This window comes from Dreissena polymorpha, chromosome 2 (genome assembly GCF_020536995.1).
Source record: "Dreissena polymorpha isolate Duluth1 chromosome 2, UMN_Dpol_1.0, whole genome shotgun sequence".
NCBI lineage: Eukaryota > Metazoa > Mollusca > Bivalvia > Myida > Dreissenidae > Dreissena > Dreissena polymorpha.
Window position 1 is genome coordinate 150226220 of NC_068356.1, and position 144179 is coordinate 150370398.

At 35.7% G+C, this 144179-nt stretch overlaps 2 protein-coding genes and 3 long non-coding RNA genes across 7 annotated transcripts; 2 read left to right on the top strand and 3 right to left on the bottom strand.

Annotated features, from left to right (window-relative positions):
• Positions 1–46776: 46776 nt before the first annotated feature.
• On the bottom strand, positions 46777–57677 carry LOC127869424 (protein rtoA-like). Of its 2 annotated transcripts, none has more exons than XM_052412002.1 (5): positions 57596–57677; positions 50901–50979; positions 50543–50655; positions 50059–50202; positions 46777–47713 (listed from the first exon to the last, which is right to left on the bottom strand). In XM_052412002.1, exons 2-5 carry the CDS (start codon positions 50963–50965, stop codon positions 47124–47126), a joined length of 912 nt encoding a protein of 303 aa, XP_052267962.1. In that variant the 5' UTR covers positions 50966–50979; positions 57596–57677; the 3' UTR covers positions 46777–47123. The 2 variants fall into 2 exon arrangements, with proteins under 2 accessions (XP_052267962.1, XP_052267961.1); XM_052412001.1 differs by lacking the exon at positions 57596–57677 and adding an exon at positions 52940–53023.
• A 1509-nt stretch (positions 57678–59186) lies between these two features.
• Positions 59187–70177, top strand: LOC127869425 (uncharacterized). 2 transcript variants are annotated; one of them, XR_008044559.1, is made up of 4 exons: positions 59187–59539; positions 62891–63416; positions 66294–66371; positions 67421–70177. It is a non-coding gene; the product is annotated as an uncharacterized LOC127869425 (long non-coding RNA). The 2 variants fall into 2 exon arrangements; XR_008044558.1 differs by having other exon boundaries at positions 59187–63416.
• Positions 70178–78347: 8170 nt separating this feature from the next.
• Positions 78348–82652, bottom strand: LOC127865486 (uncharacterized). The gene is made up of 3 exons (XR_008042638.1): positions 82582–82652; positions 80597–80621; positions 78348–79462 (listed from the first exon to the last, which is right to left on the bottom strand). It is a non-coding gene; the product is annotated as an uncharacterized LOC127865486 (long non-coding RNA).
• Positions 82653–82714: 62 nt separating this feature from the next.
• LOC127869430 (coadhesin-like) lies at positions 82715–113378 on the top strand. The gene is made up of 10 exons (XM_052412008.1): positions 82715–82849; positions 86802–86908; positions 88350–88418; positions 96562–96703; positions 104442–104576; positions 106097–106267; positions 107976–108146; positions 110442–110609; positions 111204–111436; positions 112937–113378. Exons 1-10 carry the CDS (start codon positions 82813–82815, stop codon positions 113102–113104), a joined length of 1401 nt encoding a protein of 466 aa, XP_052267968.1. The 5' UTR covers positions 82715–82812; the 3' UTR covers positions 113105–113378.
• Positions 105486–111735, bottom strand: LOC127869432 (uncharacterized). The gene is made up of 3 exons (XR_008044560.1): positions 111604–111735; positions 106083–106299; positions 105486–105608 (listed from the first exon to the last, which is right to left on the bottom strand). It is a non-coding gene; the product is annotated as an uncharacterized LOC127869432 (long non-coding RNA).
• Positions 113379–144179: the final 30801 nt, after the last annotated feature.

Here is a 144179-nt window from a genome sequence, read left to right on the forward strand (position 1 = left end):
ATTTAACTGACCGAAACCATTTTTGAACTCAACTCTCATATCAAGGAAACAAATGTTCTGACCAAATTTCATGAAAATTGGGTCAAAAATGTGACTTCTAGAGTGTTCACATGTTTTCACTTAGTCTGTCAACAGACTGATATTTTTTTCTAATTTCACAATTACTTATTGAGATGTATTGCAATACAATATCAAAGCTCCGTTTCTCTTCTGGCCGAATTATCAGCATTTTAAGCAGATAAGAAAACGTAACTCTGTATAGTATAAATACAGTACAAGAAGTAGGAGAGAGTTATCTCTATGAAATGATAATGCAGGGCTGTTAACAGTCTAGTTTTCACTATATACATATAGAGAAAAAAGCCCTGCCCAATGGCGGCCATGTTTATTCACCGATCTGGACCATTGTCAAACTCGTCCGAGAAATCAATAAAACCAATGTTTTGACAAACTTTCATGATGATTGGGCAAAAATTGTGACTTCTATAGTGTAAAAAAGGTTTCTCTATAGCCAAATAAGGAAAACTGCCCTCCCGGCAGCCATGTTATTCAACTGACCGGAACAATTTTCAAACTCAACTCTCATTTCAAGGAAACAAATGTTCTGACCAATTTTCATGAAAATTTGGCCAAAAATGTGACTTCTAGAGTGTTCACATGTTTTCACTCAATACATATAGAGAAAAATGCCCCGCCCACTGCCGGCCATGTTTTTTTTACTGATTTGGACTATTTTCAAACTCGTCCGAGATATTAATAAAACCAATGTTTTGACCAACTTTCATGATGATTGGGCAAAAATTGTGACTTCTTGAGTGTTTACAAGGTTTCTCTATAGCCAAATAAGGAAAACTGCCCCCCCCGGCAGCCATGTTATTCAACTGACCGGAACCATTTTCAAACTCAACTCTCATATCAAGGAAACAAATGTTCTGACCAAATTTCATGAACATTGGTTCAAAAATGTGACTTCTAGAGTGTTCACATGTTTTAACTATATACATATAGAGAAAAATGCACCGCCCACTGGCGGCCATGTTTTTTCACCGATCTGGACCATTAGCGAACTCGTCCGAGAAATCAATAAAACCAATGTTTTGACCAACTTTCATGATGATTGGGCAAAAATTGTAACTTCTATAGTGTGTACAAGGTTTCTCTATAGCCAAATAAGGAAAACTGCCCCGCCCACTGGCGGGTTTTTTTTCAACGAACCGGAACCACTTTTGAACTCAACCAACATAGCATTAAGACAAACATTTTGACAAAGTTACATGAAGATTGGGCATTACATGTGACTTCTACAGTGTTTACAGGTTTTTTCTTTTTTTGACCTAGTGACCTAGTTTTTGACCCGGCACGACCCAGTTTCGAACTTGACCGAGATTTCATTGGTACGAAGCTTCTGACCAAATTTCATGAAGATCGGACAATAAATGTGGCCTCTAGAGTGTTTACGAACACATGTGGACGGACGGACGACGGACAGACGACGGACAAAGACCGGTAACAAAAGCTCACCTGAGCAATCAGGTGAGCTTAAAAGTATATATTTTTCCTAAATGGGAGCTAAAAAATTCCCAATGGAAGGTTTCAATTTTTTTTAGATCTCAATATTTTGTTCATCTCACATCCATATAAGTTCCGCCTTAGTAAATATAATACAGGACACACTTGTATCCTCGTTTTTTGAAGCATTTTTTTAGCAAAACAACAACAACACTAATTTCCCAATTTTAGTCAAAACGCTGCAAATTTTCCCAATCCAAAGGGAACCGGCCCCATTCCCAAAACGGTGAAAAAAAAACACTGGACCACTTTTAGAGATAATGTTTTAGTTGCTAACACCAGCACTGAGCCAGTGGAACCAGATATCAGCAATATACAGCCTTGCAACTATGAGGAAGCTGATTCTCGTATGATTTTGCATGCTGTGGATGCGTATAAACAATGCTACAAGCGAGTAATGCTTCATGCAACTGACACAGATGTCTTAGTGCTAACGATTTACACCATCAGTCAGTTTGAAAATTGTGAACTGTGGCTAGCATTTGGACACGCCAAACATTTCAGGTACATACCAGCTCATTTGATAGCCAGTCGTCTTGGCAAAGATGTTTCGTTTGGCCTTTTATTTCTTCATGCATTGTCAGGATGCGATAGCGTCTCTGCATTTGCAGGCATTGGCAAAACGACAGCATTCACGCTATTCATTACGCTCCCTCATCTTTTTTTCCAGTATTTAAACGGTTGTCAAGTCCATTACTTTCAGTGACAGATGATGATTTCAAAGTTGTGGAACGATACATTATCTTATTGTACAGCAAAACCTCATCCCATGCATCTGTAAATGAAGCTAGGCAACATCTCTTTTCTCGAGGAAATAGACAGATTGAAAACATTCCTCCTACCAGGTGCGCACTTGTCCAGCATGTTAATAGGGCTGTGTATCAAGCAGGTCACGTTTGGGGTCAAGCCATGATTGCGAATCCTGAGTTGCCTAATCCTAGTGACTGGGGATGGATCAAGAACAATGACACTTGGGTCCCATTTTGGAGTTCTCTTCCGGAAGCTGATAAGAGTTGTAGAGAGCTTATCAAATGCAACTGTAACAGAAATATCTTTAAAAAAGATATACGGCGTTGATAGTTCAACGAATGAGATCAAGGATAGCGAATGTCTTTTTCTGTGCAGCTCCTAGCTGCATCACACGCAGTACTGGATGTTACGCGGAGTTTTCGCGGCTTATTTTACATTATTTCATATTGCTGGTCATAAACCTATAGATACAAAACAGAAAACCAAAAGAAGAATGGAAGTGAAATTAAAACATAGGAGTCAACCCGCCACACCCGAAGTATCCATATTTATAGGCGCGTTGTTCGAACAAACCTGTTTTAGTGGTTTGTCGGGCATTGCTATTTGATTTGATTATTAACAGTATCGAGAATAATCGCGCTCATGCTTAATACATAAGTCAATATGGTGGAATAATTATTGTTTAATTAATCAAAAAAAGTATTTATCATTGTATTGTTGAAAACACATTTAGAATCTATTATTGACATACCATAATTATATTGCTGAATATCTTCATTTAACATATTTCTGGTCTTAAGAACATTCCAGGTCACCTAGTTCATGGATAGCGTCTTTATTATATAACGATTATTTTACTGGCCGTGAACTCCGGTGATGACCTGTATATAAACTCTGACATTCACACACTAACCGCGAATCGACCCGATACCTCGCGGGTTGAAATGCAATGCATTAAAGTGGGGCCTCGCTTCCACTGCTCTTTATACTTTTACATGTTAACATGTTGACAGGAATATGGAAGTAAGTACTAAATATGAGAATATAGCCTTTAAGTATAAACGTTTTTGCGCTGGTAATTCTCTGAAAATAAAAGGTGCACGCACAAACTGTATTGATGTTGAGAATTGAGTGTAAAACAGTTCTATCTATTAAGCCTTTTCATTAGAGATAAAATTGTTTCCTGCAGTAAAACAGTGTTACAAAGACACGGATATGTTTCCAATGTTCTGGTGGTATACTCAAATCAGCCAATGGAATAAATCAAGTGTATTCATTCGTACCTAGCCGCGGGAAATTTTATTTGAATTTTATTGGACACTTACAAAGGTCAGGTAAGGTGAAAAGCTGGCTTAATACAGCTTCCGTCGAAAAACACCTGCTCTGGTAGATGTAAATGCATCAAGGCAAATTTACTCTGTACACAGTTGTGCCATTGTGAAGGCCTTTGTGTAAGAGAATAAAAAACTTGCATAATACGAGAATATACCAAAGTACTACATTTAAAAATACACTCTATTATAAATATGTTTATATGATATGAATACATGACAACAGTACGAATTACTGCTGTATAGAACTAATTGAATTATCTACAATACTTTTCATGATATGTTTAGATAATACCGGTATACATGAAAAACCAAGAATAGGGCCTCATTTCGAGTTTTAATCTTCTGTTCATTTTAGTTGTGTATAATTATGCATTAACCATACATGAACAGACTATTGAATCATCATTGTTTAGGAGACAATTACTTCTATCAAATATTACAAGAACCTAACCAAATAACATATTCAACACTGAAGTTGTTTAGACTTGATCAAGTTCATTTGCTAGTTAGTTTGCTTGTAATTGAAACATAATTATTATATTTTATATCATGCATTTGATATGAACTGAAGTTTATGAATAGTTATTATTGTTTGGCTTAATCATGTTTTCATATTACTCATACTCAGTATTGAAGCTGATATACACTAAACAATTATTAGTATATTCCCATGAAGGGCCTCATATATGGCTTTAGCCTTGATAATTAAATATGTAATACTTGTTATAAGACATTAATAATGCAAAAATGAGAAATTATTTTAAGATTTTTTATTGGTCCAGTGATTCAACATTATTTGTATTATTTGCATTATCAGAGAGGTATTACTTAAGTGTTCCCCATTAGGGCCTCATTAATTTTGGGGCAGGAATTTGGATTTAAAAAGTTGTAGAACATTTATTTAAAGATTACTTTATTTAAATATTATATGTAAGCTCAATACGTGAACATTTTTAAGCATTAAATATATATGTAAACCATTATTTTAGATTTTTCCCATTTTGGGGCCTCATTTTTGTAATTTTACTGTGTTCTTAGTATAAAAATGTTTGATATATTAAATATTGATACATTTTTAGATAAAGAAACAATAGTAAGTGAAAAAAATAAAGAATGAAAGATCGGACCCCTTTTGGAGCCTCATTTTAGGGCATATAGAGTTATTCAATCACGTGTCCTCTTATTGAATTCAGCATACTTTAAAATGGTTATATACAAAGTTTCATGCTTTCTTCACAAAGTTGAACATCTTTTTTCTAATACCTATAGACTAGTACAACCTGAAAATCAAATGTTCATTATCCCTTACCTTCATAGTATCGGCCCTCCGTATCGTATCGTCCCTTTTACGAAAAACCGTCAAGACGTACTGGAAAATAAATGTTTTTTCAAATATTAGAAGTTGTTATTTATTTGATGGTTATCCTTGACTATTACGACTATCATTCTAATGATTTCCGGTGTTCATTGGAAAGTAGGTCATGTTTATCCCAGGGTGATGCTACGATTTAAAAAAATAACATAACACACACGTAAGTACTTTGTTAAAGGGATCTTTTCACGCTTTGGTAAATTGACAAAATTGAAAAAAGTTGTTTCAGATTCGTAAGTTTTCGTTTTAGTTATGATATTTGTGAGGAAACAGTAATACTGAACATTAACCATGCTCTAATATAGCCATTTTATGCATCTTTTGACGATTTTAAAACCTAAAAATTATAAAGCGTTGCAATGCGAAACGATTGAATAATTTGGAGAGTTCAGTTTTTGTCGTTAAATTTTGTGAAACTACGAAGATTGCTTATATAATGTATAAAATACGTCACGAGTGTGTACTCGGCGGAATAGCTCAGTTAGCTAAAGCATTTTTACTTCAAGACTCTGGCAGGACTCCAGGGGTCACTGGTTCGAAACCTGCTCCGGTCAATGTTCTTTTCCTTTTTTAATTTTTTTTATTGATTTTTTACTGGAGCTTTTATGATCCAATGTTTACATTTATCAATATAAAGCATTTAATGAATAAGTTAAAAAAATGCCAAAATCTGTGAAAAGGCCCCTTTAATAGATAAGTAGTAGCCTTATTAAATGTGTTATATGCCGCTTAATTTTCAATAAAATGTAAAAATATTTTAAAAACAAAATGAGCGAGAGTTTCGTTTTTCCATTAAGTTACTATTTTTAGAACAAGCACGTATGCATAGTAACAAATCTTAACAACCAATCAGAAAGGCCGATACTATGAGAGGGTCGGTACAGGAAACAGATTACTTAAGGGAGCTTAGTCTAGCAAGTATTTTATCAAAATATTACCGATTTAAGTGCAGTTTTCGTTGTTATGTCCTAGAATACACATTTAACTATATATTGACATATAACACATGCGTGTTTTTGTATTCGTTCACTTCCAACAAGAAATATCTTTTAAAAAGATATACGGCGTTGATTGTGGTTGCAGTTAATGAAAGGTAAAGGCTTCAATGAATGAGATCAAAGATAGCGAATGTCTTTTTCTGTGCAGTTCTTAGCTGCAGCAAACGCAGTACGGGATGATACGCGGAGTTTTCGCGGCTTATTTTACATTATTACATATTGCTGGTCATTAACGTATAGATACAAAACAGAAAACCAAAAGAAAAATGGAAGTGAAATTAAAACATATGAGTCAACCGGCCACACGCGAAGTATCCGTATATATTTTAAATATTTATACGCGCGTTCTTCGAACAAACCTGTTTTAGTGGTTTGTCTGGCGTTGCTATTTGATTCGATTATTAACAGTATCGAGAATCATTGCGCTCATGCTTAATTCTTTAGTCAATATGATGGCATAATTCTTGTAAAATTAATTAAAAATAATATTTATTATGGTATTGTTGTAAAACACATTAAGAATGTATTATTGACATACCGTATGATATCGCTGGGTATCTTCATTTAACATCTGTCTGGTCTAAAGAAAATTCCAGTTCACCTAGTTCACGCTATAGCGTCTTTATTATGTAACGATTATTTTTCTGGCCGCGAACTCCGATCAGCACATAGGGTAGAGACGCAGCGATGACCTGTATGTAAACTCTGACATTCACACACAGTGGCCGCAAATTGACCCGATATACCTCGCGAGTTGAACTGCAATGCATTAAAGTGAGTCTTCGCTTCCACTGCTCTTTCTACTTTAACATGTTAACATGTTGACAGGAATATGGAAGTTAGTACTAAATATGAGAAAATAGCCTTTAAGTGCAAACGTTCTCGCGCTGAAAATCTTCTGAAAATAAAAGGTGGACGCACAAACTGTATTGATGTCGAGATTGAGTGTAAAACTGTTCTATCTATTAAGCCTTTTCATTAGATATAAAATTATTTCATGCTGAACACGCAGTAAAACAGTGTTACAAAGACGCGGACATGTTTCCAATGTTCTGGTCGTATTCTCAAATCAGCCAATGCAGTCAATGAAGTGTATTCATCTGTACTTGGCCGCGGGAAGTTTTATTTGAATTCTATTGGACGCTAACAAAGGTCAGGCTAAGGTGAAAAGCTGGCGTATACAGCTAACGCCGAAAAATCCAATGTTTTCATTAAGAGGGCCGATACAATGGATAGACATAGTAATTAGTAGCGCTAATAGTATCTACAGATGTTATATATTGCTGGTACTATTTTAAATACGAAGAAACAGGGCCGTCCAAATGAAATTTAGACTTGGGGGCCCAAACGGGGGAGGTGCGGAATTGATTTTTTTTATTAGGAACTGTTCAAGGTGAATTTAAATGCGTATAAAAACCTTATTTTGTGCTATAAATTTATGGTATATAACAAGTAAATCAGAAGAAATTCACACACATTTTTAAAGCTTTAGATTTCAGAAATATATGATCTTTCATGAAGAAGGAAAAGTATCATAAAGTATGACTCTAGAGGAGGTTTGAATTAAAAGAGAAAACACTATTAAGGTTATATGTCAGTCACTGACATATAACCTAATATTATTTTCTCTCCTTGAAATCAAACCTCCTCTGAAGTTTCAAATTAAATTCATAATTAAATGTTTATCATCTACAACACATTTTTCAAAGACATGTATCATAAAGTATAACACTAGAGGGTGAATGAATTCAAAGTGAAAATACTATTATGGTTACCGGTATATGACCTTCGAACCTCTGTATCAGTTCCATCCATTCGCTGTTTTTCTTTCCTTGGCCAATCAAAAGACGTGTTACATCAACCATCAATAGATGAAGCATTGAGCACAACGGGTAATTGAAAGATCGGGGATGTGTGTAGAAGGTAATAAGAAAGCATAGCCTAGGGGCTTATCTTCACTGGCGAGTAAATTAGCGCTAACCCCCTTGTGTAGCAGGGGCAATAAAACACATCTGCGCATTTGTATTGCGGGAAGTGCACTGTGGGCCCTTTCATGTGAGAACAATATGTAACAGTAGGCCCATTATTAAAAAAAATCATAACTCGACAGCAAAATTGGGGTCGAGGCGGGCCCATGGGCTCAGTGCCTGGTACGGGCCAGAGAAAGTAATTATACTTTGATTTGCAATTATCTCGGTAGCCATTCAACTGTGAAGGACTGCACAGGCTAATCTGGGATGACACTTTACGCACATGCATTAAGCCCAGTTTTCTCAGAACAAGGCTCAATAAGTATTGGATCTAATCTTACTCACATCTTTTAAGTAAACCGTTTTTAACAATAGATTGATGTGCAACAAAAATTATCGTAAGAGGCAATCAACTGTCTTGTAGCAACAAGTTAATTCTTTAATCTTATTTCCACAAAAATGTTTATTTAAATTGTCTTGCAAAAGTGGGACACTTATTAATGACTTGTTTTTTAGCTAATAAATTATGTTTTATATTTACATTTTATTATTATTTGTTCAAAACTGGAAACTTAAACAGTGTAACATATTAACAGGTTGGAATGGGGTTGTGTTTTATTCCTCAAGTTTTTAGCAACAGGGGCAGTAGAAGTCAATCCCATTCTCAGTACTTTAACTGGTGTGCAGTTACCTAGGCGTATAAACTGCAAAGATGGAATGCCATTACGAATTCCATCACACATTGTCCACTTTACAAAGATTAGTGATACATATGCTGTCTGCTCTTTGGTTTGAAAACGATCTCAGCAAGTTTCGTCATCAGAGGCAAATTCGCCACTGCCTTATGTGTCTGGGATGAATTTTATGTGTGATAGACAAAGGTTATGTGGCCTTTCTCGTGACACATGACTTTTTTATTGACCTGGCTGGGATTGATTTTGATGTTGATTTAATTGTCATTTTTGGTCTTGTCATGACTTGTTTATGTTGTTGAACGGTATATGACTGTCACTGGTCAGTTCTTTACCAGACACACGCTATTGAGTGTTCTATAAGGTTTCAAAACTAATACAATTTTCCTGTTCTCTAGCTGCTGTTTCTTTTCTGTAAATACCCCTAATGGAATTCTTTTTTTTTACAGTAACGTACGTACTTTATACTGACTGTAATACCTGTCATAAAATACCTTAACTGTAACGATGGCGTCTTTGGTATAACAATATATTCCAATGGGTAATTTGTTTTTGAAAAAAAGAGACTGTAAAGTATCCTCACGTATGGTCCTGCTGTACACCTTACACAACGTTTCACTAAGTTGTACTTGGTGATGGCGCCATGTGTTTGGAGTATGGGTTTGATTTGACATGGTGCATTCTATGAAAGGGTTAATAACGTCCAACAACAATAGATTGTAGAATGTGACTTGTATTGTATTTTTCCATTCGGCCAGTGTTAAGGCAACATCTGACCTATGCTCATCTAGAAACAAATTAACATTGTGATCACTCCTTCCATGTACAAAGTGTATGAAGTGTCCTGTTAACGAAAAACACCCATATAAGTGATGCATCTCGGTAATATCATTTAAAAGTTCCCACTTCGCCACGGCGACATATTTATTAAATTGTTCATTGTTTGAATCAGAGTTGGGTTATATGGAGTCGGATTTTATTCAAAGTGTTAACACTTTTCATTTGGTGTGGTATGAATACATTATACTACTAACGTATGCAAAAAAGGGATTCAGTAAATATTACATTATATGTTACGAACTTCTTTGATTGATAATTATTTACCGACCGTAGTCAGCTTCAAAATAACATTACCGAGATACATCTCAGGTGAGCGTACTTGGTATTTGTGATCGCCTTTTGTCCGTACCTCATATCTGTCGAAGGACTGTATATATACATATTAATATATGTGTAACAGTATGCTGTATAAAGTACCAATAATTGTCAATTATTATATTAAGTTAAAATTATTATTTAAACCTGTCTAAACATATTATAATAAATTAAACAAATAACTACATTTGTTTTAGTATTACTTCCCTTTATGTAAGGGGATGTAACAATGCCGATTGCTTTCACTCTAGATTACAACGGCCACTTCCATACAGACTGTCCTAGATTGACGAATTAGTGTTATTGATGTCCAATAGCAGTGGCGTAGCCAGAGACAGTTTTAAGCCGACACAGTCTAGGGGATGGGTTCCACGTACGCATACAGAAGAACAATGTAAGTTACTGACGAAATGAGTTGATAATGTAAAATGTTACTTAATTGTTTTTTGTGAGGACAAGTAAGGTTTGAGGGGCTGTTATTTCATTATCAGTAGTAAATGACTGGCGAATGCTGCTAAATGAGAACCTGATACGTTCACTCGGGATATAGTGAATGTCTCCGGTTCAATACTTTTACTCTGGTTTGTTTTTAGGGACTATTTCTTAACGATTCTTTTCACAATATTTTAATATTTTTTAAAATGGGTTTAATACTGTCACTCTAGCTTGGTTTCGGGGGACTATTTCTTCACTATTATTGTAAGCACATACGACGTTCTTTATTGTACGTGTAACAATCAACCTATTTAAGAAAGAGAAAACAATCAATAACATTTTATCAAAAATATATATTTAAGCAACAACGATATAAAGAGATAGGTACTAACTAACAAATCAAATAATATCCCAATAGTAAAATATGTTATTTTAATTCTACGTGTGTGTTTAATTGATCTCGTACACACGCAGTGTATCCCGTCCTCTTTCAAATTGATTGAGAGGTTCAGGACTAGACACCTAAATTTTTGTTCGAACCCCAAATTTTACGTTCCCAATTTTTTCGTACCCAATATTTTTTATCTCTTACAATGTATGTACCAGTACTTAGGCTGAATGGGTCAAGTTTGCCACGGTTACTACTTCCCCGTACCCCGGGTACCGTACCCCTATTTTCAAATGATACTTTTGGGTACCCCGGTATACTAACAGGTACCCCATCTTTCTTTTACAAAAACTCGTACCCAAATTTTTTTCGCATCCAAATATTTTTTGTACCCAATTTTTTTTCGTACGCAATTTTTTTTTCGTACCGAATTTTTTTTTTTTACCCAAATTTATGTTCGTACCCAAATTTTTGTTTGTTCCCAAATATCTTTTGTTTTTTTCGTACCCAAATTTTAGTTCGTACTCAAATTTTTGTTCGTACCCAATTTTGTTCGTACCCAAATATTTTTCGTTTCTTTTTCGTACCCAAATTTTTGTTTGTACTGAAATTTTTGTTCGTACCCAATTTTTTCTGTGCATATTTTTTTCGTACCCAAAATTTTCCTACCGACATTTTTTTTTGTACACAAAAATTTCGTACCCACATTTTTTTCGTACCCAAAAATTTCGTACCCACATTTGTTCGTACCCATATGTGAACAATATGGCTAAAAAAATATTTGGGTACGAGAAATATTTGGGTAAGAAAATTTTGGGTACGAAAATATTACGCCAAAAAAGCCTCTTGTTCTTAATAAAGTTTTACAAAGAACTGTTGATTGTATAAAAGTTTATGGATGTACACTGCAGCTATGCCAAATCTTAAATTAACGATGCGGATAAATGACAAGCAATAAAAAATACACAATTGTGGTGATGTAGATAAACTTAATTTGATACTTTTATATCCATCCTATTCAAAAGCATTGTAACACCAGTACTGTCATCTGGTACTTTGGTTATTTACAATTTTCCACCCTTTAAAAGCATCTGTAATGCTTAGAAAACGTGAGCTAGACCGATGTGTACACAATTGCTTACGACCCGCACTCTACATCTATTTTTAGATTTATAAAAAATAGACTTAGACCCATGAAAATAAATCTCGCTTTTGTGAACATAACAGTTTTGTAGATTAAAAAAATCAAGAAATGGCTTATGCTTAAGAAGAGATAGTTTGAGTGTTCGTATATACAGTTTTCGTAATGACGTCACCATCTTTGTATAGAATTTTATAAGCTCGATTGTGTTACAACTTACACCCAAATGACGCCAAAACTATCTATTAAATTTGTTTCGACGTAGATGTGTTGAAACTGAAACACTTAAGTCAATGTAAAATATAACCCATAACTATCTTCGAACAGTTACTAGTCTGTCACGTTTCCATGTGCCTTTTTGTGTATTAGATATTGAAACACGTGAATTGTTGTATACTGAGTATTGAAGAGTTGCGATATTTAAACACGTGGATTGTTGTATATTGTAGAGTTGCTTCCCTTCAATCACAGGGGCGTAATAACCATCGGAAATAATTGAATAATTGTTAGCCACGTTAATATGTAATGTATCTGTATCAAAATAAGTCAATACAACACACATCTTTGTCCAAAAGCCTAAGATTTAAACTTACAATTTGAATATATGAATGTTGTATATAGATTCATTCGGTGCGAATAACAGTGACGATCTGGCTATGACAATTAGCGTTTAACGCTCGGCTGAGATTAGCTCAGTCTAAAAATTTGTGGAACCGACTTCTGTCGGTGAACTAAAACGGCATCACAAAAATATGGTTTGATTACCATGCGAAAAGGTAAATTGTACAACGTGAAAATCAAAAGTTCATTAAATACTAATAATAATTATAAGCTCGATTGGTCTTTGTCGGCTCGGGTACTACTTACATGTACCCCGGGTTCTCTTAAGTATACTTACATGAATTTTAACGCTAAGTCGGTCGTTTTCGGCTATTATTTAAAAATTAATTATGTTCACATTTACGTAAATTTTCGGTTAAAAGGCCTCTATATCATCGAAACTCATACTCAAAAAGCATGTCGATGCAGTTGTTGTTTAAAGATAAATTTGTTTAAGATAAAAAATATCGTTTTACGGTAATCGGTAGCGCGTTTTACGACATCGGATTTTGGGTGGGAATACAACTCGGGTACAGTCTAATATCGACCGGGTACGTTTAAGTATATATACCGTTTCCGGGGTACATGTAAGTATACTTAAGAGTACCCGGGGTACATGTAGGTAGTACCCGAGCCGACATTTCCAACCGAGCGTAATTATACTTTGATATGCAATTATCTCGGTAGACATTCAACTGTGTGGAACCACATCGACCAGGAGACAGGAGGCAGCGAATTAGTAGACGGTCACATAAGTCGTCGTAAAATCATGAAAGATGGTCACGTGGCGGCGAATCTCTGCGTCTGTGTGAGTGGTCGGTTTTTTTCAAACCAAAATAATTGTTCAAGTAAATAAAAAAAGTGTGTAAATACTTTTTTTGTTTGAAGCAAATACCAATAACCAAATAATGTTGGTAATGTAAAGAATGCATATACACACGAGTTCAAAATATAAATATACAAATGTATCTTACTTTGCTTTGACCTTTAAGTATGATACAAGAGCCTCTTCGGTCGGCCGTAAAACGAGGAAAGCTGGCTTGGTTTGGGCACGTTATGAGGCACGACTCTCTGTGCCAGACTGTTTTCCGGGCACTTTAGAGGACGGTAGACCTCGAGACCGTCAGAAGAAAAGCGGGACAATGTAAAAGAGTGAGTATCCCTTCCCATGGATGAATTACTCTCAGCAGCACAAAACAGAACCGACTGGAGGATGATTTCTGTAACGTCGTCTCTCATTCACCCGAAACGGCCAAACCGGTCAAGGAAATAATGATGAGCCTTCAGGGTAGTATGCCGTACAAGAATACCATGGGCTAACCAGAGTAATGGTTACTCACTTCAGTAGACACCAGTTCATAAACGCAGTCATGTGTCACCAGTTGTTTATAAAATGTTTCATTCCCAATTGTGAGAAACAACGGCCGGTCCTTCTTCGTGATGGGCAATCACGATACCCAATAATGCAACACAATCAAGGCCGCAATCCATACTGATGTGAACCAGTCATACTGACATTAGTTTAGGATCTGATCTTACTCACATCCTTTAAGTAAACCGCTTACAACTATAGACAGATGTGCGACGTAAATTACTGCTGTCGTCAAACACTGAATTAAAGAGCTTTAAAACACTCGATCTGTATGTACAATCGAAAAACGGATAAATGTAATTATTTAATTAAGGACGACCAATTTAAGATGCTATTTGTTTAGTATCGTGTAAAGAATAAACATATTTTATTTGTTTAAAGCTCATATTTTGAGCTCGACAATGTGTGTATTTCGAAGCTTCTGATGTTCTTTCACACACGACGCTGCATTTTGTGTGGAACCTGGAGTGTGTTCCAACCCCATAATTAGCTTACTAGAATCACGAAAGATGGGAATAATTTTGAATTATAGTTAAAATTTGCAGCTATTCACCGGAAGAATTTCAATTGTGGTCTTGTGTTGTGGGGTTAAGCATTTAACCTTTAACTGAAAAAATGTTAAACAAAAATCGTGGGCTTACTAAATATATCCACACAAGACTCCACACTAACCAATCATTTGTTGACTTGAAATACATATGTTTGTTATAATTGTAATGTTTTAAAAGTGTTTTTGACAATGCTGCTTCAGCGAAGAAGCTCGTCTAAGTTATCATACCGTGAAAAAAATCTTCACAATGGCGACCTATGTAAAATACCGAGCCAGTCCGATTGAGTTAGCTATATTGTATCAATCGGCATACCTCGCTGATTATCATTGATAAAGTAAAGGCAGATTGGTTCCCGTCCTCTTTCAAATTTATCGAGAGGTTCAGGACAGGAACCTCACACCTAATTTTTTTTCGTACCCCAAATTTTACGTTCCCAATTTTTTTTCGTACGAATTATTTTTCGTACCCAAATATCTTTTCGTAGCCATTTTTATTCGTACCCGATTTTTGTTTCGTACCCATTTGTTATTTCTCTTACAATCTATGTAACGGTATCAGGCTGAATTGGTCAAGTTCTCCACGGATACTACTTCCCCGTACCCCCGGTACCGTATACCGATTTTCAAATAATACTTTTGGGTACCCCGGTATACCAACAGGTACCCCATCTTTCCTATTAAAAAAAATTCGTTTCCAATTTGTTTTCGTACCCAAATTTTTTCGTACCTAATTTTTTTCGTACCCAAATTCTTGTTTGTACCTAAACTATTTTTCGTACCCAAATATTTTTCGTTTTTTCGTACACAAATTTTTGTTTGTACTCAAAATTTTGTTCGTACCCTTTTTTTGTGCATAATTTTTTCGTACCCAAAAGTTTCGTATCCAATTTTTGTTCTACCCAAAATTTTCGTACCCACATTTTTTTCGTACCCATATGTGAAAAATGTGGTTACAAAAATTTAGGGTACGAAAAAAATTTGGGTAAGAAAATATTGGGTACGAATAAATTATGCCAAAAAAGCCTCTTGTTTGTAATAAAGTTTTACAAAGAACCGTGGATTGTATAAAAGTCCATGTACACTGCAGCTATGCCAAATCTTAAATTAATGATGCGGATAAATGACAAGCAATAAAAATTACACACTTGTGGTGATGTAGATAAACTTATATTGATGCTTTTATATCCATCCTGTTCAAAAGCATTGTAACACCAGTACTGTCATCTGGTACTTTGATTATTTACAATTTTCCAAGCACCTGTAATTCTTAGAAAACGTGTTTGATAATATATGCATCAAATAAGTATATACGGACACTCAAACTATCTTTTCTTGAGCATAAGCCATAAAAGCGAGATTTATTTTCTTGCGTCAAGTCGATTTGTGGATTTACAATACCAGTAATTTCGTATTTTATGATGATATTGATAATAGTTTATTAAATACCATATTTATATCGAGTTGTGTATGTTGCTGGCTTCATCTTTTCTAGTTGCGTTCATGTAACAGTATGTATTGGTCGGGACAGGCTATAAATAACTTTCTAAAATTTACTCACGATTAATGACGCCCACCTTTGTTACAGGAGATGATGTTAAGATCAGACGGAGATCACACAGAGACATGTATGTCAAACAACGGAAAGACAAACCGAAGTCAGGAAGCGCTGCACAAAAAGGGAAACGTTGGGTCTTCCTAGATATTTTGAGTTTTCTCGAACAATACCTACAGGAAGATGGTTATCAAATATCGTGTAACATTTTAAAACATAAATGAAATAAAGATTATCTATAATTTTGTAATCTTACAAGCATAATTATTGTAAGAGAACAACACACTTTATTCAACTTAATCGGAGTTTCAAATGCCGTTTTAAATGAAGACAGACCATCAAGAAACATAAAATAGATTTTCTACTTCGCTAGACAATTTGATATTGAAATACAAGTTAAATGTAATGATCTGAACTGTTTATTTCAGAACCGACAGTAACATGCCCCATGTAGACAAAACAATGGACAATGAGGATTCCGTGTATGATACACAATCAATGGCTGATTCACATGTCGACATTCAAGGGTAATGAGAATAGTTTTCTGTTCTACGAATCACCAAAGTAGCCTCTTCGGACCCTACTTTCTTGCCATGGTAAACATTTGTGTGGACAACGTATTCCTTTAATTTGTATCGTACGTTTGCAGCTTTATCTGATCCGCGCAAACCCACCCTTGGCAATGGTTTGATACCCTAAACTCTCTGTGCATTAAACTCTTGTAGGAAAGAGGTTGTCTGTGTAGCTGTAGTCTCTCTGTAGGAGGCTATGTAGGACAACGGTTGCCTTAACAATGGCCTTTATTGTATGAAGGGTAACACCAATCTTTGTGTGAAAAATACTCTCCACCTCGCTGCCAAAAACTCCGAACGCGTTTTATCACAGCGTCTGGCACGAGACAATCTGTAGGTGAAGATTCGTTGATCTTCTGTGCATCCGCGGCCTGCATATGGACGCATCATGTGTTCTTGTAACGTATATGCCTCATCCCCTATAAGAACGTAAGGCATTGGTCCGAGATTCTCTGCACCAAATAAAATTGAAGCGGGTGGAAGGGGAAGATTGTCGGCTAACAGTGCCTTGCCTAAATTTGAAAGGGAAATTATTCCCCCATCACTGTTTTTCCCATAGGAACCAATGTCAATCATCACGAATTGTAAATGTGCATCAACGAACGCAAGTAAAACAATAGAAAACGTGCCCTTATAGTTGAAATGCTGAACCACGAATTGAATGGCGACCTGATCACGATATGTTTTCCGTCAATGACCCCTTAGCAATGAGGAAATTGCCACTTGGCCTGGTAATCCTCGGCTATGACTAACCAATCTTCTGCGCATGACGGCATTTTAATGTACGTCGGTAAAAGCGTTTCCCATAATACTTTGCATACTTCAGGAGCAATGTTTGAAATCGTAGATTTACCTGCGCGATATGAGTATCCCAATGATGGGTATGTGTCGCCGGTTGTCAAGAATCTGAGCACAAATAAAACGTTTTAATTAGTCATGATCCGCACAGTATTAATTGAATAGAATATATCTCGTTTTTCACGTATTTCAGAGATCAGAGGTCGTCAGTGGAATCAACAGGGAAGCCCAGTACGAATAGACAAACAAGCCCAGAATTAATCCCTACTAGGCAGACTCAAAGATCTATTGTCACAACCGCTTGTCAACCTCCAAAAACCAAGCGAAGACGGGTCGATAAAATGTCAGCATTTGAAACCTCATTTCTGGAAATGGCCAAAGCACAGGTGTCGAGACTGGAAAAGCAAGGCAAGAAGGAGGATGAAAGACACCCCATGGGTGCGTTCTTCGAGAGTTGTGCTTTAAGAGCAAAGAAATTACCACAGGCTACACAAGGTTGGTTACATATGCAGTGTTCGACGTTGATGTATAGTGCTGAATCAAATGAAGCTGTACCCCAATATGCACCAGTGGGCCAGATACCATATGCTGCACCCAAAGTACCAAACTCGCATTTTCTAACACCCTCTTCGTCAGCAATCGAAGGGTACGTGAACGTACCAACTTACAGTTGGTGACACATCTAGAAACCAACTGCAGACCGGAATCGACATTATCAGTGAAGCCTTGGCTACACTAAATTGACACTTATCGTTATTTGGTCAACGAGCGTATAGTACGACTAAATGAAATATTTCATCAACAAAAATATAATACCGCTTTAAATATAGTTCCAGTTTATAACACTCTGTATGTATATTAAACGTCTTCACATTCGATAAAACCAGAATTATTCTATATTACTAGTGTGGCTGATTTCTGCCAAGAACGTTTAGACGTGACGGTTTGCCTTAACTTCATTACGTTTGTGTCATCATGTGACTACATAAAATTATGTCATTTACCATAATTATCTGAACCTCTTTGTTTTGTTTTTGTTTTTCAAATAAATGCAAACACATTAAAGTATATTTTAAAACATATCTTGTTTTGTTTTCATTACCTTAAGCAAATGGCGAGTCGTTCCTTTGCACTTATAGACTGACGTGACGTACTCCGTCTATTCAGCTGTTCTTCTACAACCGACAGCACATCGCCGAACTGACGTCTTTTAAGACGGAAGTAGGTCCGGAACTCTTAATCGGTTCAGCTTTAATTCTCTAACAAGATGGTAGTATGTGCCGTAAGTTTGACGGTTTCTTATGATGACGCGTGTCCAGTATCTATGTCTGCGTTTCCGTCTACTAACATGCAGCACTACCGCAGCAGTCATCATACAAAAAATGTGTGCTCTTCTAATAACGGCATCCTAATCCAAGTGCCACCACGTTTGGAATTAGTTTTTTTACACGGAAAGACTAAAATAATAAGCGGTGCGCGGACACGGATGCATGGAAACCCGACCTAAGGCCGGTATTCCATGCATCCGTGTCCGCGCTACTCGTCCGCTTTCCGTGTCCGCGTTCCGTATACGGACACGGAGTATCTACTAGTATTCCATGCATCCGCTTATTATTTTAGCATTGTAGAATTGTTGTATATTGTAGAGTTGCTTCCCTTCAATAACCATCGGAAATAATTGAATGATTGTAAGCCACGTTAATATGTAATTTTATATGTATTAAAAAAAAACACAAATCCTTGTTCAAACGCCTTACTTTTAAACAAGTGAGTAGGTTTTGGCACATAAAATACCAAAGATGTTCAACTTTCTGAAGAAAGCACCAAAATTGGTATGAAGCTTATTTAAAATACCCTTAATAAATTAAGACGTGAGGACACGCTCTATCTGTCCGGGAACCTACTTTTAAACCAATTTCAAAAAGGGAGGTAAAAACGGCTTGTCTGAGATAGAGGTTTTCCTTAAATTGCTATATGTAACAATTATTGTGTTAAGATGATTTAAATGTTTAAATAATGCAATATTATAAATTAGAGGTGCGTGAACTGTTGAAATTGTATGGGTATTCATTAATGCATTTCATGATAATCCTCCAAATTCGTACTTGAAAGGGGAGATTATAAGTACATTACTCTTAGTACATATACACACTTGTATAACATTAGAAGTAAATATATTTAGTACCCGTATCATATAGTATTTACCTTCATTTCAAATCTATAGGTAAATCATTATACTAAACCTGATCTTGTCGGGCTAATAAGTATCAAAGAGATAATATTAATTAACTAAAGCACATTTTAACAAGGCAGGCAAATGCTGTAACAAAAAGAACATGCATAAACGGTAGTTGTTTCCCTTGTTTGAACAACTAAATCCTTAAAATGCCTATTTCCAGTAACTGTGACCTTCACCTGTGTCCTTGACCTTTGACCGAGTGACCTCAAAATCAATAGGGGTCATCTGCGAGTCATGATCAATATACCTATGAAGTTTCATGATCCTAGGCCCAAGCGTTCTTGAATTATCATCTGACAACCATCTGGTGGACGGACCGACAGACAGACCGACAGACCGACAGACAGACCGACCGACAGACCGACATGAGCAAAGCAATATACCCCCTCTTCTTCGAAGGGGGGCATAATAAAGAGCATCGTGCTTGTATTTGAATGATGGATTAAAATATAAAGAACAGAACAGAACATGTATATAGTTTATTATTGAATTAAACAACATATTAATTAATCTTAATTAAACTATGTAGTGGAAAGTATATATATATATATATATATATATATATATATATATATATATATATATATATATATATATATATATATATATATATATATATGCGAACAGTATGTAATGATCTCAGAGCATAATTATAATTATGATATATACAATTATAATAAAGATATCAAATTATTCAGAAGTAAACAATTGAATATTCCTTACTTTTTCAATGTACATCTATTAATGTTCATATAAACAAGTTGAGATCGCATAAATAGTATGCCACATAAACTTTATAGAATTCTTGTCAATTTATAATAATAGAATGATAAGCTGCTACATGTATATAAATGTATATTTAGTATTGTCATGATTGTAACCCAAACTTTTCTAGCAAGGAAATTTCATGGTCATTTGCTATTATTAAGCATGGCATGGATGTTACAAAACAGGCGATGTAGTACAAGAATCCACTTCAGACCCCTGTCTTAACTGTAGATCAGCCACTGTATGCTATTGCAAAAATCCAGTGTTTATGGCCTGAGGAATACGGTGAGAGAAAGTATTTTATAATGATGGGTGGACTTCACATCGAGATGGCATTTTTGAAAGTCATTGGTGAATGGTTATATGATAGTGGTTGGATTGCAGCAATAACCACAGCTGGAGTAGCCACGGCTGGTAGAGCTGGCAGCATACAGAAAGGTGCTAGTACTTCACGTGGTCAGTGGGCCCACCAAGTGATGGTAGCTGCTCTTTATATATTGAAGTGTAAAGCTTTTAAAGAGTATACCGAAAGAGTCACAGATAGTGCTGAAAAGTTAGATTATCAGCAGTGGTTAGATATGATGGATAATATCCATCCTCAATTTGCGTACTGGAATAAAACAATGCAGCTTGAAATACTGTTTTTTACAGTTTATGAAATCTCAAAGGGAGGCTAATTACAAGATGTATGTAGAATGCCTGGGTAAGATGGTGCCATGGATGTTTGCACTGGACCATGTTCATTATGCTTGTTGGCTGACTGTCCATTCACAATATTTAATTTTACTTAAAGAAAGAAGTATCGATGTCCATGAAGAGTTCACATGAGGACACTTTGTAACAAATAAAACTAAACACAGATTTTCAGCACTTGCTCACGACCAAATTCATGAGCGACAGAATGCTATAGTAAAGGGTGACGGTGGATTCGTTGGTCTAACCGAAAATCCAGATGCACTTCGAAGATGGATGGTGTCTGCACCAGAAACATCACGCATTCTTATGGAAACGAGTGATAATACAGACAATTCAGATGATACGAACCACCATGAGGAGAAGCAAACTAAACAAAAAAAGTTTCAGACTCAGGTACGCCAGCTAGTCGAAACGATAGATGATATGGGAAATCCCTTTAAAGAAGACACATAAGACCTTTATACACTTGACACAAAAGTTGTTATGTCTCCTGAGGTAATCATGTCAGTCAAGACAGCAGAATCAATTGGAAATGCTCAGTACGAATCTATGATTGTTGAACGTCTAAGCAACAATATGAAAGGTTTTTACGAACAGCAAAGAAAAATTTGCTTCCCCTTTTTCGAACTGGGTCCAGATAGAAAGAGGCAGAGGTATCAAAAGTTAAGAGTATGAAAAGTGACATTCAATTATTTTCTAGAATGTTTATTTCATGTCATGTGGGAGACGGTGATTTAGGCACCTTTTTTGAACACGAAAACCATGCATGGCCCCTATCTATAGAAGAAAATAACAAGATGAGACTAGGTAGTAAAGCAGACCTACTGAAGTGTCTAGAAAGAGAAGATGAATCGCCAGAGATGAGTCCTCCTGTAGAGGTTAGCATAATAGATGGTGCTGCCATTGTTCAGTCCCTGGATCCCAACAGGTCAGACAAGAGAGTTCTAACGTTCAGTGATTATGCATTGAAGCTTGTATTACCTTATATATCTAAGCAGCTAATGTCAGTCGACAGGATCGATGTAGTATGGGATACATACAGACCCGACAGCCTCAAAGTACATACTAGACACAGTCGAGGGACAGGCGATAAAATCAGAGTAAACGGATCGACTCGAATTCCTGCTAACTGGAAATCATTCTTAAGGGTTGATGAAAACAAAACAATACTTTACGAGTTTTTGGCAACACAAATTAGTCTTTTGAAAACACCACCAGGGATAGTGGTTCTGACCATAGTGTTTTTTCAAAATTCAAAATCCGATAACCGGACCCATTCCTAATGAAAACAAGAGGGCCAAGATGGCCCTAGTTCGCTCACCTGAGAGCAGTCGGTTTATTCAATCTTTACCAAACGTCAAACTTGACCTATATATTGTCCAGACAAACATCCTGGTCAAGTTTCATCATTATTGAACCAAAACTCTGGCATATGGAGTGTTTGTGATTTTGTAAGATTTGACCTGGTGACCTATATTTTTAGTTGACCCCCCTTACCAAACATCAAACTTTGCTTACAAAAATAAATATTATGACCAAGATTCATAAAATCTGAAACAAAATTGTGACCTCTAGAGTGTTTACAAGGATTTTGTGAAATATAATGAAAATTTGGACAATCTAAGGGCAATAATTATGGCATTTATTATGTGATATATATAAAACCAATCTTTTCATCAAGTTTCATGATGATTGGGCAAAAAATGTGCCTTCTAGAGTGTTAAGAGCTTTTTTTACTATGCATAAATATAACAAAACTGCCCCCCCCCCACGGCTGCCATGTTATTTAACTGACCGGAACCATTTTTGAACTCAACTCTCATATCAAGGAAACAAATGTTCTGACCAAATTTCATGAAAATTGGGCCAAAAGTGTGACTTCTAGAGTGTTCACATGTTTTCACTTAGTCTGTCAACAGACTGATATATTTTTGTTATAATTTCACAATTACTTATTGAGATGTATTGCAATACAATATCAAAGCTCCTTTTCTCTTCTGGCTGAATTATCAGCATTTTAAGCAGATAAGAAAACGTAACTCTGTATAGTATAAATACAGTACAAGAAGTAGGAGAGAGTTATCTCTATAAAATGATAATGCAGGGCTGTTAACAGTAGAGTTTTCACTATATACATATAGAGAAAAATGCCCTGCCCAATGGCGGCCATGTTTTTTCACCGATCTGGCCCATTTTCAAACTCGTCCGAGAAATCAATATAACCAATGTTTTGACAAACTTTCATGATGATTGGGCAAAAATTGTGACTTCTAGAGTGTTTACAAGGTTTCTCTATAGCCAAATAAGGAAAACTGCCCCCCCTCCCCCGGCAGCCATGTTATTCAACTGACCGGAACCATTTTCAAACTCAACTCTCATATCAAGGAAACAAATGTTCTGACCAAATTTCATGAAAATTGGGTAAAAAATGTGACTTCTAGAGTGTTCACATGTTTTCACTATATACATATAGAGAAAAATGCCCCGCCCACTGGCGGCCATGTTTTTTTACCGTTCTGGACCATTTTCGAACTCGTCCGAGAAATCAATAAAACCAATTCTTTGACCAACTTTCATGATGATTGGGCAAAAAGGTATTTATTTTTCCTAAATGGGAGCCAAAAAATTCCCAATGGAAGGTTTCAAAAAAAATTATTTTTTAGATCTCAATATTTTGTTCATCTCCCATCCATATAAGTTCCACCTTAGTAAATATAATACAGGACACACTTGTATCCTCGTTGTTTGAAGCATTCTTTAGCAAAACAACAACAACACTAATTTCCCAATTTTAGTCAAAACGCCGCAAATTTTTCCAATCCAAAGGGAACCGGCCCCATTCCCAAAACGGTGAAAAAAAACACTGGACCACTTTTAGAGAGAATGTTTTAGTTGCTAACACCAGCACTGAGCCAGTGGAACCAGATATCAGCAATATACAGCCTTGCAACAATGAGGAAGCTGATTCTCGTATGATTTTGCATGCTGCAGATGCGTATTAACAATGCTACAAGCGAGTAATGCTTCATGCAACTGACACGGATGTCTTAGTGCTAACGATTTACACCATCAGTCAGTTTGAAAATTGTGAACTGTGGCTAGCATTTGGACACGCCAAACATTTCAGGTACATACCAGCTCATTTGATAGCCACTCGTCTTGGCAAAGATGTTTCGTTTGGCCTTTTATTTCTTCATGCATTGTCAGGATGCGATACCGTCTCTGCATTTGCAGGCATTGGCAAAACGACAGCATTCACGCTATTCATTACACTCCCTCATCTTTTTTTCCAGTATTTAAACGGTTGTCAAGTCCATTACTTTCAGTGACAGATGATGATTTCAAAGTTGTGGAACGATGCATTATCTTATTGTACAGCAAAACTTCATCCCATGCATCTGTAAATGAAGCTAGGAAACATCTCTTTTCTCGAGGAAATAGACAGATTGAAAACATTCCACCTACCAGGTGCGCACTTGTCCAGCATGTTAATAGGGCTGTGCATCAAGCAGGTCACGTTTGGGTCAAGCCATGATTGCGAATCCTGAGTTGCCTAATCCTAGTGACTGGGGATGGATCAAGAACAATGACACTTGGGTCCCATTTTGGAGTTCTCTTCCGGAAGCTGCCAAGTGTTGTAGAGAGCTTATCAAATGCAACTGTAAAAACACCTGCTCTGGTAGATGTAAATGCATCAAGGCAAATTTTCTCTGTACACCGTTGTGCCATTGTGAAGGCCTTTGTATAAGAGAATAAGAAACTTGCATAATACGAAAATCTACCAAAAGTATTAGATACATTTAAAAATACACTCTATTATAAATAGGTTAATATGATATGAATACATGACAACAGTACGAATTACTGCTGTATAGAACTAATGGAATTATCTATAATACATTTCATGATATGTTTAGATAATACCGGTATACATGAAAAACCAAGAATAGGGCCTCATTCCGAGTTTTAATCTACTGATCATTTTAGTTGTGTATAATTATGCATTAACCATACATGAACAGACTATTGAATCATCATTGTTTAGGAGACAATTACTTCTATCAAATATTACAAGAACCTAACCGAATTAAGATAACATATTCAACACTGAAGTTGTTTAGACTTGATCAAGTTCATTTGCTAGTTAGTTTGCTTGTAATTGAAACATAATTATTATATTTTATATCATGCATTTGATATGAACTGAAGTTTATGAATAGTTATTATTGTTTGGCTTAATCATGTTTTCATTTTACTCATACTCCGTATTGAAGCTGATATACACTAAACAATTATTAGTATATTCCCATGAAGGGCCTCATATATGGCTTTAGCCTTAATAATTAAATATGTAATACTTGTTATAAGATATTAATAATGCAAAAATGATAAATTATTTTAAGATTTTTTATTGGTCCAGTGATTCAACACTATTTGTATTATTTGCATTACCAGATAGGTATAACTTAAGAGTTCCCCATTAGGGCTTCATTAATTTTGGGGCAGGAATTTGGATTTAAAAAGTTGTGGGACATTTATTTAAAGATCAATTTAGTTAAATATTATATGTAAGCTCAATACGTGGACATTTTTAAGCATTAAATATATATGTAAACCATTATTTTAGATTTATCCCATTTTGGGGCCTCATTTTTGTAATTTTACTGTGTTCTTAGTATAAAAATGTTTGATATATTCAATATTGATACATTTTTAGATAAAGAAACAATAGTAAATGAAAAAAAGTATTGTTTTTGTTTTCTATCCCGTTGCTCAAAAATAAAAAAAGGCCCCTTTTGGAGCCTCATTTTAGGGCATATAGAGTTATCCAATCACGTGTCCTCTTATTGAATTCAGCATACTTTAAAATGGTTATATACAAAGTTACATGCTTTCTTCACAAAGTTGAACATCTTTTTCCTATAACCTATAGACTAGTACAACCTGAAAATCAAATGTTCATTATCCCTTACCTTCATAGTATCGACCCTCCGCATCGTATCGGCTCTTTTACGAAAAACCGTCAAGACGTACTGGAAAATAAATGTTTTCTTCAAATTTTAGAAGTTGTTATTTATTTGATGGTTATCCTTGACTATTACGACTATCATTCTCATGATTTCCGGTGTTCGTTGGAAAGTAGGTCATTTTTATCCCAGGGTGATGCTACGATTAAAAAAAATAACATAACACACACGTAAGTACTTTGTTAATGGATAAGTAGTAGCTTTATTAAATGTGTTATATGCCGCTTAATTTTCAATAAAATGTAAAAATATAAAAAAAAAACAAAATGAGCAAGAGTTTCGTTTTTCCATTAAGTTACTATTTTAGAACAAGCACGTGCGCATAGTAACAAATCTTAACAACCAATCAGAAAGGCCGATACTATGAGAGGGTCAGTACAGGAAACAGATTACTAAAGAGAGCTTAGTCTTGCAAGTATTTTATCAAAAAATTACGGTACCGATTTAAGTGCAGTTTTCGTTGTTATGTCCTAGAATACACATTTAACTATATATTGACATATAACACATGCGTGTTTTTGTATTCGTTCACTTCCAAAAATCCAATGTTTTCATTAAGAGGGCCGATACAATGGATAGACTTAGTAATTAGTAGCTCTAATAGTATGATATTATATATTGCTGGTACTATTTTAAATACGAAGAAACAGGGCCGTACAAATGAAATTTAGAATGGGGGGCCCAAACGGGGGAGGTGCGGAATAGATTTTTTTATTAGGAACTGTTCAAGGTGAATTTAAATGCATATAAAAACCTTATTTTGTGCTATAAATTTATGGTATATAACAAGTAAAACAGAAGAAATTCACACACATGTTTAAAGCTTTAGATTTCAGAAATGTATGATCTTTCATGAAGAAGGAAAAGTATCATAAAGTATGACTCTAGAGGAGGTTTGAATTAAAAGAGAAAACACAATTAAGGTTATATGTCAGTCACTGACATATAACCTAATAGTATTTTTCTCTCCTTGAAATCAGACCTCCTCTAAAGTTTCAAATTAAATTCATAATAAAATGTTTATCATCTACAACACATTTTTCAAAGACATGTATCATAAAGTATAACTCTAGAGGGTGTTTGAATTCAAAGAGAAAATACTATTATGGTTACCGGTATATGACAGTCGAACCTCTGTTTTAGTTCCATCCATTCGCTGTTTCTCTTTCCTTTGCCAATCAAAAGACGTGTTACATTAACCATCAATAGATGAAGCATTGAGCACAACGGGTAATTGAAAGATCGGGGATGTGTGTAGAAGGTAATAAGAAAGCATAGCCTAGGGGCTTATCTTCACTGGCGAGTAAATTACAGCTAACCCCCTTGTGTAGCAGGGGCAATAAAACACATCTGCGCATTTGTATTGCGGGGACGTGTACTGTGGGCCCTTTCATGTGAGAACAATTTGAAGTAGGCCCATTATTAAAAAAATCATAACTCGACAGCCAAATTGGGGTCGAGGCGGGCCCATGGGCTCAGTGCCTGGTACGGGCCAGAGAAAGTAATTATACTTTGATTTGCAATTATCTCGGTAGCCATTCAACTGTGAAGGACTGCACAGGCTAATCTGGGATGACACTTTACGCACATGCATTAAGCCCAGTTTTCTCAGAACAAGGCTCAATAAGTATTGGATCTGATCTTGCTCACATCTTTTAAGAAAACCGTTTTCAACAATAGATTGATGTGCAACAAAAATTATCGTAAGAGGCAATCAACTGTCTTGTAGCAACAAGTTAATTCTTTAATCTTATTTCCTACATGGCATGAATTTCAAAGTATGATTTATCATTATTTATCATTGAAATAAACAAACACATGCTATCAGCGTCTTTCTTTTTTAATGTCACCGGAAGTGATGTCATTTTTATCTTTGGGTTTTATTAAGAAGCTACTGAAATACCACCCATGATCTTACTCACATCTTTTAAGTAAACCGTTTTCAACAATAGATTGATGTGCAACAAAAATTAAAAAAATATCGTAAAGGCAATCAACTGTCTTGTAGCAACAAGTTTATTCTTTAACCTTATTTCCACCATATTGTTCATTTAAATGGTCTTGCAAAAGTGTGACACTTGTTAATGACTTGTTTTTTGGGTAATAAACTATGTTTTATTATTACATTTTATTATTATTTGTTCAAAACTGGAAACTTAAACAGTGTAACAGGTTGGAATGGGGTTGTGTTTTATTCCTCAAGTTTTTAGCAACAGGGGCAGTAGAAGTCAACCCCATTCTCAGTACTTTAACTGGTGTGCAGTTACCTAGGCGTATAAACTGCAAAGATGGAATGCCATTACGAATTCCATCACACATTGTCCACTTTACAAAGGTTAGTGATACATATGCTGTCTGCTCTTTGGTTTGAATCGATCGCAGCAAGTTTCGTCATCAGAGGCAAATTCGCCACTGCCTGATGTGTCTGGGATGAATTTTATGCGTGATAGACAAGCTTCTGTGGCCTTTCTCATGACACATGACTTTTGTATTGACCTGGCTGGGATTGATTTTAATGTTGATTTAACTGTCATTTTTGTGTCATGACTTGTTTATGTTGTTCAACGGTATATGACTGTCACTGGTCAGTTCTTTACCAGACACACGCTATTGAGTGTTCTATAAGGTTTCATAACTAATACAATTTTCCTGTTCACTAGCTGCTGTTTCTTTTCTGTAAAAACCCCTAATGGAATTATTTTTTTACAGTAACGTACGTACTTTACTAACTGTAATACCTGTCATAAAATACCTTAACTGTAACGATGGCGTCTTTGGTATAACAATATATTCCAATGGGTAATTTATTTTTGAAAAAAAAGAGACTGTAAAGTATCCTTACGTATGGTCCTGTTGTACACCTTACACAACGTTTCACTAAGTTGTACTTGGTGATGGCGCCATGTGTTTGGAGTATGGGTTTGATTTGACATGGTGCATTCTATGAAAAGGTTAATAACGTCCAACAACAAGAGATTTTAGAATGTGGCTTGTATTGTCTTTTTCCATTCGGCCAGTGTTAAGGCAACATCTGACCTATGCTCATCTAGAAACAAATTAACATTGTGATCACTCCTTCCATGTACAAACTGTATGAAGTGTCCTGTTAACGAAAAACACCCATATAAGAGATGCATCTCGGTAATATCATTTAAATGTTCCCACTTTGCCACGGCGACCTATTAATTGTTCATTGTTTGAATCAGAGTTGGGTTATATATAGTTGGATTTCATTCAATGTGTTTACACTTTTCATTTGGTGTGGTATGAATACATTATACTACTAACGTATACAAAAGAGGGATTCAGTAAATAGTAAATGTAACGAACTTCTTCGATTGATATTAAATTACCGACCGTAGTCAGCTTCAAAATAACATTACCGAGATACATCTCAGGTGAGCGTACTTGGTATTTGTGATCGCCTTTTGTCCGTACCTTATATCTGTCGAAGGACTGTATATATACATATTAATATATGTGTAACAGTATGCTGTATAAAGTACCAATAATTGTCAATTATTATATTAAGTTTAAATTATTATTTAAACATGTGTAAATACATTATAACAAATTAAAGAAATAACTACATTTGTTTTAGAATTACTTCCCTTTATGTAAGGGAATGTAACAATGCCGATTGCTTTCACTCTAGATTACAACGGCCACTTCCTTACAGACTGTCCTAGATTGACGAATTAGTTTTATTGATGTCCAATAGCAGTGGCGTAGCCAGAGACAGTTTTAAGCGACACAGTCTAGGGGATGGGTTCCACGTACGCATACAGAAGAACAATGTAAGTAACTGACGAAGTAAGTTGATAATGTAAAATGTTACTTAATTGTTTTTTTGTGAGGACAAGTAGGGTTTGAGGGGCTGTTATTTCATTATCAGTAGTAAATGACTGGCGAATGCTGCTAAATGAGAACCTGATACGTTCACTCGGGATATAGTGAATGTCTCCGGTTCAATACTTTTACTCTTGTTTTTTAGGGGCTATTTCTTAACGATTCTTTTCACAATATTTTAATATTTTAAAATGGGTTTAATACTGTCACTCTAGCTTGGTTTTTGGGGACTATTTCTTCACTATTATTGTAAGCACATACGACGTTCTTTATTGTACGGGTAACAATCAACCTATTTAAGAAAGAGAAAACAATCAATAACATTTTATAAAAAAAAATATATTTAAGCAACAACGATATAAAGAGAAAGGTACTAACTAACAAATCAAATAATATCCAAATAGTAAAATATGTTGTTTTAATTCTACGTGTGTGTTTAATTGATCTCGTACACACGCAGTGTATCCCGTCCTCTTTCAAATTGATTGAGAGGTTCAGGACAGGAACTAGACACCTAAATTTTTGTTCGTACCCCAAATTTTACGTTCCCAATTTTTTGTACCATTTTTTTCGTACCCAAATTTGTTTTCGTACCCACATTTTTTTTCGTTCCCTATTTTTTTTTATCTCTTACAATGTATGTACCAGTACTTAGGCTGAATGGGTCAAGTTTCCCACGGGTATTACTTCCCCGTACCCCAGGTACCGTACCCCTATTTTCAAATGATACTTTTCGGTACCCCGGTATACTTACAGGTACCCCATCTTTCCTAATATAAAAATTCGTACCCAATTTTTTTCGTATCCAAATATTTTTCGTACCCATTTTTTTGGTACACATTTTTTTTTCGTACCGAATTTTTTTGTGTACCCAAATTTGTGTTCGTACCCAAATTTTTGTTTGTTCCCAAATATCTTTTGTTTTTTTTTCGTACCCAAATTTTAGTTCGTACTCAAATTTTTGTTCGTACCCAATTTTGTTTGTACCCAAATATTTTTCATTTTTTCGTACCCAAATTTTTGTTTGTACTGAAATTTTTGTTCGTACCCAATTTTTTGTGTGCATATTTTTTTCGTACCAAAAATTTTCCTACCGACATTTTTTTTCGTACACACAAATTTTATCCACATTTTTTTGTACCCAAAAATGTCGTACCCACATTTGTTCGTACCCATATGTGAACAATGTGGCTAAAAAAATTTTGGGTACGAGACAAATTTGGGTAAGAAAATTTTGGGTACGAAAAAGTTTAACAAAGAACTGTGGATTGTCTAAAAGTCCATGGATGTACACTGCAGCTATGCCAAATCTTAAATTAAGGATGCGGATAAATGACAAGCAATAAAAAATACACAATTGTGGTGATGTAGATAAACTTAATTTGATACTTTTATATCCATCCTATTCAAAAGCATTGTAACACCAGTACTGTCATCGGGTACTTTGATTATTTACAATTTTCCACCCTTTAAAAGCATCTGTAATGCTTAGAAAACGTGAGTAAGACCGATGTGTACCAATTGCTTACGACCCGCACTCTACATCTATTTTTAGATGACTTAGACCCATACATAACAGTTTTTGTAGATTAAACAAGAAATATCTTTAAAAAAGATATACGGCGTAAATAGTTTAATGAATGAGATCAAGTATAGCGAATGTCTTTTTCTGTGCAGTTCTTAGCTGCATCACACGCAGTACGGGATGTTACGGGGAGTTTTCGCGGCTTATTTTACATTATAACAAATTACTGGTCATAAACCTATAGATACAAAACAGAAAACCAAAAGAAGAATGGAAGTGAAATTTAAACATATGAGTCAACCGGCCACACGAGAAGTATCCGTATTTATAGGCGCGTTCTTCGAACAAACCTGTTTTAGTGGTTTGTCGGGCATTGCTATTTGATTTGATTATTAACAGTATCAATTATCATCGTGCTAATGCTTAAAGTGATATTATGGGCATTTTGCACTGTTGAATTGAGCTGAAAAGAATTAACAGGTCAAAATAGTTAGTTAAAATGTGGTTACTGATTAATTATCTGCAACTCACCTTGCTACCAGTTGTTTATAAAAAATATATTTTATATTCGATATTCTTACGTGACCCACCCAGTCCTGTAAGCTGAAATGATCCGTAAAACAATTTCGTGTCTTTGTGTCGTATGAACAAATCTGCACTAAAACTAAATTTAGGTTCAACTCGTAAACGCATGATCAGTTGTCAAACGAAAGTACGGTTGATATTCAAATGCATTATTTTTCTCTTTCTGGTATATTGTTTTAGTATGATGATGCTGCATTAATTAATATAAGTGTATATGAAGTAGAAACATCAAAAATAATCAACGGTTGCGATAGACACCTATAAACTGTTACATGCTCATAATATCACTTTAGTACATTAGGCAATATGGACGAATAATTATTGTTAAATTTATCAACAATAATATTTATCATTGTATTGTTGAAAACACATTAAGAATCTATTATTTACATACCATAATTATATTGCTGAATATCTTCATTTAACATATTTCTGGTCTAAAGAAAATTCCAGGTCACCTAGTTCACGGATAGCGTCTTTATTATATAACGATTATTTTACTGGCCGCCAACTCCGGTGATGACCTGTATATAAACTCTGAATGTCCGCGAATTGACCCGATATACCTCGCGGGTTGAAATGCAATGCTTTAAGGTGAGGCCTCGCTTCCATTGCTCTTTATACTTTTACATGTTAACATGTTGACAGGAATAAGGAAGTAAGTACTAAATATGAGAACATAGCCTTTTAAGTATAAACGCTCTTGCGCTGGTAATACTCTGAAAATAAAAGGTGTACGCACAAACTGTATTGATGTCGAGAATTGAGTGTAAAACTGTTCTATCTATTAAGCCTTTTCATTCGAGATAAAATTGTTTCATACAGTAAAACAGTGTTACAAAGACGCGGATATGTTTCCAATGTTCTGGTGGTATACTCAAATCAGCCAATGGAATAAATGAAGTGTATGCATTCGTACCTAGCCGCGGGAAATTTTATTGGAATTTTATTGGACACTTACAAAGGTCAGGCTAAGGTGAAAAGCTGGCTTAATACAGCTTACGCCGAAAAAAATCAAGAAATTGCATATCGAGATAGTTTGAGTGTTCGTATATATAGTTTTCGTAATGACGTCACCATCTATGTATAGAATGGGTCATAAGCTCGATTGTGTTACAACTTACACCTAACAAATGACGCTTAAACTATCTATAAAATTTGTTTCGACGTAGATGTGTTGAAACTGAAACACTTAAGTCAATGTAAAATATAACCCATAACTATATTCCAACAGTTACTAGTCTGTCACGTTTCCATGTGCCTTTTTGTGTATTAGATATTTAAACACGTGAATTGTAGTATACTAGAGTTGCGATATTTAAACACGTGGATTTACATTGTAGAGTTGCTTCCCTTCAATTACAGGGGCGTAATAACCATCGGATATAATTGAATAATTGTTAGCCACGTTAATATGTAATGTATCTGTATCAAAATAAGTCAATACAACACACATCCTTGTCCAAAAGCCTAAGATTTAAACTTACAATTTGAATATATGAATGTTGTATATGAATTCATTCGGTGTAAGCATCAGTGACGATCTGGCTATGACAATTAGAGCTTACGCTCGGCTGAGTTTACCTCAGTGTAAAGAATTCTGAAACCGACTTCTGTCGGTAAAATTGTACGGCAACACGAAAATTATGGCTAAGTTACCCGAGTAAAGGCAAATTGTACAACATGAAAGTCAAATGTTCATTTATTGAGTCTTGTCCTTAGAAAACTGGGCATAATGCCTATGCGTAAAGTGTCGTCTCAGATTATCATGTGCAGACTTCATTTAAACGAAAAAAAGTCATTAAAGCGGAAAGTGTCGTCCCTGATAAAGCCAGTGCGGACTGCACAGGCTAATCTTGGACGACACTTTACGCACATGCATTATGCCCAGTTTTCTCAGAACGCGACTCAAATGTTCATTAAGAAGTTATGTTATCTACAAATGTTTTACGTTGCTGGTACTATTTTAAATACGAAGAAAGTAATTATACTTTGATTTGCAATTATCTCGGTAGCCATTCAACTGTGAAGAACCAGTATCGACCAGGAGACAGGAGGCTGCGAATGAGTAGACGGTCACATATTTCGTCATAAAATCATGACAGATGGTCACGTAACGGCGAATCTCTGCGTCGGTGTGAGTGGTCGGTGGGTGTTTGCAAGCCCAAATAATTGTTCAAGAAAATCAAACAAAAAATGTGTGCATATATTTTTTGTTTGAAGCAGATAACAATAACAAAATAATGTTGGTAATGTAAAGAATGCTTATATGCACGACGTCAAAATATAAATAAACATGTATCTTACCTTTAAGTGTGATGCAAGAGCCTCTTCGGTCGACCGTAAAACGAGGAAAGCTGGCTTGGTTTTGGCACGTTATGAGGCACGACTCTCAGCGCAAGACTGTTTTCCGGGCACATTAGAGGACGGTTGACATCGAGACCGTCAGAAGAAAAGCTGGATGAACAATGTAAAAGAGTGGGTATTCCTTCCCATGGATGAATTACTCTCAGCAGCACAAAACAGAACTGAGATTAGTATTGGATCTGATCTTACTCATATCTTTTAAGTAAACCGTTTACAACTATAGATAGATGTGCGACGTAAATTACTGCTGTCTTCAAACACTGAATGAAAGGAAATTTAAAACACTCGATATGTATGTACAATAAAATAAACGGATGACGTAAATGTAATAATTTAATTAAGGACGACCAATGTATGATGCTATTTTACTAGTATATCGTGAAAAAACAAAAACAAGTTTTAATTTGTTTAAAGCTCATATTTTGAGCTCGACAATGTGTGTATTTCGAAGCTTATGATGTATTTCCACACAAGACGCTGCATTTTGTGTGGAATCCGGATTGTGTTACAACACTCATAATTAGCTTACTAGAATCACGCAAGTTGGGGCTAATTTTGAATTATAGTTGAAATTTGCAGCTATTCACCGGACAATTTTCTTGTGTTGTGTGGTCAAGCATATAACCTAATTTATCCCATTTTTTTACCGACATTGACGGTCTAACACCTCATGGAATAAACTAGTCTGTATCCCACCGTGTTGAATATTCCTGTCCCGTGCACGGACTACTTTTTATTCTACCCTTGAATGATTTTATAACAAATCTCTAGACTCGAGAAAACCTAAGTTTATAAATTATACGACATTCAATCTTTATATCTAGTCAAGGGAAATAACTTTTCACCATCCGTATAATGACTCAGCTGATTGATGGCGTCATAAAATGACATACTTATTTCGTTATTTTCCAAAAATATGTGATGCCATCTTTTGGTGTAAACGAAACTAGTATGCGATGTCTGGGAATAAATCATTGAAGACGCGCATTTTTTTTTTTTTCGTTTTCGTGTTTAGTGTGGCCGCTACGGCATGTAAACAATAGATTCTTTTAATTGTACAGACATGTGATTAATGCTATACTGCTTCGTAAACTAAGGAGAAACGTTTCGATGTAATGTTTAGGGGATGTTTTGTATCATGACAGTTTTTAATTTTTTGTAATTTACATGTAATTTACAATATATTCATATTTCATTTCAGTTCAAATGATATACATCCAATGTTTTAGTCTGGGAACCAGACTACCAATGTTTACGGTGATTTTTGCATTATTAGCCAATGAACAATTCGGGTTTATTCATTTCGGATCTATCATGAATGAAGGTCATCTAAGGTCAAAAGTGACGTTAAACAGCTACGCCGAAAAATAGATGTAGAGTGGCGGGTTCTAAGCCATTGTGTACACATCGGTCTTACTGTGATAATCATGATAACGTAGTGACGTCACCATCTATGTATAGAATGGGTCCTAAGCTCGATTGTGTTACACATCACAAGTGACGTTAAAAACTATCTATGAAATTTGTTTCGACGTAGATGTGTTAAAACTGAAACACTTCAGTCAATGTAAAATATAACCCATAACTATATTCAAACAGTTCCTAGCCTGTCACGTTTCCACATGTGCATTTGTGTGTATTAGATATTTAAACACGTGGATTGTTGTATACTGAGTACTGTAGAGTTGCTTTTAACTTAACATTTGATATATGAATGTTGTATATGAATTCATTCGGTGTAAATTTCAGTGACGATCTGGCTATGACAATTAGAGCTAACGCTCGGCTGAGTTTAGCTCAGCATAAAAATTTATAAAACCGACTTCTGTCGGTCGGTGAACTTAAACGGCAACACAAAAATATGGTTTGGTTACCTGAGTAAAGGCAAATTGTACAACCTGAAAATCAAATATGTATTAATTAGTAATAGTATTTACAGATGTTATACATTTCTGGTACTATTTTAAATGCGAAGAAAGTAAGTATACTTTGATTTGCAATTATCTCAACTGTGAAGACCCAGTGTCGACCAGGAGATAGGAGGCTGCGAATAAGTAGACTGTCACATATTTCGTCGTAAAATCATAACAGATGGTAACGTAACGGCGAATCTCTGCGTCTGTGTGAGTAGCCGGGTTTTGCAAATCCAAATAATTGTTCAGGTAAATTTAATAAAACAATGTGTAAATACAGTTTTTGTTTGAAGCAGATAACAATAACCAACTAATGTTGGTAATTTTAAGAATGCTTATACGCACGAAATCAAAATATAAATATATCTTACTTTGCTTTGACCTTTTAGTATGATGCAAGAGTCTCTTCTGTCTACCGTAAAACGAGAGCTGGCTTGGTTTGGGCACGTTATGAGGCACAACTCTCTGTGCAAGACTGTTTTCTGGGCACGTTAGAGGACGGTCGACCTGTAGCGTAATTGAGTGTTAATGTATTTGATGTAACTTGTGGAAAATAAAACAAGTCTCTGACTGCTTTAAACTATTTCTTTTAATTTTCTATCAATATCTTTCTAACACCGAAATTGTAATTATAAGTTACAGAGTTCATTTCAGATCTACCCGCAGACTGCCACTAGTAACTAAAAACTGCATTTTATCCCCAGGTTAATTTACATAAAATCTACTTGTAATTCCCATTGGTCACCAAGGTCCGGGCTTATTACGAGTTGGTTACATTGCACCTTGGGAATAGACCGCCCGAACTGTTCGAGTTCTTACATGCTCATAGAATATTCTAAAACCTCATTACTCGGTGTGAAATAAAACTTTATGTTGTGTTTGCCCGTGAATACCTGTGAGTTAACTTATATGGCCTGTACAAATAAGACTTTCTGTTGACTCCTTTCATGTGTACCGTTACAATGATAATATGAGGTACTAACAATCCTATATGTCAATAGGTTGACCTGTTCCGTTAATCAAATGTCTGTCAGTTATATAATCCCTCAATTTCCTAATCTTAACATATGGTATTAAACTTTTCAATTTATTTACCCCACACTATATCATGTTTACTGGCTTATTGAAAAACCTTCCAGTATTTTAACTAGTCTTTACATGCACGAGATGAACTCTCAAATAGTTTGACCACTTTAAACTTTTAACTTCTGCTTAATTATAAGATATAAATTTTGATGTAAATAACCTTTAACATTTTCTTACATATTAGAAATTATAACAGTTACTAATCAATTACTCAAACGTATTATTAAAATATTTCCCTATTATTAAATCTATCTGTACTTAAATTTCTATCATAAGATATTTATCTGTACTTAGGTTTCTATCATAAGAAAAATGTAAATGACAAATATCTCACAAAAACTTATTATTAAATTTTCAACCTTCATCCTAACATTTCATATACATATTATTAAAATATCTCCTTATTAATTTCTATCATAAGAATTAACAATATGGCTATAGGAGTAAATGATATGCATATGGTATTACATTACAGACCTCGAGACCGTCAGAAGAAAAGCTTGATGGATAATGTAAAAGAGTGGGTATTCTTTCCAATGGATAAATTACTCTCAGCAGCACAAAACAGAACTGACTGGAGGAGGATTTCTGTATCGTCGTCCCTCATTCACCCCGAACGGCCTAACCGGTCAAGGGAATGATGATGACCCTTCAGGGTAGTATGCCATACAAGAATAACACGGGCAAATCAGAGTTATGGTTACTCACATCAACAGACACCAGTTCATAAACGTAGTCATGTGTCACCAGTTGTTTATTAAATGTTTCATTCCCAATTGTGAAAAACAACGGCCGGTCCTTCATAGTGATCGGCAATCACGATACCCAATAATGCAACACAATCAAGGCCGCAATCCACCTTTTAAGTAAACAGTTTTCAACTATAGATAGATGTGCGACGAAAATTACTGCTGTCGACAAACACTGAATTAAAGGAGATGACAAGTTACACTGACTTTCTGTTTAGTTTAACCATATGTACAACGAAATGATGATTGTAATTTATTTACCGACCGTAGCACTGGGGGCTGACGAGGTCAAAGCGTAGTCCGTTTCGCTACGACGTCGGGTATATGTTTTACTACGAAAACATGGTGTAAATACACTACTTTCATAGGCGAGTTTCATATTTTCTGGTGTTTATTGATTAGAGAACGGAACATCCAGTAATGGTAGGTACTTATTTTCAATAACAAACTAATAACAAATGCGCGTAGTTGCAACCTTTAAGTTTATTTTGAGCTAAAATCGAATTATTTTGATTTGAAGCAATGCATAAGATGGTTATTCTGTTAAAATAGCCAATTACGGTAACTTAAATTAAATAAAACTACATTTTACTTTGATTCAGTGTACATTACACATTTTAAAATACAAAACAGGTTACGAACATATATTTTAATTATTCAAATGCTTTGTTTCGAAGGAAATTACAAGTCGCTTTATGTAAAGGTTTCGCACAGAGTATGTATTGGTTGCGCAACGAAGTACAAATATAATGCATAGGTTGCTCAACGAAGTTTCTGTATCCATTTCAGGACATATAACATGCAGTTTGCAGTTACTGCAGACTGCCATTTCCCAGTGCAAAAGATGCCGTGCTTCACTGTGCGCATGAACATCCAAACGAAAAGGTTGAACCCGGTGAAAGCCTGTAGAGTCCCGGCAGAGCCCCGGTAAACCGTCACTACGCCGGCACTCACCGGGGTTATACCGGCATCAGACCCCGGCAGAGCTGCGGCAACGCCCCGGTTTAACCGGGGACAACCGGTTCATCCCGGAGGTATTAAACATTTTAATACTTTCCCGGTGGAGCCCCGGTCGTCCACGGTTCATCCCGGTGGAGCACCGGTTCATCCCGGTAGGGCCCCGGCTCATCCCGGTAGATGCCTGATCACGCACTGGGGCTCCGCCGGCATCATAGTGAGACTGGGCCTTAACCGCATTGTAACACGAGGTAAATTTACCGGCCGTCTCATGTACGCAGTTAACAATAACCTGTGACAGAAACCCACTGCCACACCTTTACAACAATATATTGATTATGCAATTGCGGATTTGTGCCATTGGGGTCCTACTTTCCACACCTTACGGCTGTTACAGGTGTGGATTTTACAGGTACAATCATGTATACAAACATGAAATTCACCTCAAAATTAGTTGACGATAACCGATTTTCAAGAAAATCGCTTTGATATATACAATGTAAAAATCAAAATCCGTATGAGATAAATAATGATCGAAGTTGGGACATGGGATTTACTTTGACATAAGCAGAGTTTCGAGATAAGCGAGTTGGGGATAACGAGAATCGAATGTTTTTTGAGAAAGAGTACCGTATGCTGAAAACCTATTGTCGGTCTCTATCAAAATAAACGTATAAGGGATTGTCACGAGGAGAAGATGAGTCATTTTTATTGAGACCGACGACATTAGGTACTCGACTCTCAACTGTCATCTTATATATGGATTTTCGATTTTAATCGTTTCCTTTGGCCTTGACTTGAATGTAATTATATCATAATAATGTGCATTACCATGTCGACTGTGCGCTTCGGATCATGTTGTGCCGTTGTTACTACCTCTGTCTCAAAGGAAATATCCAGCCACTCCATGACTCTATTAAAAATTTTTTTTTCTTTATTTTGCCTTTGAGAGATAACCAATACGTCTTCTGTGAGAAACGCATGCACGCTAAAGCGTTGTCGTAGCGAGGCATATACGTATACTGTCAGAGACATGATCATGCCTTATAATAATATTTAGCCTTTATTAATGATAACTGGGTCACCCTACACATTTCTAAACACACCAGTGGCTTAACAATACATAGATCAATATGGAAATTGTAAAATTGTGTCAATTATACACAGTTGTAAACCTTAATTGCATTTTTTAAAGTGAAACTTGACTTCGGTTTGATAAATCAGCGGTATATTTCATGTTTAACCGCATAAACCAGACACATCTTGGATTATAATTTGATGTAACAGACCTATGAAATGACATTGTGCTTAAATTCAGAGTTTTGTTATTACAAAATCATAATCTTACATGTTTTAAACACAATGTTCGACTAATCCGTTCTCGATGTCATGTGTATTTAAACAATGTTTTCGTAGCGAAACGGACTACGCTTTGACCTTGTCAGCCCCCAGTGCGTAGTCGGCTTCAAAATAACTTTACCGAGATACATCTCAGGTGAGCGTACTTGGTATTTGTGATCACCTTTTGTCCGTACCTAAGTTTTGTCCAATGACTGTATATATACATATTAGTATATGTGGGACAGCATGCTGTATAGAGTACCAATAATTGTCAATTATTATATTAAATTAAAATAATTATTTAATGATGTGTAAACGTATTATAATGAATTTAAAAAAATGACTTTATTTGTTTTGGAATTACTTCCCCTTATATAAGGGGATGTTACTATGCCAATTGCTTTCGCTCTAGATAAAAACAGCCACTACACTACACTACTACACTTCCATACAGACTGTCCTAGATTGACGAATTAGTGTTATTGATGTCAAATAGCAGTGGCGTAGCCAGAGTCAGTTTTAAGCCGACACAGTCTATGTGATGGGTTCCACGTTAGCATACAGAAGAACACTGTAAGTAACTGACGAAGTTGATAATGTAAAATGTTATTTAATTGGTTTTTTGCGAGGACATAAGTCACGTTTGACGGGATGTTATTTCATTATCAGTAGTAAATGACTAGCGAATGCTGCTAAATGATAACCTGATACGTTCACTCGGACTATAGTGAAAGTCTCCGGTTCAATCCTTTTATTCTGGTTTGATTTTTAGGGACTATTTCTCAATCAGATTTCACGCAAAAAGAAAAGTTCTAAAATACCGTATTTTTTTTTTTACAATTATTAGTTTATATTGATTAAAATATCACGACTGGTATATTAGATCTACATGTATAAGCATCCTTTACATTTAAATTATTCTTTACATTACCAACATGTTTTGGTTATGGTTATCAGCTTCAAACAAAGAATGTATTTACGCATTTTTTATTTGATTTACTTGAACAGTTTATTTGGGCTTGCAAAAACCGACCACTCACACCGACGCAGAGATTCGCCGCCACGTGACCATCTGTCATGATTTTACGACGAAATATGTGACCGTCTACTCATTCGCAGCCTCCTGTCTCCTGGTCGATACTGGTTCTTCACAGTTGAAAGGCTACCGAGATAATTGCGAATCAAGTATATAGAGGATAGTTGTTGGATCCGGGGGATTATCGATTTTAATTCACGAGTGATCATAGAAAATAGTATTTTCGCCACGAGTGAAAAAATATATTTTCTATGATCACGAGTGAAATAAAATCGATAATCCACCGAATCCAACAAATTTTCTTTTTATTTAATGCATTTTTCACAGTTAATATACATTGTTCAAGAGTTTAACTAACGAATTTTGCTGGGATAATGACGTCATTTCGTCAAAAAAATAACGTCATTTCACAGTAAACAATATACACTTATTTCATGGATGCGCGGTGAACAGTCAAAACTGTTTCCCAAGGTATAAGGGATGACTTTGGTATTGTTGCCCGAGGCCGATAGGCCGCGGGCAACAGTTCCAAATGTCAGCCCTGATACCGAGGGACAACAGTTTTGACTGTTAACCAAGCATCCATGAAACAAGTGTTTTATTACCTGATCAAATTTCCAACATAGAAATAACAGCAAACTAAATGTTTATTTACACACAACAGTAATCGATAAATTAAATATATTTGACTGTTTAACTTTAAAAGACGTCATTTTTTCGACGAAATGACGTCATTATTCCAGCGGACAACAGTTCAAACTGTTGACCGGTCAACAGTTCGATATTCACCGGTAACAGTTTAAAACATTGCAAATTTCTTTTTCTACGAGGAAATAGCCAAAAATAATTAATTATCATTTATATAAGACATCAGGTAATAATTAAAATTATCGATAATTCTCACTGATAATTTTCACTGTTTGAAACAGTGAAATTATCAGTTTTAATTCACTGATATTTCTCTATAAAACCACCGGAAAGCATTAAATAAAATTACATTCTTTGTATTTAAAATAGTACCAGCAACGGAAAACATCTGTTGATATCAGATAACAGTAATTAATTAACTTTTAAGTTGTACGAATTTTTTTACTATCTCAGGTATCCAAGGCATAATTTTTGGGTTGCTGTTTAAGTTCGCCGACAGATGTCGGTTTCAGAATTCTTTACACTGAGATAAACTCAGCCGAGCGTTAGCTCTAATTGTCATAGCCAGATCGTCAGTGATATTTACACCGAATTAATTCATATATAACATTCATATATCAAATAGTAAATATAAATCTTAGGCTTTTGGACAAGGATGTGTGTTGTATTGACGTATTTTGAATACAGATACATTACATATTAACGTGGCTAACAATTATTCAATTATTTCCGATGGTTATTACGCCCCTGTGATTGAAGGGAAGCAACTCTACAATATACAACAATCCACGTGTTTAAATATCTAATACACAAAAATGCACATGGAAACGTGACAGACTAGGAACTGTTTGAATATAGTTATGGGTTATATTTTACACGGACTGAAGTGTTTCAGTTTAAACACATCTACGTCGAAATTTCAAATTTAATAGTTTTAGCGTCATTTGTTAGTGTAACACAATCGAGCTTATGACCCATTCTATACATAGATGGTGACGTCACTACGTTATCGCAGTAAGACCGGTGTTACACAATGGCTTAGGACCCGTACTCTGCATCTATTTTTTAGATTTTGAAACAAGAAATATATTTTTAAAAGATATACGGCGTTGATGTTGTAATGTTTGCGACCAGTGAATGGAGACGAAATAAAGCGACCATGTATTTTAATGAAGGTAGTGAGTGATAATAAGATAATATATTTTACTTAGTATTGTAATGACTAGGTTTTCATAATTGAACGGGCGGAGGGCGGACGCGGCGTATCCCCCCCCCCTAAAATCGCCAAAGTAAAGTCAATTCATTTGATGTTTCACACTTAACTAGATCTAAATCACCTACTTGAACTTGTCAAAGCCTTCAATATCACTAATATCACTTTTTGGCATAATAAGAAGGTAATTTGAAAGTATATAAGGCGTGACATGCTCGAGAAGTAGTTGTCAAAGCCGTCAAAATTACTAAAATCGTGGAGCTTACAGGGGTCTTCGCCACACTGGACCCCCTAGCAGGGCTTTTCCCTGCACCCACCCGAGGCCCTAGCGCCCCCTGGACTCCCAGCAAATCTTTTAATATCCCGCCATCCCCCCCCCCCCCCCCCCCCCGAACCAGAAATCCTGGTTGTTATATGAATATTTTTGCAGAATTTACAGAACTTTATATAAAAAATGAACAAAACAACGTACAAAGAATAATATTTACACTAATGAACGCAAATATGGATTAGAATAAATCAAAGACAGATATATTCCCAACACCTGTATAGTTCCTTAGTATCGGGGGCTACCGCCCCCAAACCCCCGCTTTGTCGATAGTGGTAAACAACTGCGTACCGGTAAAGTGCAATCTAGACTGCAATGTAGCCTGTTTTGTAGTGTTTAGTGTGACCGCTACGGCATGTAAACAATAGCTTCTTGTAATTGTAGAGACATGCGATTAATGCTTAACTGCTTCATAAACAAAGGAAACGTTTCGATGTAATATTTAGAGGATGGTTTGTAACATGACAGTTTTTAATTTATTGTAATTTACATCTAATTTACAATATATTCATATTTCAGTTCAAATTATATGCATCCAATGTTACGGTGATTTTTGTATTATTAGCCAATGCACAATTCGGATTTATTCATTTGGGTCCTATCATGAATCAGGTATGTATCTAATACATATACCTGCATGAATGATGGTCATCTAAGGTCAAAAGTGACGTTTAACAGCTACTCCGAAAAAAGACTAAGACCCAAGAAAATAAAATAAAAGTATTTTAGAACTTTTCTTTTTTCGTAAATCTGTTTAACGATTCTTTTAACAATATTTTAGTATTTTTTGATTTAATACTGTCATTCTAGCTTGTTTTTTTTGGGCTATTAATTCACTATTACTTTAAGCACATACTACTTTCTTTATTGTAAGTATCAATCAACCTATTAAAGAAAGAGAAAACAATCAATAATATTTGATCAAAATATCTATTCAAGCAACAACGATATCAATAAAAAGGTACAAACTGACAAATAAAATAATATCCAAATATTAAAATATGTTATTTTAATTCTATAAGTGTTCTTACTTGATCTCGTACACACGCAGGAGTGGCAATTCGTTTTGAGGGGGCAACTGATTTCCAAACGTATTAGGGAAAATTAGTGTATTATTTTACTCTAGCTTCGCAAAAACATCCGGATGTTTTACTTTATTGTTTTATGTCTCAGGTCTACATGAAAACCATGAATATGGAAAACAATTACTGATCGTATTTAATCAATTTTAATCAGCTTGACGGAACAACGCTTCCCGGAGTTTTCGCCCGCAAGTAGGCTCGCATAGCAATACCTCAAATAAGCCAAATATAAAATGTTCTATATTGACTTCAAATAATGGTTAGTTATATATGAAACTCTAATTGATATCGTCTTGAGCAGTAAAGCGTAAGAATGTCCGCCGTTGAGAGATATTTCGTCTACAATTCACCTGCAGTGAACAGCTTATGTGACCTAAAGGTAAAGCCTTCGCCTTTACATCGAGGGGTCCCGGGTTATATTCTCGCGAGAGGCATTGCATAATTATGTAGAACTTGTTTCGCGATTGAAATACTTACAAATATAAGTATTTCGCTTGGTATAAACATTTGTACGAGAGCTATTATCGCCAGTTCAAAATTCTTTAGTTTATCCAAAATAACTACAACAAAAAACCCGAACCGTTTTGTATAGTAACCTTAAACCATTGTCTACAATGCATTGGCTTAGTTTGTAGCATTATTGTAACGAATTGACTACCAAGGGAAAAAGATATTTCACCTATATTTCTAAATTTTTACATTAAAATAACATGCTATACAAAGATACATACATTGGTCATCTAACGAGCTTATTCATCCACCAGTCATCCCCTGTCTATGCTTATTTGCTAGAATAAGCATGATAATATTTTTATAATGTTCGGAACTTACACTGAAGTACATGGAAATGATCGTATTTTTTTGGTATTTATATGCAAGCCACATAGCATTTTTATCGAAGTGTTTTTATTGAATTGAATTCAAGATAAAATCATCGCGATAATAGAGGACGCGTGGAAAATATAGTTTTATAAGTAAGTCTATACGTATGTCAACATCTGTCACATATAGGTGATATTCGCCGCTAGCGAAGCGGACTTTTGCCCGTATATACATCTCATATTGTCCATATTGTAATTTCATGTGTAGTTGAAACTCGAACGTTTCTAAAACAATGTTCAACTAATTTATAATAAATACATTTTTCGAAATTTATTTTATTGATGAATGAATTCAACTCTTATTTTTTATGTTACTGTACCTCTTGATTACAGTTCTACCATTGCGATGTTTTGGTCTGAAACCTTTGCCAAAGAAATATAACATAGTAAGATGAAAAAATGTTCATCTAACATAAAAAACAACACATTCACGAGCTTCATTTCCAGGTTCTGGAATGTGTCTTTATCCCCTCAGTTACTTTTGTCCAGGACTTGCTTGGGTAATTATAAAACAGTTCACCGACAGAGGTCGGTTTCAAAATTAAAATATACCGTGATAAACTCAGGTGAGCGTTAATATAGCTAATTGTGATCAATCTATGTCCGGAAAGCGCGTGGTACCAGTGGAAATTCATACGTAGCATTGCTATAAATTTTACTTATACTTTAGTCATTAGTATTAAAATGTGTTTATAATTCTACTTAATTGGAATGCAATTATGATAAGATGTAAGCGTTGCTAATACGTATTGAATAATTTCCGAAATAAATTACTTCCCAAACATTAAAGGGCAGTAACCATTCCGTGTTCGAAATAGCCCTGCTGAAATATACAATTCACAAACACGCTCACAGAAACGTGCAGCCTCCGCGCATGTAAAATCTCTTTTAGAATATTATGTTTAGAATGATTTTTATGGTAGTCAAGAATTAAGTGGTTCCGAGGTTTTGTGTAAATCTATTTAATATTTTCTCAAGTTCTTCAGTTATAGAATATTGGTCTTAAACTATTATTGAATGACATATATTACTCTGGCTATACTAATATAACATTTGTGTAGTTATGATTGTATTTCAAATACAAGTTAAGACATTCATATTCACTTAAGTCACTGTAAATTATGATATATCTTAGGAGCTTTGTTAACACTGAGGGTCAGCAAAGAAAAAGGCAAGACGCATAGCTATGGTCGAGTACACATTTTAATAAATAACACTTCTAAAAGAGATGCCCGGTAACAAAAACAAAATTCATTCGATCACGGTTATAACAAAAACTGATACACAAAGAGTCTTATTAACTATAAAGCGATAAGACTGGTACAGAAAATAAGTTTTATTGCATTGCTTTCTTTGCGCATGGCAAATCAAGCGTTTTAAGTATTATCCAATGTATATATAGGATATGTTATATGCTTAAATGCAAGAATCGTGCAATAAACTGAAATTGAAACAACTAAATTTACAGATTTTAATAATATTATTTATCTTTTTAAATATGAAAGACTGATGAAATGCCATCATTATGTCATTCTAAGTTATAACCTTGACGTCATAAGTTTTATGATTTTACATACACATGCTATTAAATCAGCATGCACGATGCCAACGCGAGCAAGATGAACATGCGACCCGCCGGTGAACAACAGCTGGAGTTGTTTTGGGAGGCACTTCCGTTTAGGCCACTCGATGAACCACTTCCTGTGCTTCCACTTCCCGACGATGAACCACTTACTGTGCTTCTACTTCCCGACGATGAACCACTTTCTGTGCTTTCACTTCCCGACGATGAATTACTTCCTGTGCTTCCACTTCCCGACGATGAACCACTTCCTGTGCTTCCACTTCCCGACGATGAACCACTTCCTGTGCTTCCACTTCCCGACGATGAACCACTTTCTGTGCTTCCACTTCCTGACGATGAACCACTTACTGTGCGTCCACTTCCCGACGATGAACCACTTCCTGTGCTTCCACTTCCCGATATTCCACCACCATTACCTCCATACCCAAGAGAACTGTATCCTTTATTTCCACTGCCGGTTCCAGTTTGTCCCATTCCGTTAGTTGCAGTAACGGTATATCCAATGCCATACGTTCCAGTAGCATTTGAAAAAGTTCCATCCCCGATTGTTCCAATTCCATTTGTCCCACTACCAGTGGACATTGTTGGTGCTTCAAAAGAACATTACACAGATATGTAAAGGTCAATGGTCGTGTGAGACTGTAGATAAAACAAGAAATATCTTTAAAAAAAAGATATTCGGCATTTTTCCGGACTTTGAAATAAAATAAGAATATTAACTTTTGGGTCGCCGTGGCGTTGTGGATATGGTGTCCACCTAGCGACCGGGAGGTCACGGGTTCGATCCCTACTGCGGGAGCGTTCTTTAGATCTCCCCCGAAAACACCAAGAACTGGTTCTAGTCCCCAGAAACGGACTGGAGAGTGCTTCAAATTTTAATGCTAAAATAAATATGTTAAAACCAACTTTTCTAAGTTATTGAATTAAAAACCAAGGTAGAAGTATTATTGTGTTTTTGTCACTTTAGTCACATATCAACCGCATGAAAGGTTTGTCCTGAAGTGCACGTATATTCAAGGAGCCTTTTCACGTTTGGGTAAATTGACAAAATTGAAAAAAGTTGTTTCAGATTCGCAAATTTTTGATTTAGTTATGATATTTGTGAGGAAACAGCAATACTGAACATTTGCCATGCTCTAAAATAGCCATTATATGCATATTTTGATGATATAAAAACCCGAAAATTATAAAGCGTTACGACGCGAAACGATTGAATAATTTGGAGAGTTCTATTGTTGTCGTTTTATTTTGTAAAACTACGAGGATTGCTTATATAAAGTATAAAATATAACGGGCATTGTAGTCGAAAGAATGACCGAATGGTCTAATTGGTAGACTTTTTACTCCAGGACTCCAGGGGTCAGTGGTTCGAGCACTGCTGAGGGTTACCTTGTTTTTTCTTTTTTTTTTTATATTTTATTCTTGATTTTTTACTGGAGCCTTTTGTATCCAATATTTACATTTATCAATATAAAGCATTTAATGACAAACTTCAAAACTTGCCAAAATCTGTGAAAAGGTCCCTTGCAACCACATAATAGTGTTCGTAGATACAAATTTAACTACGTGCGATCACATCATATGTGAAAAATGAAGTCAAGCGGTGTTATTTATAGCAAAGAGGCAAATGTCGGTAGCCTATTCTGGCTTGCAGGAAAGATTTTCAGATAGACAGTCGGGGAGCGTCACATGTGTGGCTTAATAATTAAAAGATTTCCCTTCTATCGTGGACACTATACTATTTCGGTAGTTTTGGCATTTTCCCGTAGGTACTCCTTCATTTCCTACCCTGTTATTTGATATCGTGAAATCAATACTGTATTAGTAAAATAAGGCGTTTATTAGTAGTACATTCCGTCTTGCCCTGACGATTTACTGACCCAGCACTAAACCTAAATGTCTTATAATGGAATTAAGCTGTAATGTGTTATTGTTACTGGGCTAAAACAGAGGGGGTAATCACGTGATTATGAAGATGGCGGCGTCCATGCCGAGGCAGGTATTTGTCGCCGTTTTATTCCTTTTATAACTTGTTTTAAGTTTTAAAATTCCACTCACTTTCCAGCCATATTAGCAAGAAAGTTACTAGCGTTTATTTCAGAGTTATATTCGCTCTATTTCTCGACTGCGAAATTTCTAAGCGGGATGACATAATTATGGCTCCACTAGGAAAATTTGCGGGGAGTAAAGTCGGGATATAAAGCGAATTGAAATACGAACTAAACGCTAATCACCGTTTTACTGATGGCTGGAAAGTGAGCTTCATTTGAAAAATAAACAAAAGTAATAAAGGGTATACAACGGCGAAAAATAATTGTCTCGGCAGGGACGTCGCCATCTTGAATATCGCGTGATTCACCCACTGTAAAATGAATACGCAGACTGTAGTCCGCATTTCCCAAACGGATTAGTGTTACATCCTATACTACTAAGACGCATTGAAGCTGTCAATCTTCCGGGGGATTATGTGCACATCAGCCAATGGCATGAATGGAGTTTATTCATTCGGGTCTGCTTGCTTTCTGTAAAGGTCATTTAAGGTAAAAGGCTGGGTTAAACAGCTACGCAAAACAAGTATATCTCTCCTAATACGTTTTCGAATTACATAATCGAACACGTGTTTTATCACAATGGCCGTTACTAAAACATATTCATTTAAGATCTTTTTATGCAATCAAATAATTAAAAAAATATTAATCAGAAAATACATAATACGGGTATGGACAAATGGAAAGGGAAACACTTAAAGCAGTTAAACTTTACAAGATTGTCCTAATGTAAATGCTATCCGAAAAATATCAACAACAAACGCTAATCCAAATACCACACTGATTGCACATAGTCGTGCTACGAGTCGTACTTTCAAATTTTTGTCAACGATCTTAAATCCTCTCATCACTTTTGTTTTCAAGAGCGTTTTTTCGTTATTTCTTACCCGAAGTTGTGGTCTTTAGGTTACACCCGAACTGTATTGCAAAGTCGGGACAAGACAAATTGTAGCCAGGCATGGGAGTGCATTTTAACCCTTGAATTGGGTCGCACGTGGCAGTGAACATGCGTATCGTATCGTTGAGAAAGCCTGCAACATAAAGGAAGTACTCATAGATGATGGCAGAGCTTAATATGGTGGTAGACATGGATGAGTGGTTGTTGTGTTTGTGGTTGAGGCGGTGGTGGCCATTGTGGTGGCAATATAGGTGGTAATAAGGATGTCATAAATGGTGGTGGTGTGTTTGTTTTGTTGTTGGACACGGTGGTTGTGGCTATGGTGGTGTTGGAAGTGGTGTTATTGATTTATAATGATGATGTTTATGATGATTGGCGACGTTGCGGATACCGACTGTAATGGCGATGAGGTAAATATTTACAATAATCATACAGTTAGTATGACCTTATTCGATGATGACGTCACTCTTTACCGTAGAATGGTTCCCCTTTCTCGTCCTTGCAGCGGGCGGTCAGTTTGGAGCCGTCACTCGTGTCACACACGGACGCCAGGGCGCCGCTTCCTGGGGAAAGCTCCAAGTCCGTGCTAAAACGAGGCAAAAAGTGAGGTCAATCTTACATTTGATCTTTTTTTGTATATTAGTTGAATATATAGAAATACATAAAATAGTGGGCATTGAACCCTGATCGCTTTTGTAAAAAGTCCGTATAACTTCGCTAACCGGACATGCGCTCACATATTTTTACTACACGCGGAGTGTGCCCAATATAAGGAGCAAAATAGACTACTGAGAAAAGCTTGAACTATGAAAACTACCATGCGTCACTCACAAATTATTGGCCGCACTCGGGGAGCTCGAATTGTACCACCTCCCGTCCCATTGCGTACCGCTCATTACACCGGGCAGTCCTGTGGTTGGGAAATATAACACACTGGATATTGTACAAACGCTGAACTTAATAACGTGTGCGGTAAAAATTTTCATTCTACGATTGCGTTTGTACATTTAAAAGTCTGGAATGCCGTTCCGGTCAGGACATTTGCCTGGAATAAATGAGTCGCGTTCTGAGAAAAATGGGCAGTCCGCACAGGCTAATCAAGGACGACACTTTCCGCTTTTATGACATTTTTTGTTTAAATGAAGTCTCTTCTTAGCAAAAATCCAATTTAGGTGGAAAGTGTCGTCCCTGATTAGCCTGTGCGGACTGCACAGGCTTATCTGGGACAACACTTTACGCACATGCATTATGCCCAGTTTTCTCAGAACGCGATTCAAATCTTGCAAAGCTGAATATTGAATACAAACGTTTGGTAATTAAATTTAATAAAAACCGAGTTATAATCAACTATATTTGTCAAACGTTCGATTTGCCTTTATCATTTTAGTTGCGGTGGTGTTGTAGATAATATTCGTCATAAATCATATTTTGCAAACTGCACCTGTGGTATTGTTTTGCCAAATTTATAGCCTGAGAAAAAACAAACATCAAAAGTGGGTATTCGAGAGAAACACAGACGAGTGAAATTGAAAATTGCTGCAATTTACCGTGCTCTTTTGCGAAAACGTAATTGAAAATTGAATTTTACAATTTTCTATCAAACATTATAGGGATAATACACGTTTTCGAGGGCATTATCATCTGCGGGCGCTCGAAAAATCCGTTCCTGCCCGAGTGCGCAGCACGCAATCCGTTCCTGCCCGAGTGCGCAGCACGCGGGCAGGAACGGATTTCGAGAGCGCCCGCAGAAGACCATGTCCGAGAAAATGTGTATTTTCGCTATTATTGCATAAACAAATCACACATACCAAAATAAATTAAAATAACATTGAAAAAAATATGTTTTGTTCATTCGACATCGACAAAATAATTCGATTATTTCAATACAGTTGAATGTTGTGTTTTACATATGCCTCACTCGGTCATAATCCGAAATGACGAGGCTTTACCTTCGGATAGGCAGTTTTCGATTTAAAATGTGTTTAAACAGTGGATTATTGCAAAGTTGAAATGCAGCCGCGCAAAGTAAGAAATGAGGAATTATTTTGGAATTTACTGCAGGAAGTTGAAGGTACATAAACATTTACATTTACAGCATAGTCTTTTGAAAGTGTTGAGTAAATAACCTTAACTTCATTGACGTTGTCAATAAAATAAAGCTCTTATCAAGAGATTGCAGATGGTATAATTTGAAAAGTGGATTGAAATAGTCATTATCCCTGCATGCATGAGGAAACTGGTGCTTATTCAGTTCCCCATTTATGCTTGGAAAGTCGTCGAAGGCTGGAGAAGGGAAGTAACTGCGCGTGGACCAGATTATGGATATGAAGAACACATAACAGGGCTTGAACGGCACGTAAATCGCCTTGTTAATACACGATTTCTCCCGTTCAAGCCCCCCTTTTGCCAAGTTTCTGCACCCCGCCAGAGGGCATTATAGATAGAGTTTATGCAATAATCCTTGTTACTGCATGATGACGGATGAAGTAATGATCATTATAGCGCTATTTGCTTATTGAAACAGTTTAATGTAAACAGACTTCAACACGAAATAAGCAGAGACGTATAGACTTATTTGAAAGTAATACATTTTTATGTTTTGCAACACGAGTATTGTGAATTTGTTTTAAGTATGCAACTACAATGAACTGTACTATGAGATCTCAATGGTTACTTGTGTAGAAAGAGATTATGCGTTTTTTCACAAATATGACTCAAGCAAAGACCTTCAATTGAAAACACACACACTATTAAATAGTTTATAAATATAACTAATATTAATATACACAAAGTACCTAAAATTACCAACACGTTATGCAAAACATCTCTAAATCTAAATAGTGTCTAAATATAAACTGTAACTATTTTACCGCATAGTAACCACGCAAAAACTGCTTCCACAAACAATTTAAACAGTCCCATGTTAGTATTAGTACTTGCTGAAGAGTTTTCGAAATGGCGCCGATGTGTGAGATTTAAAATGATGTACGGGCAATTTACAGGGTTCAACTTATTGGAATAAATTCTTATCTATGTATTAACAATCTTGATAAATCTCATGACTTTCGCTTTAATTAAATTATGACAACAGAAATTTAATTCTGAAAGTATTCGTAAGTATTTAAGAATTAACTTTTTAATAAAGTAAATATTTCATTTATTAAGTTTATTTACCTTAAATCGCTTATAATCTGCTGACTGAATACTTAAGAGATAACGATTGTCGAGTGCGCCGAACGCTATTTGAGATGCATTCAATTAAAGAAGTATTTGATATTTAATAATGTAGAAGTTTATTACATGTATGCGTATCCTGGATTTGGGGTGACAATTCTATAAGACATTGAAGCGTATCGAGAGTACGTGCTAACCATGGTTTGCTGTATATGGCACCTGGCAATAGCATAATATTTGGACCGTCTTCTGTTAAAAGGGGGTTAAATGCATGTTCGTAAAGCGTCTTCTAAGATTAGTCTGTGCAGTCCACACAGGCTAATTAGGGGATACACTTTCCACCTAAACTATATCTTTGCTAAGATTAGACTTTTTTGAAACGAAAAATATCATAACAGCGGAAAGTGTCGTCACTGATTAGCCTGTGCGGACTTCACAGGCTTATCTGGGACGGCACTTTACGCACATGCATTAAACCCCCTTTTCACAGAGCACGGCCCATATTTAGGAGAGAATGTAATATCAGTACTTTATTTGCGCAGTATTTAATCACAATTAAGAGAATAAAATATGCACAAGAAAATTTAGAAAAGAAAAAAGTACTACCAAATACCAATACTCATGGGTTTGAAACGAAACGTTATTCCTAGAGGTCATAATACACCAAATAGTTTCCCTATATAATTCAATGTAAAAGCGACAACTTTGAGCGAAAATAAATGCAACATTTTGCACATAGAGACCCCCATAACCATACCTTTTCTTAAAGGCCATTCTAAGCGGAATCGATTTATGCAATAAAAAAGATATGTCATGTACAATGCAAGAAAGAACTTGACACAAATCAAAATCGACTGTTTTTGCAACTTTTTTTTTCGGCCGTTTCTTAGTGGAATGTAACCTTTTCTAGTGCAATGGTTTACTATAGTCTTCAAGTGTATCATATTTCAGGGATTCAGTAGTGAACACCTATTCATGCCCTACCATTATCTCCGCAAGATAACACCTGAATAATGGTAAAAAGTGTAAAACATGCCTTCCTGTCAACTATGATATTTTTTTAGAGAGTACAGCCCTACATGAAGCGTTCATTTAGTGTATTGTAACCTATAAGACAACGTTTACTGTTAACATCGCGAAAAATAAGCACTTCTCGATACTTATAAACCTATTTTCTATGTGCATGCCAATTTTCAGACCGATCTTTCACGTAGAAATGCTTGAAAATGCATTTTATTATAACGCCTGATAAGCCATGTGGCTTTCGCGTTCGGAGCTTTGATTTATAACGGGCGTTCAGGCGTAAAACGATTACCCTAAATAATTACAATCGGTCAAAATACTGGAATATTGTTACAAGCTTTGTAGAAAAAGAAGTAAACAACTATTAAAACGTGTTCATGAGCTCTTTCAGCACAAATTGTTGCGATTTGAGATGCTCAAGACGAGTTTTTGTACATTTTTTTTCTTATTTTCCTCTGAAAACGTATTTTTTTCTTAAAAACTCACGATGCTCCTTAAATTCGTGAAACAAACGCATTTATTCCGTGAAATTTGCCAAAACGCATCATATCTCACTAAAAAAATGATGATTTTCTGTAAATACAGCTTCTTTGTGACTAGGCCTGGTTTTGCGTTTAGGTCATAATACACCAAATAGTTTCCCTATATAATTCAATGTAAAAGCGACAACTTTGAGCGAAAATAAATGCAACATTTTGCACATAGAGACCCCCATAACCATACCTTTTCTTAAAGGCCATTCTAAGCGGAATCGATTTATGCAATAAAAAAGATATGTCATGTACAATTCAAGAAAGAACTTGACACAAATCAAAATCGACTGTTTTTGCAACTTTTTTTTTCGGCCGTTTCTTAGTGGAATGTAACCTTTTCTAGTGCAATGGTTTACTATAGTCTTCAAGTGTATCATATTTCAGGGATTCAGTAGTGAACACCTATTCATGCCCTACCATTATCTCCGCAAGATAACACCTGAATAATGGTAAAAAGTGTAAAACATGCCTTCCTGTCAACTATGATATTTTTTTAGAGAGTACAGCCCTACATGAAGCGTTCATTTAGTGTATTGTAACCTAGAGCAATGTCTTGACGTTCTTTAAATCAAGTTAAACACTTCTTCTATACAAATGAGCCATGCTCTGTAAAAAAGTGGTTTAATGCATGTGCGTAAAGTGTCGTCCCAGATTAGAGTGTGAAGTCCACACAGGCTCATCGGGGACGACACTTTCCGCCTAAACTTGATGTTTGCTAAGAAGAGACTTTCTTGAAACGAAAAATGTCATAACAACTGAAAGTGTCGTCACTGATAAGCCGGTGCGGACAGCAATACAAATAATTTGTAAAATAACTTTGAAATTATAGCGATATTCAAGCATTTTTTGTTTGTTAATGTTTTCTTGACAGTCTAGTTAAGTACCGACTGAGCAGTACCGACTGCTGAAAGCACTAGTCTGCACATGTGACGTATGCACAAAGAGCACAATTATCATACCTACAAAAAGGTGGAATATTTTTCAAACAACTGTTTTATTTCATAGTCTATTATATGTTTATACAGTTTCATAAAGATATGCTTTCATATTGCAATTTTATTATCTGTAGTGTCTAATCTTTGATGCAACACAATATCTGTCTTATAAACTGTTTGAATTATGATTCACATTCGAATTCATTTTGTGTTGCTTTTACTACATACTTATACAAAATATTTAGTAAAGCAAAGATATTTTTACTTCTGTTACATATGGAAAATCTTGCTTCCAACTACTTTCGAACCAAAGGCTCGCTGTTTGAGTCCCTTGGTAGGTGGGTCGGAGGTTTCAGGATCACTAATAAGGTAATTTAATTAAGGTGCTTTACATTTTTAGTTTCCTTTGATAAAATGTTGTGAACACATTTTTAGTTGGTGGTAGCAATCAAATGAGAGGATTTGCTCCAATTAATTGAAAATGCAACTTCAATTACTTTGAAATAAATATACCTTATTTTACTGAAATTAATATACGATTAACGTGGCATGAATATTCTTTCTCATGCCTTGATTGTTTTGTTAGACTGACAATGAAGATTGTGCAAGTTATATTACAACGCATGTTATGTTCTGTCCTTCAATTACGCACTACCGAAACAAGCAATAGTGGCTGTTTATTTTTGAAACACCACTGCAATAGTCGCATGCAATTTACATACAAATTTTTTAAGAAAAATCCTTTGTGTCAACAAATCAACAAATCTATCAGCACTGTATGGAGAATTAGGACGACTTTATCAGTGATACGTAAATTACACATATTTAAATATTGGTTTAAATTAATATCATGTACAAATGATAATCTCATAAAAATAACATACTCATTCATGTTCAATGACACAGAACAAAACATAACATACAACAATAGAAATTGGGCTGATCAAATCAAATCAATACTCGAGCAGCTAGATTTAACTTATGTATGGAATGAACAAGAAACCCTGACAGAAAAATCTGAACAAACATACACTTACAATCTAATTAAACAACGATTATTTGATCACTATAAACAACACTGGTACAGTGAAATCATTAATTCGTCAAGACTAAACACATACTGCCGCACGAAGAACACGTTTAATACTGAACCATACCTGGATATCATCACAACGAAGAAATTTAAAATAGCACTAACTCAATTCCGCCTATCATCACACAGATTAGAAATAGAACGAGGTCGATACCACAATATTGCACGTGATAACAGAAAATGTAAATTTTGTAATCTTAATGTCGTAGAAAGTGAATACCATTTCTTATTAATACGTCCATTATACAAAGATATAAGAAAAACATTTTTAAAGTCATATTATCAAGCATGGCCAACATTAAATAAGTTTGATATGTTAATGGGAACACAAGATAAAAAAGAAATCATTAATCTTTCAAAATACATATATAATGCGAATTGTTTATGGAACAATTTAGAGAGACATTAATTAATCTAAGTAGACTATTTTTTTCTCAGAATTCAATGAGCACTGATACGTATCAATGTTAAAGTGAAAATAATTTCGCAAAATAATGTATTCTGTGTCACATGATTTTATTACCAACTGTCATTATCGATGTTAAAGGAACATATCTTAGGTTATAAATCAGTAAAATATTTGTTAACTTCTTCCATTGCATAGTTTTCATAATTATTACCTTATTCTCATAATCATTATCATCCATGTCTTTACACGTGTATATTATACATTTGGCTAAAAAGCAATTTTATGCTTAAAAGCTAATAAATGTTGTTGTTGTTGTTGCAATTAAAATAAAACAACAAACACATTTAACAAACATGTACCTTTAATTACTCTTACGCAACATGTACCGGTTTATAATCGATCTTTTTCGACCATTATAAGTGGACAGACGCCATAACTGACCCCTATAAACGTGCTAGCGTCTTATCAAAACCCCTTATGATTACACAGCTAATTAGCGTGTACGTGTTAGTATTGGTCGTTGGCAACATTCGGATCAGAGCTTACAAGGGCTTGACAAATTTACAAGCGTCGCGGCGACATGATCGAAAAATCAAGCGCCGCGGCGAAATGTATTTCGAAGTTCAGGCACCGCGAGCCCGCTGTGCTAAAACCGCCTGGGGGAAACCTGCATGTGCGTCTCATGTTGCTAGTAAACATTATTTTTTTTACACATTTTACCTATTTATTTACCCATAACTTTTGACCCAGTGGTCAGAACAAAATTCCGTCGCCGTCACCGTCGCACATATGCTTATAGCTACCACGTGTACAAGTTTTAAGGTTCTAGTGCTAATAGTGTAAGAGGAGATAGTGTTCGAAAGGACGGACAGAAAGATGGAGATCAGTACAATATCCCCACGCTTTTTAAAAGGATAATAACTTTTTATATCAGTGACTCGTCAGTGAGAGATACATATTCTTACAATAGCATGACTTTCCGTTGACAATCAATATGACCGGAGTGAACTGGATACAAAGGAGCCACAAACAGAAATAGTATGTCTAGCAAATGCTACCGTCTTATGTTGAAATGTCATCCAACTCGTTGCAAAGGTTTCCTCCCCAGACAAGTGAACATAAGCCGATGTGCATTCACCAATAAATATTCCCATCAGATCTGGATGATTTCTAGTATGCAGCGTGTTTGTACTGTATGCAAATCAGTGTTTGTTTTCTTTACATACTTCAACGTTTCATACATTGTTTACTCAACCGTGTGAAAGATAATATAAATAAAACAAATTCTAAGATAATATAAGTGTGATAAAAATAACATTCTTATCACCTTAATTGACGTGGTGTATACTGGCGGCTTGTATTTGATATCTCGAATGTATGTGCGTGCATACGAATTCGGATGTACACGCATTTTGTAGCACAAACGTGTATACAACACTGTCCACAAACGTGTCTAAAACTCTGTCCACAAACGTGTATAAAACACTGTCCACAAACGTGTATAAAACACTGTCCTTAGTGATTTGGAAGTATATGAGCCGCGCTCTGTGAAAATGGGGTTTAATGCATGTGCGTGATGTGTCGTCCCACATTAGCCTGTGCAGTTCGAACAGGCTAATCAGGGACGACACTATCCGCCTAAACTGGATTCTTGCTAAGAAGAGACTTTCTTTAAACGAAAAATATCCTTAAAGCGGAAAGTGTCGACCCTGATTAGCCTGTGCGAACTGCACAGGATACTCTGGGACGAAATTTTACGCACATGCATTAAACCCCCTTATCATAAAACACGGTCCATATACAATATAAGTGTATCACTTTAAAACATTACATTTAAAACAAATACAAGACGTTTAAATGTTAAGATATAATGTCAATCTTTCACGGACTAAATCTTAGTATGTGCGGCTTTGGACATGTGCTTACTCAATCGTTTACGCATTACATGAATGTAGTGACGTTACGGTATGTATATAATGCGAGCTGCGCTGCTTTCTTCCCACAGCTGTCTCCTCTCATCTTAATTCGTGTTGTATGATTGGTAGAACTGTTATACTCTTCATTTTGCGACAACATGTGCATGCAACGTTTCCACCAAAGGATTTTCGCATTTTTGGAATGATTCAACATGAACTCTGTGAATTATTAAAATCTATTTTGAAATGCTTATCCGCTGGATTTGTTTACAAGGCTGACGTTTTTGTTTAAATGTATATACTTGCATAGGCATTTGGACCTCATAGTACAATCTACATGACGACGCATGTCGCGCATTTTGTTGCACAGACATGTATAAACACAAAGTGTGTGGTGTTTTAAGTGTTTACAATGTTTTAGATGGAACATAATAAAATGTCGGTTCAATTTCAGTATATGTTTTATTTGTGGTTCATCGGATTATAATTGTAATTGTTTTGTAAACTGTGCCCAGATTAACGAGATGCTGTGATTAACGCACCATTTTTGCTATTTATTATACTGGATTATGCATAATCGCCTGTCTCTGCAAGGGGATCACCCTCTTTTGTTGTTCGAAAATAATCGATTTGAATGCAATTGGCATTACCGGTATTTTAGGCCCGTAAAAGGTGACGATCCGTAATTATTACCGATTTTTAAATATTTTGTGCATATTTTATTTATAGAGGTTCTCAAAAAAAATAAATATGCTATTGGACATTACAATAAAAAAAATGAGCAATACAACTTGTTTTGAGCTTAAATACAGTGTCCTCCAAGTCAATTGTGTTTACAAACAATCAGTTTATTTACATCGCTGTTTACTCAATCATGCCGAGCGATTGCGAGCCGGTTTTCTCGCTTTTTTCTTTTAATTGGTCGGCCCAATACATTGTGTATCACGTGCAACGTTGCAATTACAATCAAGGCAAACGTGAAATCAAGAAAATGAAACATATATTAAAACAAGTATGCATGATAGATATACTTTTATTTTCTACAGCAAAAAATGTTACCTAACTCATGTTCTCTTTCTTTGTTTACGAGGATATCGTGTTGTTTGTACCACGTCATCAATATATGCGTACTTTACGAAAGAAGCCGAAGAACATCGGAGATAGCGAAAATGTACGGAAAAGTTATTAACATTTCTTCAAATTATGAAACGGGTATATCTTCCATAATTTATGACAACGTTGCTCCTAAGCTGTTTTATTATCATTTTTTATGAAAGAGTAACTGAAATCCGGTAAAAAGTAGACCAGTTTATATGCATAATATTTGGATTTGTCACCTTTTACGAGCCTTTAAGAAGTACACATGCCTTGCGTTATCGTCAAACATATGTTGGGTTTTAGACTGGTCGACGCTTTGAGATGTCCACGCAGTTATGTTTGTTCTATTAAGTCTGCTTTAGTCTACCTATTTATCTGTGTTTGGATGTAGGTGTGTTTGTTTCAATAGTTTTCCATCCAAGCTACATATCTCACATGCCTATTTCACGTATTATTAACAGGTGATAACCTACACGATTCATCATCTACTTACCTGTTGAGCACGCACTATGTTCAACGTAAATGTTGCGCATGATTGAGTTTGATTTTCTCTTAATCTGTTGTGCACGCTTTGTTTTCTACTGTTGTGTATCTTCTATTAAAATGTTCTTCGCCATGTATTTTGTTACATATTATTATGCACGCTATATATTTTACTTATCAGTTTATACCAATCTGTTTGTACGCTTTAATGTTGTCGAATCTGTTGTAATCGCTAAAGTTTACACTATGTGCACGCTTTTTTTTAAAACCTGTTGTGTACGCTTGCTTTTTTATAGGCCAACGTGTATCGTCTGCTTATGGAATAATTGTATGGAATTTTGTGTGGAGGTAGAATACACGTAGAACTAGCTTGTAATTAAATGTGGACCTGTTACGTCAAGGACACTGTAACCAAAGATGGTTTCCATTCCATTACTTGAAGTTGTATGACGCTATTGCGTTGAAATTGTGTGTGTATGTTGCTTATGTGTATACCTAGCGAAGGATTTCGTTTAGGAGCAGTCAGGTTCAGGTGGAGGTAAAAATAGAAAGAAACGGTTTTTAACCAGGTTTTCCGAAGGAAAAAACTGGTTATTAGATTGGCGAATGCGGGCGGGCTGGCTGGCTGGCTGGCGGGCTGGCGGGCGGGCGGGCGGAACAAGCTTGTCCGGGCCATAACTATGTCGTTCATTGTCAGATTTTAAAATCATTTTGCACATTTGTTCACCATGATTGGACGGTGTGTCGCGCGAAATAATTACGTCGATATCTCCAAGGTCAAGGTCACACTTTGAGTTCAAAGGTCAAAAATGGCCATAAATGAGCTTTTCCTGGCCATACCTATGTCATTCATTGTGAGATTTTAAAATCATTTGGCACATTTGTTCACCATCATGGGACGGTGTGTCGCACGAAAGAATCACGTCAATATCTCCAATGTCAAGGTCGCCACGACTAAAAATAGATTTAAAAAAAAACAAACTTACAAAGAGGGTTAATTTTGTTTGTTCATTTCAAAAGTTCAGTTTGAGTTTTCTCCCTTTATCAGTTTTTTTTTTCACAATGAAAACCTGGTTTTGTAGCAATTTTGTCCCTTGTTGCTCTTTAACTTGAGTTAAGATGAGTATATATTGCGCTTAAACTGTGTGGTTAAGAAGCTTCTTTTCATTAAGTTTGCGATTTCTTCCGGGGTCAGTTGGGTCAAGTTAAAGGTAACTGTTTCTCAATAAAAGAAAAATCGTGCCCTCTCGATAGCTAGAGATTTTATTCTGAAATTGTGTAAGTTGGTAGCTTACACACAGACCTATGTTGGGTCTGCATTTAGGACCAGTTGGATCAAGGTCAAGGTTACTGTTCATTTAACAAGAATATATGTTTTCCACTTAATAACTTAATAGCGATTATATTAAATTCAATTATTATTTTTAACATTGAAAACCCAAGTTGTGTGGCTTTGTCATGTGTCTTTTGTAAACTTTACTTTAGCCTACAAGCACAGTGTTCTCTACGGGTGTCTTTGTGCCTTCTGTCTGTGTACTCTACGGGTGTCTTTTTTCCATCTGTTAAGGTAACCATGCCACTAACATATGACGGTGATTGTCGTGGTGCCTATTAGTAAGAAGGGATCGTTGCAGCATCGATAAATCAATTTTGAAATCAATCCAATATACATTGCGATTGTATTTAAACATGGCACCAGAAAAAATAATACGGGCATAAACCATCTTTAAAGAGATATTCAAAAAGAATGAAAAACATATTAACGGGTTAATGTCGATACAAATAACTTTGCTGCTAGGTCATGGATACTGTATTACATTTTCTGTTATTGAATTAAGTAATCATAATAATACCATTGTTCAACATATTCTGAATTACAAGGTATGCTGAAATGTTAGGCGTTTACATATTTAAATGAAAGGCAGATGCATTTAATAACACAACATGTATTAATATTTCGTTTTAATTGGTCCCATCACATCTGGTAAGCACACATTTAAGGAAGAAATGATCTCAATTTATAGAGTAAACTATTTTAGTTGTATTGTTAGTTCGAGGCTTGCAACTTACATTTAACGTTGTGTTTCGAGATAAGTAAGTTAATATTCAAAACATTAAGCTATTTGATATTTAATGAAGTCTTATTGTGTAATTCAGTGACGTCGTTTGACTTAAGTTACTGGATATGAAATGCTACGGACCACATTTGAAAAAAAGCATCCTTAGTATGTGACATGGATTAGCAAATATAACATATTATGTTCAAGGTAAGGCATGTTTCGTATAATCGCATCTGTTATACAAGCGGGCGACATATCATACGCATTTTTTTTATTTAACAATTTAAGAAAATTGGCTTACTTATTTTATTTCGCATAACTGCAACTAATTGAAGTGCTTCAAACTCGGCAATGATGATAATGGTGTTTAAAGTACCGGCAAATGCATAAGTAGTCCTGACTGCAAATATTAAATAAATTTAATATGAATTAAACTATCCTAATTTAATGACAATTAACTGTGCAATGACATTCTTGTCGATATTGTTTCTATTATAAACAAATCGGCTTTGAGGTGCCTAAGATCTTTCTGCATCACTGTTTAGATGGCTGAAGGTGGCGCCAGACGTGATGAACCAGGAGGATTCCCTAGACAGGACAGAACGTGCAACCAACAGGCCCTAGTAAGTTGGCATGTCGTGTGCAGTGCGTTACCGGTAAAAAGCGTAATGGGCATTTAAGCCAGTGTTTACTCCAATAGATGTCGACCTCCTATGATATGACAAAATTTCAATCGATGAACCTAAATAGAGCAAGGCATAATTAAAGGAAGTTATGCATTATCGATGTTAAGATTGAATAACGTTAAACGCATTATGCATGTCAGTTATTTGTCCCAAATATACATCTGGCCTTCTAAATACAAAATTGGAACACAGAATTAACTTACCACCCTGAGGAATGTTAAAATACCAACTACTTATCAGTTTCAACGAATGCCAAAATATGAGAAGACTTTGTTTACAGGTCATGTAAAATTGCATGTGATAAGTTTCACACTTTCCTATAAAATAATTAAAGAACTGTTTTCAAAACTAGTCGTTTTTTTAAAACAAAAAATTCATAAAGTTTTAAAGTCGCAATTACAATCAAGGCAAAAGTGAAATCAAGAAGATGAAACATATATTAAAACAAGTGTGAATGATAGTAGACTTTTATTTTCTTCAACACAAAAATGTTACCGAACTCATGTTCTCTTTCTTTGTTTACAAGGATATCGTGTTGTTTGTACTACGTCATCAATATATGCGTACTTTATGAAAGAAGCCGAGGAACGTCGGAGATAGCGAAAATGTACGGAAATTGCAAAGTTATTAAAATTTCTTCAAATTATGAAACGAGTATATCTTCCATTATTCTTGACAACGTTGCTCCTAAGCTGTTTTATTATCATTTTTTATGAAAGAGTAACTGAAATCCGGTAAAAAGTAGACCAGTTTATATGCATAATATTTGGATTTGTCACCTTTTACGAACCTTTAAGAAGTACACATACCTTGCGTAATCGTCAAACATATGTTGGGTTTTAGACTAGTCGACGCTTAGATGTCCACCCATTTATGTTTGTTCTATTAGTCTGCATTAGTCTACCTATATATCTGTGTTTGGATGTTGGTGTGTTTCTTTCAATAATTTTCCATCCAACCTACATATCTGTTTAAGTTCACATGCCTATGTCACGTATTATTAACAGGTGACAACCTACATGATTCATCAACTACTTACCTGTTGAGCACGCACTATGTTCAACGTAAATGTAAAAAATACATCGTCCGTATGTGACATAGATTAGCAAATAAAACATATTTTTCTTTTTTTTTCACTGTTTAAAACATTGGAATACCAGTTTTATTTCACTGATATTTCTCTATAAACCAACGGAAAGCATAAAATAAAATGCACACTTTGAATTTTACTAATCAGTTCATACCAATATGTTTTGCACGCTTTAACGGTAACGAATCTGTCGTACTAGCTAAAATTGATACAATGTGCTAGTTTGTTTCTTCTAACATGTTGTGTACGCTTGGTGTTTTCTAGGCCAACTTGTATCGTCTGCTTATGGAATAATTGTATGGAATTTTGTGCGTAGGTGGAATACACGTAAACCTAGCTTGAGATTAAATATGGGCCTGTCTTTTTTAACGCCAAGGATGCTATTAGTAAAGATGGTTTCCATTGCATAACTTGGAGTTATATGAAGGTATTTCGTTGAAATTGTGTGTGGAATATAATGTTGCTTATGTGTGTACCTAGCCATGGATTTCGTTTAGAAACAGCTGGGTTTAAGTGAAGGTCATAATAGAAAGAAACGTTTTTTTTGTGCTCTCTAACTTTAGTTAAGATGGATATATTGCGCTTAAATTGTATGTTTAAGAAGCCTCTGTGTATCACAAGTTTGGGATTGCGTTCGGGACCTGTTGGGTCAAGATCAAGGTCACTGTTTCTAAATAAAAGTAACGTTATTTCCTTTTGATAACTAGAGTATTTATTCTGAAATAGTGTATGTTAGTAATCATATACAGACCTATGTTGGGGCTGCACATGGGAGCAATGGGATCAAGATCAAGGTTTATGTTCATTAAACAAGAAAATATGTTTTCAAAAAAATAACTTTCTAGCGATATTTCGCTAATATGTTGTGTCTATCTAGGTAATGTAGCTTAAATGCAGACATAAATTGGGATCGCACATTAAATTAAATTAATATCTTTAACGTTAAAAACTATGTTTCGTGGCGTTGTCATGTTTCTATTGTAAACTTTACTTAAGCCTACAAGGACAAGGTACTCTACAGGTTTTTACGTGCTTTCTATCTGTTAAGGTAATCACGATACTTATAAATGGCGGTGCTAGTCGCGATGCCTATTAATTAGAAGGGCTCGTTGAAACCTCAATAAATCAATTTTGAAATCCAAGACACGTTGCGAATGTAATTTAACATGGCATCAGAGAAAAAAATACGGGCAGAAACCATATTTAAACAAATATTTAAAAAAACACAATCAAAAACATATATTACCGGGTTAATGCCGATACACATGTTCTAAGTAAAGGCAACTGGCCAAAACAGAACAAGAAGTGTGCGAGACAACAGTATTTAACCTTCCTCAAGGGAGAATAACTTTGCTGCTAGGTCATGAATACTGTAGTATATTTTCTGTTATTGCATTAAGTAATCTTAATAAAACAATTGTTCAACATATTCTGTATTACAATATATTATGACATGTTAGGCGTTAACATATTTTAACTTATTTTATTTCGCATAACTGCAACTTATTTAAGTGCTGCAAACACGGCAATGATGACAATGATGTGAAAAGTACTGGTATATTCATAAGTATTCCTGACTCTGCAAATATTAAATAAATTTAATGTAAATTTAACTATCCTAATTTAACGACAATTAACTGTGCAATGGCATTCTTGTCCATATTGTTACTATTATAAACAAATCGGCTTTGAGGTGCCTAAGATCTTACTGCCTCACTGTTTAGATGGCTGAAGGTGGCGCCAGACGTGATGAACCAGGAGGATTCCCTAGACAGGACAGAACGTGCAACCAACAGGCCCTAGTAAGTTGGCATGCCGTGTGCAGTGCGTTACCGGTAAAAAGCGTAATGGGCATTTAAGCCAGTGTTTACTCCAATAGATGTCGACCTCCAATGATATGACAAAATTTCAATCCATGAACCTAAATAGAGCAAGGCATAATAAAAGGAAGGTATGCATTTTCGATGTTAAGATGGAATAACGTTAAACGCATTCTGCATGTCAGTTATTGGTCCCAAATAAACATCTGGCCTTCTAAATACAAAATTGAAACATAGAATTAACTGACCACCCTGAGGCATGTTAAAATACCAACTACTTATCAGATTTAACAAATGCCAAAATACGGGAAGACTTTGTTTACAGGTCATGTACAATTGCATGTGATAAGTTTCACACTTTTCAATAAAAGAATTAAAGAACTGTTTACAAAACTAGCTGTTTTTTAAAACCAAATAATTCCTAAAGTTTAAAAGTTTAGATACATTGTAATTTTATTGAATTCTGCAGCTTAAATCAGGTCAATTCTAGATTCATATCAATAATTGAAAAATAATTTTTCGTTGTAACAATTTCATAGATTCATGAAGTAAGTGTAAATGAACGAATTTAAAGACTCATCGTTTAGTGTCGTTAATTGTCTCGAGTGTCTTTATTTAAATCCTATTAAGTAAATCGATTATGATTGGCAGTAAAAAAACCTTTATTTGCATCGAATATGGAAATATTGAACAAGCGAACATAACAAATAATATTTAGTTTATTTACACAATTTATTGGTTTGAAATTGATAACACATCGCATTGGGTACCCGATAAAGGCATTTTGGGCCATTCAGGGATCATCCCTTATGTAACGTAAGTTAATGCAAGTGAAATACGTGTTAATTTACTGTTTTAAATTAGACATACATTCAGCACAGTTATCATGTAATATTTGTTAATACAATTACATCATGTACATGTATCTAAATGGTAATATTGGTAACTTGGTTGACGATTACCAAATATTTCTTTATTTTTTAATGGCAAATACCATTGTGATGTTTAATTGAAACGTATGGTATGTTCAGTGGGACAATGCCTCCGTAGAGACATGCACGGTGATGACCTGGCTCGGGTATGGACCGGAGATCAGACAGGCACGGAGAGATGCATACATGGAATATTGCAGGCATTGTACTGCACGGCTCAGAGGAGCGGCAACGTGTATTATAACTGGAAGCAAGGCTGAGGGGCTGACCTCCTTCCTGGAAAGTGATAGGGATCAAATGTTGTAACTAAAAGTGTTATATGTTTAGAAGACGGTGTTAATGCTAGTAAATTTCCAAGGGAGATAACCGTGTTAAAGTCATGCAGCCGTATGAGTTACCCCGGACACTGTAGGCTGCTACTAGTGAGACGCGGAACAACGATTCAATCGAACGTAAACGATGCGTTATGTGATGATGGATTTGGTCGCTGTAAACTTCTCAGCAGTGACTTATATGTGAATACCTGGACAAACACTGAACTTCAGAAAGGCGAGGTGCAGCATGACCGTGTGGGACCGTCAATACCAATTTCATTTTGCCGAACATTACACGCAGACTATTTACATGCATTACGTTACGACTGTCCCAACATCCTGTTAAAATGGGCCTCAAGACCTCGCCACTGGCCGCCATCGGAAGCCGTTTATCAAGTCATATCACTTGGAGCATTTCTTTCGCCTGTTGGATTTAAAGGCATTGATTATCAAGGTGTTGAATGGAGAGTATGCTTAACGCCGGGGAGATCAAACTTGTAAACAGTCTTGATGACACTCAAATTAAACTGTATGTTTTATTGAAAATGGTAAAGAACGATGTATTAAATCCACGTCAAAAGGAATTTTTATCTTACACGTTGAAAAACATTGTATTTTGGATAGCGGAAAATAATCCTCAATTCACGTTTCATGAAAGAAGTATGTTGTACTGGTTGCACGAAGGATTGAATGCGTTAAAAGTGTTTTTGGTCACCCGAGAGCTGCCATATTATATTATATAAGACAGAAATCTGATGGCAGCCTGTGGGCTTGAGGATAAACAACAGCGTAAATCGATATCAACGATTACAGAAATGATGAATGAAGGTCTAAGGATGATACTAAGACTTCCGAAGATACGACAAGCCATTATTGCACATCCTGAACCACTCAGATGGTACATCAAGAGGAAAATTGAGCTGGAATTGCTGATGCTTATGCAATTGAACATTATTCCCTTCTGCAAGGATTAGACCGGGGTATTTAACATGTCTGATGAAGTTAAGGATGAATTACCGAGGCGCATAAACATGATTGTGGGGGAGGTTTGCCAGAGGATGATTATGGAAGGGAATGTAGTTAACAACCCGAATGAGGTTGTAAAGAAGATGTTGATGTAAAACGATTACATTTATCAATTATTCACTAAGCACAAATAACATTCATTGATAAATTGTGAGAACGTTCACCCATTGAAGTATAAAAGAGCAGTGTGAAGACGAAAATACTTACTGAAAAAAAAAAGATGAATGTAGGTAATTAGTATGTGTTTAGTATTTGATGTTTATATTGTTGACGTAGTTTGCAAATGGTGTCCATTTCGAGCAAACCGTCAGCGGTCGGCAACAACCTTTACCATGACAATATAATTTGCTAATATTGATTGTTTCCAAACATTCAATCTGTTCATTAATCGAAAGCATTATTGTTATTCGTTGACGATAAACTGATATTGTGATCGACAATGCTGTCGAACATGTATTGAAAAGATTATTTGTGCCGTTATATTTAAAAAAAATATTTTCAGATATTTTTTATGTTGCCTCGGAAGTTGCTTCGATAGTCTTAATGTTGAATTTATTAAAAACAGACATGATGCAGTTCTTATTTGCAAATTGATAACGTTATTTTTCAGGTAAATGTATTAATGCACATGATTTCTATCGAAAACGATGTGAAGTTTCAAGAACTTATATAACTGACAACGAATATACATGTATCTTTCTAAACAATACGTGTTTGCATTTTAGCTATAGAATATATATGTTTTATAGTACTATTTTTTTTATGTGGAAAAAGTTTAACCAATGGTTAAAGTTATAGTTACATCAGCCGTTTTTCTGGTTATACCGTAATTCTCTTATTCTCTGTAAACGCATGTATAATTGTGTTAGTGCTCGTCGTTTATAGCGTGATTACGGTACTATTTGAGTCGTGACTACTTCATCGGTGTATTTTATGTAAGGTCCGCATTCATTCTGTAAGCTCAATTTATATAAAATGCCACATGTATAATCAGCGTTTTCGTTGCTTTCGCCTGGGTAAATGCAGCAAAACTATGTGTATTTCTGTTGATGAATTGAATTTTCTTTACCTGTTGGTTTCGTTTAACCGATGGACGTTTATCTGCTCATAGGTATAGATTTTCTTTTAAGATGTCAAGTTGTCGTTGTCAATACATTAATGCATAGCCGTTTGGTTGTTAACGTCAATAAATATAATGACTGTTGTTCTCTTGAATGTTTTGATGCAAATACTGTTTTGATTGCTTGGATGTATTAATAACACTAGTGTTCATATCATTTATAATATATCGATTAGAATATATATTTGAAACTGTTAGCAATACAGTGTTGAACGTGACTGACATAAACTTACTTCTATATTGAGACACGCATGTAACTGTCGTCGATTTCATGTTTTTGTTTGCCATGTCAAGAATAAACGATCATATGGAAAATGTATTCGCCTTTTACAAAAAGCCAATTTTCATAATTATTCTGTAATTTTCTATATTTTCTTAGCGATAATTGACAAGTTTAAAACAATACCATGTGGCCCTACCTCCCTGTTTAACGCGGTCACGAGATTCATACAAAACTAAAGTCTGTTAACGTATACTTTAAAGCCAATCTTACAACAATTGTCATTGTGTTTACCAAACACTAGCTTAATAATAATCAAATCAAGCAGTTGGTCCGTTCAAGTGGCGCTAATGAAGTTTTCACCCCAAACAAGTTTTATTTTACGTTGTCAGCGTCAATAACACTTAATCTGTATAATTGACTTTATCAAGATACATACATAATATATGCAATATTATTATCATGTGCATGCATTGAACAATGTATTAAACGCATTATGTCCCTTTAAGTGGTTTGTAAAAATAGATTGATTAACGACATAATTTATATACAGTGCTTCATTATTGCTTCTTTTTTACATAAACCAATACCATTCTTTAGCCGATGGTGATTATTACACAAATCACACCTTAAACGATCGAATACTCTTTCCGATGTCGTTTAGATGCTGATTCGATCTACTCAATAAAAGTTTTAGAGAAGCTTTCCGAATCCAAATCATTTATTTACTTTCGGCGAAAGGCGCACTTGAATGTAACACACGGGCTCAAGAACAATTTATAGCATCTTACATGAAAATCTATTCAGACGAAACTTAGTTACATTGTCTCCTCTGAGAAGGTTTTAGATTGTTGGCAGTCTATGAATATTCGCGAAGAACTTTTGAATATGTAATGTTCTCTTCTTTTATTATTGTTATTTACCATTTGCTTTTCATTCCTTTTCTGTACTCAATCTATTTAACTCCACAATCAATTTTACCCGTGTAAGTTTGCTCTCGTTATAGTTAAGTTAGATGAAAACCAATGATGTTGTTTTTTTCAACACGCAAATTAATGTATTTTAAGGGAAAATAACTGTATAAAAATGTCATCCGTTCCTAACCCATTCAACGCAATGCACATTTTAACTGTTCTATGTATTGAAATTTTATGTAAAAAATCTTTACAATTTCAGGACATAACTTGATTTTATGTTCTTAATGTTGTGGCTTACCAGGTCATCAAGCGAATGATGTTGGCTCAATGAAGTCTTAATTACAATGGTATTTGCATTATGGACCAATATGAATACATGGTTAATCTAATTCAACTTTACTAAAATGAAAGAACAAATCATTCAGATCAAACAAAAGCTAATTAAAGATATATAGTATGACTTATGTTTCATCATATTTAACAATTTGAGTTATTAAAACTGATTATATATGAAATGCCATTGTGTTAATGGTTCTTGTCCATGAATCATAGTGTCATTTGTTCATTTTCAATAGATCTTTATATATTGTCAACATAAAATTCACAGATCTAACTTTCAAGGACAGACAATGACTTAGGCAGAATTTCCAGATAGATATGACTGTATCGAAAATTATTGACTTTATTCAAGACAATTATAGGTGGGAAAGATCTAAAATTATCAGAGGGACGTACTCATTCGGTCATAACATAAAATTTACAACGTCTTCATTCATTTTATTAAAATGCAAACAAAGTGTCAAATGAACTGAGAAAAGTAAGTCACGGTCGCCATTATTACTAATGTTTCATTTGTAAATGTGTAGGTCTTTGTCAATATTGTGGACATATAACCATTACAAATACTAATAAATAAGATAATAACACCTTGTAAAAAAACAGTTGTATCGAAATAGAGCTACTAATTAATGGGATCAACATGTGTTAAAGAATTGTGTGTGGCTAAAAGTCAGCAATGGTCAGCTTTAAAGGGGAGTAATCAGTTATCTCATTGAAAATAAAAAGTCAAGACCAACTATTTTTTTTTAATAGAAACTACTTTAAAGTACCAATATTCATATAATTTAAAAAAGATTAACATACAAATCTAAGAAAATAATTGGCAATGCAAACACAAATATCGGCACGTGAAGCGACGTCGTTTCAATTGACGTCTTTCGCATAATGGCTTGCCGAACTAAGACAGCAAGTCTGAGTAAACGCCATATTTTATGTTATGAAGAATTCGAAGCTTGCAAGTATGTAGCACTTTACGAAACCAAATGGGTAACGATTTCTACCTGCGCTGAGGACGATTTTATTGTTCATACAAAATAAATGAATATTTCTTAGGAATACATAAATCTTCATGAGAAATATATTAATCTTCCTACATAATATATCAATACATGTATTTGTAAAAATGCATTCGCGACCTTAGAATCTCATGGTACGCCAGAAACGATGGCATGTGTAATCCATCATGCGCCATGTCAAAACTGCAAATATTGCGACGATATTGTATACGTTAGTTAGAAAAAACATTGTTTACCTATTTGTGTATAGTTCGTATGAAACACATACAGATGAGAAATAATGTTAACTTGTATTAGTATTCTCTGCATTGATTCAGTCTTGCCAGTTTGGAACGATTCAGCTCTGAGAGAGGTCATTTGGTAGCTCATGTAAACATACATTATATTACACATTTGTTTAACTTAATCCTAGATGTTCTAGTTTCCAATTTCGTGTTCAGTTCTTTACTAAGACTCACAGCTCTGCATCAACACATTTATTGCTGAGTTTGTCCGATACAAAGTGTGTCCTTGACTACACACTTGGATGCAATAACATATTCGGTACTATTTAAAACATATCGTCGTATTGGAACAACATCTTTTGTGTCTCAATACTTAAATCAAAGTACTGACAGTACTGGTGTGACGATGCTTTTGAGAGGATGGATATAAAAGCATCAAGTTAAGTTTATCTACATCACCACAATCACCACAATTGTGTATGTTGGTACGAAAAAAAAAAATTGGTACAAAAATTTTGCGGGTATGAAAACAAATTTGGGTACAAAAAATATTTGGGAACCAAAAAATTGGGACCGAAATTTTTTTGGGTACGAACACAAAATTGGGGATGAAAAAAAAAATTGGGTACGAAAAAAAATTGGGTACGAAACATTTTAGGTACGGAAAAAAAATTGGGGGAACGGGAAAGTAGTACCTGTGGGGAACTTGACCCACACTCGCACATTTTCGGCCCTTTCCGTCAAACATCAGATAAGTTCCTCAAAGGCAATAGTATGAATACACATTTCGGAAGCGGTAATGCGGTCCTACCTACGCGTGTCAAAATGTAAGCGAAATATGTACACAAGTCTGTCAGGAATGATTGAATTAACGAAGAAAATCGTGTATTGATGTAATTTTTTTAAAGAAATGTGCAGAAAATATATTAAACAAGAGCTATGTTTGTGAAACACAATGCCCCCTGCTGCGCAGCTTTGAACCCATATATTTTACCTTTGACCTTGAAGGATGACCTTGATCTTTCACCACTCAAAATGTGCAGCTCCATGACATACGTATGCATGCTGAATATGGAGTTGCTATCTTCAATATTGCAAAATTTGACCTTTGACCTTGAAGGATGACCTTGACCTTTCACCAATCAATATGTGCAGCTCTATGAGATACGCATGCACGCCAATCAGGATTGGCCCCAATCGACCGCCCCCCGTTTTAACCGGCGGTTTTTACCGGTTAAAACCGCCCCGGTCAATACTCCCGAAGTGGTCATTACTGGTCAATACTGGTCGATTGAACTTTACCTCCAATTTTAATTTATATTCCATGCCTAATTAAACAATATTGATAATATAAATTAAACAGACATGTTGCCAATAATGTCTTAAGCTATTAATACCCACTATTTTATACCTGTTCATGCAATTTTTAGGCCAATCTCTCAAAATTTTGCCAATAAGTCAAAGTTGGTCAATTTGATTTTTCTGGTTGATTGAATTTTTTTTCCAATTCTAATGAATTATGATGCTCATATAATTCTGTGCTTGATTCAACAAGAACCTGTCAATTACTGTGTATGAGTTGTTCCTCATACCCCACTGCCCCCACAGTCTTCTAACAGTCGTCTCACCTATACAGGTTGGGGCAGCCAAAACTGATAATAGGGCCTTAAATGGCACCTTTTAGACACAATCCTAACTTGTCATGTATTTTTGCATTGATTTCTTTAAATACTTTTTTAACAAAATAGTGTAAAAAACTTTAATTTTTATTGATATAAGAATAAAAAACATAATAAGAAATAATTATTAAAAGAAAAAAACAATTGAAAAGAAGAGTAGACCCACAATTGGAAATCATTATTTTTTGGCAAAATCAAGAACTTTGATTGAACTTTTTAATATGAAAGGGAAAAAACACCTCTAAATACAGAAAGGAAACAAGTTAGAAGTAACTATTAAATTAATAGCAAGTACAATGTAATCTTCTTGTGTGAGTGATATGAAATAGCCTAAGGGCAGATTTGCCTAATTGTCAATATCAGAGACATAACACTGTATGCATTTTATTACCAACTAAGAGGCTAGATTTATAACCCTAGAATACACAAGAGTTCTGTTTGTCCATCTGCTTATCATATAGATATATCAATTGTTAAGTGAAATGGTACCTACAATAGTAATAATACTTTAGTAACAGATGTGATACACTGAGATAAAGATATTGCCTTAGTCCTTATGTATTTGAGGCTGTTTCCATAAATAATAAAGAAGTAACTTTTTATAGCTTTAAAGATTTTTTTATAATTAATAAATCAGAAAAAAGTTTATCAATTACAGAATAATTATTGATTTAATATAAAATGGCTCCTTTGTAATGTTTAAATGCTTCAATTTTCAATCGACCAGTATTGACCAGTAATGACCAGTATTGACCGGTTTTAACCGGGTATTGACCGCCGGCCCGGTCAATACTCAATTGACCGGTCAATATGCCAACCCTGACGCCATATTGAAAAAGTTATGGCCAATGTTAAAGTTTTGGGACAGACAGACAGACGCTTTATATTTGACATTTGACCTTGAAGGATGACCTTCACCTTCACCTTTCACAACTGAAAATGTGCAGCTCCATGAGATGCACATGTATGCCAAATATAAAGTTGCTATGTTCAATATTAAAAAAGTTATGGCCATTAAAGTTTTCGGACGGACGGACAGACTGACACACTGACTGACTGACTGACAGTTCGACTGATATAGGCCACCCTACCGGGAGCATAAAAAGCAATGGCGATATTTTTCTCAGCCACATAATTGTTAATAGTTTGATATCACAAAATGAAAGTGAAAGTAGAACTGTAAAAAATGACAACCTGTCAACGTGTTGTTTTTGCTGGCACGAGAGGGCGATAACACTCAATGTGTTCACATTTTGACCATAGGCTTTGTCAATGACCTTTATAGTATGGGTAGCTTTGATATTATTTATTGCTATTATGTAACTGATTGTGTATATGTTTACAATACACAAAGCATAAATAATGATATAAATATACTGATTGAGCTTATAATAATCTGAGAACTATAGCCAGGTCAATTAAGGACTTAAAATACAATTTTGTGTCCTGATTTCATGAAGAAATTACCATGCATGTCCTAGATTTCAAATTAAAGGCCCTGGTGTGACACATTGGTAGCATTACCGTTAAACTGTTACCAGGCTTATGAAATTAGTTTTTATTGAACTATCTAAGGAAATCTAAATCAGGCACTGATTTTTCTTGTTTTAATTCAGTCATAGAACAGTTGTGGCCTCTGGGTAATGCCCAATTTTTGCTTACTTGTCACACCCTCAAAACTTTCCACACGTCTATAATAGCAAATCTGGATTTAGGTGATCTTCAATGGTACATTTAAACTTTAGCTCTGTTACAAGAGTGCTGGTAAAGTCCAGTCACATATTTAAATCTAGGCCATGTCAAAATCAAAGTGTCAAAGACAAATGAAAGATGCGTTCATTAATAATTGTCCAGTTGTTTACTACTGCTGTTAGTTTTTATATAATATGACTGATGAACATCATGTGAGAGAAAATTCACATTATCATTGTATATCAGGTTTAGCAACCTTTTAGATAACAAAGTATGCTAGTTTTCAATGTCGCTTCTGGGGATCGAACCCTAGGGCTTTTAGGAAGATTCTGAAATTTTCGATCCCTCGAGAGCAACCAAACCAAAAATGAAGTCAAATATTGCTGACTCGGTTTTTTGAGTCGGTTCATGACGGATAATGGAGCTTGATTGGTCATTGTCGGCTCTGGTACTACTTACATGTACCCCGGGTACTCATAAGTATATTTACATGTATCCTGGGTACTCTAAGTATACTTACATGTACCCCAGGTACGGTAAATAAATGTAATTGTACTTGGTCCATATAAGACTGTACCCGAGTTGTATTTACGCCTAAAATCCGATGTCGTAAAACGCGCAACCGATTATCTTAAACACACTTCTCTTCAAAAAACACTGCATCAACATGCTTTTTGAGTATGTGTTCCGATAATATAGAGGCCATTCTTCAGAAAATTGACATAAATGTGTATATATAATTATTACAAAAAAATAGTAGACAACGACTGATTTAGGGTTAAATTTCCCGGGTACATTTTAGTATATTTACCGTACCCGGGATACATGTAAGTATACTTAAGAGTACCCGGGGTACATGTACGTAGTACCCGAGCCGACAATGAACAATCGAGCGATACTGGAAGGTGCAACATCTCTCACGCCCCCTAGCATCGCCTTTAGCAGTATTCAATTCTCAACAGGAAAGTGCTGGAGTCATTGATCCCGAGGGACAAGAAAAACAATTGATTAATGTTCGAAATAAATAATTTGATTAATGACAATTCTGTTATTTGAGCCAGGTCACAGGAAAAGCGCAGTCAAATCAGTATCCAATTAAATTATTTGTTATTGTCAGAAAAACGCTTTTAAGCAAACAGCTTTCAAGCGACTGCTGGCTGATCTAGATCCAAACTGGCCACAATCGCCTTAACCCTTTGCATGCTGGGAAATTTGTCGTCTGCTAAAATGTCGTCTGCTGAATTTGTAAAATAAGCATTTTCTTCATTTTTTTTCAAAGAATACTATCAGAATAGCGAACAGTTTGGATCCAGATGAGACGCCACGTTCTGTGGCGTCTCATCTGTAACCAAACTGTTTGCAAAGGCCTTTAAAATTCGGTCACGCACTGAAAGGGTTAATGTCTCTTTTACTGTGACACAGTTTATTAAACTTTAAAATGATAAAAAGTACTAACACTAAGAAAGAGTACTAACCAGTAAAAGTTTGAAATCAATGTTGAATCTCAGGACAGCTTGGTGATCTGCAAATCCCCGATGAAATGTTGATATCGGGTATCATAGTCATTCAATAAGTCGCAAAATGCTCGAATACAATTTATAAAGCACAATGTGACTTATATTGATAACTTAAAATACCAGTAATCAGTATGCCAGTTTTGCCGTGTCAAGCTGTTACGATCCAGAGACCAGAAAGTCCTTCATTCACATCGAGTATATATCCTTCGAATTCCAACTATTGTTGTCATAAGCGGAGATTTAGTGAATAAATAATTAATATATCCTAAATGACAGCTTCTAAATAGCGAAACAAGTCAATGTATGCAGTAAGAAAGTTTTTAATCGAAACTCTCATTAAGGCGGCCATTGTTGAATGTTGAAACACGAACGACAACTCTGCTAGGAGAATGTTATCAATGCTAGGATTCTACGCAGTGGCGTATGCCCAAGGGAAGTAACTGAAAAATCGAGTTATCTCAATCGGACTGGCTCGGTCTTTTACATAGATGGCCATTGTACAAAATTTTTAGGTGATTATCAAACCTTTGACTGGAACTTTCCAGCATCGTCAAAAAGTATATTTTATTAAAAAGAAGCTTTGAACCGAACGCTTTATAACATCATTTGTGTAATAGAGCTTGAGCCATTAGTCGAAAATACAGGGCAGGGGCGCGCCAATAAAGTTAACTATTAATAAATTGCGACACGTATTAATATACCCAGATCAATGTAGCGAAGACCACTTATTCGACTGTTTGTCAGACTGTGTAATAAATACTTGAAACTGTTATTAATTCGTGATAAATATAGCGTTTAAGAATAAAACAAAAAACAGTCAATATCGCATTGCCTTCTATATTCCTGGCAAAAATGAACTAATAAAGACGATATATATCACATACAATTCCGATACAATAAACTAATAAACGAACAGAAAACTATAATATATACAAACATTATTAATATTCATAAGCCACATCACATACAACCACACATTTCCAGTTATACAGTAACGTTCATTTGATAAACTGGCATTCATGTTATTCTGCCTATAGATTGCATTTTTCTTGCATAAATCTTGAACTCAACTAAAAGTATATACTAAGCATACATATAATTTCCGGTTGTTGTCATTGGAACGGAATCAGTCGACCTGTGAACCGGAGGTGAAATAACAAGAATATGTTCTTGTTTCAATTGTGAATTGTCCTGATATTAAAACGATGTGCATACGTTTTTTTTTCAAGGAGTTTCTCGAAGCTGGTTCAACTACATGGATACAGGGGCTACGTTCGCGCGGTACTCTCACTGCGTCCTAAAACTATTCTGAACGGCGAGATGCACGCTGTGCAGTCACCAGCTATGCCATGGCAACGCTTTGATTTCGCCGTGCCATCGCATGGAACGCCATATCGCGGTGATCGTTTTAAACATGCTTAAAGACATCGCTGCAGCTGGACGTTCATTGTGTACACACCGGTCTTTCTGACCTGTGTGCTAACGCGAAAGGATTCGTGGGTAGCATTTCTTGTACGAGTGAAAAGTGAAGGCGAAAGTAGGTCAGGTAATCGTGCTTCTGATTATCGCTATCAGTCTTAATAGAGATTCAAAATCACATTTAAACATAATTAAAAAAAAACATTTCTTTAAACAATTTTCCGTTTTAAACACACAATAAAAACTGATTTTTCTTTCATTATTAACAGTTTCATTCCTACGCAGAACTACTTTGGCGGAAGCATAATACCCAAACCAGGGGAATGTGATGCGTCTTAGTATAGAGGTGACAATTACGTAGTGACGTCACCATCTATGTATTGAATGCTGGACGTTTCCATTGTGCTAGAGAGTTCAGATGACCGTAACACAGTTTTGGAACGAGGGCAAGGTGAGCGGTAAGACCGTGTGGGAACGATGTAGATGTGAGTGGTGTTTGCACGGTTCCAGTACAGCGAAAACACTTCGTAAACGCGCTGTGATCAGACGTGTTACACGCCTTGAGCGCGTCGGGTAGTACGGGTTGTATCAACTTATTGCTCGTTGAGGACACTGAAGAGCGCTGATATGAGGACGCCGTTAGAACCATGAGGATTCGCTATATAAAGGCAATGCAATATCGATTCAGCACTTTGATGTTGTGTTTAACGACATTACATCATCAACGATATTTACAATGGATTTTGAAAGCATTTTAAAGGGATCTTTTCATGTTTTGGTAAATTGACAAAATTGAAAAAGGTTCTTTCATATTCGCAAATTTTCGTTTTCGTTATGATATTTGTGAGGAAACAGTAATACTGAACAGGTACCATTGTCTAATATAGCCATTATATGCATCTTTTGACGATTAAAAAACCTGAAAATTATTAAGCGTTGCAACGCGAAACGATTGAATAATTTGGAGAGTTCTGTTGTTGACGTTTAATTTTGTGAAACTACGAAGATTGCTTATGTTAAGTATAAAATACCTCACTCATGCATGCATGGCAGGATGGCCGAGCGGACCAACTGGTTTTTACTAGTTTTAACTCCAGGACTCCGGGGGGTCACTGGTTCGAGCCCTGCTGCGGGATACTTTTGTATCTTTTTTAAATGTTATTCTTGATTTTTTACTGAAGCTTTTTAGATCCAATGTTTACATTTATCAATATAAAGCATTTAATGACAAACATCAAAACATGCCAAAATCTGTGAAAAGGCCCCTTTAAACCAGCTTAAAAGAACAATTTAATTTATCCAGGTGCACAATATGGTTTGCGACTACAGGTACGTCATATTTTTGATGTATGTACGCCCTTAATAAATATCTTGTTTATAAAAGTGAAATCATGATAAACATATATATTTCTATTTTTTAATTAATAACATATCCAGTGGGTTGTACATTTCCAATAAAATCTAATGTATGCCAAATCGGAAAATGTGTTTTACACGTAAGAAAGGCGTCTAAAATTTTCCAAAATGCGACTTTTCTTACGTGTATTTGTTTATTTTTACACGTTTTTTCAAGGGAAATGCACACCATTCCCACCAGCGGGCGAAGAGCAACTATATTCCAACTAAGCGATGAAATGACTACTCTCGTATATATGTATCTGCACAGCTCTCTTTCCGCCCCTAAGGACCATGTTATACGATTTATACGATTTACAGTCGTTATTGCATTAAGGTAGGTTAGTATTATAATCAGAAGTAGAAATATAAATAATACGTTGTGAAAGTAACTTACTCGCGCCATTGTTTCGCTTCGTCACCTGAAAGATAAATGTATTAGTACATATTTTGCATTAATTTCGAGACACGTTGACACTTTGAAAGACACAACAAAAGCGTTCATTTACGGTTCTTGCTACATGTGTTAAATCAATAAGATTTGGTTTTGATTCCAATGGGCTTGGAAGCGAGGAAGGACAATTTGTTATTGTTTAAAATGACTTAAACATATTTATTTGCAATTTGAAACGTACATTTTAAATACTGCTGTGTTTGAAGGTAATGGATACCCGAAAATTGCATTATGCGTAATAAAGGTCTAACGATAAATATTTTGTTTGATCGCAATGCTATAAAAATGTAAATATGTTAGCGTCCTTTAGATGCTCAACTAATACTACTATTACAAAAACAACAACAACAACTACTACTACTAAAACTACTAACAACTACTACTACACTAAAACAACAACTACAAATACTACAACTACTCCAACAACAACAACACTAATTACTACTACAACAACAACAACTTTTCCAACAACTACTACCACAACAATAACAAGAACAACAACAACTACTACTACTACTACTACTACTGCTACTACTACTACTACTACTACTACTACTACTTCTACTACTAATACTACTACTACTATGACTACTACTACTACTACTACTACTACTACTACTACTACTACTACTACTACTACTACTACTACTACTACTTCTACTACTACTACTACTACTACTACTATTATTAATTTGTTACTTATACCACCATTAAGCGTAGGAACAGGTTATATTCCGGTAAGCCTGCAAGCCTGCAAGCCTGCACTCGTGATCATAGAAAAAATATATTTTCACTCGTGGCTGCGCCACTCGTGAAAATATAATTTTCTATGATCACTCGTGAATTAAAATCGATATTCCACACAATCCAACAAATATCATCTATATATTGATAAGTACATAAAATATACACGATCTAGCATATAATTAATGCACACATTGAAATGCATTTAAGCTCAATCAAGCAAACATCGCGCACTTTAATGAACATCTTACAACAGAACAGTACGCTTATCATTGATATTCATGCGGATAGCACTACTTTATGTGTAGTTCATTCGTAGCGATTTTCCTAAACACACATATTTGAGCATTCTGGGCTATATGGTGATGCGTTAAATGTAGCGCCAGATTAGCCTGTTAATCAGGGTTAATTAGGGACAGACGACACTGTCCGCTTTAATGGTATTATTCGTTTAGTTTCGTTTAGTTAAGTTTTGTTTAAACCTATTTATTATTGTACGATTGCATCTAACGTCTCAGGCTTATTGAAACACTCTCGAGTCCGTTTCCTGGGCCTAGAACCATTACAGTATTTTTTTGTTGACATGAAGTATTTTGTAGCGAAAAACCAATTTTGATGGACAGTAAGGTCCTGGATAATACGTTGCGGGCTTCATAGGCGAATCTGTGACGACACTGTACGCACATGCATTAATCACAGTTTTACAAAAGCGACTCTCATTCAATAAGAGTGAATAAAAACGAGATATGCATTTTATGCAACCATTTTATAACTACTTTTTAAATATAGTTTTGAAAATATAATATACAATTACTTGTATATTCGTCCATGATATATTTAAATTTACGTTAGAGTATTGTTTTAAATAATGAATCGGTCAAGTGGCAAAGTACAGCTTAGAATTAACACAAAATCGTTTGCTATTATTTATTCCTTTTTTTGCTACCACCACATAACGCGTGTGTAGTGTGTCGCAGTGTACAAACATGTATATTCGTCATCACTTATCGCGTCCTCTTACCGCCCAATCATCACTCATAAACATCATCACAACAGCCACACACATCAACACAACCTTTGAAATCGTTAACGAAGTAACGACCAACATTAAGAATCATCTGGTACGTCTTAAGTATGCCAAATATCTTCATCCATATCAAAATGATGTTTAAACTAAAACGCACGCTTCCTTTTTTCACCTAACTCTCTAGTATAACTATATACAATGCGTTTTATCTTCTTGTACAGAAGGTATGGGAACTACATTATAACTAGATTCAATAACGTATTTCTTAAATTATTTATGGAAGTACAGATAAGGAGACGTGTTATCTCTCGAGTTTTTATGTTCAGGAGCGACACATTAGTTCCTAACTAGCCCAGAACGATACGTGTTCATAGTATAAACGGATGTAATGTGTTTCAAAATGGGACATGTGGGCTTGTTCGCAGGTATACTATGTACAGTGTTCATCATAATGTTGTTTCAATCGAGGTCTTGTGTAAATCGAACACGACAATATGTACAAATATATATGTATCTGTAGTGCTTTAAATTTATTGTGTATGGCCATTTACTTGTACGTTCTACTATATGGTGTTTTCATTTCTAGTAGTGGGGACGTAAGTAGTTGTGAAAATTGCAGTTACATTTAAAAATGTATTATATCTTATGACCAGGTGACCGCATTACCAAATAAACACGTGTGTTAGAAAATTTGACACAACTTCTACGTGGAAAAGTGAAAAGTGAAACTCCATAAAAAATATTGGGCTTAAAAAGTTGTGTTTATATCTTCTGGGTCTTTACTTAAGGCGAGTATCAAAACAATACACAAAACAGTTCATAATTTACACGAATATTATATTATTTAATTTGAATACGCGATCTAATGTGTATCAACATACAATGTACATTACTTAAGTTAAAACAACTTTGGCATATGCGATCATATTGCAATCAATTTTATTTTCCGTTATTTTTGAAGTTATTTACATGATACGTTAATTAAATTTAACAATTTTATTTTTATTTCATGTAATACTTTAAGTACACACATGTAATTAACCACACACTACTTTAATAACTTTAATTGTGTTTTTTCCGCTTACCATTTTTTCGCCCCCCATGAATAAAACTATGCCATAACTTTCAGAGATCTTCCCAATTGTTGTGTCATTATTTTCTTTTATGGATTTTGTATGTTTAAATTTAATTTAGTCAATTTAATCGAAAGTTGCAAAAATGGTCGCAAACTTTGAATACGAACAGACAAATTAGTGTCGGCACAAAAAACAGGCTTGTTCGGGTTAGTGGAAACAGAAGATTGTTTCGTCTGTAACATGGTTAATTATATCCCCGTTACTATTTTGATACTATTTAATTCATTGGAAATGCTTTATTATAAATCAAATTTATATTTCATGATAATTATAGTTTCTATCGGAATTTCTAGCATGTATAAGCATTGTTTTAAATACATAAACTGTAATTATGTATTGTTTTATTATTAAATATATAACCCTCTTGTTGTATTGTGGGTAGTAACGACCTCACCCACTTGTTTGGCGAGGAAATTCGATTAATCGCAATGAGTTACCACACATCCTTAAAATGAAGTTACTGCAGTGTCTTGACGTGATTTCTTACTATAGAAATCAATCAAAATACAAAAATAAAATTGCAGTGTTAAGACCAACAGCTTTGGCCCTTTTATCACAAAATTTTGTTAAGAGCAAAAGTGTAAGACTTTTGTTAGGACCCGGGTATAATGACGACGCTATTACGTTAATGGGCTTGGTCGGTGATTGTTCATACATAAAGGGTTCAGGAACTTTAAATAAATAAGATTTATTAAAAATGGCAATCATAACAACTTTACATTTAAGGGGATCTATGTCATATTAAAGAGAACAGACTTATCTCAAGCAAACGGTCTCTAAATTGATAATTGTATTTATGTTTTTACGTTTCGTGTGAATAAGTTAATTTTCCGTACTAAGAATAGGTAAACATATGAAGCTTATACGTGTAGTACTAATTAGGATTGAATAGCATCTGTATATATAAATCCTAAGCAAATATACCCATTAATGACTAGGCATCAGCCATGTTTATACAACACATATTGTGTGGTAATTGTGTACAGAAGAACACTTTCATGTAGATTAGTTGAGTGTGATACTATTTTATTGGTACAATGGACACTAAAACTCCGCATCACCATCTCAGTAGACTTAATAGCGCGCAATTAATTCCTTACTGCGGAATGAGAATTCTTATTTTAATTTGACCAGAAGCATCTGTTCTGTTGTACGGCTATAATAGTTCACACGGATAGTAGGTTAGATCAGTGTTACGCTAGTGTAAGGACAGTGGTCTTAAAGTATGGTGGTGGTCTAGCAATCAAAAGGCCCGTGGTTCGATTCCGCTCAGAACACTGGATGTTTCTTAGCAAACAATAATCCAACGCTATGTCGTCTCCGTCCAGATGCATAAATGGTGCTTGTGTAGGAAATAAGCCAATCTACCGTGTCTGCATACTGAGCCGAGTTTAAATGGGCGATCTGGGGGTGAATGTTAAAGTCGGCTGATAATGTCATCATCTTATAAATATCAGATTATAAACAGATCTCAAAAAAGCACAGATAGTTATTTATATGTCAACCTTTCACCAAGTGCTCCCAAATTAATAGAGTTGGCTGAAGAAACTCCTAGGCAACCTCTTTGTACATTATATGTCAGGCGTCTAGAACACGAAGTAAAGCATAATAAAGCACATGTAAATAAATACTTGTATTACAAAACATTTAATGTTTTCTGAAATGATTGACGGGAAAAATTTGGAATGATAATATTATGTTAAATACTTTGGTCCATTTGTTTTGTGGAAAATATGGTCTGCGTAGGCGAAAGTGTGTATTTTATGCATACGTTTAAACGGAGTGGCACATAAATTGTTGTTGCCTTAGCTTTTAAATTAACAGGAAATCATAAATGTTATCTCTGCGTTTGCAGCAGTAGAAAGAGTCTTGGCTTACAGAGAGAGTTTAAATCATGAACCGGTTTCTGGACACGGCTATTACATTCGTATTTGGACAAAAGCAATTCACAAAATGGACAATCGCTCACTTGAAGCATGTTCATAAGACCAATGTGTGCATGGATTCGATAACTTTAAGCTTCAGAAAGATGCCAAGTTTTCCCGCCCATTTATACTTTGGGCCTTGTCGTTAGTGCAATTATTGAGATACCAATACACGTAGACTCAGCTTAGTGGAATGTAAAAAAGGTCAGACGGAATGTACCAAATTATAGAAAATGTTAATTTCATAATTGACACTAAGCTAAAGGAACATGGGATTATGTTGCAAGTCATTAGAAGTACTCTAAAAAGTCTACAAATAAACTCGTTTATGTAAAAAAAGGTGTCGATACTCAAATTTCTAATGATTACTCAAATAGATTTAGATAAGTGAAGTACTTTCAGAAAAAGTATATAAACATTCATGCCAGATCAATAAAAATTTCATTTTATACAGAGTCATCATCATCTTAGAGATGTCCTCTACATTAAGTTTAGACAGTTAGAGTAAACCAGGCAATTTTTAAATATACTTATCACCGGAAACTATGCTCATTTAGCGGGGAAATTTTGAGACACGAAAACACGAAAACAATCATTAAGTGTGGGGCCAGAAATCCAGTTAGTTAATACTACAGATCACACCAACATCAGTGTAACAGTCCCTCGTAAAACCTTAATAATTTTACAAATTACAAGGCTTCGAATAATTATCTGAGGTTAACTACATATTACCTGCATACAATAATGAAAAATGTGCACTTATAACTCGATCATCACTAGCACTAAGTGTATCACTATTATCTTTGGACTTATTTCAAGTGAACCTCAGGTAAATATTCGAAGCCGGTTAATTTGTAAAAATATTATGGTCTGTCAAGTGTAGAAAGATGTGTGGTCAGAAAAGTGATTCATGCATGAAACACATTTGAAGTATGTATGTTGTTAAACCAAATTTTGATACCGAGACACTATATCTAACATATCATGATGTAACTTGATACATGTTTATGTATCAAGTACATAAAAGGCGCAATATTTTGATTTGCCAGTGTTATTTCTTGCAGAGACGAGGTTCTGAAGTCAGATATGGTGCAAACGTATGGTGACAGGATGTTACTTTTACAATTTGATCCTTTCTCTGTGAGAGGGGGGGGGGGTGCGTTAATGCATGTTAATAAAGTGTCGTCCCTGATTAGCCTAGTCTTATATGGGACGGCACTTTACGCACATGCATTAAACCCCATTTTCACATATGTATGTACACAAAGCAAACTGGCAATATGAAAATAGTCCCATGGAATAACGTGTCTTTTCATGGGTCCTAAGTCTGCTTCATACCACAGTAGCACTCGAGTGTTTCACGTGTAGCAACGTCACTTCTCTCTCTGAGTGCCACACGACCGTTTTCTGTGGGATCGAAGAGGTATGGGGGATATTTTCTGATTCCAGGGTATTACTGATAAATATTGACTTAGGAAAGGGAAAACAATTATATGTTCACGAGCGATTGCCTGAGTTAAAATGTGTTAATTTGAAGATTTTAAGGCTTGAGTTTTTTTTATTAATGTAATATGTTGGAAATCATCATCGATTATTGGATAAAATACAATTCATGGCTTGTAACTAAACACCTCGCATTGATAGCTTTTGTTTTATTGATTTTCTTTCTATGAATTTCTATAATGAACCTGAAATGACGCATATTCAAACTGTATTTCATATTTATTTAAAATTAATAAAAAAGATCCTTCTCTGGCTACTGAGAAAATGAGTGGAAGTACATTGAAAGCTTTCGGGTTAGAATGACTTTCGTTTCCATACAGAGAAACCGTGCTTTGTTTCTTAAGGGATCGTGCTGTCTCGACTGAATAATAATATCTAATTACTAATGCCGCTTTCAGGCAAACGTGAATTTCATGAGGAGGGCGGTGTACGCATAAAAAAGGACTATATTAAAAGGGTTATGTTCTTTATGATGCACACTGTTATCTATTTTTTTAATGTTGTTCGTGTTCATTGACTCTATTAAAATTCATCATTCAGAGTTTCCTCTACAGTTCAGGCGACTTCTTCAGATTGTAATTGAATTTTAAAATAACACGTGATAAGGTCTGCAGCCAACAGTCATCGTCGGATGCACGTAATACTAAAAATGAAGCCACTTCTGGTAGTTAAATACCTTTTGTGAAGTGCATCTAGTAAATGCATCATTATTTATATGGATTGAGGAGACAATTCGCGCTTACATTTCTCAATGTTTCTACGTTTCTCGAGTTCGCTTTTATATGTGTGTTTCGCTACATTACTTCGTGTTGTTCAAACTAGAGTTTTGATAAAGCATCACTAATTGCCTTCATTTGAATATATTTTAATTGAATAACCTATTTAAATAATAAATTACGCTCACATTCGTTTGAAGCCATGCTTCGATTTATTCATCGTGATTCTATATAACAGAGCTTCATATTTTTATAGTTCGCGTAAGGTTTTGTCTAATTTGCGTCGATATAACATTTAGGCCTGCTTCACTCAATATTGTGTGTTATGTAAAACAAATAGTGTCTTTTCGCGTAACTAAGTTAAATTTGCATTTTTGCACAACTAAAATATAGCTTGTGAAGTCCTTTAATACTAAGAGATTTGTGTGTATATAGTTTTTCAAACAGATAGTTTGACATGTTTTGAATCATATTGCTTTAGATTCCACAGTCTAATTGATACAGTCAAATTTAAACAGCTTTTACCCACGGTTCGTCCGTGTATATGTTTTTTATGGTTAAAGAGTCTCTTTACACGTTTTATTGCTGCCGTTTCATCACAATATCCTCACTTTTCTCTCACCCATGTTTTTTTTTAAATTACAGAAGTGTTTCACTAACCTACAAGATAACCCGGGAAATTCGATGTTCAGTCTCGGGTGTCGACCAGAATCAGGAAGTTAGCTTTCATCTCGTTATCATTACGTCACAAGTGAATACTAAATTATTAAACAGTGCATGTGCATATATGTCTGAAGAATGTTATGAAGAATAATAAATAAAAAACTAACAAACTTTAAATTACTTCCATATATCCTAAAATGCATTCGATGGCTTTTCGTATAAGCAAAAGTTCACAAAAACATACCTGATATTCTTATAACGTTTTGGATAATGTTTCAGGTCTGCAAAACTAAATTTAGTAATTATTTCCTAATTCTACAAACATGTATCTTTTAATTAATCTAGCTTTGCGACGTAATATGAAATATAAGCTTAATGTTTCCGCCACTCGAAATTGTCCTTATCATTTCTAAGCAAAACAATGTACAAGCCAAATAAAAGCTATACACCATAATTCAACTTTCATCAACATGTCAAGTGTTACACACTCAAAGAACTTAACTATCGATTAGTTTATATATTATTTCTAGTTACATGCAAGATTTGCAAAAAAAACCATAGCTGCCAAATTTCGACTTGCTGTATATATGATCAGCTTACACTATTTATTATAAGGTATCAAGAGAAAAGTTAATTATTAATCATTTCTATGTGAATGTATGGCATGTACAATACTGCGTTAAGTGTGTTGGTTATGAAGACAAATACGTTGAAACTCTAAAACAGCTTTCAGTTACTTCACTATTGTTATATTCTTATCAGACCTCCGATTATATGATCCAACGACAAATACAGAGAATATTAGATAGGATTCTTAGTGTAATAGACTTTTTCCGACGATTTGAGAAATAAGGTTTACACGGCGAGTCTTTTCAATTAAATGCATATTCACAAAGACACTTACTTGATATTCTATTCACATTTTAAATGATTGTTTAACTTTGCAAAAAAAACATTCGCGTTTAAATACAGGCAAATTTATAAACGCATCAATATCACTGAACTTAACATTGCCAAGTATATATACATATATAAACAATCTGATTTCGCTTCTCAAAATTGTCCTGAACATTTCCTTTCAAACGTTTTTTAAAAAACACGCTTATTGCCTCAATTCAACTTTTATCAAATATGAAGTGTGTGATACACACCGGTCTCAAAAATATAATTTATAATTTTGTTTAAATAAAATTCCTTGTTTCACCCAAGCTTTGCAAACAGAACAAAAAAAATCTTTCAAAAAGTGTACATGCAGGTTTGGTTTTCGCCGACTTTGGTATTATTTGTTTTTTAAACTGAACCAATTGAGTATGAATCATAAAGAAATAGTGTGAATTAATCATGAATGGTAAAATAAGTCACCCTTTGATGGCTCCAGCTCTATTGACCATAATGTCTTAACTTTCTCTGAAATGAACATACGGCTTAATGCACAATTACATAATACAGTGTTATTTAAATTTGAGGCTGAGTGTGATAAAAAAATAAAATATCTTAAGAATCGCTGATGAACATATGTGAGTCCATTGGACACACATTAAGGTGGAAAAGAAGTATAACTAGAAGATCCTTTACAAAAACAACTCACCTCTACTTTCGTTATCGTTTGTATATATGTTTGTAATTGACAACAATTTGACTATACTACCATTAGGGTAACATAAATACTCAAAAATTAAACATCGGAAGACTACGTCGTGCTTCCGAAGCTGCCTGAAGCCAATCTCGCGTTCGCTCGTTGATGTTCGGATATAATAGTCAAAACTTCACATGCAATTTATTGTGACACACAAAAGAATTGTACGAGAAACGAACAAAATATTTATTTTAAGTGTTAATGGGGTTTTAACAGTAAACCTCACTAAAAGAAAAGCACTTATTTTTTCAAAGAGAAATTGTATACAAAAAGAATGATAAGCCAAGCTGATCTCGGTACCAAAACGAAACGCAAAGTATTACATATATATCATATAAATAGTGGAATCAAAAATGTTCAAGCATTCTTAAGGCAATAGCATATTTTTTAGCGCCTTATACTCACATAATATCAATTGGTTCCTAGGACAAATATCAACGGGTAAATAGGTATACTCAACATCTTCATTACATGACTCAACGTATGGCATACTACCTTTATGATACTCAGTAACTGCGAGTCAGATTCCTCTACAAGTTTAGTTTGACATTCTTTTTTCATGAAAAATGTTTTGTAATTAATAAAGTATCAACGTTGTTTAAGAGGACATATCAACGCTTTCGATTCTATGATTTTCTTGAGTGCTATGCCACAGGATATGTGTCAAACTTCATGTATGTCAAAAACATGTCATTTGTTTCGACTTAAATCTTCATAATATAGGGTTAGTAGGCCGGCAAAAGTTTATTTTTGTTATCTTTGTTATCCGTACACATTTAATTTTACATTTTAATATATAAAAAAAACTAATCATAATCTGTTCGTAATATATATTACTGTTGCTGTTATGTTAATTCTGCAAATACTAACGTAGCACGTAAAATGATCGAAAAAATTAACATACGATAGCAAAAAGATAAACGTTTGCAATTGGAATACAAATTAGGGTCGGTCGGGTTAATGGAAACAAACAATATGTGCAAGTCTGAAATGGAAGGCAAGTATTGTATAAAGGCCTCTTTATATAAACAAAAACTAATAAATTGTCACTAGGCATTTAAATCGTTTACATTATAATTATTTTCAAGTCTCGTGATTACCAGCAATATTCGTATTTGCTTGTTGAATTTTATTAACAAACCCAAAAGAGTATGGATCTATATCATTATAAAATAACCAAATAAACTTTAAAAAATCTTAAGCGATCTGGGCGCAGTTTTTTTCACATTTAAATTGAGAAAGAAAAAGAATCTTGTCAACATTGCAAAGATCATAATAAAAGAAACGTCAATATAATCAAAGTTTGCTAACACAAATGTACAAAACGAATAAATTAGCACCCAATAAATTGATTTTGCATGAACGCAAGCGCAAAACAAATGTTGGTCTGTGACCTCTATTAAAAAGTGTTGACTAAGTAAATATTGGGTAGATAATTAATTTCAAAATCCCAATGCCTATATTTTTGACACTATATAACAATTTGGTTCTGATATATTGCAAATTACATTTGAAATTGAAATTTCTTTTATAAAGTATCAATCGCATCACGCATAGTAAAATCGAAGTTTATTTTGTCATTAAATCGTATATACCTACTGTGATCTACCGACGACAACCGATATACCTGTTTAAAATTGTTACGTCAAATGCTTTATCCAGTCATATCTAGATCGCTTTGATCGTGTACGGGGTATAAAAAAAAGGCTTGATATTAAAGTATCAGCGTATGTAAAGCTTTAATTCTGAAACATGTTTCAAAAACAAGTAGAAAAATATTAGCAAGTAATGCCATCCATGACGTCTTTTCTTGGTTACTTGCTAATAGCACATAAGAGATCAACACACTAAGAAATCATTATCATATATCACACCCCGTACTTTTACCTTATGTCTTTTAGTGCCACCAAAGCATTACCTACCTTAAAAGTCGCGTTGTTATCACTAAGTGTTGTTTTGCTTTTTGCTTACCACACTATCCTTTGAATTTCTAATAGCGATTCATGGATCATCGGGGATGCTATTGTTCATATCTTTCTAAGTTTGTTTATTTTTTTGACAGTACAGGTATTGCCAATGAATCTTAATACAAGTCCAGGTTCACCGGGGATGATTTGGTTCTTTGTCCATGAAGTCTTATCAAAGATCATGACGTTAAACAAATTATGAAACATGTCGGTGATATTTATATTCTAGTATTCACGATTGCTTTCGTCTGGTGACAGCTCACCGAACATTACCCTTAAGTGTTCATTAAGATGGTCGGTTGTAAGTGAATAAGCCGGATCAACCTTTTTGCTAGACAATATCTACCGGGTAATTGATTTCCAGAAGGAGCGCGGAATAGTTTAGACGAGATTGTTAAGGTTCAAACTCTCCTTTTTAAAATTTAGCGCGGGCTTTTCTTTTACCGGTTTTATATTTTGACCTCGAATGTTCTAAATTTTGTCTTTTTTCTAGCGTTTTATCCCTGCAGCAAATAGTACGCAGCCTTTTTCAAATATTTATTTCATCATATTAACATTCTTTATTGAACCTTTTTTGCTTTGGTGGTTTTGTCGAGAGAATCGGCACAATTTATCGGCTGACCAAAAATGAGTTTTAAAACTTATTATGGCTATAAACAAACTCTGAAAATTCTTGAACTACGTCCTCATTTAGCAATGCGTTAAGTGAAGCGGTAAAATAATTAAATAGTTCATGTTCTCGGAGAACTCTATTTTGTAAAAGGGGGATTTTATCAGTGTAAAAAATAGTTTGGTTTTCGTTTCTGTTTCTATAGATTAATGCCTTACAGTTTTATCATGATCTATGTGCGTTCTTATGTTAAACGAGAGGCATGCATGATCCGAGTATTAATTATTACTAAAGGCCCCGTCACACTAGGCCACGTTCACGAAGACCGCGCTGCGTCCTGAAAATGTCGTAGGAAGTAGCAAGGACGGGGTAAAGATTGTAAAAAATGCATTTCTCAAGTTTCTGCTACCCTCATATTACGTTTGCGCTAAGTTCTTACTGCGTCCAACACATTCTCACTATGTTCTTATTGCGCGCGTATTCAGGCGGGTACCACGTCCAACATGTTCTTGCTATGCTTTAACTACGCTTGTACTAGGTTGCTACTACGACCGCCAAGATAGCAATGCGTTCTTACAACGCGCCCATCACGTTCTCACCGCGTTCTATGTCAGCACGAAAATTCAATGAAAGAGGAAAGTGGTGTTCCGGATTAGCATATGCGAATTGCACAGGCTGATCCGAGACGGCATTTTACGTAGGTATCAATATAACAGCTTTTCTCATAGAACGACCCAAATGTATTGTACATTAGCTGCAGTATGACCTATGAATCAACAGAGTTAAGATTTTAAAAATTTAGTCGTACATATTAATGCAAATTTAATTACATAACCAATTTAACAAATCATAATTGAATTACCAATACAAAGTAAATTATACACATCACATAATGTCAAATGCAATCATAAGTAAAACCAGCAACACATTTAGTTATCAATCTTAGTAGGTCCAAGACGCTTATCCAACTCTATTGTCTGTGTTCTTGCCATGGCACCGATCCTGCTGGACTGTTGAAGTACAACTTCAGATACTCCCGTTGCCTCTTTCCTGTTACAGTATCCCTGTTAGGTCCGTTTATTGCTTCAACTTCATGCATGTTTGCATTGGCTCTCCAGAGGCCTGGTACTACATTATGTTGATCATCCTCCGCGTCAAGTTGGGCATTCTGCGTAACGGGATACCGTTTTCTCATTAGATTATGAAGTCATATGCAAGCCTCGAGTACAGTTCTCACTATGTCAGGTCCTTGCATCATTGTGGTCAATACTATCTGCCATCTCTGTGCCAGTATACCAAAAGCATTTTCTACTACACGTCTCCCTCTTGAAATTTTATAGTTGGTTTTCAACTCTTGCTTCGAAAGTCCTCGGTGGGAGTATGGTTTCATCAGGTAGGTTCGTAATCCAAAAGCGTCATCACCCAAGATAAAATATGACATGTCCTGATCATCATTGGGTATGGGGTCTGGGTCTGGGAATCCGATTGTTCCATTTTCCAAACACTCCTTCAATTCGGACTCGTTGTATATCTGAGCGTCAGACATGGACCCGTATCCACCAATATATGTCCACACAAACTTATAATCGGTGTCCACCAAAGCCAGAAGAACCACCGACAAGAAGCCTTTGTAATTGTGAAACAATGATCCAGTGTTATTTGGGCATCTGAAAGCCACATGTTTGCCATCAATTGCTCCGCAGGCCTGTTGCACATTCCACTGTGTCTGAAACTCAATAGTTCGCCATTCAACTTGTGATGTTGAGCATGATATGACTTCGTCCTTATATTCGTCAACGATTTCCCGGCACACTTCAGGAATAAACAAAGATACTGTGCTCCTAGCAACTCTGAAGGCGTACTGCAAGGACGGGTACTTTTCGCCATATGCCAAGTGTCGTAACGTAATCGCAAGTTTCAGACCTGGATCCAGCGCTTTTCTGAAGGGGGTGTCTGGCTTCTGACATCTTGAACCAATTCGGTTGAGAAGCTCATCAAACATTTCAGGAGGCATTCTAAGAAAATTTAAGAATGACAGCTGATCTTCCATTCTTAATTCTGCCATAAGTCGGTCATAATGGCCGAATTGCTGCCTTCTTTCCTCTGACAGACAAGGCCGCACCCAGCAAGACCTGGGCTGTCTTCTTTTTCTTTTCCGCCTTCTCCTTCTCACAAGCAATAGTGCGACCTTTCCATCGAGAAGAGCCTGTTGCCCAGCCAATACAGCAACATGCTGAAGACGTTCTTGGTTGCCCATTCTATATTTAATTGGAAGTGAAAGGGAAATGAATCCAATTTTTATACTTGACCACCAGAACGTGACATTGTCGTGGCTAGATCCTGCCGCAAACGTACCTTAGGCGTGATAAGCACCGGTAGAACGTACAAAGAACCTAATGCGTTTTTTTTTTAAACGTAGTAGGGACGTATCGTTGTCGCAACACTAGCGTGGAAGGGTCGTAGTGAGAACCCGATGGACGTAGCAAGAACGTAGTGACAATCTAGAGACATCGTGATGCGAACGTCACACACTCGTCCACGTCTGCACTACGCGTGTATTGCGCCAATGAGGTTCGTACTAGGTTTTAGCTACGTCATTACTACGACCTTACCAAGTTCTTACCACGTCCTGATTTGACTACGTCCTCGCCACGTAAATTTTGAACATGCTCAAAGTTCACCCACGTCCTTCACGTCCATGAAGACCGTACCACGTGCAAAGCCGTGTTTACTGCGTCGTCGCTACGTTGTACACGTTCGCACTGCGTCCTGGCATATTTTTTAGACGTAGTGGGAACGTGGCCTAGTGTGACAGGGGTATAACGCATGCTCAGAGATTCATTAAAATCGTGTACACAAAAATCCTGAATTAAATTATATGTTTCGTGTATAAGTAGAAGAGAACGCTATCCCCCGTTCTACAGCAAAAAAGTATATTCACTCACATTATCGTCTGTCCATAATCTTTCGTTTTCAATTTAAAAAAATAGTTTCTATACAAAGTTGTAAAAGAATTGCACCAGCAGCATCAATCACCGTATCTGTACTGTTTCGTTGTAAATTATTATCATTTACTTTTTTTGGTTGAAAATTGTTTAAATACGTGTTAAAACATAAACAATAATATTCGTTACAGGTTATATAGTTTAAGTCTCTTGTAATGAATGTTATTGCTAGATTATCACAGTTTAACACATCAGATTCAATTTCCCTAAAAAACGTAAAAGTCATCTAGAAATGTCGAATTACATGGGAATCGATATGCATGACAAATGTAAACGTCAGTATTGTGTGGAAAAAAAATATTAGTCTAGCTTTATCCATACAATACCATGTTTGTCTTTACTTACAACGGTAAAATGATGTTTAAACAAGTTTGAAATAAAAAGATATTTCACCGCTAAATCGTACTTACTTACGCTAAAGTTTCTGACCTTGTTAGTGTTCATTGTCGAAATGTGTTGCATCTATATTGAAGGAATTATTGATATGTATCGATGCTATTTGTTTTTATTAGCACTTGGGAAAGTTGCTGAACCCACAGCACAGGCTTTTAGTTTGAAAAATTAAAAACACTATTATATTGGGTTGGAACAAAACATGCTTATACTAATTACAGAATGAAACAAACACATTCAACTGTTCGTTACACTCCATTAATATATTGACTGTATGTTATGTGTACGTTCGTTAACAATCCAAAACAGAATGATGCAGATAGTTTCTCTTTTAAATTGTCTTTCACCTATCAATCTTTTTCAAATTCACTTGTCCATCGCCTGCGTCGTTTACAAATGTAATGGTTGCACTATTATTTGCGGCGACAGAAGCACCGCTTGATCAAAAGAATGCAAACGAAATTCTGTTCCATCTAAACATGTGACTAAATACCGTTAAACAATAACCTCGCCTAACTTCATGTTTGACACGTATATGTTACAATTTATTAATGTAACATTCTGGTACTGTCTATATCTTCAGCAATGCGTTCAGCCATCTTCCGGAATCATAGGCCGCGAGGTGTCGAGCTCGAGTCTGGACCTGGCGGATCCGGCTGTAGACTGTGAACAGTGCTGCTCCGTGAATTACTGCAACAAGCAATTATGTAGCAGAGCACACATCAGTGAGTTATGTCCTTTAGTGATAAGGCCTTATGTGGCTTTTTACTTTATATTATATTTTGGGAGCACTTTTGCGTAAGAAATTAGGACAGATAAATAACTGAAATACTAAAATTATAGAATATTTGAATAAGTTTACAAAGCATTTATGATCCATTTGTACGCCTCTCCCATTTTTACATTGGGGGAGGGGATAACATATTTACCCTTATATGTATGTCCGTCCGTCAACCGTTGAAATCACAATATGAACCAGTTACCATGTGTATTATGGTATTAAGAAACCATTACCATTTGACTTGTGTCGCGTATAACTTGAAAAATACTGCATCTAGACAGTAAAAACTGTTTGGTCACCGTAGTCTGATTGATATTTATTGCATGGCATGGATAAGTGCAATTGCTTGAGTGATGTGATTTTATTTTTTTTGACTATTCAAAAATATAAGAGCTTATTTCATCACAACTTTCCCACTTGGTTTTAGATATATTTTTTAATGATGTTCAATTCAGACGACGTACGAAGTGAACATGGCAGTCACAGAATCTCACCCCGAGTACTTCATGTGAATTTAACACAATACTATTATGCTTTTTTGCGAATAATTTATAAAATATATAAGTATTAGAACACGCAAGGCTGCAGCAATATATACAATTGTAATTGTAACTCGTTTTCATTACGGCTCTTCATTTATTGTGGCCGAAACAAATATATTTGATTGCGAAAATACAACAGAAAATAGGTTCTTGACAATGAGATAATCATCAAACACGCATTTAAGAACCAGATTATTTTGTTGTGTTAGTGTTCTATGTGTGTGTACACTTATAGTTTATGATATTGGAACTAAACTTTTTTGATAACATATTCGAGTTGCATAAACAATTCCTCGAATATAACATTAAATACTTTAAAAGTGATGATTTTTATAATACACGAAAGCCGAGGTATTAAAAGACAATTGAAAAAGTGTACGCTGTTCCTTTCAAGCTTCGCGAGTATATACATACATACATTGGCTACCAGTTATTTAAAACATAAACCGCTCACTTAATTGTTGGAAATGATATTGCGCCCATATTATAATGATAATGAAATATCACTTTATTATTGACAGATTAAGGACCAATATTTAGCTTTGTTTTATGAAATGTAATTGGTCGATAATTATTGACAAACTTAAAACATAACAAATGAGTTACACCAAATGAGTTTGAAATTCTATCCATAAAGCTAATTTTATGGCTAAATAATAAACAAGAAATATCTTTAAAAAAGATATACGGCGTTGATAGTTCAATGAATGAGATCAAGGATAGCGAATGTCTTTGCTGTGCAGTTCTTAGCTGCATCACACGCAGTACGGGATGTTACGCGGAGTTTTCGCGGCTTATTTTACATTATTACATATTGCTGGTCATAAACCTATAGATACAAAACAGAAAACCAAAAGAAGAATAGAAGTGAAATTAAAACATATGAGTCAACCGGCCACACGCGAAGTATCCGTATTTATAGGCGCGTTCTTCGAACAAATCTGTTTAGTGGTTTGTCGGGCATTGCTTTTTGATTCGATAATTAACAGTAAGAGAATCATCGCGCTCATGCTTAATTCATTAGTCAATATGGTGGAATAATTATTGTTAAATTAATAAAAAATAATATGTTTCATTGTATTGTTGAAAACACATTAAGAATCTATTATTGACATACCATAATTATATTGCTGAATATCTTCATTTAACATATTTCTGGTCTAAAGAAAATTCCAGGTCACCTAGTTCACGGATAGCGTCTATATTATATAACGATTATTTTACTGGCTGCGAACTCCGGTGATGACCTGTATATAAACTCTGATATTTACACACTGGTATGGAACGCCTTCACTGTCTTATAATACCAAAACTTGTGATATTACGTCAATCTGACTGTGCATGAATGCATGTAACCATTATATATATGCATAATCACAATATATAAATACACAATTTGAATATATACAGATAAAGCATTAATATATAAAGATATATCTCTTATATATAGATAAAATGTAAAAATATACAGATACGAATGTAGTATACACAGATAATCTTCCATTGTATAAAGGCATTACTTCTTTATATGAAGGCAAAATATCTTTATATGAACATAAATCTTTATGTAATAATGATAAAAAATATTTTCTCATTATATATAGGCATAACTTGTTTATATAAAGGCAAAATATCTTTTTATAAACATAAATAGTAATTATATAAACACATATCGTCTTTATATGCAGATAAAATTTTAAAAATACGTTTAAAATCTTAAATTAGTGTTTGTAAATATGTAATCTCAACACGTAAAGATAAATGTATAGTACAGAAAGATTTTAACGTTTTGTATGATCCTAAATAGACGTTTTATTAAGATAATTACGTTATTACATAAATCCATGCTAAGTTAAGATGCTGATGAACATCGAAATAAATTACATGAATACAAAATTTCGTAAGCAATATATATAATCTTAATGAATTAAAGATAACATTAAAGCGGGTAGCCTATATACGATTTTGTCAAATATTTATGAATTTATATAAAATGTGTAAAAAAACTTATTATATATATATTTCAATATAAATTAAAATAAAAGTTAATAAGAACATGTGTCGAAAAATGCGAAATAAGCCAGATATTTAATTCTGAAATTGAAAACGGCTGTACAGCCGAATTCGCCAGCATGTATACCATACATGTACGATGTGAATCTAAACTTAGTTTAACGGTTTATTTGAATTCCTGCAACGATATCTATTCATACGACACACGAACACTAACTCCAATCCTAATACAAAGACGAATGCTTCGGTTATAGTAGGAAAATATGTACGTCACAATCGGTTCGGGGCACTAATGTTTCTTTGCTGCATTTTATGAAATTCGGCTTTAATGTATAATTTTTCTTGCCTATTTTGTGTTATTGTAACATATTTTATCAATATATTACAATCAAACACATATAAAAAATCGTATATACCCGCTTTAAATATACGAAGCTTTTATTACACACGGGAGAAAATTAGTTTTGCATCATTTCACAACAATGGATGTGGATTTGATACTTGAGCGACTTGGAGTGAAAGAAGGAGTGATACGGCGCTTCAGACAGGAGAAGATAACATTGGATATCATATCATTTAATATGTCACTGTACGGATTTAATTGCTTGGGTGTAAATGACAAAACAACTAACATGAAATTGCGTGTTGAATGTGTTTGTTACCGGAGTAATCCGTTGTAATATAATACTAATTTATGTTCATATAAAGATCTTTGCTTGCTTATAAAGAAGTGATGCCTTTATATAATGGAAGATTATATATCTATATATAAGAAAATTATATCTTTATATATTAATGCTCTATCTGTATATATTCAAATTATGTATTTATATATTGTGATTATGCATATACATATATAATGGTTACAGGCATTCATATAAAGATCGTTTGCCTTCACATAAAGAAGTAGTGCTTTTATATAATGGAAGAGTATATATCTATATATAAGAAAATTATATCTTTATATATTAATGCTTTATCTGTATATATTCAAATTATGTATTTATGTATATATTGTGATAATGCATATATATAATAGTTACAGGAATTCATAAAGAGATCTTTTGCCTCCATATAAAGAAGTAATGCCTTTATATAATGGAAGATTATCTGTATATAATACATTCGTATATGTATATTTTTACATTTTATCTATATATAAGAAAATTATATCTTTATATATTAATGCTTTATAAGTATATATTCGAATTATGTATTTATATATTGTGATTATGCATACATATAATGGTTATATGCATTAATGCACAGTCAGATTGACGTAATATCACAAGTTTTAGTATTATAAGACAGTGAAGGCGTTCCATACACTGGCCGCGAATTGACCCGATACCTCGCGGGTTGAAATGCAATACATTAAAGTGAGGCATCGCTTCCACTGCCCTTTATACTTTTACATGTAAACATGTTGACAGGAATATGGAGGTAAGTACTAAATATGAGAACATAGCCTTTGAGTATAAACGCTTTTGCGCTGACAATCCTCTGAAAATAAAAGGTGCACGCACAAACTGTATTGATGTCGAGAATTGAGTGTAAAATTCTATCTATTAAGCCTTTTCATTAGATATAAAATTGTTTCATGCAGTTAAACAGTGTTAAAAAGACATGGATATGTTTCCAATGTTCTGGTGGTATACTCAAATCAGCCAATGGAATAAATTAAGTGTATTCATTCGTACCTAGCCGCGGGAAATTTTATTTGAATTTTATTGGACACCTACAAAGGTCAGGTAAGATGAAAAGCTGGCTTAATACAGCTACGCCGAAAAATAAACCCATATATAATATATACTATAGAGCGGTTTATGTGTTTCTTATTTAGCCATAAGATTAGCTTTATGGATAGAATTTCAAACTCCTGTGGTTACACCATTAACGTTTCTAGCCTTATCGCTCAGTCAACTGATCGCCTGTTCAGCCAAGCGAGCCGATGGCGGTCAAACTTTTCGGCGCTTTTCCGAAGAGCACCGGACTTGAAGAACAACGTCTTATAGCTGTATTATAAACAATATCCATTGAATGTTCTGAATTGTATTAGAGATTTTAAGTTGTTCGTTTATTGAGTTTTTTCGTACCGATCGACGTGTTTTCCATTGTAACAACGCACAAGACTACCACCGCACACCACACTTCCATACTATCACTAATCTTGTAAAAAATAAAAAAAGTGGTAGTTCGTTACTGTATCAATATAGTATAAATACTCATTTATACTCCAAAGACATACTGCATAACCAGCTGGAACCTTCATGTAAAAGATAAGGACAACAGATGAATAAAATACGCGGGCTAAATCCGTCGAACCATCATCAAATTACCGAGGCCATTATCGTTAAGAACACCCGCGCCGCCATTTAATAACCTAATTATAATGCACGTTATTTTACAATATAACCAAAATACGTTAACGCAAATGGAACCGATATTTTAATTTGGGGTGTTAGTTTGCTTGTTTTTCACTACAATTATTACAAAACAACACAAATGCAATTAATGAATTGTGTTTTTTTTTCGGAAATGCTCATAATGCGACCTCATCCTTCAACATTTATGATGGGGACAACTAGTGTAACAACCGCCCGTGGGTATAAACGTATGGTCCTGGGCACAAGGTCAATGTCAATTTGCAGCCAAGGTCATGTCCGAAGCATTATTGTTTGTAGCATTTAAGGAATTTCAAATAACAGAAAACACATCCGTAGCATTGTTCCAGAAAGCTTTAGTGTATATCTACAGAGTAGTAATAGGCATAACAAACCACTTTTTTCTAACTGTTTGTTCATAATTTGGATTTATTTATTGTGTGAAGTTTATATCGATTGTGCTAGAAATTGGAGAAGGCTGAATTTGTTTGTATAATCATTGATAAAACATGCGATTTTTACATTGAGGGAAATGTATCGACTTGAATGTTTGTTTTTAGCGCGTGCTTGAAAATGTGTTAGTATCGCTCAAATTAATTGCAGAATAAACTTGAGTGTATTTCCGGTTTATAAGTTAATTTGCGAGTGCCGTGTAAGAATATATTTGAATATACAGTTTGTATATAATATTTATAATTTAAACTTTAGTTTGCAAATTGTCAGCGATTATGTTGATATTTTGTGATGCTATGATACTATTTTTCTGCAGTTTCTGTGGCTGAAGTTTCCCAAAGTGTGTGTTAGAACATGAATTGTGTGTGTATTGGGTGTAGAATGTGCTTGTAAAACGTGAGTGATTCTTATAAATATGTAAATCGCCTGGTCCATATTAGCCTCTATCATCCGTTCAGTGAATAGGTTCATGTTAAGTGTTACGCAGTGTTACCAGCTAAAACAAGTACTCGCTGACAGTAGTTTGATTTTACCTGACCTATTAATAGCCTCAGACTCTGAAAGACTAGCTGAGCTAATTACCACGTAACTAGGAGATAGAAAAGTGCACTATTTTAACTATGCATGAATGTACCCAGCCACACGTTTGTATCATACGTATTTTATTGTCTGTTTTCTATTAAGGCACCGTAAAGATCAAGGCTACCGTTACTCAATGAAAAAGTATAACACAATAATGAATCGACAATCGCAACTCGACATAGTCAAACACATGTATCATACATAAATCATTTAATATATCAAACCTACCAGACGAGAGGTCAGTTTGGGACTAAAGGGTCACTCCTTTAAACGTGTTCTTATCTCACGACGACGGAAGTTTTTGTATAACCTTTTTGATAATAATCACAGTTAGTGCTTATTTTCTTATAGAGTCGATAGGAATGTACTCGTTCAATGTATTTGGTGGCACATGTTCGTGCCATACTGTCTAAGCTTTTTTATACGAGTAAAGTATATACCACATGATTGATTCCTTAAGGGTTTGGTGATTTGAGTGTCTTTAAAACCCGCAGAGCTATTCCAGCAGAAATGTAAACTCCTAAAAGGGCTTGAAATGATGGACAGATTCAAATGTTAATGTCAACCACATCTCATCGGGGCAAAGATGTATGAGTGGCATCACTCACACTAAAACACCAGGGACGGGATATCAGTCACCTCTCAGGCTTAGATGTATGAGTAACATCACTCACACAGAAACACTAGGGGCCGTCGAGGCTCTAAAGCCTACGAAAAGGAAAACTCGGAAAATAAACCACCGCTGAAGACGGATGCACAGGCCCAAACTGGGCATAACGGCTTTGGAAAACCGTCCACTCCAACATATTGCCATACGGGCTGAGGGGACTATTGTTCAAGTGAAGATCTACGGCAGTCAGAAATACCTGCAGCACACGGCTGTCTTTGTGCAGAGAGCCATCGTGTCCTTCCTGCAGCACACGGCTGTCTTTGTGCAGAGAGCCATCGTGTCCTTCCTGCAGCACACGGCTGTCTTTGTGCAGAGAGCCATCGTGTCCTTCCTGCAGCACACGGCTGTCTTTGTGCAGAGAGCCATCGTGTCCTTCCTGCAGCACACGGCTGTCTTTGTGCAGAGAGCCATCGTGTCCTTCCTGCAGCACACGGCTGTCTTTGTGCAGAGAACCGTCGTGTCCTTCCTGCAGCACACGGCTGTCTTTGTGCAGAGAGCCATCGTGTCCTTCCTGCAGCACACGGCTGTCTTTGTGCAGAGAGCCGTCGTGTCCTTCCTGTTTTAAAGTTTTAAATAGCGACTTAAATGGAGTGAGTGAATGCTTCCCTGTGTTGCGTGTGTTTCGTACAATAAATTACAATACATGGATGTATTACTTATACATGCTTGGGTGTGTTAACAGGTTATACCAAACATCGAACGCTTTTTGGTATTCGATACCCAAGGTCGGTAGAAATTTAAGTGCGTTTCTAGGATAACGCTTTGTGTTGTTAAACACCATATTGCGTTTCGGAGTTTTAGAGTTGAACACCGAGTTTAGGTTGTCATTAATGTGAGTTGCAAGACAGCAGTGCGTACTGATTTAATTCAAACCCGAATTTCAAAAGCTTGTTAGGTTACTTTCGGAGGATGTAGTTTTCCGCTGGCTGGAACTCAACATAAATGAAAGTGCGTTCCTAAGGTTACGCGTTTCGGTGCTGTTCTCATCTTCCAGCGACTTAGTTTTCCGCTTCCTATTTATTCACATTATAATTTCAGCCGGTTCCGGTACAGATGAATGCCAAGACAGTCCGGGGTTTAACTGCGAGCTCGTCAGCGCCACGTTCAACATCTGTGCGGACATCCACCACGCCAAGTCCGTATGCCGGAAGTGGTGCGGACTGTGCGACCTAGGTAGGAGCATTTTTTTTAACGTTGTTGATTTTACGGTGTTTATAGTATCAATTTCTCCAAATATCACAATTGTGTAGCTATTCATCGTATATACAATTAACGTGTGCAATATCATAAATCTATTGTTTTGTTTGTTCATATATTTTATTAGGTACGTGCTTTTTTAATAAAACATATTGGTAGTTTTTCTATAACACTACACAGGCTTACCTTGTCACATATTTTGGCATGTATTTAAATTTCTCAATATATGTTCTAAATGGATAAATATAAACATTTGAAAAAAATGCTCCAGTAAAAAAAGAAAAATATAAAGAAATAACAAAACGATAAAATTAGCTTATATCTAAGCGTACAAAGTCCAAAATTAGATATTTAAGTTCAGTTCCCGTATAATGCAATAATGTTTTGGCAGTTCTGTTATGGACCAAAGCCTTTGAAATCGTTACGAGATTAGTAATATTGGATACTGATTCATTATGAGGAACAGAGCCTATGATACCATATATTGTTGAAATAGATAAACAGGTAATAATTCCATGTATCTTTAATACATTTACTTCGACCAATACAATACTGCGTTTATCTGTGTGTGTTTTTCATTAAATTGTGTTTGTGTGTGTATTAAAGGCGTGTACCTGTTTCAGTAGCATCAACTGTGGAAAAAATAAATTAAATAACTGTTTTTATATAAATTTAGTCTAAGAATCTTCTAATTTCGTTTTCTTTTAATATAAACATTTATGGTAAGACATACCTTTCGTAATGGTAATACTGTAGCATGAACAAACTTTGCGTTTAAGAAAAAAAGGACACACGTTTATAACTAAATTCAGACAATATTACACATCATAGAGAGTCAAAGCCAACACCAGAACATATTAAAACTTTTTATTTCTCTTGTTTTCGCGCGTAAATTGGCGAGATAAAATCAAATTGAATAAACGGTGATATATATCAACATTGTGGAATAAAGCGTATATCGGCAGTCTATGGATGTCATCTTGTTGAGTTTCATCTCTTCAGTCATTTCTACAAATACTAAGTGGTTTCCTTAGCAGTATGTGTCATATAGAAAATAGATTAATTAATAACATGACACATGACAACAGTCGAAATAAATAAAACGCCTCTAAAACTAAATTAGTATTTAACACGTATTAGCATTATTATTTTTCATAATGGCATAAGTATTGAAGAAAGATAAGTTCTTTCTTGTATTTTTTTCTATTATTTTATTTTATTCTTAAATCAGCTTAATACGTAAATAAATATTGAAGAAACAGAGATTTTGTCTCGTATTGTTTGTAATTATTTTATTTCTATTTGGGCCGTGCTCTGTGAAAAGGGGGTTTAATGCATGTGCGTAAAGTGTCGTCCCAGATGAGCTTGTGGGGACTAATTTTTGCTAAGAAGAGACTTATTTTAAACGGAAAATGTGCTAATCTGGAATGACACTTTACGCACATGCATTAAACCCCATTTTCACAGAGCACAATCCATTACTATTCATTTCTTAGTGGACGGCGGTTGGAGCTCCTGGGGAGAGTGGTCGCTCTGTGAGCGAACGTGCGGGCGTAGTCAGCGAATCCGGCTCAAGGAGTGCACCAACCCCGCCCCTGCCCACGGGGGCCTCGAGTGTCCCGGAAACAGGGCCGAGTTTGATAACTGTACCGGGGTTCCCTGCCCAAGTATGTGGTAGTTTAATCCCAGTTAAGTTTAGCTACAAAGAAAAACAAGCTGCAATACTTCTAGATGTAAACGTAATTTATGCCACCGGGCGATCAAATTGTGCGACAAGTTTGGGGCTTTAAGCTGGGACCCGAACTACAAGTCCAAATGCTCCCCCGCTGACTAGCGTTTCTCACCTCGCTGTGTGGTACTAGGTTGTCAACTAACGCATATCTAAAATGAATACTAGTATCTAGAATTTATAATAATAAAATCACCGCAACACCGTTAACTCCTTGTTTCATAGACAGTACCAAAAATTCGGACGATACTTTATCTGGCGAAATTCAAAAGAGAAATCATATGTGGATGTAAAAAAACCAAGCTGTGTGTCTTGGCTCGCTCCACCACACATTGTTGAGCTGTGTGGAACCATTAACCAATGCACAGTTTAATGAGCATGTTTGATATGCATACGTACAGGCACATGAATGTGTATTGACACCATGGAGAATGATCCGTATTTAAATCATTGTGCCTCGTTCTGGGAAACATGCCGTCTCATATTAGCCTATTTAGTCCGTCCTGGCTAATCAAGGACAACGCTTTACGTTGTTTTCTTTTGAAAATTTAATTTCCTTTAAGAATCTTCTTTACGAAAATCCAGTCTAGGCCTAAACTGTTTTCCCGGATAACCTTGTGTGGGCTGCACAGGCTAAACTGAAACGGCACTTTACGAACGTGCGTTAAGTCCGCTTTTAAAACTGCACGTTTCCATTAATTGCTTAAATTTTTCAACTTTTTATACGTATTACGACATGCACCGTAATTGATATTTCTTTTAAATGAAGTAGCTCTAGCTACATTTCTATTTAAAGTCTTTCTTTGCAGAGAAGAATGCCTCAGTGTCTGTTAATAGAATTATATCGCGGATTGAGATTTCAGTTCAGATGGTACCCAATAAGCGTGACCATGCGTCACATGATATATGAAAACCACATAATTCCCCTTTTGACTTAAGTACGTAAAGTATTAACTATTTTATATTACTATTGTTTACAAGATTTTGTTTTAATTATATTTCGTTAAGTTGTATGGAATATTACCGCCATCTGGTTGGTGAAAACTTAATGGTATCGTAAATAATTGTTTCAATTATATTTCGTTCAGTTGTATTGAATAGTACCGCCTTCTGGGTGGTGAAATCTTAATGGTATCGTTAATACTGTCTCAATGATAGCCATGTATTTATTTGCTGGTCGTCGATCGCCAGTTTACTTCCAGCCCCTCTTAAATTCACAATAATTACTTTAATAAAAAACTCTCACATTAAATGCTCACATAAACAAATTATTAAATAGATGCAGCATAAAACAACACACTACACATAGTATTGATTAATTAAAGACAATATTTTAACGTGCTATTTCTGATTTAAAAAAGTTGTATAATGCTTTTTGAAAAACATCCACGCAAAACACATAGACTAAAAATGTTTTCTCTATATTCTCATGCAAATTCGAGATCAAGGTGGTATAGAAGAAGAACAAGGAGAATACGATGATGATGATGATAATGATGATGATGATGATGATGATGATGATGATGATGATGATGATGATGATGATGATGATGATGATGATGATGATGATGATGATGATGATGATGACGATGTCAAGTCCCCCGTGCATATTGAAAAGGTTTGCCAACTCTATAGTATACTTTCAGTTCCCGGTGAATGGTCGGCCTGGACGTATTGGGGCGCATGCGCAGTGTCGTGTGGTATGGGGTTAGCTGCAAGGACCCGGATGTGTAACAACCCTTACCCGAACTATGGCGGGGACCATTGCTTCGGCAGTCCGTCCGAATATAAAGCTTGCTTCACACAGGGTTGTCATGGTAACGGTTTAGATCTAAAGAACTGTATGAGTATAGCTCTGCGAAAATGGGGATTTATTGCACATGCGTAAAATGTGAATCCAGATTAGCCTGTGCAGTCCGCACAGGCTTATCAGGGACGACAATAGCTAGATTTTTGCTTAGAGGAAACTTTCTTACAATCAAAAATATCATAAACGCAAAAAGTTTCGTCTCTGGTTAGCCTGTACGAATACGGGGACGACACTTTGCGCATATGCATTAAACCCCATTTTCACAGAGCGAGGTTCATTAAGGTATGGTTTTAAATAAAGTCGTTCTGTTATAATAGGTTAAATGTCCGTAATGACAATTCTGATCAGAAATTGAAAGTGAACTTAGGCACGATGGACAGCGCTTGTTAAGTGTGACATTATGGGCAGATGGAATACTGGTGCTTTGTTTGAAAACAAAGCACAATACTGTATTCCAAAATGTTCTGTTTAATTCATTTAAAGAAGCCCGTTTATAGACAAATGTTTTATTCTGATGAAAACGTAGCGCTAGTTTCAGAGCATTGTTTTGCTTAAGTTAACTTTATATTGTTATTGATTTGTGGCCAGCGTATCTTCTATCGACTGTTGCTCTAGATATATCTATTTCGAAATCAATGCACAACAAAATGTCAAATAACCTTCTATAAATGATCCGTGCTGCAGGAAAACGGGGCTTAATGAATGACCTTAAAGTGTCTTCCCAGATTGACTTATGCGGTCCACCGGATAATCAGGACGACATTTTTGGCTTGCATTGCATTTTGTGTTAAAATGAAGTTTCTTTCGAGCAAAAATGTAGTTTAGGCGGAACATGTCGTACCTGAATAGCCTGTGCGGACTGATTAAAGATTATAACCCGACCTGGATATTTTACGTTACAATGACATGACTTTTTAAAATCAGCAGCTCTACATAAGTCTTTATGTAATATGTCTTATATTTCCATATTTGACTAATTGTTTTCTTTGTTTACAAAATGCAATTTTTATGGTTATGTTTGAAAACGCTAGTTAAGATGGTGAAGGCACTTTAAAGCACTTCTGACGAATAACTTATTTTTTTAATGAAGTATCGATGATTTTTTAATGGATTTCGACAAAATAAAAATGAATATACAATAAATATCTTATAAGTTTGTCAATTTATATTCATATTGATCGACGGTTCGAAAGTGAGGAGTAATATCATAGGTTACATGTGGGAAAACATTCATTGTTTGGTTCTATACAAGTTTGGTGTCAATCTCGCCGTTACCCAGCTACAGTCTAATACATATTCTAACACGGCACGTGACTTGTTTTCTATAGACAAAGAAGGAAATCAAGCGTGGGTTATTCTGCAATAACTTATGGGCGGAGCTTATACACTGAAAGCACGCGCTGTAGCAAAACAAAACATGCCGATACATTTTTCACCAGCGTAATAATCCGGTATTTTATGAATGAAAGTCACGTGACAAAATACTATGCTATGAACAGAAATGCGTAAAATTGACCCAATTTCCCACGGTGTTCGTCTCCTGCTAAAATGGCTGAAGTTCGAATCGGAGCAATGTGCTCTTATCGCGGATTTTCTTGTAGATGTAACACTCTTGCGTTAATTTTAAGTGTACAATGAAAACATGTTAGTTTACGCAAGTTGTTGTTGTTCTTATTTAACCAAACTTGAGAAATGAAATGGGTTTTTTCCATCCAGTTTGGCTGTTATTGAGGGCGGAGATCTGATCGACAGAACAGCCGAAAGCTATTTTTATGGGCGGAGCTTCACATAAAAAAGTATGCAAGAAAAATAAGATACATTCTATAAATCTTTCGTAAATATCGTGTTAGAATCGAAATAATTCGTGTACGTTATAGTTTGTTGTCGAATAACCCACGGCCGAAAGTTTAGATGCGTGGTTTCAAATCACTCGTGCTTCGCACTCGTGATTTAATCCCTACGCATCTAAACTTCCGGCCGTGGGTTATTCGACAACAAACTATAACGTACACGAATTATTTCTTAAATATACTTTGAAAGATCTGGCCGCAAAAACAGCAATACAAAATTCTGTCTGTGGAAACTTGAAATACTCGTGTTGGTAATATTTACGATAAAAATGGTATCAAAACCTTAGCACTTCTCCTTTTTAAAGATGTTTGTTTTAAATCGTGTTGGTTATATATATGCTTAGGAACGGATTTCCGTGATAGCGTTTGTTTGTCAATATTTCTGGATTGTGACTTTAATTGACCAATTTTAATCGCGACTTAGTTAACTGTTATTACATGTTGTTCTGTAGATGGCGCGTGGTCAGACTGGCAAGCCTGGGGAGCATGCTCCATGACCTGCAACGGCGGAATAAGGTCCAGGTCGAGAACGTGCGATTACCCCGCCCCTTCTTTGTTTGGCAGGTCATGTCCAGGCGACAGTAAGGAATACAGCTCCTGCTCAACAACTACTTGTCAGGGTATGCTCATGTTCACGTGAACTGTAGTTTCTGTTTGAATGAACAGATATTCAGGTCGTTAATAGTTGCTTCGAGAAACAAGATCTACATAATTATAAAGGTGATGAACTTGACCATGGGGATTGGTAACCTGGGAGAATTGGTAATAATGATGATAATGACGATGCAAAGAGAAGCAGGAGGGGGATTATAATGCTGCTGCTGCTGATGTTGACGATGATGACGATAATGTAGATGATGATGATGATGATGATGATGATGATTATGATGATGATGATGATGATGATGATGATGATGATGATGATGAAGATGATGATGATGATGATGATGATGATGATGATGATGATGATGATGATGACGAGGAAAAGCAGGAGGGGGATTATAATGCTGCTGCTGCTGATGTTGACGATAATGACGATAATGTAGATAATGAGGATAAGAACGATGCTAAAAATGATGATAATTGTGATGATTGTTATGGAGATGATAATGGTGATGATGATGATGATGATGATGATGATGATGATGATGATGATGATGATGATGATGATGATGATGATGATGATGATAATGACGATGATGATGATCTTTCAGCGTCTTCTGGAACCCAGCCCGCAATCTTCTTCACAGTGACGACGCCGACGGGATATCTGTTCCAGGAGAACGTGCCAATGTTCTCCGTCGTCGTCGTTAATCAGGGCCACGCTTACGATCAGCGCACGGGGCAGTTCGTGACTCCCGTCGCCGGCGTGTACGAGTTCTACGTAGCGTTCATCTCCAAAAACGCTACCACACAGTGCTTCGTGCGTCAGAACCGCAACATTATGGTATGAACCGCGTTCTGAGAAAACTGGGCTTAATGCTTGTCCGCACAGGGACGACACGTTCCGCCTATACTGGATTTTCGTTAAGAAGAGACTGCTTTTAAACAAAAAAGTCCATTAAAGCGGAAAGTTCAACAAACGTGTCTGCAATTGAGCTATTTCATACATACCGGGGTTTCGCTGGATATCTTTTTTCTTTCGCGGTCTATTGTTCCTGATAACAAATTGTGCAACCACTTCAAAACAATGCAATTCTGTTGCCAATTTTTAATCATAGTACACAATGCACGCGCTTATCTTTAGCTGTAAGGTCACCATTTCAAGGAAAACAAGCGCTTAGAAAAATCATCAATTATTTGTGCATTCGAAATGACACAGTGTGCAGTTTTATCGAAATAATATCGATTAATTAACATGATTTATTATCTATTAAACAAAAAACAGGCTGTATCTGGTTATCAGTTATGAACATTTATCAACGACCGATATGTCACAGGCAGCTCATTAATAACGCTATGAACAACAAATTATATAAATGCACCAGTAAAACAAGCTTGTGTTTACCGGTTAGAATTCACTGTCTTACTCCAAAAGATCATTACACAATAAACTGGGTACTTATACTTTAATGTTGACAGTTCTTTTCTTATTTACTGGCGATAGATTAATTTGCAGACACAGATTGTTAAACATACTACTCTAAATTTACAAGGAAACATCATTTTTCTTCAAGACGCTACGGCATGTAAATTGTCTTGTTTATCTACTATTTCACCATGTTTGCACATATGACCTTTATTATGAAAGCTGTTTACTGTTTACAGACATACAGTTGTATTATCTTCACAGTTGTATAAATGTGCACTTAGTGTTCCATCCAAGTAAACATATTTAGTAAATTATATCAACATGGCTTGTGTTTTCATTCTTGCTTTGATAGTTAAAGAATCGCTCTTTTTTGTAATTTCTGGAAACCAAAACTGTCAATTTTGCCAAGTAGAAAGGAATGTATCATTCCAAACGCTTAAAGCAATTGTTTAAAACGAAAAACAAACATCAATCAATACATGCTACATAGGAAAGATTTCAGTTTCATGTCTGTTTTCTCACAATCCAAAATATTTTGGAACGCAGCATGTTGCTACGAAAATGATATTTATTGCGTATATGCAAAACCTTTGTATTCTTTAGAGCTTAATAATGTTGTTGTTGTTGTGGTCGTAATTATCATCAAAATACAAATAGTACCCAAACGGTCAGTAAATCTCTTTGGTGAGTTCGACGGAGGAACATTTCTTTAAATAGGAAGTGGAAATATAATGTACCAAATTAAAAATGGAAATCCTCGATTGTGGCCAAATGGCATAACAGTAACCAGCCACGCAGCTCCCAAACTATATATGTGCCGTACCATGCTGAATTTTCTGCCACGTTTGTTTTTGCCAAGTGGCCCTCAATGTTTTTTTTCCATTTGATAAGTCACGCTCTTTATTAATATGACAGGTGTACGCCCTCGCCAATGGCGGCGATAGCAGCTGGCAGTCGGCGTCTGCTTCCGCGTTCCTCCACTGTGACGTGGGAGACCACGTGGACTTGTCATGCGGCGGCTGGCAGTACGTCGACCATAACGCCTCCACTATGTTCACCGGTGCGTTGATGCGGGCAGACTAGACTTTGTATTATTCATGTTATATAAATATATACATATGCAATAAATATCCTTTCTTTTACATGTATTTGTATCTAATTAATATAAAAATTAACACATTTTATACAACAAGTCTGAGAATACACTTAATGAAACCCTTTAACGCAATGTTCACTGGGGCGTTGATGCGCGCAGACTAGACTTTGTATTTATTGCACACGTATTTGTTTATGTGAACATATATCCTTAATATTACATACATATGCATAAATTTGAATAAATACACATTATTGAAAACGAATTGATTTATTGTATATTTTCATACCCTCTATTTAACATCTAGTTGTATGTAATAAGTTTTGAAGTATTGGCATGGTATCCTTATTTCTCCCTACCATAAACGAAAAACGCGATTGATATGAAACTAGTTTAATGTAAACGGGTTTAATGTGGCCGAATTAGACGAAAAATGAAATTAATTCAAACATGACCCGGTTGCTTATATTGTTCGTATCATAATGTGGTGAGAAGAATCTGTGGTTCCACCATTCTGCCGTTTGCACCCATATGGTTTCCTTACCTTTCAGATACCAGAGATATTCAAGAGCTTACGGTAAATTAAGTATTGTTTAATGTTGATATCTCACTACATCTCATCTTATTTAAATACAGGCAACGTACATGACTGGAAGGCAATAAGGTTAATTAGGAAAATAAACTTATTTGGTATTATGTAAAGCTGGTTCTATGTATAGTTGATTCGACATATAGTTGGTTCGACATATAGTTGGTTCGATGTATAATTGGTACAATGTATAGTTGGTTCGATGCATAGTTGGCACAATGTATAGTTGGTATGATGTATAGTTGGTTCGATGTATAGTTGGTACGATGTATAGTTGGAACAATGTATAGTTGGTTCGATGTATAGTTGGTATGATGTATAGTTGGTTCGAAGTATAGTTGGTACGATGTATAGTTGGTTCGATGTTTAGTTGGTTTGGTGTATGATTCGAACGATGTATAGTTGGTTCGATGTATAGTTGGTACGATGTATAATTGGTATGATGCATAGTTGGTTCGGTGTATGATTTAAACGATGTATAGTTTGTTCGATGTATAGTTGGTACGATGTATAGTTGGTAAGATGTATAGTTGACTCGTTGTATGAATTGAACGATGTATAGTTGATTCGATGTATAGTTGGTTCTATGTATAGTTGGTACGTTGTATAGTTGGAACAATGTATAGTTGGTTCGATGTATGGTTGGTACGATGTTTAGTTGGTTCGATGTATAGTTGGTTCGGTGTACGATTCGAACGATGTATAGTTGGTTCAATGTATAGCTGGTACTATGTATAGTTGGTACGATGTATAGTTGGTATGATGTATAGTTGGTTCGGTGTATAATTGGTTCGATGTATTGTATGTTCGATGTATAGTTGGTTTGATGTATATTTGGTACAATGTATAGTTGGTTCGATGTGTAGTTGGTACATGTATAGTTGATAAAATGTATGGTTGGTACAATGTATAGTTGGTACGATGTATATTTGGCACGATGTATAGTTGGTACGATAAATAGTTGGTTCGATGTATAGTTGGTACGATGTATAGTTGAGACGATGTATAGTTGGTATGATGTATAGTCGGTTCGGTGTATATTTGGTATGATGTATAGTTGGTTTGATGCATAGGCTAATCATGGACGACACTTTTGCTTTTATGGTATCTATCGTTTAAATATAGAATCTTTTTAGAAAAATCCAGTTTAGGCGGAAAGTGTCGTCCTTTATTAGTCTGTGCGGAGTGCGGACTGCAATGGCTAATCTGGGACGTAACTTTACGCACATGCATCAAACCCCCTTTTTACAGAGAAGGCCACATTTGTATACGAAGTAGTACATTCCAGTGATTCCACTTCTGGTAATATGGTATCGCCATGATCGATCAGTAAGCCCGAAAACATGACAGAACCAAAGCCAAAGTGAAATGAAATTATGTAAGTAAGAAAACACATACACACCCACAACTTGATTTCAAAATATTTTAGTAGCCTTATATTATTCAAGCTTAATACATATACATATAAATATATGTTAAGAATTATATAGTAATATATTTTTCACCGTTTATTTAAATTGTAAAAGAGTTTAAACGGAGAATTTTGCTGGTATAATGACGTCATTGTGTGTATCGAAATGTATTGAGGCACGCCACGGGAGAAAGGGTAACTCGTGAAAATATATTTTCTATTATCACTCGTGAAATAACAAACGATCATACAATGACATGAACAAATATCCTCTATATGTCTGTGATTTTACACATACGTAACCTCTAATGTAGATAAAGGTCAACTTCGGCCAGAAGGCAGTCCGAATTTAGCTTGAAATACACTTTTTTCTTCGCCACACATTTCGCAGTCTCAAAAGGTGACCAGTGTTTTTTCTTAAACAGAAAAAAACTAATACCACCCATATCATCAAAATCGACAATGCTCAGCGGACATTTGACCGTCTCGCGGAAGGATACATACCCGTCTGCCGCCATTTTCTTTTTCCTCGTCGTGGCAGACGACTTTCCGTTGTCTACGTACACTTTAATGTAGTAGTAATATTCTTCTTTGGAATCGTCGGTATCCGCGTAAATCTGTATTACGTTTATAGTTATTCGGACAGTTTTGAGATTGTTCGGATGAACCACAAACTGAAGTTTCCCAAACGCCTTCTCTAAATCTGGCTTGATATTTCCGTCTACCGCGCTCGACTGTTTCACGGAGAACCTTCTTCTAATGTGGGGAGACGTATTCTTTGGTCGGAAGAAGCCTTTGTCGCTATTTTTGGAAATCATCTTTAACTTCACGTATGCCTTTTCCAAGGTATTACATGCATTGGACGTGAGTATGGAGCCTTCGTCTAAGACAGTGTATTCGGACACCGAATGTGACCGCCGTAAATTATTTTTTAAAGAAAATAAATGGTAAGTTGGTATGGGAAAGCGCTGTTAATTATTCCGCATACCAAGATTAGTATGACATGAGGTTTCATGAAAACGACGGTCGTTACTTTGCGGACGTATCCCAGAAAGTGTTAGTGGATTGTTACAATCTAATCTGAACTGCACATCCGAATATGACTTCCTTAGAACGCTTGGACATCTATGACGAGAGTGATGTTGCGGGCTTCTGTCATAATCCGGCTTTGTACGACCACTTTGGATTGGGAGCGAACTTTTCTCAGAACATTCTTTCTGTTTTTCCTTGACACTTCTCGTCTGAGGTACGCCATTGTCAGAATTGAACTGTTTTGTTAACTCCTTTCGGTCGAAGTTGGATTTTTTACACGGCATCGTCGTCTTTCGCGCGGGTATCGGCAACTCACTTTCAGTCCACAAGGCAGGCGCTTGGCGTTTTTGTCTCTCATTCTTGTCATAACATTCATCTATAGACTCAACATTTCCCGTATTCGTTGAGTCGAGTCTGGGCCCCCGAAGGACGGTATCACTGCTAGACCGACGCAATTCTTGTAGAGTGATACGCACGGGACTGCTCCTTCGGAAGTACTTTTCTCGGAACATATCGGCCTTGTGTCGTCGGTTGACGTAACGACGCAGCCGATCCGGTGACACTGTGTTGAATACACTGCTGGAGGAAAGGGTTTCATAGAGGCGTTCGGTGGCGTTTGTGAGGAAGCTGGACATTGTGTCGGACACTTGCCCAAGCGTCTCGCTGATGGTACTCGTTGTCGAGTTGCGCGAGCTGCTGTCATGGCTGATTCTAGATCGATAGTTTTTCATAGCGTTCAGGAACTTGCCAATGGGACTTGACGGTGGAGTCTCTTGCGCCATGATGCAGTACCGATTTTATTGCGATGGTTAAGAATTAATTATGAAGAATTCTTATACCCGAAAATCCAACTTTCCAAGTCACAACGGTTCGCTGAAACACGATTTAATCCGATGAAATTGTGTCTTCTGTGGCAAATTCAGAAAGACAGTTATGATTATGTTACTTAAATAACGCAATTCTTCGAAGGAACTGAACTGTCTTTTGGAACCAAAGTTTCGTTGTGTACACGTTAACTTTTTTAATGTAAACGAGCACCGACCTATGCATCGTTTTTCTGCAGACACGTCCACGCTGTATGTTCAAGTGACTGCGCCGCTGTCTTATATACGCGTCCAGAATTTAAGAACTAAGTGGGTAGTGATAATATTTCACAGTTAGAGATGGTGCAGTGACGTTTGTAAATGGGAATGTGCGCCTGCTTTAACCTAAATAATATCGAAAAAAACGATTAACTTGTTATTGAACTTCTTCCAAAACAAAGGTTTTGAAAGTTCAGGCGTTAAAAACGCATTTCCATCGCTCTTATATACATACTATTAATAAATTCCTAGTACATGTAAAGTGGCATTCTCGGTTGATAAACCATGCTTAAGACGATTATTTCATAAAAAAGCGTTTAAAATGTATATTTGAAAATTTCGGTGTAACAGAATGTGGTATGACCATGGTCGCATATGGCATTGGACCCACTTTCGCATCAAGCGGTTTATATAATATAATTAATTGCTAGTATATTATTATAATGCAACCACTCTAATATAAGGGCTACCATAGCATTTATAGACACGTGCTTACACATTTAGGTAATTACAGCATGAGTACCATCTTGTAACATAACACGTCCGTTTAAAGGTCTGGAATAAATTGATTAATAAAGTATGTCTTATATTATGGTAAAATTGTTGGCAGAGAAAATAATAGAGACAACGTTAGCTCGTAATACCAAGTTTGATGATAAAACGATTAAAATATTTCAGTAAGAGGGTAAATAGGGCCGATTGATTTATACATCAGAGACCAAAATCAGAGGTGCTTCGAGCGATCTTGTCTGTTCTTCGAACGTATCGAGATATTATACCAACGAACATGATCTCAAAGTTTCATAAAGATTGTTTAAGCACGTTTTACAAGAGAGAGCGGACATTACCGTGGGCACAGCTCCCCAACCCGCCTTCCTAGGAAGGTGCTCCCATTGTACTTCCAGTTTTTTTTAAAGATGCAGTTTATGTCTTAACTGCAAACAAACTGAAAGTGACGGGTTTCAAACATATTATATTACACCAATTAACAGCACAGGCTAATCAGGGACAACACTTTCCGCTTTAATGGTACTTTTTGTTTGAAGATAGTCTCTTCTTAATGAAAATCAAGTTTACGCGGAAAGTGTCGTCCCTGATTAGCCTGTGCGGACGTCGCAGGCTAATCTGGGACGACACTTTACGCACATGCATTAAACCCCCTTTTCACAGAGCACGACCCATATATTTTATATCAGGCTTAAAAGTAAAAACAACTGATAAAAAGTCCAGTCATCAACTCATAATAGTAACAAACTATTTATATATCTTTGTCACTCGAGTTATTGAGATAGTTGTGTAACATAAAATACATCTTATCATTTCCATCTGTTTCTTACCTCTCTACAATCTCTTTTGAACAGGATTACAATTTCTTGCAATTTTGATGCGGCGGAAAAAAGAACACCAATTTAATTTGATAGATTGCATACATTGAGGCAACTTTTTTTTTCAAAAACATTTGTTTTCATAAAAAGTAAACTCCAACCCCGCAAACATTCAGCGATTTACCATAGGCCGCATCATATAATGCCCGGCAAGCCTCGCCGTTATTTACGCAAATCTATTTTAAAGTCATGTTATAGAATAGCTCGTCGTTAAAATATTAAGTATCAAAGAAGACAAAGAAAAGAAAATCGGTTCATTTCCTGTTACTACCTGAATAAGAAGGAAGGAAATCGAATTGAAACTGTGAATTCTGCTGTACGTATGAAATACAAATATAGGCGTTTACAAAAGCCGTCAACCAATGGCTTGGTCACTTTTGTTCGTGTATTAATTGAAATAAACGATTAGGTTCGACATCCCAGTGATACTGTGAGAATGAGGTCATTTGTTTCGAACACCTTTCCCAGTGTGCGCGTCATATAGACAGAATAGTTTATTAACGTCTCACTTGTGTACATATATGATTCATTAGTCACATATCGATGACTGTAAAAATGAGTCGTGTTCTGAGAAAACTGGGCATAATGCATGTGTGTAAAGTGTCATCCCAGATTAGCATGTGCAGTCCGCACAGGCTAATCAGTGATTACACTTTCCGCTTTTATGACATGTTTCGTTTAAATGAAGTATCTTCTAAGCAAAAATCCAATTTAGGCAAAAAGTGACGCCCGCTTTAATGTTAATTATTTATTAAACCAACTCTTTTGCTAAGTGTTCATTGGAACTTCAAGCTTAATATCTGATCATTTTAAGGTCAGTAATTTATCAGAAAGGTCACGTGTACAGTAGCTGAACACTGTTTATTTTCCAGAAATGTTCATTTGTAACATCAGGACACAGTGATATGCATGTAATTAACCAAAACATGCGTATTTCTATACCGACTCAACGACAAATTTGTAATCGATAATTGATCATTTCACATCAGAGAAATTGAGGTAACACTTGCACCGTTTGAATGCATAATTTAATAATCCATCCACAACACATAAAAACTATATGTTCAGACGTTTACCCAATTGATGTAGAAGATACGCTGAAATGAGATCCAAACGGATATTAACTGGGCACGTAAACGAATTTAATACATGACTTTCATGTGAAATATGAAAGTGACATCAAATGTTATGTATTGAAGATAAAGAAGGAGAACTAGGTTACTTTGATTCATATAGATTCCTATAGATTCCTACTGATTCCTATAGATTCTTGTACTGACACACACAACAAATGTTTGCTTTTAGCTTTGTAGACACGGTATGAGTGTTATTGTTTTTCTGGTTACCAAAAAAAAAATGAATTTCGGTTTGGAAGGTAAACGAAAATCGTTTTATTTTTATTTAAACTCATGCGTTCTTTTACGGGTTGGGCGGCAATTAAACCGATCTGAGTGTTACTCTGTATATTTGATTTAAAATGCTGTATTGTTATACAGTTAAAAGCTTCATTGAAATAATATCAAAACGCAAAACGTATTTATGTGAACAATTGCACTCTCAGCAAAATAATCGAATCGATTTTGTTTGTTTCTTTTCAATTGCACCATTTTCCCCGCTAACTAAATCGTAATCGTGTTTGCACTGAGTTCCAAGTACTTGTGAATTCTGATTTTTTAAAATCTATATCCTTATCAATAACGCAAGTTACATTCTTAGATAGTTTAAAGGTAAACCTTAGCTGAATAAACATTTTGATGATGACACAACCATCCGAAATATCATCAGAATTGAAAGACCTAACACAGTTCGTCTTTATTGCGAGTTGTGTTATAAAATCCGTATAATTTACAAATAAAAACCACGCACAATTTACTCGACTACAGGTAATAAGAATCTAGATAACATTTGTAAGGTACATATATTGTTTTAGAGCGACAAACCTGTTGCCATGTAATCAGGAAATATGGATGGACAAGACGAATAAATAATACATCGTTATGCATAGTAGCGTGTGTGTGCATAAAACAGCATCATAATAGCTCCTGAAATAGTGTGTTCGATTAATGGTAACAGTTTTGTACGTGAAACAGCAAAACAAAGGTCCTCAAATGCTATATAACAAAATACAGCGTGGCCTATTATGATTAAATAACCAGCACATTTGGACTTTGTATTGACTATAGAGGTATACCGAACTTCGGAACAAATTATCAGGAGATAAATACTTACTAACAACAGACAGTATTTCCTTTAAGTCAAGTGTCCAATTACCCATACGATACAATAAATACATATAACACGTCATAAAAGCCATTTGTCATTTCGTCATTTACTTCTGTATATAGTGCTAACGTACGAGGGTATTTGAGGATATTATTGTATTTTGTACGTTTAATATATATTGTAAGGTGAATATAAAGTCAGGGCAAGTCTATAGATGGATTATTTGAAATACATTTTACGGTTAAACACCCGACTATTCTTTAACCAAAATATGCGATTCCATTTATGGCGTCGTCACGCAGACACAATACCATAGTTGGAAATTAGTTGAACGTATAATAATCAGTAAATAATAACAACGGCAGGAAAGAGAACACATCTTTACGAGTTATTCGACATATTAACAAAGAATGTGTGGAGCAAACTGTATCCGTCCGTCTCCTCTCTTTCTTAGATTATCGACATTAAAATGACACGTATTGTGAGCTAGATTGGTTTAAAAGTTACTAAGAGATCCTGATGAACATTAATACGAAACAACATTTAGGTCTGAACATATTATAACAGGGTCTACATATTTAATGACCACATATAGAACTGACAACTTATTGACAAGAAGCAACTGATAATAAGATTGTTAGTACCCCTTTTAAAGCTCATATAACAATGTATACTGCTTTACACAATGAATAATGTTGAAAGTGACGTAGGGGTGGGTAGATAATGCGTTAGAGGATTGGAATTCACGTGACATAGGGGTGGGTAGATAATGCTTTAGAGGATTTGAAATCAAGTGACATAGGGGTGAGTAGATAATGCGTTAGAGGATTGGAAATCAAGTGACATAGGGGTGGGTAGATAATGCGTTAGAGGATTGGAAATCAAGTGACATAGAGGTGAGTAGATAATGCGTTAGAGGATTGGAAATCAAGTGACATAGGGGTAAGTAGATAATGCGTTAGAGGATTGGAAATCAAGTGACATAGGGGTGAGTAGATAATGCGTTAGAGGATTGGAAATCAAGTGGCATAGGGGTGAGTAGATAATGCGATAGAGAATCAGAAATCATGTGACATAGAAGTGAGTAGATAATGCGTTAAAGGATTGGGGATCAGGTGACATAGGGGAGAGTAGATAATGCGTAAAAGGATTGGAAATCAGGTGACATAGGGGTGGGTAGACAATGCGTTAGAGGATTGAAAATCAAGTGACATAGGGATGAGTAGATAATGCGATAGAGGATAGGAAATCAAGTGACATAGTGGTGGGTAGATAATGCGTTAGAGGATTGGAAATCAGGTGACATAGGGGTGAGTAGATAATGCGTTAGAGGATTGGAAATCAGACGCCGATAATGTGAAGTCAGAGCGCCGCTTATTTATAAGATTACCTCTGGTGCTTATGATTGTCCATGTGTACTTTTATAATGACCAATGTTTTGACACAATATTCGGAGATTCCAATAAGCATGTCAATGCAATTCCGCTTTATCAACACTCAATAGTCCATCACGAATGGTAAGTGTACCCACGTGATTCAGATACTGGCCTAATTAAATTGCATTTAATTTGTGATTGCAGCATGGTATAATTAATACATTATGTTATTTATTGTCTCGTTTACAAACTTTTAAATCGTACAAGCCGTTCAGCTTAAACCCTGGCAGATTAAAATCATGTTTTATATATTTGGACTCGGCAAATTAATGTTTAAAACAATGTTGTGTGAATGGAAAAAATAGCTGCATTCGTTATCCCTAAATCCCACTTAAACTATATATTTATAAAGTATGTTTTAATGTGAAGTAAATACTGCCACATAATTTTGATTTTTAAATAACGTTTTTATTTCAATAACTTTTAGGTATTATATAGAGGATATTTGTTGGATTTGGTCAAAATATAGATTTAAATTTAAGTCACGTAATATTTTCACGAGTGTTCTATGATCATGATGAATTAAAATCGATATTCTTAAGAATAAAACAAATTTTATTTTTAATTTATGCTTAAAATAATTATGTCTGTATTTGAACTGGAAAATTACGCTAAAATAATGACATAATAGAACAACGTCATTTCACAAAGTAAAACATAGAAAATTATTCATAATTTTCACTATTAGTTTTCACTGTTAGAAACAGTGAATTATAAGTTTTTATTCACAAATATATCTTCATAAATCACCGGACAGCATACAATAAATAAAGTGTATATTCATGTATCCTTAATCTGCATTAGCTAATGTGTGTATACTTTTCTTGATATCTTCGGTCCTCACTAGAATATTCCCGAATGTACTCACTAGAATATACCCGAATGTACAAACTAGAATATACCCGAATGTACTCACTAGAATATACCCGAATGTACTCACTAGAATATACCCGAATGTGCGTTGATTGCGTTGACTGTGTTTATTCTTGATCTTTTAAACAGCATACGAACGCGATGCCTAAAGCGCCTGTTTATAAACAAATAAATGAGAGGATTGGTAAAGTTGTTCATGAAATACAGGCGAGAGAGGACAAAAATTAATGTGTTCACAGCAACGCCGACGTTGTGGTTTGAGGCGCTTAGAAGTGTTGCCACGACGAGGGGAACCACTGTAGAAAACAAAAACACAACAGAAACCAGTGCCAAGCATATAGAAACTTTAATTGCAGCCCTTCGAGTTCTAACGAAAACGTCGTTTACGTTGTCTAAGTCAGTCGGCGCAACACGTGTAGCATTGCAGATCTTCGGGATGATGTTCAGATAACATACGCTCGTTATCGCGTTTGATATAAGTGTAATTAGCAGGTACACAGCGAAGACTATTGTCTGTAACTGGGCCTTTTGTTTGTCATTGTAACAAAATCCAGAAGGGGTGTTCTTATGCAGAACTATTGCAGGCGACCCGAGTCCGATTGAACAGAATATCACAAATGCTCCGAATAGTTTAGATGTCCTTGCTGACATTGGTTCCCGATTGTTTATCATAACGGATCGACAGATGACGGCGGAAACAGCGATAAGAAAAGTCGAGGCGATGAAGCAAGTGTGCACAATCATGAAGTGAAAACTGCACATAATTGATGGCATGAAGAGATTCCAAAGTTTCGTCATCGAAAGAATGAATGACGGCCCGCACACTATCAACGAACAAATATCACAGACTGCGATATAAAACACCACCCAGTCAGTCGCTGTCGGCGTTTTTATTCTCCAATGTACGAGTACGACGAGAAAATTTCCCGGAAGTCCGAGAAGCATAGCTAGGGCGATGAAAGCTAACAGACCGTGCACAAAACCCTCCGGTGTCAAATTCAGCAAAGGATTCTCTAGAGCCGTGTCATGGGAAGTTTCGTTTGTATCGTTCATCGTGCTTGTTCCATTTAACGAATCCATTCCGATCTTGATGGTCAAGTTATTTTGCGTTTTCACAATATCGGTGTAAGCTGTCCTATTATTGAATATGCGTCATTAAATTAGCACCAAATAAACGTGCGAAGGGATGCTATACTAGTTAATGGAATATCAAGCACTTGAGCATCTTCCATTATGGCACTATGTCATAAACGAGAACAACTACCGTCAAATATATATCGTATACCAATAGTGTTTATATATTGGATTAAAGTGAATAGCAGCACAAGGACGATTGTGATTGGTCAAAAAAGCATCAGTGTGTTGTACAAGCCGTATTATAAAACAATACTCGCTGATATTCACAGAAAAAAAACATGAAACAAGTAAATCTTCACATAAAAACACAATAAAAAGTTCCGGGAAATAACATTCAATAACATAGATCTCTTACATTCTGAAAAGCATGTGTCACTCAGATCAACAATATAGCATGAGCAATGAAATAATGATCGCATTGTTTTAAGCATGTTAGTTGACAAACACACATCATGGTCTTTCTTAACGAATTAGAAAATTAGCGGTATTCTGTAAACATGTGGTTTAATTTATTCTTTAGGTCCCAGATTAGCCTGTGCAGTCCGCACAGGCTAATCAGGGATGACATTTTTCGCCTTTATGACATTTTTTGTTTAAAGAAAGTATCTTCACAGCAAAAATCCAGTTTAGGCGGAAAGTGTCGTCCCTGATTAGCCTGTGCTGACTACACAGGCTAATCTGGGACGACACTTTACGCACAGGCATTTAACCCCCTTTTCACAGAGCACGTCCCAAATTCACCGTTAGTTGACAATGAAGATGATATTTAAAAACTATATCATTTTGACATGTCCACAGATTGACCATGGTCATAAATTGTACCTATGCGCATAATTCAATGTATTAAAGTTCATTTTTATTGAAACTCCAATATTAATGGAAACAATTTTTAAAGTTGGTATAACTATAAAAAACATTAACGAACAAAAAGGCTCGGTCGACCTATCTACACATATTTTTCCGCAATGTTTGTGGAAATAAACAGCTAGTTTTTGTTTCGCCTTATTCTGTTTCTTCTGTGAAAATCTCGAGATTTTAGTATGTCAAAGTGAACGTGAACGTGTAGTGAATTAAAGTTCGTACACGAACAATTTTATTAACCCATTTATGCCTTGCGTCTAGAATAAAGGCCTTGGCAAACAGCGTAGACCCAATTAAGACGCCGCATAATGCGGCGTCTCTTCAGGGTCTGCGCTGTTTGCTTAAAGGAATGTCTGTAAGAAATAGTCTAAATATAGAACTAAATATAATTTACATCCCTAATTTTGGAAATAAATTGATCAAATGTAGAAGGATGGTTGAGTCCACTAGGCATGCATGGTTTAATATAAAAAAAACAGCATTAAGAATCACTGTTCAAATCAATTAATTTCTTATTCCTTTCGAGTGAAATCAGTTTTGCGTTGACGTCCCTCAAACCTTATTCTTTGTAATGTGCCTTTGGTTAGTTTGCTTTTGGTTAACGAAATCCATCTAATGAGAATTTGTTTCAAGTTTCATTATTCCCATATTCTATTTGATATACTGTGTTCTACAAAAATAACATAAAAAGAGAATGTTTGATTTTTGTTCAATATTTTCGGTATTGGCCATAGTGAATACACTGTATTAAACAATGTATTTGCTATTTTGATTTGATTAGTCTTAAGCTTATCTGACATTTGTTTAATATAGATTCACGTTGGTAATAAAAGCAAGAATGTACAACACGTTTATTTACGTTTATATAATAGCACATCGGCAAAATGCTTTTGACAATTTCCATACAAGTTAACAAATTATAGTCAAAGTGCATCAGTACAATACACAAAAACATGCATAATAATATACATAAACTACTAAGAAAAATGTTTAGTAAAATAAATAAGAAAAAGAACAAAAAGAACAAATAACAAAATACAGCAACATAGTGTAAAGATGTATACCGCTTCATTAGATGAAAACAGAAATATGAATATGAATGACAATCCCTTCACAACTCGGTGCAGGTAATAACAGCAAGGATAGGCAGTGCTGGACCATAATCAAAGCAATATGATCTGTAAGCATCCACGGTTATTCAATTTCACCAATGATACATATGTTTTTTACACGCCGTCGTTTGTGTCTCAAATATTCATCACGACTCTGTTCACGCCCGTGTGTCGCTTTGAAAAACGTATGATCGGAAGTGTGAATGCATACATATCTACTGGACCCAAGTCACAAACTGACACCTATTAACCTTCTAAAGACGCTTCAAATGAGCTTACTACACATAAAATCTTCTTACATCAACTCCGACAATATTTTTTTCTTTACAGAAAATGTCTTTAAGATTGATATATCTACTTATATTTAAAATATATCATCTAAGTTTTTTTACACTTGTGTAGATTATTGAATTATTCACGAACTCTTCAAGTGTCAAGTTGTTTTTCTAACCAAAATTAGTTCTCACATTTAAAAGGATAGATGTTTAATTTTGCTGCTTAAATCAATTTAAATTCAGATTAATTTTATATCAATAATTTAAAAAACAACAGGAATATAATAAGTCTTCGTTTATTTTCTCGAGCGTCTTAATATGAATCCTATAAATTAAATCGAGTATGGTTAGCAATCAAAAGTCCCAACATTTCATCGAATATTGGATTATTTAACGCGCGAAGAAAAAATAGCTCTCCTTTCCCAATACATTGCTCTGAAGTGGATTGAAAAGCGGATGCCCCATAAAGACTTTTTTGTCGATGTTTAGGGATCTTTTTAAGTAGGTGTTCTTTTTCCAAAAAAACTTTTGCTCTCCTGAGCATTGAGCCTCAGTTCCCTGTGCAATATAGTTGAGCAGGGTAACCTGCTGTGGGAGGTGATCAGATCCCATGGTATCATTAACGGTTGCCCATGCAGACGCACTTGCTATCCTGGCATTAACAGCAGTAAGGTCAATGTGGGAGTTTAAACCAGTGGGGTTAAGTCTGGTTGGAGAACCGTCATTGAGCAGTATAAGATCTTGCTCCTCAAACCATTCTATTACCGCCCGACCGTCTGCATCTGAATTGATGGAACCCCAAGCAGGTTGATGTGCATTAAAGTCGCCTGTGAATATTACATCAAAGGGTCCTTTAATGGTCCTTAATTCCTCAAAGAGGCCGTTCATAGTTTCAAGATCACATCCTCTTGAATATAAGTTGACCAGGATAAGAGACCGGTTCTTGTCAATAACCAATTAAATTGCTAATGCCTCAATAGCAGTGCTACCATCAGATTTAAATTGGTTGTTCACTCCCAGGTGTTCATAATTAATTGAGTTTTTAATATATATGGCAAGGCCACCAGCAATATTATGGATTAAAATACCAAAATATTTTAATTCACAGTTGTACCCAGGTAATTGTTTTACTGTACTATTGGAAAATTTGGTTTCCTGTAAGCATAGGATATGGGTATTAGGGTTATTGTCAATAAAATACTTTAACTCTGTAAGTTTGTGTGCTGTAAGACCACCGACATTGAAAGAAATGATTGTAGATTGCTGTCCATAGTGGTGTGAAATTAACTTGCGTTTAAACTGATTAATTTTATGATGTGGAGATTTAACTCCTAGTTTATGGCCAGCACAGACCCCTTTGAGTTTCGCGGGGGTCCTGGCAAGCCGAACAGGTTTCTTGTCTACGGAGAGGGGACCGCCGGCCGGGGGGGGGGGGCATCCTGGATCTGCTTTTATTGGAGGATCCCCAGTTCCAGAATGGATTTTATTAGTAAGGGATTTATCAGGGGGGATAACCTTTGTTAGTGATTCAATGCAAGTTTTGAACCGAGAATCAATGTGGACCTTTCCTGGTCCTTTAGTATCTCAGCAACCAGATCCGCCAGCTCGCTGAGATATATTTTCCTATCTAAAAAAAAATATGGGACCTGTTTTTGGCGGATCCTTGATTTTGATGAATGAATCCCCAGCAAACGAGTTACGTCAGCTGGTGTTGTCGGCAGGGGAGCTCATTGGGGATGTCTGGGAGTCGACCATTCTGGGACGGTTAGGAGGGACACTAACTCGGGGCTCCTCCTCTATTTCGCAGACACCAGAGATAGTGAGATTCTCCAATATATTGGAGTGCACCGACACCAGAGAGTCTCTCCCCGTCACATCAAACATGGAGTTGTCCGACAGCGTAGGGCCACTACAGGTGTTGTCGCTAGCACCGTCGGTCAACGTGGTGGACGGGGAGGACCCCCTGGTAGCCACAGGAGGGCGTCTCTGAGTCGGTGAATCCCCCTGGATAGGCGATACAGGGGGGGGTGTAAATCAGGTGTGTGATTTGATACCGGTTCCACAAAAGTAACCTTTGGGGGGGGGTCCCTATTTATAGGTCGAGGGGGGTACTCTTACCCACTAACCCCTCAACTATAGGACGTGATATTACCGGTAGAGGCATGTTTGGGTGATGACGTGGGACCGGTTGTGTTGGTCGTGTTACGGGCGCCCACGCTGTGGCTCACAGTGTCAGGTGCGAATAGCCTGCTCTCCGCCTCGGACCAGGTGACCCCATACAAATGGGCAAAAGTGGCTAAAGTAACAGCCTTCTTATAGGAGGGGCACCCCTGGTAGGATGCGGATTGCGGGCCGCCACAGTTGGCGCACCAACGTGTTTTGCTGGTGCACCTTCTCTGGCAAGTAGATCCGGCGCAGCGGAAACAGGTAGTAGTGCAAGAACATTTGCCCCTGCTGGCTTTGTTTACTTTGAAAATGGCGCTGATTATAAAGGAGATATCCGAATTCAGCCGAATATCTAGTTTACAGCTGAACCAATCAAAAAGCGAGTAATTGGCTCACCGAAGACAATTTTCACCAATCAGAAAAAACGAATACCATAATCGGCAATCTTCGTTATGCACCGTTTATTATGGTACCCGGCTCTTTTGTTTTCAATAGAATTTTTAACTTTAAACTGGGCTACAAAAAATCGCGCGTTATTTGTTTACTATCTGTCATTAACGTTCAACGAACTAGACCTATTCAGCTATTTTTATTCCTTAATGATGACGAACTTGAACTTCAAGTTGAAGTGGAAGATGCGGCTCGCCGTGATCCTGTTTGTTGGGACTTTGGTAAGTCATAACTTTGTAACATGTATCAACCTTTTTCACTAAACAATCTTGAGTAAACTTGTCTGGAATTTGCTCATGTGCTTAAATACGTGCATACAAAAACCTGTTAATATATGCATACAACTTACGCATTGCCTGGATGAAGCAATATAAGAAAATGTCATTGTGTGGTCCAATTTTGCACACTGCTCTTCACAGTGTTCCTTGCAATTTGAAAAAAGAGACATAAAAATCGTATTGTGGGGATACCTATTTTATCAGAAATGGCTCCTTCTGGCTTAAATTTTTCTGAAGCAAAAGTTTCATTTTTTTTGTCTGAATTCTTATTATTTTGGATATTTAATGGGTGATAATGCAAAAAACCTTGCAGCCAAATGGAATTCTTTGTAGCCAAATTTCCTTATTTGTAGCCTTAGGCTAATTTGGCGAATGGCAGAGTAAGCCCTGTTAGACTAAAATACTGGGACAAGTGGTTCTCATACAAAACACAATATTTTTTGTTCATTTATTTTCTCTCTAAACTGTAGATTTCATGGTAAATTCCTGTTTTGTTTTTTGTTCATAACTTATGTTGCACAAGTTTAAACTGATAGTGACATTTACCAGGGGTAGCTATTTAAAGGTCTGTTAGCCAGAACTATCCATAGTCATGTTGCTTTCAAGGAAAAATGTGTCTTTGATGTAGATTCTATTGAATTTTAACAAATATGTACACATATTTTATTGGAAGGATTTCTCTAAAAGATTTTTATCAATTTATGTATGCACAGTTTGTTACGGTTATCTCCAAAGTATTCTGATAATGATTACACAATTCTTCTGCTGTCTGTGTATGTTGATTGATTAATTTTTGTATTGAATAATTGATTTATGTTTAATATTCAATTAATCAATTATGAATTTATGTACCGTGTATCAGCTTAATACGTCCAAATTTTATGAGGACAACTTCCAAAATAAGAAGGTGTGAAAGTAATACTTCCAGTTTTCGAAAGTTAATGGAATACCTATTGTGTTCATATTGTGAGTCATTTTTTCTTTTAGATGGTATCAGCACAGATAAGCTCTGATGAGCTTGGTCTTTCATGTAGCAGTGGAGATGATTTGGGATTGTCGCTTGGTTCTGACAGTGAGGCAGATGAAGTTGGTATGTCTCTGAGCTCTGAGCAGTGAATCCAGCTGTAATGATGATGCGGACTTGCAACTGGATATGGATGTGGATTCAGTCTATGCCAGACCTCCTCCAAAGAAACATGTTAACCGTCTACTGTTCTGTAAGTTATTAATTCTACATGACCCTTCATAAATGAGAGGTGGCAAAATCAAATATTCAAGTTGCCTTAGTCGTACATTGGCTTGTCTGGGCAACATTTTTTTTCAATTAAATTGTTCCTGGACACCCAGTTTTTCGCTCAACATTACGAAGAAAAATGAGAGATATACTACTCGCCTCAGCGTTGGTTAAAGTTGTATAAAGTCAAATTACTTTAACTATATCAAAGATATATAATCCAAACTTGGAATACTTCTTTATGGCAAAAAGCCTATTTTTAAAGTTATGCCCCTTTTTAACTAAGAATAGGTTGTTAAATTTCTACAACTTTAACACTATCCAAGATATTTAACTAAAATTTGGAATACTTCTTTATAGCAAAAACACAATTGTGTAGGTCAAGGTGCAAAACTCGTTTGAAAAATAAATTATAAGCTTATGTCATCACCTGAGCAGCGTCTGCATCTGGTTAATTTAAAGCGTTTTAAGAAATTATCTTTTAATTTATTACGCATAACTGTAAACGTTTTCTTGAATTCGCAAATGGGCATTATAAAATTAGTAATTTGAAAAATCCTCTGAATGGATAGAGTTAGAACATGTATGCGTCCATCGATCAATACGTACGATAGCGTTATATGTATCTTAGTATAAGCATTAGTAAATTTATGTTGGAGTTTTGAATAAAAAAACTCTTAACACATCATGAGACAGACCTCATTATTAATTGTATCCTTGAAATTCTCTTTACATTTAGTTGTCATCGAATGTTTTGGGCTTTCATGAGTACACACGTACAGCTCATCTGGATGGTCAATAGCTTAGTATTGGATTATTGCAACACATTTTATATTGTGTTTTATATAAGTTTCATATTGATATATTTTCTGACCTCTTAAATTGATCAGTTTTACCATCACATGTCCAGTAAACAGGCTGTGAATGGGGATTTTCTGTTTAAAATAAAATCAAACTTTAAAGCCTTGAGAAACAGGCTAAACACATACACTCAGGACATGGATAAGTATTAGTGGAAAGGCTGAAGGACCTCTTTTGAAGCGGCATTAGAGGCATGGCAAAGAGCTGTACTTAGGAAATTGTTTTGACCATGAATAATTGAACCCTCCTAAGTCTATAGCTAAGTGTTATTTGAAGTAAAATGTTATTGGATTTAGTTTTGACTTGTTTTTTATTAACTGTAGGATAACAAAACTATCTGAAAGTTTTTTTATGATTTAGAACAAATGTCCGAAAAAAACACCATTTAGGACACCTGTCACGAGGGAATGGGGGGCCAATCTGAAACACTGTGTTAAAATACCCTGATCCACTATGTTTTTTTCTGCTCATAAATGGGACCAATACTTTTTCTCTGGGACCCATAGATCTAAAACCTATGAGTCCCTTGGACTCATACTTTTGATTTCTAAAATTATCCCTGATAATTTAGTTTTACAAAACCGGATGTTGATACGAGATCACATTGTCTGTCCTATTTGCAAAGCAATCAAGCTAACATATGGAGTTAACCGGCCCACAAAAAAGTTATGGCCCCACATTTGCAATATTCGACCTGACTGTTTAACAGTGTACTGACTGGTTAACTGGAAATAAACGTATTGAACTGAAAACTTATGTGACAACTAAATGAGAGCGTGTCAGTTATTTTACACACTTTAATAAGATAAGGCAACAAAATAAAAGTATTTGAGATTTTTTTTCTTCATTTATGTGTAAAACATGATTCAATATCGTTCGTTATCACATGCATTAATTTGCATTTCAGTAATGCCTTCTAAATGTATGATCTCCATCGTTTATTTGATTGTTATTTGCCATTTTTGCAGAGAGTCACAATTCATTTTCTGGTTTGTCCGCCATCTTGTTAAAATGATGTAATCGACAGGTGCGCATCTCTTTGTAAAATTGCATAATATATTCATCTATTATGACATCTAATATGCGATTCGCATTAAATTAAAGATTCTTAATGTTTGACCTGACCATATAATTTTCGACAATTTATATTTTGAAATAATGCCGCAGACGCTGTTCACTATTATTGTCGTCAACCCAAAAATAACAATCATAGAAATGTTGTGTAAGGTGTAAAATGTGGTATCGGGACAAAAGCCTTTCTGGAAAAAGCCCTCCAGTCATTTTCCTAGGGAGCTCTCCCATGATAAAAGGGGGCCGGACAAAAACTTTCCCATGAAATAACGGGAGAGCAAATGTCCTGCTTTCACAAATGTTCATTCGTGGTGGTAAAAAGGATTAATCAAGTGATTTAAAAATGTATTTTATTATTAATTCCTCTTATTTGGAAAAATGATGCTTAAATTCCCCTGAGTCTGAGGATACTGGGCTGGTATTCGTATAGATCCTAAGGGTAAACTTAAAACACTGCATTATGTGAATGTGAATACATGTAAGACATCAAATTGGGAATGGGCATCATTTGATGATTTTCTCAAATAAAACTATTCATTTCATGATCTGAATTTATTTTTGTACTATTTTATTTATAATTCAAGCTTAATAAGCAATTTTCAATAACTTTTTTATTAACAGTGATTGTTTTTTTTTTATTTGAACTGTATTTTTTAACTGCGTTCAAGCGCCGCATGGACACAGTTTCATTATATCAGGATTTAAAAAAAATCAATCAAAAACCCAGGTGTGTAGTAAAATCAATTTAAATGATGTTATAATATATGCAAGTTAATATTTTAATTATAATTTGTCAAACTAAATAAATACAACTTTTTAAGCTGCATATTATGCAGTGTTGAAAAAACTCGATTTATTCCCAAACAGTTTTTGCTCTTTCATTTTGGTGTTTTTTTCTTTCATTTTATTGGTTTATTTGAGTAAATTTTGCATTAGAGAACAGTATTTTGGAATAACATAACTGAAATCATTAGAATTTCTATTGAAAATTGGATTTTAAAATTTTCCAATAAATTCAGCTTATGTAAAGATTTGCCCGAGGAGCTTTATGATTACCAGCCCATATACTGTTCCCCCGCACAAGAGTGAGACCCCTGAACTTGTTAGTTAGGAATTAGCACTTCAAACAAACTTTATTGATAAAATGTCGACTGGCCATAAATTTAATACACTGTTTAATTAGTGATAATGCCAAGATTAAAGTAGTATCACAGTAGGGTTGCAGTAGCATGCAGTTTTCTGTTGTTTTTACAATCATTCTTTATCAGCTTTGTGACATCTAGGTGATGGTGAAGTGCAATAAAAGGGACAAAAAATATCTGATAACAAACTTAAATCACAGTTGGTCACAGTAGGGTACTTCCCAAGTTGCTGATTAGATTGATTTTAACTTGCAACTTGTTATTTAGGATTTTGCACTTCAAACACACTTGTTTACCACATGCAGAGTGGCCAATTTCCTAAAACAGAATTAAATTTACAACATTAGATTTGGCCAAGATAACCAGATTAAGAAATAATCATGTTTTGATTCATTGACTTGCAATTAAAAAATATATATTTCAACAGTGCATAAAATGCAGCTTAAAAAGTTGTATTTATTTAGTTTGACAAATTATAATTAAAATATTAACTTGCATTTATTATAACATCATTTAAATTGATTTTACTACACACCTGAATTTTTGATTGATTTATTTTTTAATCCTGATATAATGAAACTGTGTCCATGCAGCGCTTGAACGCAGTTAAAAAATACAGTTCAAATAAAAAAAAAACCAATCACTGTTAATAAAAAAGTCATTGAAAAGTGCTTATTAAGCTTGAATTATAAATAAAATAGTACAAAAATAAATTCAGATCATGAAATGAATAGTTTTATTTGAGAAAATCATCAAATGATGCCCATTCCTAATTTGATGTCTTACATGTATTCACATTCACATAATGCAGTGTTTTAAGTTTACCCTTAGGATCTATACGAATACCAGCCCAGTATCCTCAGACTCAGGGGAATTTAAGCATCATTTTTCAAAATAAGAGGAATTAATATTAAAATGCATTTTTAAATCACTTGATTAATCCTTTTTACCACCACGAATTAACATTTGTGAAAGCATGACATTTGCTCTCCCGTTATTTCATGGAAAAGTTTTTGTTCGGCCCCCTTTTATCATGGGAGAACCCCCTAGGAAAATGACTGGAGGGCTTTTTCCAGAAAGGCTTTTGTCCCGATTCCACATTTTACACCTTACACAACATTTCTATGATTGTTATTTTTGGGTTGACGACAATAATAGTGAACAGCATCTGAGGCATTATTTCAAAATATAAATTGTCGAAAATTATATGGTCAGGTCAAACATTAAGAATCTTTAATTTAATGCGAATCGCATATTAGATGTCATAATAGATGAATATATTATGCAATGTTACATAGAGATGCGCATCTGTCGATAACATTATTTTAACAAGATGGCGGACAAACCAGAAATTAAATTGTGACTCTCTGCAAAAATGGCAAATAACAATCAAATACACGATGGAGATCATACATTTAGAAGGCATTACTGAAATGGCAAATTAATGCATGTGATAACGAACGATATTGAATCATGTTTTACACATAAGTGAAGAATAAAAATCTCAAATACTTTTATTTTGTTGCCTTATCTTATTAAAGTGTGTAAAATAACTGACACGCTCTCATTTAGTTGTCACATAAGTTTTCAGCTCAATACGTTTATTTCCAGTTAACCAGTCAGTACACTGTCTAACAGTCAGGCCGAATATTGCAAATGTGGGGCCATAACTTTTTTGTGGGCCGGTTAACTCCATTTTTTAGCTTGATTGCTCTGCAAATAGGACAGACAATGTGATCTCGTATCAACATCCGGTTTTGTAAAACTTAATTATCAGGAATAATTTTAGAAATCAAAAGTATGAGTCCCAGGGAGTCATAGGTTTTAAATCTATGGGTCCCAGAGAAAAAAGTATTGGTCCCATTTATGAGCAGAAGAAAAACATAGTGGATCAGGGTATTTTAACACAGTGTTTCAGATTGGCCCCCATTCTCTCGTGACAGGTGTCCTAAATGGTGTTTTTTTCGGACATTTGTTCTAAATCATGAAAAAACTTTCAGATAGTTTTGTTATCCTACAGTTAATAAAAAACAAGTCAAAACTAAATCCAATAACATTTTACTTCAAATAACACTTAGCTATAGACTTAGGAGGGTTCAATTATTCATGGTCAAAACAATTTCTTAAGTACATCTCTTTTCCATGCCTCTAAGGCCGCTTCAAAAGAGGTCCTTTAGCCTTGCCACTAATACTTATCCATGTCCTGAGTGTATGTGTTTAGCCTGTTTCTAAAGCTTTAAAGTTTGATTTTTTTAAACAGAAAATCCCCATTCACAGCCTGTTTACTGGACATGTGATGGTAAAACTGATCAATTTAAGAGGTCAGAAAATATATCAATATGAAACTTATATAAAACACAATATAAAATGTGTTGCAATAATCCAATACTAAGCTATTGACCATCCAGATGAGCTGTACGTGTGTTCTCATAAAAGCCCAAAACATTCGATGACAACTAAATGTAAAGAGAATTTCAAGGATACAATTAATAATGAGGTCTGTCTCATGATGTGTTAAGAGTTTTTTTATTCAAAACTCCAACATAAATTTACTAATGCTTATACTAAGATACATATAACGCTATCGTACGTATTGATCGATGGACGCATACATGTTCTAACTCTATCCATTCAGAGGATTTTTCAAATTACTAATTTTATAATGCCCATTTGCGAATTAAAGAAAACGTTTACAGTTATGCGAAATCAATTAAAAGATAATTTCTTAAAACGCTTTAAATTAACCAGATGCTGATGCAGACGCTGCTCAGGTGATGGCATAAGCTTATAATTTATTTTTCAAACGAGTTTTGCACCTTGACCTACACAATTGTCTTTTTGCTATAAAGAAGTATTCCAAATTTTAATTAAATATATTGGATAGTGTTAAAGTTGTAGAAATTTAACAACCTATTCTTAGTTAAAAAGGGGTATAACTTTAAAAATAGGCTTTTTGCCATAAAGAAGTATTCCAAGTTTGGATTAATTATCTTTGATATAGTTAAAGTAATTTGACTTTATAAAACTTTAACCAACGCTGAGGCGAGTAGTATAGCTCTCATTTTTCTTCGTAATGTTGAGCGGAAAACTGGGTGTCCAGGGACAATTTAATTGAAAAAAAAAGTTGCCCAGACAAGCAAATGTACGACTTAGGCAACTTGAATATTTGATTTCGCCACCTCTGGCTTATGAAGGGTCATGTAGAATTAATAACTTACAGAACGGTAGACAGTTAACATGTTTCTTTGGAGGAGGTCTGGCATAGACTGAATCCACATCCATATCCAGTTGCAAGTCCGCATCATCATTACAGCTGGATTCACTGCTCAGAGCTCAGTGACATACCAGCTTCATCTGCCTCACTGTCAAAACCAAGCGACAATCCCAAATCATCTCCACTGCTACATGAAAGACCAAGCTCATCAGAGCTTATCTGTGCTGATACCATCTAAAAGCAAGAATGACTCACAATATGAACACAATAGGTATTTCATTAACTTTCGAAAACTGGAAGTATTACTTTCACACCTTCTTATTTTGGAAGTTGTCCTCATAAAATTAAGCTGATACACGGTACATAAATTCATAATTGATTAATTGAATATTAAACATAAATCAATTATTCAATACAAAAATTAATCAATCAACATACACAGACAGCGGAAGAATTGTGTAATCATTATCAGAATACTTTGGAGATAACCGGTAACAAACTGTGCATACAGAAAATGATAAACATCTTTTAGAGAAATCCTTCCAATAAAATATATGTACATATTTGTTAAAATTCAATAGAATCTACATCAAAGACACATTTTTCTGGCTACCAGACCTTTAAATGACTACCCCTGGTAAATGTCACTTTTTATCAGTTTAAACATGTGGAACATAAGTTATGAACAAAAAACAAAACAGAAATTTACCATGAAAGCTACAGTTTAGATAGAAAATAAATGAACACAAAATATTGTGTTTTGCATGAGAACCACTTGTCCCAGTATTTTAGTCTAACAGGGCTTACTCTGCCATTCGTCAAATTAGCCTAAGGCTACAAATAAGGAAATTTGGCTACAAAGAATTCCATTTGGCTGCAAGGTTTTCTGCATTATCACCCATTAAATATCCAAAATAATAAAAATTCAGACAAAAAAATGAAACTTTGGCTACAGCAAAATTTAAGCCATAAGGAGCCATGTCTAATAAAAAAGGTATCCCCATAATATAATTTTTATGTCTCTTTTTTCAAATTGCAAGGAACACTGTGAAGAGCAGTGTGCAAAATTGGACCACACAATGACATTTTCTTATATTGCTTCATCCAGGCAATGCGTAAGTTGTATGCATATATTTACAGATTTTAGTATGCATGTATTTAAGCACATGAGCAAATTCCAGACAAGTTTACTCAAGAGTGTTTAGTGCAAAAGGTTGATACATGTTACAAAGCTAAGACTTACCAAAGTCCCAGCAAACAGGATCACGGCGAGCCGCATCTTTTACTTCAACTTGAAGATCAAGTTCGTCATCATTAAGAAATAACAATAGCTGAATAGGTCTAGTTCGTCGAACGTTAATGACAGATAGTAAACAAATAACGCGCGATTTTGTGTAGCCCAGTTTAAAGTTAAAAATTCTATTGAAAACAAAAGAGCCGGGTACCATAATAAACGGTTTATAACGAAGATTGCCGATTATGGTATTCGTTTTTTCTAATTGGTGAAAATTGTCTTCGGTGAGCCAATTACTCGCTTTTTGATTGGTTCAGCTGTAAAATTAGATTTTCGGCTGAATTCGGATTTCTCCTTTATAATCAGCGCCATTTTCAAAGTAAACAAAGCCAGCAGGGGCAAATGTTCTAGCACTACTACCTGTTGCCTCTGCGCCGGATCTACTTGCCAGAGAAGATGCACCAGCAAAACACGTTGGTGCGCAAACTGTGGCGGCCCGCAATCCGCATCCTACCAGGGGTGCCCCTCCTATTAGAAGGCTGTTACTTTAGCCACTTTTGCCCATTTTTATGGGGTCGCCTGGTCCGATGTGGAGAGCAGGCTATTCGCACCTGACACTGTGAGCCACAGCGTGGGCGCCCGTAACACGACCAACACAACCGGTCCCACGTCATCACCCAAACATGCCTCTACCGGTAGTATCACGCCCCAAACCGAGAGGTCATGTCGTATAGTTGAGGGTTTAGTGGGTTAGAGTACCCCCCCCCCTCAACATATAAATAGGGAACCCCCCAAAAAGGTTACTTTTGTGGAACCGGTATCAAATCACACACCTGATTTACACACCACACCCCCTGTATCGCCTATCCAGGGGGATTCACCGACTCAGAGACGCCCTCCTGTGGCTACCAGGGGGTCCTCCCCGTCCACCACGTTGACCGACGGTGCTAGCGACACCACCTGTAGTGGCCCTACACTGTCGGACGACTCCATGTTTGATGTGACGGGGAGAAACTCTTTGGTGTCGGTGCACTCCAGTCTATTGGAGAATCTCACTATCTCTGGTGTCTGCGAAATAGAGGAGGAGCCCCGAGTTAGTGTCCCTCCTAACCGTCCCAGAATGGTCGACTCTCAGACATCCCCAATGAGCTCCCCTGCCGACAACACCAGCAGACGTAACTCGTTTGCTGGGGATTCATTCATCAAAATCAAGGATCCGCCAGAAACAGGTCCCATATATAGGAAAATATATCTCAGCGAGCTGGCGGATCTGGTTGCTGAGATACTAAAGGACCAGAAAAGGCCCAATGGGAGTCGTGTTATCTCCTACATTTATAACAAAATTGATTCTCGGTTCAAAAATTGCATAAAATCACTAACAATGGTTATCCCCCCTGATAAATCCCTAACTAATAAAATCCATTCTGGAACTGGGGATCCTCCAATAATAGCAGTTCCAGGATGCCCCCCCCCCCGGCCGGCGGTGCCCTCTCCGTAGACAAGAAATCTGTTCGGCTTGCCAGGACCCCCGCGAAACTCAAAGGGGTCTGTGCTGGCCATAAACTAGGAGTTAAATCTCCACATCATAAAATTAATCAGTTTAAACGCAAGTTAATTTCACACCACTATGGACAGTAATCTACAAATCATTTCTTTTAATGTCGGTGGTCTTACCGCACACAAACTTACAGAGTTAAAGTATTTTATTGACAATAACCCTAATACCCATATCCTATGCTTACAGGAAACCAAATTTTCCAATAGTGCAGTAAAACATATACCTGGGTACAACTGTGAATTAAATTTTTTTGGTATTTTAAACCATAATATTGCTGGTGGCCTTGCCATATATATTAAACAGTCAATTAATTATGAACACCTGGGAGTGAACAACCAATTTACATCTGATGGTAGCACTGCTATTGAGGCATTAGCAGTTAAATTGGTTATTGACAAGAACCGGCCTCTTATCCTGGTCAATTTATATTCAAGAGGATGTGATCTTGAAACTCTGAACGGCCTCTTTAAAGAATTAAGGACCATTAAAGGACCCTTTGATGTAATATTCACAGGTGACTTTAATGCATATCACCCTGCTTGGGGTTCCATCAATTCAGATGCAGAAGGTCGGGCGGTAATAGAATGGTTTGAGGAGCAAGATCTTATACTGCTCAATGACGGTTCTCCAACCAGACTTCACCCCACTGGTTTAAACTCCCACATTGACCTTACTGCTGTTAATGCCAGGATAGCAAGTGCGTCTGCATGGGCAACCGTTAATGATACCATGGGATCTGATCACCTCCCACAACAGGTTACCCTGCTCAATTATATTGCACAGGGAACTGAGGCTTAACGCTCAGGAGAGCAAAAGTTTTTTTGGAAAAAGCTAATTGGGCTCAGTTTAGGGACCTCTGCTCAAATCTCTCCCTTGCAGATGTTCACTCTCAGGAATCTAATCTGTTTTGTAACATCTTAACTAGTAAGATACTGTCCATGACGGAATGTAGCATACCGGTCTCCTCCGGCAAGGTTAAGGCCAGAAATGTGGTGGAATGAGGCGTGCTTCAAGGCGGTACAGGCTCGTAAAAAAATCTTTAAAAATTCCTAAAAAGAACCCCGATGAACATTATCTTCTTAATTATAGGTCCCTCGAAAATCAGGCAAAGCAGATTATTTTGGACGCAAAAACTCAAAATTGGAAAGAATTTTGTAATTCAGGAATTATTAATAAGAAAAATACTAGGGATTTTTGGCAAAAAATGCACAGAATTAAAGGAAATTAATTCACCCCTGTACCGCTACTTAAATACAAAGGCGAAATTGTCACTACCCCAAGGGAAAAGGCTCACATTTTGGTACGACACTTCCAATCTGTCTCCAGTGACTCAAACCTTCCCGTTGAAACTTTGAATTATCAAAAGCGGTTTGAGACTGAGCACCAAAATATTTTAAATGAGCCTGGGGACAACAGCACGCCTCTCAATTTTCCATTTACTATAACAGAATTATTAAGTGCCATTAACACCAGGAGCAACACCGCCACGGGGCCTGACAAAATAGCATATTTAATGTTTAAAAATATGCCAGCCATAACTCTCAAAATTTGGCTTAACCTATTCAATCAGGTGTATAGGAAAGGCACGGTACCACCCGAATGGAAGCAGGCCAGTAATTCCAATTCCTAAACCCGGTAAGGACAAAAATGATCCAAACTCATATCGTCCAATAAGTTTAACATCACACGCAGGTAAATTATTAGAAATAATGGTCAAAAATAGATTAGAACACTTATTGGAATCAAATAACATACTAAACCCCTTCCAGTCTGTCTTTAGGAAGGAGCGATCCACTCTAGATCAGCTAGCTAGATTACAACATGACATTCTTTCTGCAAAAAATCAAGGGCAATCAGTATTAGCAATTTTTTGGACCTTCAGGCCGCTTTTGATTTAACATGGACCTTTGGCATATTAAAAAAGCTAGCTGACTATGGAATCACTGGATACTGTTTCCACTACCTCAGAGCTTTCCTAGAGGGCCGTAAAATCCAGGTCAGGGTCGATGGGGAGTTATCAGAGGTAGCCATTACTGACCGCGGAACCCCCCAGGGGTCCGTATTATCCCGACTCTGTTCTCCCTCATCGTAAACGGTCTACCTGATGCCGTAAAAGACTCAGGAATGGTTATCTCCCAGTTTGCCGATGACTCAGGCACTTGGTTAAAGGGGTCTAACATGTTACGCCTGCAAACGAGGGCTAAAGCAGGCTTAGACTCCATATGGAAATGGGCAATAGAATGGGGATTCAAAATTTCTCCAACCAAAACAGTAGGAGTACTATTTGGCGACCAAATTCAGCACTCTTTGGACTTAAATTTAGGCGGCACCAAAATAATCTTTGAAAAAGTGTTGAAATTTCTAGGTATGTACCTAGATAAACAGTTAACTTTTACTCACTACTTCAAATATTTGGCAGAAAGGTGCGAAAGGGGCCATAATTTAATGAGAATGTTAAGAGGCACAGGTTTCGGATCAGATAAAAATAGCCTCTTAACTCTCTACAAGTCCTTTATACGTCCAAAGCTAGATTATGGGGCCCAAATCTATGCATGTGCTAAGCCAAACGCACTAAAAATGGTTGATGCCATTCAACACAAGGCCCTTAGGATAGCTCTGAGAGCCCTAAACTGTACACCGGGTGCACTGCTTGAGGAGGAGGCCGGTATGCTGTCTCTTGACTTGAGCAGAAAACAACAGTCCCTTAACTTTTGGGCCAGGGCTAAGTCTCGGCATGGTTCAAACCCCGTTAACAAACTTGTCGGGACTGGCACCTTCATCAAGGGGAAAATACTTAAGCGTAAGCATGTCGCCCTACCATTTGGTGCGAGTATTAGGACCCTTGTTGAAGATGCCGGCCTCGACAAGGTACCTGTAGCAGACCTGAGGCCCTCCAAGGCCCCCCCCCTGGACGCTTGGACCCATTGATGTTGACCTATCACTCTCTAATAAAATAACGAAAACTGACTTGCCACAACTCATCAAGTCAAAAGCTCTCTCCCTTATAGATAATATGTATGCTGAGCATCTAAAAATCTACACAGACGGCTCCAAATGCCCTAACTCTGGTTTGGTAGCCAACTCTTTTGTAATTCCTTCAAAAAATATTACCAAAACGCACAGGCTCAGCAACAATCTCTCTTTTTTTACAGCAGAACTTTTGGCAATTAAATACTCTTTGTGCTGGATATTGGTCAATAAACCTACTAAAACTGCTATTTTATCAGACTCAATGTCATCTCTTGAGTCTATTAAAAAACAGAAATAGCAGATCTAGGCCTGATATTTTAGCTAGTATTTTGGAACTTCATCAACAGTGCCTAGATAAATCTTTAAAGGTCACATTAGTATGGTGTCCAGCACATGTCAACATCAGTGGGAATGAGCAGGCCGACAGGGGAGCTAAGGAGGGCCTCTTTAGGGGGGCCGTAGATGCTGGGGAACCCCTGGCACCTACTGAGATCAACTCACTGACAAAGAAATTTTTCGTGGGTGAGTGGAATCTCCGGACCGACAATTTGTCTTCCCGTCGACATACTTTTACCAGACCCGCGAAAACCCTCAGGCCACCTGACAGATACTCAGCAAGCATTGTGTTTGACAGAGCCATCACGCGCCTGAGGATGGGAACCACCCTTTTACCCGGTGGCGCGGGAAAGTATGTCCTCGGTGTGGACCCTGCATGTCCTAGGTGTCAGGAATCCCTCACTGCGCCCCACATGCTGCTACACTGTCAAAACCATAAGGCGCAGAGGGACCACCTCGAAGCTGCATTGCACTCCCATGGACTAGTTTTAAACCTTTCCAACATGCTAGACCCCAAGGGAGCAGCTAGGAGCCCGGTCTTCTCTGCCCTCGCCAAATACCTTCTAGACTGTCAAATAACTGATCTAGGTCATTAGGGGAGGGAGAGCAGCCAACACCCTGCCAATTACTCAGTCATGTGACTGACTTGTTTTAAACAGTGTAATCTTTACACAAATCTGACATAGTTATTGCAATTGTGTTGGATTTGTGTCACTTTGACACAACTTTGTTTTAGTTTTTAGTGGGATTATTGTTCCACCCTGCCCTTTCTAAATCAGACCAATGGTATTGACCTGGTATTCTTTATTTTAAAATATTTTTTTATGAGAGTATGACGTTAGTCCACCATTTACATTCTTCAGATTCTTAATATATTCATATTTTATAGCAGTTTTTATTTAAAAAGAAAGGACGAGGCTGTACAGTAACCTGGGTATGTTGGCTGCATTGCACCCCCTCCTTTCCCCTCTGACACCCCCTTCTTCTTCAAACTCAAAGAACCATGTCAGACAGGAGTGCACGGTGCAGGGTAATACACCTTGCAGACGCATTTTAGCCCTTTCAAGGGTTTTACCAACTCTGTGGTACTATAATTAATTTTAAAATAGCCATATATAGGGTTATAATATAT

Coding starts and splice junctions, on each gene's coding strand:
- LOC127869424 (XM_052412001.1), bottom strand. CDS start 52,991: ATGGGACTGTTTAAATTGTTTGTGGAAGCAGTTTTTGCGTGGTTACTA. Junction 50,656..50,900: donor CCGAGTGCGGCCAATAATTT/GTGAGTGACGCA, acceptor GCCTCGTTTTAG/CACGGACTTGGAGCTTTCCC. Junction 50,203..50,542: donor GAAAGGGGAACCATTCTACG/GTAAAGAGTGAC, acceptor TTTATGTTGCAG/GCTTTCTCAACGATACGATA.
- LOC127869430 (XM_052412008.1), top strand. CDS start 82,813: ATGTGTTTCAAAATGGGACATGTGGGCTTGTTCGCAG. Junction 82,850..86,801: donor ACATGTGGGCTTGTTCGCAG/GTATACTATGTA, acceptor GTGTCTTTTCAT/GGGTCCTAAGTCTGCTTCAT. Junction 110,610..111,203: donor CTCAACAACTACTTGTCAGG/GTATGCTCATGT, acceptor ATGATCTTTCAG/CGTCTTCTGGAACCCAGCCC.